The sequence below is a fragment of the Arvicola amphibius genome, chromosome 5 (genome assembly GCF_903992535.2).
Source record: "Arvicola amphibius chromosome 5, mArvAmp1.2, whole genome shotgun sequence".
Lineage (NCBI taxonomy): Eukaryota > Metazoa > Chordata > Mammalia > Rodentia > Cricetidae > Arvicola > Arvicola amphibius.
In genome coordinates this window covers 56,547,720-56,691,898 of record NC_052051.1, presented here as the reverse complement: position 1 = coordinate 56,691,898, position 144,179 = coordinate 56,547,720, and the positions used below count along the sequence as shown (strand labels likewise).

Sequence of the window (144,179 nt, the reverse complement as noted above, 5' to 3'; positions counted from 1 at the left end):
GCCCATTTCTAACTGGGCCTGAAAGTGGGGCAGGATCGCTTCTATTCCATGCCATTAATACAAACTTATCACATGGGTTCCCTGAAATATACGGGAGCTGGAAATCCAGTTCCCAGGCGGGGAAGTCCCTCCTGAACAGCGTTATGCAAGAGGAGCGTTTCAGGCCGGTGAACAGCTCTCCACTTCTGCTTCAATTTATAAATGGAAATTACTCCCATAAGGACGAATGCAAAATATTGAGATGTGTTTCCATACTGTGCCATCAATACTATCCATTATCACAGTCCCCGAATCATTAAAAAGCACTAACAAAACAAAGAGTATAGCTTAGGTAGAGTGTGTGCCTAGCCCACGTGAGGCTTTGGTTCAATTCCCAACACCAAATAAAAAAAAACATACACACACAAATTATGGTATTATTACATAATATATAATATAACAAAAGACAAGGCACTGGTGGATGGTGGTTCAGTCAGTCAAGTACTTGCCTTTAAAGGGTGGGGACCTGAACTTGGATCCCCAGAACTCACGTGAAAAGATAGATGTCCATGCTTGTAAACCCAAAATGCTCAAGACTGGAGGAAAAGACAAGAGACTCTGGCAATTGTTGACCAGCTAGCCCAGCCTACTTGACAATGTTCCAGGCCAATAAGCAATTCTGTCTCAAACAAAATGTGGAAGGCACCTGCAGGGTTGAGTGTGCTGTCTTCCATTGTCTGGCATTTTAATGCCTGGTCCCCAGTTAGCACTGTTTGGGGATTAGAACCTGAGGCCTTGTTGGAGGGAGTGTCTCTGGAGGTGGGCCTTGAGAGGTTAAATACTCTTGCTATTTCTAGTTTGCTCTCTGTTTCCTACTTGCCTTTCAAGACATGAGCCCTCAGCTTTCTGCTCCTACTGCCATACCTGTTCCTTGCTGCCATGACTCACTGACATGATGGATTAGCCCCGTGGAACTCACACACACACACACACACACACACACAGACACACACACACACACTCACACACATATACACACACACACAACTATGTAATCATTTGTTTGCTTGTTTTATTTATTTATCTATTTATTTATTTATTTTAGATTTTTTCGACAGGGTTTCTCTGTAGCTTTGGAGCCTGTCCTGGAACTAGCTCTTGTAGACCAGGCTGGCCTCGAATGCCTGCCTCTGCTGGTATTAAAGGTGTGCACCACCACCGCCTGGCATGTTATATTTATTTATTTATGTTTATTTTTGAGACACATGCTCATATATCCCAGATTGACCCTGAACACTGTACTCACTTATTATGTATTTATTCAGAGACAAGGTCTCACTATGTTAGTCCTGGCTGTCCTGGAGCTTGCAATGTAAACAAATCTGACCTGGAACTCCGAGAGAAGACAGGTGAGAACTCAGAGAGAAGACAGGTGACCTTGAACTCTTCTTCTTCTTCTTCTTCTTCTTCTTCTTCTTCTTCTTCTTCTTCTTCTTCTTCTTCTTCTTCTTCTTCTTCTTCTTCTTCTTCTTGTAAGATAGGGTTTCTCTGTGTAGCCCTGGCTGTCCTCGAACCTACAGATCTGCCTGGTTCTGCCTCCCAAGTGCTGGGACTAAAGGCGTTCGCTCCTACCACCCAGCTTTTCTTTCCTCTTGAACTCTTTATGCAGCCAAGGATAACCTTTAACTCCGGATCCTTTCATCTCCTGGATTACAGGCACTTGCTAAGGTTTTGCGGAGCTGGGGAGTCAAACCCAGAGCTTCCTGAACACAAGGCAAACATTCTACCAAGCCCTCACACCAATGAGCAGCCAGCACACTCAGCATTTTTTAGAGGTTGTGTAACCTAGATTGGCCTTGAAGTCAGACTCCTCCTGCTTCAGACTCCCTGACTCTGGATTACAGGCCTACGTCACCTTTGTGACATATCACACTACAGACAACACAAAAACTCTATCATCACCACCAGAGGTGATGGTGGCCTTTAATCCCAGCACTTGAGAGGCAGAGGCAGGCGGATCTCTGTGAGTTCGAGGCCAGCCTGGTCTACAAGAGCTAGTTCCAGCACAGATTCCAAAGTCACAAAGAAACCTTGTCTCGAAAAACCAAAAAAAAAAAAAAAAAAAAAAAAAAAAGCTGACTCTTTGATAATGCTCCTTTGGCGAGAGAATGAGGGAGACGGGGGGGGGGGCACAGTGTGGGAAAGCCCAGCAGGGAGAGTGTGACAGACTCCAAACTGGAAGTGCATGACTCGCTACTCTGCAAACTGCAATCCTAGGAACTTAGCTAAAATGGAAGTGCAAAATGATATGCAGAATAGCCATTCTAATTTGTTTGCAATAGCAAAATTACTGAGGAAAACTGAATGCCCCTAGATAAGAGGGCTGAAGAATTATAATATGGATTGTATTTATGCGATGGGATACTATCAGGTTATAAAGACAGAGTGATGAGATGTGAGCTCTCTGTGAAGTGAGACCTGCAAGTTATTAAGGCTGGGGGTAAGGCCAAGGGTGGTGTCCTACACCTTCAGTCCTAGCCCTAAGCAAACAGAGGCTTAGCAGATTTTTGTGAGTTCCAGGAGAGCCTACATAGCAAGTTCCAGATAAGCAAGGACTATAAGTGAGATCCTGTCTCAAAATAAATAAAAAACTACTAAGAGGAAAAGCAAGATGGGGAACAAAGTAGAGAGCGCTACTTTTTACATTACAAACAAACAAAGGAGCTACACACACGAAGAAACTCCGCGTTTGGACCCTTTACTCACCGCGAAGTAGAGTCTGGGAGATGCCTTAGAAGAAGTTTGTTGAAAATGTTGCAGGTGTCAAGTAGTGGTGACGCATGACTTCAATTCCAGCACTTGGGAGGCAGAGGCAGAGGGATCTTTGGGAGTTCAAGGCCAGCTGTTCTACTAAGAGAGTTCCAGGACAGCCAGGACTATTACTCACAGAAACCCTGTCTTGAAAAACAAAACAGGAGAACAAGAGAATTCTGGAAAGAGGAAAGCTTTGTCTACAGTCCTGACCCGGCCACAGAGCAAGCAAGATGTAACTGCCTCACCGAAAAAGAGGTTTTGCTTTTGTTTCCACAGGAAATGAGAGGCTATGGATTCATTGTGAGTTAAGAAAAATCAGGTTTGATCAAGGAAGACCACCTTAGAAATCTCTGGTAGGAACAGATGGCCCAGATGTCAGAGTTCCACATCCAGAACAGATTCAAGACTGCTGCCTGAGATGATCAAACCTCACAGGATACGCCAGTCATGACTTGATGATAATTATAAATTTTTTTAGGTCCCCATAAGATTATCAGCAACCCCCAACTAACAGGAAGTAGCCTGGAAAACTACACCCACATTCCCCAAAAAAATGGACTATGAATATTTTTCTTTGTCTAGAATGTTGGTTACAAGTTGTTATGGATAATGGTCAGGAGAAAAGCTAAACAAAGAATATTAGATTCAGAGTTCTTATTCCTTAAAAAAAAAAGCAGGGGGGGGAGTGCTGTGGGACAATGGTTTGTACCCTGTCAATTGTATTTTAATAAAATGCTGATTGGTCAGTAGCCAGGCAGGTAGTATAGGTGGGACAACCAGATAGGAAATAGAAGCGGAAAATGAGAACAGGAGAATTCTGGGAAGAGAAAAGCTTGGTCTGCTGTCCTTATCTGGCCACAGAGCAAGCAAGATGTAACTGCCTCACCAAAAAGGGTACCAAGCCACGTGGCTAACATAGACAAGAATAATGGGCTAATGTAAGTTATGAGAGTTAATAAGAAGCCTGGGCTAATGGGCCAATCAGTTTAGAGTTAAAAAAAATAAAGGAAAAACAAAACAACACACACACACAAAGTTACAGATAGCTGGGATAGCTGGGTGGTGATGGTGCACACCTTTAATTCCAGCACTGAGTAGGCAGAAGGAGGTGGATCTTTGAGTTTTGAGTTTGAGGTCAGCTTGGTCTAGAGTGAATTCCACAAGGGCTACAAAGAGAAATCCTGTCTCCAACCCATCCCCCCCCCAAAAAAAAGAAAGAAGAAAAAAAGAAAAATAAGCAGAAAATTATTTTCTGCTATTTAAATCTTGTCTATTTGAAAAGTTAAAATTTGCTCAGAAAATGTAGCTCTATGACAGGAGACAAGCACAGAGCCCTAGATCTGATTCTCAGCATAGTTTAAAAAAAATTAAAAATCTAGAGCCAGTCAGTCAGGATTTGAGAGATGACTCAGTGCTTAAGAACACTTGCTGCCCTGGGCAGTGGTGGTACATGCCTTTAATCCCAGCACTCCGGAGGCAGAGGCAGGTGGATCTCTGTGAGTTTGAGGCCAACCTGGCTTACAAGAGCTAGTTCCAGGACAGGCTCCAAAGCTACAGCAAAACCCTGTCTCAAAAAACCAGAAAATAACAAGAACACTTGCCGCTTTTTTTTACTTTTTTTATTTTTTTATTTTTTAAATTCAGTCAATCCGACACCTATAATCCCAGTACAGAGTCAGCCTCAGCTATATAATGAACTAAAGATCCTCCTGCCTCAGCCCTAGAGCGCTGGGGTACAGGTGCTTCCTGCTGTGTCCAGTTTTGGTAGGATGATGACAGTCTTAGCACAATGAATTTTCACTAGTGACTTTTTGTGTTTGTGACATTGCATTTTGCAGTGCTCACTGATCGGCTTCTCGTCCCTCCGTCTAGTGTCCCAAGTGAAATTGCCAGCTTTCACTTCTGGAGTGTTTAGCCAGAGATCCAAGGGATACCTGCCGGTCGGGAGTAACGAGGCCTCTTGGGTTTTCGTTTCCTTTCCTCAAGGCCACTTAAGATTTCCACTTCTTCCTTTCAAGGAAACTAAAATATTAGAGCAAACGGACAAGTGAAAGTAAATTAGACTTCCTACGAGTGAATCTTTAGGCTTTAAAAAAAAAAAAGGCCGTTTCCATTTTATTGATGAAAATGCGTTTGCTTTCTACTCAGTCAATTACCCATTGTATGTTGGATGGCATTTTCTGGTTCAAAAGGCTGTGTGTGTGAAATACCAACATTTAAAAATCTTTTTTCTCCACTTCTGCTTCAGTGTCGGCAACTCCATTAGAATCTTCGAGTGGGTGCTTTTCAGCTGAGATGTTTCATTTTGCTTCTCTATATGAGCAGCGTCCTTTAAAAAAAAATCACTCAGAGGACAAAAGAGAAAAAGGATAGTGGAACGTGCGCTGGACTGACTGCTGGGGTGGGAGGCTGGGCGCAGGCTTCTGCAATGCTCCCGCCAAAAGCCGGAGTGGGCTCCGGGCCTCCCCTCTGAGATGCAAAGCCGCCCTGGACCGGCCTCCGGTGGGGACGGTGGCTCCCTCTGCAGGACCGACGGAGAACTGCTCCGGGATACGTTCCAGCCTCGTGCTGCCCGGAGTCCCGGCTTTAAAGGGCTGCTGACTGCTGCGCGCGCCTGCTCGCCGCCGCTTCCGGGCCGGCAGTCTGGGCTGCCGGGAGTGGCGAGCAGGGAGCCGGAGAAGATGACAAGGAGTGGCTAAACCCCGGGGCTCAGCCTGGATAGCCGACCCCTGACTGTACGGGGAGGAGGGGGAGACGCCCTCGCTCAGGACAGAGTTCAGAGGTGGCTCCCCTCGGTTTTTTGTCTCTTCCTACCACCCCACTGCCTTTCCTTCGCCCGACCTTGGCTTCCTTTTAAGATATCTTCCCAATAAGAGAAACTGCAGAGCGCTATGTTTGTGCGAGTTATTCTGAGATAGGTAATTTGACCTGTCTGGGACTCAGTTTTTTCTTTTTTCCAAATAATAGTAAAATGACATCTTTCAAAAAACCATTTGGTGGTATCTTATAAAACTCAATGTGTGTTCAGAATAACTCCTGAGTACTTATTCAGAAGAAATTAAAAATCTATATCCATGTTCAGAGCAGTGTGAAAATAGCCAAAGACGTGAAGCCCACATGTCCATCAACGCATAAGGAAACAACAAACGGATGCGTTCACGTGGCAGACTACCGCTCAGCTGTATCGGACATGTATCGGTTTGACTATTGTGGATTGAAAGGAACTTTCTGGAGCACGGCAAATGTTCGGTGTCTTGACTTTGTGGTGATGGTTATGTGAATTCCTATGCTTGTTGAAAACTCAGAGATTTGTGCATTCCAGCACACGTCCATTAAGCTTCCATGTTAAACAGCTTTGTTTTGGCACAGGGACTTGTCGTGTAGCATGGGCTGTCCTTGAACTCCTGTGCCTTCTTTCCCAGTGCTGAGAATACAATAGTGCACTAAAAATGTTTTTGAAAAATAAAAGTACCCAACCCACAGGCCATTGTCATTATTATGTTTTATGTTTATGTAATATGTTTAGAGAACTGGGCAGATGGCTCCGTCAGGAAAAGCACTTGCCTTGCTAGCATAAATTCAATCCCCAGAACCCACGTTTAAAAATGAGTGTTTATAATCTCCGTTCTGGGGAGACAGAGACAGGGAGACCCCCTAGGGTTTCACTGGCTGTCCAGCCTAGTCTGCTTATCAACCCAGTGAGAGACCTTGTCTTAAAACAGTAAGGTGGATGGCTCCTGAGGAACAAGGCTGAGGTAGACGCCTGGTCTCCATCTGTGCACACCTATGCACACACACAAAATTTTAAGAGAAGATGAAATGTGTGGAACCTAGATGTCATCATACAAGTTTCTGCTTCCTGCTCTCATGCATGCAATATTTACAGAGCACTTATATATAATACTTATAGTTAGCCCAAAATCTGAGAGACAGCGAGAAAGACTTACAATTTAAAATACCACATGTCAGAAGTCTCCACGAGAGAAATCCCCAGTGGAAGAGGAGGAATCGCTCTATTGCTGACTTACCTTCCAAAGGGATTGAGAGGAGCAGTCGGGGACACATACTTTCATTTGTATTTGAACAATGTAAAGGAATACGAATGTGTATAATTAAGTTATCCAATTAAACTTTCTGACAATTTCTTTTTATGCTGTTTGTGATTCTAATTTTTAGACAGGGCCTCACTGGACTGGCCTCAAGTTCATAATTCTCCTATTTCAGACTTCAATATGCAATGTTATGCCCGACCTGATATAATTTCTGTGTCTGAGAAACATTGCTTCAAGTCCAAATGCCAAAGAGTCACAGGATTTAGCAAGGGACAGCACACGCTCTTCTGATGTGGAGCCCACATTGGCAATGGTCAGTGCTTCCAGCCACACCAAGGACATTGCACGAGATGTGGCTTTTCCATCTGATCTTCTCTGTGGTGCCTTGTAGAAGGGAAGGGACTGGCTGTCTGAGTGGGCATGCTGGTTCTGTCACTATTACATACGAAACTGAGGAAGTTACTTAACCTCCCTAAGCCTCTGTTGCCTTATCTGCAAAGCAGGAATAATTCCTAAGTCATGGGGTTTAATAAGCCAGTTGGATGGGGGAAGGTATGTGCTGAGGTGGGGGCGCATTGGAGTCAGAGAGAAAGCTCAGCGGGTGAAGTACTTGCTGGGTCAGCCTGAGGACCAGAGTTCAAATCCCCAGCGCTCACTGATGGTACTTGTAAATCCCCAAGATTTACTGGCCAACCAGTCTAGTTAAAATGGTGAGTTCCCGGTTCAGTAAGAGACCTTGTCTCAAAAAATAAGATGAGGGCAGGTGAGAGGGCTCAGTGTGTGCGGGCTGTTGCCACCAAGCCTGAGTACCCCAGTTTGATCCTCAGGACCTACGTTATAGAGGGAGAGAATTGATTCCCACAAGCTGCCCTCTGGCTGCTACAAGTGTGAGTTTGTGCGCGCAGGCGCGCACACAAACACAAATAAGTAAATGCAATAAAAATTAAGGTGGAAAGCAATAAAAGAAAACCCTCAACTGGTTTCTGGCCTGCACATGCACATGGGTGGGTATCCACACCCGTGCACACGTACCTAAAGAAAGAAAAGGAAGGAGAAGGGGGCTGTGGCTGCTAATTGTAGAAGTCAATGCTAGTGATGAGAGGCTGCTGAGCAGTCCGGCGAGCCATTTAGGAGATGCAGTACATAGCCATTCCTCTCGGCATCAACAACCGGGGAAGATGTGCTAAAGCCTGGTGGAAGGTCTTGGAGGGCGCAGCTAAAGGTAGGCAAAATTCAGAGGCTGCTCAAATAGAGGGTCCATTAGAAACGGGCAAAAAGGCAAAAAGGGAAGAACTTCCTGGAAGATTGAAGTTGCACCCTCTGCCCTGTGTGCAAATCTCCTTTCTTTGCTCTAAAGCCTTCAATAAAATCCACGTGATCTGCTAAAGCGCTTGTGTAAGTGAATTTCTAGGGAGGAGTGGGAGAATTACCAAGCCCTGCCTTGAGGGGCACAGTCAGGAAAGTCAGGTTAACACCCACATCTGCCTTATCCTGAATGTGTCTGGCACAGTCCTAGGTTCGGTCTATGTGTTTAATGAGTGACAGACATTTTAGGTGGCCCTTCGTGTGTACGTGTTTACTTGTTCTGGCAAAGGAACCTGCTTGGTTCCGGCTGTGGGCTCACGTTAGTGCCTCCCCCCTTCCCCCCCCCCCCCCCGCACAAGTATTTGGATAACAAAGGGGTCCTTGCGCCTTCTGGTGGGCGCTTGTGTGGTGGGGATGCGGCTATAGTGGGCTCCCCGGCAAAAATGTTTGTATAATGACAAAGGAGTCCTTGCGCCTTCTGGTGGGCGCTTGTGTGGTGGGGATGCGGTTATAGTGGCTCCAGTTATTCCTCCCTACAGACCGGAAAATCTCCCTCTTTTGCACGCACATGAGTCTCTGCCACTCTTCACTCCGCTTCACGCCGGTGGAAGGTGCCGGGCGAGCAGCGAGTAGCTGTGCCGCCCCGCGGGGACCTCGTTACTCCCTCCTGTGGTTTCTCGCTCCCGTCTCGCCTCTAGGGATCTCCCACAGTGGCCCGCTGGTCCGACGGGTGGCAGGAATTGTGCTTTCCGCCCCACCCGGCCCTGACCCGGGACATCCCGCGAGCGCCCCCTGCTCGTGATTCGGGGACTGCAGTTCTCCGCCCCGGCGAGCCCCGGAGCACCCGGCGGTGCGTTCCAGCCGGGTCAGGGTCAAGGTCTCGCTCCCGGTGCCGCGCTGCCCCCTGGCGCTGAGACCCAGGGAACGTGCTGGTCGCTCCAGCACGAACCTGGGGCACCCGGTGCCGCCGCCGCCGCCGCCGCCCATGGGGCGGAGACTGAGCGCCGGGTGGATCCGGTGTGGGTACCGTGCAGGCGGCGATTGTGCGACCCGGGTCGGCTCTGTGCCAGCCCTGTGCGAGTCTGAGCTCAACCTCATGAGAACAGCGTTTTAGATTTTTAGGATTACTCTTCCGAGGCTGTCTGCCTTGGGATAGGAGTGTGGGGAAGCAGGCTCGTTTTGATATAAGCCAGCGATGCAACCGTGGAGGAATTTCTGACCTCTAACAACCTGCTCCCTAAACTTACATTCTGAGGACAAGCTGTGCCATCTCCTAAATGCTTTGTAGTTATCTATACAGAGCTGAGATTGCTATACCTATACTTGTTCTGACCAGCTCTTTTGCGGCTTTTTAGCGCTTTTTGTTTATTTTGAGACAGTGTCTCAAACTCTGGATCCTTCAGCTTCCACCTAATACTGGGATTACAGGCATGTACCACCATACCAAGATCCCTGATTCTGGCTGCTTCCTCCTTCTCTCTCCTCTTCTCCTCTTCCTCTAGTAGTCCACTCTCACCCAGACCCTCATCAGCCTCTCTATTGACTCCTGACTTGAAGTTACAGTTTAGGCTAACACGACTCCACCATCTCTGACCCAAGCGTTCAGCTCACACCTCTTCTCCCGTTTGGTTCCCAATCTTCACATTCTAGGCTATTTCTGGCTGTCTATTGCACCACCCTCTCATTAATTCCTATCCTTAACGTGCCCCCAAATGCTGCCGCCCCATCCCCCCCTCCCGTAATCACTGTGTCTGACTCAGGCCCAAACTTTCCTAGGATCTAGATTTACCATCTCAGTCCAGGACGGTTTCCAGACTGGGTCTGATGGAGTGTGTGTGATAGGCCGGTGCTCCCAGGCCACCCCTGGAGTATCGAGGCTTGGCAGGATCCTCTCCTACTTCCAGACAGGCCAGTTGCTGTGTACAAGACCACAGGACAAATTCAAGTTTCTCCTTCTGTCCAAGGGATTTGAGCTCTGTTTTTCATCTCTCCTGCCTTGGGAGTCCCTGTATCCTCTTAGGACAGGCCACACTAACCTTCATAGTGAAGGAAGAGAGCACTTGCCCTAGTTTTCTGGCTCCTACATACGCTGGGTGGTTCACACCAAGAATTGGTAAAGGAATCATGGTCAACCTGATTGTGTGTGCCCAGGCTGGCTCCGTTTCCTTTAGTGGGTAGTTGGTAGTGTGGACACCGAGCGGCTGAAAGACCACCGTCCTCTCCCCTGACCCAGCTAAGTCCCACCCCTTGCCTCAAGCCTCACTGACCCGGGGTTTAATTAGAGCCCGCCTTTATCACTTACGGTAGTATTCACGCTCTGTCAGCAATGTTTCCAGAAAGAGATAGTGATGTCAACTCTGTCCCTCTGGTCACCGACCACACCTTAGTCAGGACAGCCAATCTCATGCTTGGGGGTGGGGATGGGGGGGCAGGGGATGGGGGGGCAGAGCTGGGCTTCCTTTCACAGAGCAGGCAAATGTGTGCTGTGAACGCGTGCCCAGTGGTGTGCTTGTCGGCCTCTGCTGCCCCTCGAGGGCTCCACAGCGCTGTTCCCGGCCCACCTTTGAGGACACACTGTGCCTCTCCTCATGCAATCACCCTTTCACACCTGAAATGGCGCTTCCTGAGTTTGAGAACTTCTTCCCCCAGGGAAACATTAGGGGAGGGGCCAGTGAGGACAGCTATATTTTTAGTGACTTCACTGAAAATACTGCCATTTGTTGTCATTATCCTTTCATTTATACACACATTTAATTCCAAAAATACAAGAATGTCAGCATTTCCAGGCTAATAGCAACTTTTTGCTTCTTTAGAGTTTTGTGTAGCCCAGACTAGCCTTGAACTCCTGATTCTCCTGCCTCCATCTCCTGAATGCTGGGATTAGATGTGTATATCATCACAGTCAGCAACAAATCTGTTAAATGAAATAAAATGGTCTCTTAAAAATTGGAGTGCCAGGGGTTCTAAGTGGTAGAGTGCTTGCCAAGTAAGTGCAAGGACCTGGGTTCTGTCCTCAGATCCAAAAAGAAAAAAAAATTGGAGTGCCTTTAATCCCACCCAGCACCGGGGAGACAGAAATCGGTGATCTCTGTAAACTTGAGCCCAGCCTGGTCTACAGAGCTAGTTCCAGGACAGCCAGGGCATTGCTACACAGAAAAACCCGGCCTAGAAGGAAAAAGGAAAGCAAGCAAGCAAGCAAGCAAGCAAGCAAGCAAGCAAGCAAGAAAGAAAGAAAGAAAGAAAGAAAGAAAGAAAAGAGAGCCGGGCAGTGGTGGCACACTTGGGAGGCAGAGGCAGGCGGATCTTTGTGAGTTCGAGGCCAGCCTGGTCTATAAGAGCTAGCCAGGACAGGCTCCAAAGCCACAGAGAAACACTTCTCAAAAAACAAAACAAAAAAACAAAACAAAAGAAAGAAAGAAAGAAAGAAAGAAAGAAAGAAAGAAAGAAAGAAAGAAAGAGAGAAAGAAAGAGAAAAGAAAAAAGATTCACCATGGGGCTCGGGAGATGGTTCAGTAAGTACTTGCCACTCAAACTCGAGAAACCCGAGTTGGGATCTCTGGCACCCATATAAAAGCCAGGTGAGCATGTTGCGAGGCAGAGACAGGGGGTCTCCGGAACAAACTGGCTAGATAGGAGAGCCAAGTCAGCAGGCCTTGGGTTCAAGCGAGGGAACTTGCCTATATATATAAAGGAGAGCAATCGAGGGAGATACCCTCCGCCAGCTTCTTGCCTCCACATACATGTGTATACATGTGCCCACCCATATGCCCATACAGACACAAGGTAAATGAATAATAACAAATTCTCTATGTCCTGCCATCCACATCTTCATTTTCTCCCTTTTCTAATGTTAAGAGCTTCAAGAGTCAGGGTCTAGATTCTGCACAAGAACACAAACCAATTACTCATCCACCAAGCAAGTCACTCGAGCCCTGTGTGAGGTGAGCCTTGTTCCACACCCCTCTTCTTCATTCGACTCCTCAATCTGGACGGACTGGCCTTGGCTCAGGTCCCCTAAAGGCCTGTCATGAGCTGCCTGAGGCTGGATCGGACGTGGAGAAGATGTGGAGCTATGAATCAGGAGCTAGAAAGAGCCCTTTCTTCCAGTCCTCTAGTCAAGACATTCTGGTGATGACGTAAATAACACTCGCAGGCAGATGTCTTTTAATTAGCTTATCACACAACATATCCCAGCAATAAGCACACCAATGCTTCATTTGCGGACATTGTGTTTGAGATAGGGTCCTTGGTGGCTCCACTCTGTGTTACCTCTGTTCTCGGATCAGGCAGAAGACACAGCCTATGTCTCGCATCTGCTTACCTCAGGGCAGAGGGAAAAAGAAAGTGGGGGAAGCTGTGTCTTTCTTGTTCTGTAGGGAGTGGCAAGGTCATGTTCCTCACAGTTCAGAAACGAAAGCAAAAAATTGCATGGACCTTTAATAGGTCAGTGAAGATTATTCCCCCTACAAAGCAGAAGGTTGCAAATCTCATCACTTGCAAAGGATGTATAGACATCCAACAAAAAGGACTAATAGCAGGATCTTGTCTAAAAAAAAAAACAAAGAAAGAAAAAACATGATACTATGAAATCAACCCTATGTTAATAATGAAGAGCAGGGGCTGGAGGTTAGGAGGTTAGGAGGACTGGCTGCTCTTCCAAGGAACCGTTTTGATTTCCAGCATCCAAAGGATGCTCACACGAGTCTCTAACTCCAGTTCTAGGTGATGGGACATCTGTGGCTGTCAGGCTTCTGCACCCTTACAGGGCACATACACTCATGCAGGTGCATACACATTCATTCACATAAACTAAAAGAATTTTTTTTCAAGACAGCATTTCTCTGTGGAACAGCTCTGTCTGTCCTAGAACTCAATTTTTAGACCAGGCTGGCCTCGAACTCACAGAGATCCACCTGCCTCCGCCTCCTCAGTCCTGGGATTAAAGACATGTGCCACCACCACCCAGATAGATTTTTTTAAAAGATTTATTTATTATGTATACAGTGTTCTGCCTGCATGTATGCCTGCAAGGCATAAGAGGGCACCAGATCTCATTCTAGATAGTTGGGAGTCATCATGTGATTGCTGAGAATTGAACTCAGGACCCCTGGAAGAGCAGGCAGTGCTCTAAACCTCTGAGCCATCTCTCAAGCCTCCTAATTTTTTTATTAATATAAAATAAGTAAATAAGCCAGTCCTGGTGATGCACACCCTTAATCTCATCACTCCGGAGACAGAGGTAAATGAATCTTTGTGAGTTCAAGGCCAGCCTGGTATACAAAACAGGTTTCAAGACAGCCAGAACTACACAGAGAAATCCTGTCTAGAAAAACAAAAACACATAAATAAATAGAGGCAGGAGAGGTGGCTCAGTAGTTAAGAACAGGTACTTCTCTTGCTGAGGACCTGAGTTTGGATCCCAGCACCAACATGGGTCAGCGTCTCACAGCTGCCTGTAACTCCAAACCAAGGAGATCTCATACCTCTGGCACGCATGGGCACCTGTGCTCATGCGCACTTACCCACACATACACACATGCATGTAGTTTTAAATCAATAAATATTTAAAGATAAATGAATAAAAATCTTTTGATGTTGCAGAATGAAATTTAACCAGTGGAAAGATAGTCATGGGCTGGAGAGATGGCTCAGAGGTTAAGAGCATTGCCTGCTCTTCCACAGGTCCTGAGTTCAATTCCCAGCAACCATATGGTGGCTCACAACCATCTGTAATGAGGTCTGGTGCCCTCTTCTGGCCTGCAGGCATACATGGAAGGAATGCTGTACACATAATAAATAAATAAATATTAAAAAAAGATAGTCATATATGTAGCTTATTAAAAATGATATGAGCCGGGAGTGGTGGCGCACGCCTTTAATCCCAGCACTCGAGAGGCAGAGGCAGGCGGATCTCTGAGTTCGAGGCCAGCCTGGTCTACTAGAGCTAGTTCCAGGACAGGCTCTAGAAACTACAGGGAAACCCTGTCTCGAAAAACCAAAATAAATAAATAAATAAATAAATAAATAAAATAAAATAAATAAAAATGATATGTATCTTATAATTTCATTTTTGCTGAAAAAAGGAGTAAAAGAAAGACAGACCTAGAAAAAAGTCTGGAATAATATATACCCAAGTGCCTTTATTGATTATCTCTAGGGATTGGATTTAATAATTTTATAACTTTCTTTTCCCTTATTTACATTTTTCCTAAGTTTTATGAAATACTTTTATAATATTAAAAAGTACAAGAATAATGTTTGAAGGAATGCTATTAAGTTAAAGGTTTTCTTTAAAGAATGCGGAGGTCTCTGGGACCTTATATGGAGGTGGGAGCATGCCCGGCCACAAGGTGGCAGTGCAGCTTGCAGAGGCGCCCCCTTGAGTCTTGCACCCTCTGCCGTACCCTTGCCAGTGTCCTCTTGAGCAGAAGCCCTTCTGTCCCAGGTCCCGGCACATGGGGCACTCCTGAAGCAGAGCCGATCTGAGCAGTAAGTGGCGGAAGAGCAGAAGAAAGTGCGTGTAATGTCAAGTCTGAAGAGAATGCATTTTCTTCAACCTTCCGTCCACACTCCTCTGAAGCAAAGGAACGTTTTTCATACTAAAACTTGTGAAAGCCTGAGAGCAAAAACACTAACACATCGGGTTTTGTTGTTGTTGTTTGCTTGTTTGTTTTTGTGTTTTCAAGACGGGGTTTTTCTGTGCAGAACCGACTGTCCTGGAACTTGCTCTGTAGGCTAGGCTGGCCTAGAACTCAAGAGCTCACTGGCCTCTGTTGGAATTAAAGGTCTGTGCCACCACTGCCTGGCTAGGAATACAACCTTTTTTATTTTTATTTTTATTTTTATTTTTGGTTTTGTGAGACGGGGTTTCTTTGTGTAATAGCCCTGGCTGTCCTAGAACTCTCGTTGTAGACCAGGCTAGCCTCAAACTCACAGAGATCCACCTGCCTCTGCCTCCCAAGTGCTGGGATTAAAGGCATGCCACCACCACCCGGCTAGGAATACATTCTTAAAGATATGCTCTTACCCACATTTGTACACACATACATGAACTGGCAACTGATGCCACATACAGAGACAGCTGTTGTTGGGAGAAGCCTTTCTGTTTCCTCTTAAAGAAGCAGACAGGCCTTGAGAGGCCATCACCACCCCTCCATCCCCCATTTGTACAACTCACTGTAGGAGCTGGGAGGTGAAGGGGCTAGGGAACAGCCACATATTACACCGTGTGTGTGTGTGTGTGTGTGTGTGTCCCCAGGGTCTCACTGTTTAGTCTTGGCTGGGCTGGAATATACTAGGGATCAGGCTGTTGTCAAACTCTTAGATCCAATTGGCTTTGCCTCCCAAGCAAGTATTGGGATTTGGAATTAAAGGCATACCCTCCCCAGCTCCCTCTTTTATTACCAATGATGGCTGATGCCCAGCTCATTGTGGGTAGATCTGCATCACCCCTGGGGAGATGATCTCGGGTTGTGTCTTAGGGTTTCTTGCACTGCGTCAAAACATGATGACCAAAGCAAGTTAGGGAGAAAAGGGTTTGTGCAGCTCACACTTCCATAGCATTGTTCATCAACAAAGGAAGTCAGGGCAGGAGCTCAAGGAGGGCGGGATCCTGGAGGCAGAAGCTGATGCAGATGTCATGGAGGAGTGCTGCTTACTGGCTTATTCTCCTTGGCTTGTTCAGCCTGCTTTCTTTCTTTTTTGTTTCTTTCGAGACAGGGTAACAGCCCTGGTTGTCTTCAAACTCACTCTGCAGTGAGCACTTCTGAGTGCTGAGATTAAAGACGTACATTACTATGTCCGACTTCAGCCTGCTTTCTTAAGAACCTAGGACCAAGATGAGAGATGGCTCAGCGGTTTAAGAGCATTGGCTGTTCTTCCAGGGACCTGGGTTCAGTTCCACATGGCAGCTCACAAATGTCTTTAACTCCAATTCCAGCGGATCTGGCATCCTCACATAGACATAAATGAAGGTAAAATATCAATGTACATAAAAATAAACAAATCTTTACAAAAGAAAGAAACCAGGGGTGGCCCCACCCACAAGGGGCTGGGCTCTCCCTGATAAATCATTAATTAAGAAAACATCCCACCTCAGAGAGACATTCTCAATTGAGGTTACTTCTTCTCAGATAACTCCAGCTTGTGTGAAGTTGACACAGAACTAGCCAGTACAGCCAGCACTCGGGGCTATTATGAGCCATCCAGCAATGGATAGTCATGTATAAGCTTTTGTGTGGGGGTTGCTTCCATTTTTCTGTGACGCTAGGTTCGGATGTTTCCCGGAGATCCAGTGGGAGGTGCTCCAGGCTATCTCCATATCTGTTCTGCATTAGGTGCTAATTGCTAAAATGAATGTGAGAAATACGGTTTCCATGGCGGCCTAGTTAGGCTTTTATTGCTGTTATAAATCACCGTGACCAGAGAAGCAACTTGGGGAGGAAAAGATTTAGTTCAGCTTACAATTTATAGTCTATCATGAAGGGAGGTCAGGGCAGGAGCTCAAGACAGGAGCTGACGCAGAGGCCGTTGAGGAGTGCTGCTCACTGACTTGTTCCCTGGCTTGCTTAGCCTGCCTTTTTACCTACCCCAGGGCTGCCTTCCCAAGAATGGTACCGCCCCCAGGAAGCTAGACCCTTCCACACTGATCATCAATTAGGTAATGTCCTGCAGGCTTGCCTCTAGGCTAGTCTGATGGGGGCATTTTCTCAAGTGCGGTTCCCTCTTCTCAGATGACTCTGGTGATGTCACCTTGACCAAAACTAACCAAGACACAGGGTGAAAATAAAGATGTATTAATTTAAAAAACATAGACGCCCCTTTCAAGGCTGTTGTAGGCCCAGCTGGGATGTCATCTGTATGTGTACCGCTCTGAAGAGCTTTACAAGGAAGCCCAAGATCTTCCCTTCTTCCCACTTGTCGGGTCTCCCTAAGATCCTGAACGGCCACTCTGGCTCTTCCCAATAGCATCTTGGCTTGCTACAGTCACCTCTAGGAATCATTCTAAAGATGGTCCTCAGAGCAGAATGAGAGACTGGTTAGGATTTATCTCCCCTCTGAGAGCCTGGAGAAGGTTGCCTGTGACCTTTACCTCCATGGCAATACCCAGCGTCCAAGGGATGCTCTTCGTTTTGCTGGCCAGAGAGGTGGTGAGCTATCTTGACTGCATATACTCCGGTCACTCAGACTTCATCCTGGCAGACTGGAGGCCTGCCCCTCCCCAAACTACAAAAGGTTTTTCATGTTTTGCCGTCTCTCTTCTAAGTGAAACTTTGCCATGCTTACTATGACAGGGCACAGGGCATCATAAAGTCCTCAGATAACATGAATAACATGCCTTCTTCCCGTAAGCTTTGAACACAGCTACCTAGGGCTTTCACTGGAGGATGGATGACTTTTGCTCAGGAAACACTGAGTGGTTCCTGCCTGATTTCTCTGAGCCCGAGAAGCCACCTACCCACAAGGTCTGACTTGTCCAGGTCCCTGAGAGTTTATATGGTCTCCTCCTAGTTACAAATCCATTCCTGTAAGAACTGGCCTCTGAGAAGTAGGCACAAAGTCCCACCGCTGACCAAGGCGCTGTTCACAATTCATAGCTGCGGTGGGAGGGAAGACCTGTTTTCTTCAGGTAACATACAGTAGGTATGTTACCATACACCAGGGCGAGCCCCGTGCTCATGAGTAGCTGACCAATACAAATATGATTCCATAGGCTTTTGTTTGTTTTATTTTGTTTTGAGATAGGATTTTACCATGTAACTTAATATGTACATGGCCTCAAATTCACAGAGATCCCCCTGCCTCTGACCCCTGAATATTGGTATTAAAGGCATGGACCACTGTGCCAGGTGACTCCATGATCTCTTGTGGTGCTATTTATTTATTTATTTTTAGGAGAGAGAAAGAATATAAAGTTGGATGGGTAGGGAAGTGGGAGAGGATCTGGGTGGGAGGACTGGGGGAAAGGAAAGAATATGATTAAAATATTATATGAAATTCTCAAAGAAGAAGTAAAACAAAACAAAAATCTGGGGCAGGAAGACTGATTCAGTGGTTAAGAGCAGGCAGATCGCAGTGAGTTCAAGGCCAGTCTGGTCTACGAAGTGAGTTCCAGGACAACCAGGACTACAACACTGAGAAACTCTATCCTAAAAAAACCAAAACAAAACAGTGTGTTCTGGGGATCGATCTCAGGTCATTAAGCTTGCATTTCTAGCCACTAGCCAGCCCCATAAGAAACTTTTGAAACACGCATTCACCGTTTCTCACCAGGCCAGGATATATTTTTTGTGACTGAAGTATAAACTTTAACAACTTATTCACTTAATAAATAATTTCCAGCCTAAATGACCTTTGCTTTCGTGGACTGTTTCTGTCACAAATATACAAACATAATTTCAGCAAAATGAATGATAATCAAGACATGTGAAGGTGGTTTAACATTCAGAGAAATTCTAGAAAAACCAAAACTCCTTTTGTGAAATAAATACCTCTCTGCAAGTTTGTTTTGTGGGTGGTCACACAACAAGATGAGTTCTTTCAGCGTGGAACACATCTGGGCATCGACACAGTCAATGGAAACGGTATCCAAGATAACAAAGTACGGGTCGTGTATTATTTGCTTTTGCTTCTCTTAGACATGCAGATAGGCTGGACGGTGGTGGCACACACCTTTAATTCCAGCACTTAGAAGGTAGAGGCCAGTCTAGTCTGCAGAGCAAGTTCCTGGACAGCCAGGGTTACACAGAGAAAGCTTGACCCAAAAACAAACAAACAAACAAATAAGAAAAGAAACAAATAGAGGCTCATAGATGCATGCATTATCCCTAGAAGGCTCCACAGTGGATCAGGAATAACTTCTGTCACCAGGGAGGGGAACAAAGTGCCTGGGATACAGAAAAGGTGGGAGACATTTTTATTTTTACTATATACTCTCTCAATTTTCGTGTGTATTATTTAATCAAATAACAAAATTGCAGGGGGAAAGCTATAGATATACCTCACTGATAGAGACTTAACTAGCATGTGCAAGGTCTCGGGTTTGATTTACAAACTGCCAAAATAAAAAGAAAGTAGAAAGGAAAATACTTTAGCGCAACCTAAGAAAATAAGTATGGGGATTTCAGTGTCAGTGCCTAGTCCGAAAGATGGCTCTGAGAGCAGACAGTGTGGGCTCTGCTGAGGCACTGACAGGATGGGGGCAGGGATAGCTGGGCCTAGGGCGACGTTGTCCCAAGTTCTCCCTTTAAGGATAGACTAATATTTGAAGTTCCTTTACTTCGCTCTCACTTTTTCTTTCTCTCTTTCTTTTTCTTCTTAATCTCTTCCTTCTTCTCCTTCTTCTCCTCTCCTCTTCCTCCTCCCTTTTCAGACAGTTTCACTATGTAGCTCTGACTGTCCTGGGACTCACCAAGCTGGCCTCGGACTCACAGAGATCCATCTGCCTATGCCTTCCGAGTGCTGAGATTAAAGGTGTCCACCATTGCTGCCACAACTGGCTTCACTTTTTAAAGAAATCTTATTTTATTATATTTTTAGTCCTGGGAATTGGACCTAGAGTTTGGTATATGCTAGGAAAGCACTCTACCACTAAATTCAAAAGATTTACTCTCAAGACTTAAAAAAATTACCTATGTGTCTCTGTGTGGGTACATACATGGGCATGTGGTACCCATAGAGGCCAGGAGACAGGATTAAATCCCCGGAATTGGGGTAGTTGTACTTCATCTACTGTTGTGCCAGGAACCGAACTAGGATCCCCTGTGAGAGCAACAAGCTCTCTTCATGGCTGAGCCATTTCTCCAGCCCCTAAGATTTCCTTGACATTGAACTTGTTTTGTTTTTTTTAAAGATTTATTTATTTATTATGTATACAACATTCTGCCTCGATGTATGCCTGTACCCCAGAGGAGGGCACCAGATCTCAGTACAGATGGTTGTGAGCCACCATGTGGTTGCTGGGAATTGAACTCAGGACATCCAAAAGAACAGCCAGTGCTCTTAACCTCTGAACCATCTCTCTAGCCCCCTTGACATTGAATTTGTGTACATGATCTAATCTAGGCCTTGCAGTGACGTCGCTGTGCCGGCTCTTCAAGACTGCCTCTTCTTTTCTTAAAATTGAAGCTTCTAAAATGTAAGGACTTCAGTGATTTTTAAGGATATAAATCATCTTCAAAGACCTAAGTTTAATTCCAAACACCACAACAAAAACAAAAAAGAATAAAGAAGGGGCTGGAGAGATGGTTCAGAGGTTAAGGGCATTGCCTGCTCTTCCAGAGGTCCTGAGTTCAATTCCCAGCAACCACATGGTGGCTCACAACCATCTGTAATGAGGTCTGGTGCCCTCGTAGGCTTTGCAGGCATAGACAGAGACAGAGTATTGTATACATTATATATATAAATGAATAAAGAAAATGCCTCACCTGGTTCCTGGAGTTCAGCTGAAGAGAGGGAGCAAAGGGTGGGGGGGAGGTCAAGACCATGATGGGAAAAACCATAGAGACAGCTGACCTGAACTAGTGGGAGCTCATGAACTCTGGACTGACAGCTGGGGAGCCTGCATGGGACCGAACTAGGTCCTCTGAATGTGGGTCACGGTTGTGTGGCTTGATCTGTTTGGGGAGAGCCCTGGCAGTGGGACCAGGACTTATCCCCGGTACATGAACTGGCTCTTTAGAGCCCATTGCCTATGATGGGATATTTTGCTCAGCCTAGGTACAGAAGAGAGGGTCTTGGTCCTGCCTCAAGTGATGTGAGACTTGGTTGACTCCCCAAAGGAGGCCTTCCTCCTTCTGAGGAGTGGATGGGGAATGAATAAAGGGGAAGTAGGGTGGCGGGAAAAGGGAAGGGGGGAAACAAGAGTTGGTGTGTAAAATGAAAAAAAATTAATAAAAAGAAAATGCCTCACCTCAACAGTCAAAGAAATGAAAAAAAAACCCTTAACCAATTAGCAATTCCTTCATAGCTGTCTCACAGCAGAGCGGAGCGTCTCATGAAGTTTGCATGTATTTATATTACTGGCTAAAAAGAAATCAACCTTTTTGTGAAGCATTATGACAATTTATCTAGCTGTTAAAAACATTAATGTTGGGGCTGTGGTGCAGCTCAATGCCCTTGTCCAGCGTGTCTGAGGTCCTGGGTTTGCTTCCCAGTTTGGTAAGAAGAAAGAAAATTTTGCTGCCTTCAGATCAAGTAATCACATTCTCGGGAACTGGTCCTCAGGACTTTTCCGAGAAAGAAGGAAAGGCCTGCGTGGGAAGATCTTTGTGGCAGCTCTGTCCATTTGTTTTAGTCTGTCTCGGCTGTTATAACAAAACACCATAAACTGCAGGCTTAAACAATTGCATTTATTCTTCATGGTTCTGGAGGCTAGGAGTCTGAGGTGAGTGTGGAGGCAGAGGCTGACTCTGGGGAGGGCTGTCTCCTGGGTTCGAGTGTCATTTTCTCATTGAGTCCTCTCACGGTGAAGAGAGATAGCTGGCCCTCAGGCCCGCTCTTACAGGGGCACTCACTAATCCCATTCAAAAAGGCTCCAGACTCACCACTAATTACTTCCCTGAAGTAAATTATTTTGGAACAGCATCATGATGGGATTAGCATCCAGCATATAAATTTTAGCAAGACACAAATACAGTATCAAAGTCAGAAGACAATATGCTAGACAGAACAATGGCTCAGAATCAGGCACTGGGTGGGAGAGCTCGGCTTCATTATCTGCCCCATGGGATCCCTGTGCTTGGAGTAAGCAGTTTGATCCTCGCTCTGCCGCAATGAAGGCTCGGGACGGCAAAGCCCGGGACTCTGGGCTCTGTGCAGTCTGCAAGAGAAACCTTGCAGGATAGTATCTGAGCAGAGCTATGCATCAAGAAGATTAACCTGGCAGTGCCATGCAAGATGAATGGCTCTGGGGGGCTGGGGGGTAAAGGCAGAGGTGGGGAGATCGCGTAGACTGCTTCTGCAGTCGTCTACGAGAGAGGCAATGACTAATTAAATGAAACAGCTCAAATTGTGTGAGTACCTTGTGGGTAATGAACCATTATCATAAATCTTCAAGCTCCCCGCAGCATCTGTCTCATCGTCGGCCCTGAGCAGAAATGTTACAGAATAACATCTTACATTTCTAGAGCCCTTTATAGTTCAAAAGGTGCTTTCATACGCGTTATCTCATTTGATCTTCGAGGGTGTTTACAAGTTGCTCTCTGTGAAGGATGTTTGCTAGATATTGAAATCAGACCTATGAGTTTATCATTTCTGGGGTCCATCCTTCTCTCCTCCTCCTAGCTTCCTTCTGCTCGTTCATTTCATTTCAATAGAAAGAAAGGGGGGGGATGTTGAACACACCACGCTCCACGTTTATGTCCTCTGAGGCAGGTAAGTCAGTGCGCTGACTCCGAGTGCGTATGGTTTATTTAATCATTTGTTCATCTCTCTCTGATCACAGTGGAGTTTCACCATATGCTGCCCCCGAAATGCTCAGCACGCTTGAGTGAGAGCCCGCGAGGGGAGCCGAAGCCTCCCCTGCCCTCCCCGGAGATCCGGCCCCTCCCCCATGCCAGCTCCGTGTCAAGTAGAACTGTGCCCTCCTTGTGGCTACTGGGGCTCAGGGGGCTGAAGGCCCTGGTCTTTGCAACGGTGGAAGCTTCCTGACTCGGAGCTTCTTTGGCTTCCAGAGGTACTAATGAGCAGGGTTGAGCGGTAATTAAGACTGCGCTCAGTTCCACATCACGCGGAGCAGCGGCAGGCAGTAGAGAGGAGGGGGAGGGAGGAAGGACAGTAAGGGTGCCCTCCTCCTTCTCTCTCTACTCAGAGTCTGCTCTCTAGGGTGTTCTGGTAGGTGTGGTAAAGTCATGGGGTGTGTAAAGACATGGGGTAAAAACGCAACTCAGAAGATAGCGGCCTAGGTCTGTGCCAGCCAGACATTGCTGTGCCAGCGCTTGTCCCAGGCAGAGAGTCAACGGGTTTCTCAGCGGTGGGGAGTCGCCTGCCCTGCAACCTGCCTGGCACTGGATGAGAATGTAGGAGGAATCTGAGAAGCGTAAGGTTGCACGACACAGACACCGGATCCTCACTGTCAGGCAGGCATGCCTGTCGTCTCTGAAAGTCTGGGTCACTCTGGATCACACCCTGAGGTCGCTCCAGCCTGGGCCACCATCATGAACACGTTAGTGAGTGACTCTCAGCGGGGCTCTGGAGAGCTGCAGGCCCACTTGACGCACTGTTTCCTACCCCTCTCTCTCACCTGGCAGATATGAGAAACAACTGGAACGAACTCCGAGAGATGGGGAAGCAGGGAGAGGGTTGCCACGCTCTTCATTTTGAAAGTCTTTGGACTTTTGCATTTATATATCTATTTAAAAAAATTCTCGCCAGGTAGTGATGACGTACACTTTTCATCCCAGTGATTGAAAAGCAAAGGCAGGTGATCTCTGAGTTCGAGGCTAGTTTGGTTTACAAAGTGAGTTCTAGGACAACCAGGGTTACACAGAGAAACCCTGTCTCGAAAAACAAGCGAACAAAATAAAAAAAATAAATGAATAGGTCATTTGGGTCTTTTCGGTTTAACGCAGCTTCCCTTGATGCCATAAAGGTTTTTGCAGTATGGAAAAAGTGACACTTGGGGCTGGAGAGATGGCTCAGCTGTTAAGAGCTCTTTCAAAGGACCTGGGTTCAATTCCCAGCACCCACATGACAGCTCACAACTATCTGTAACTCTAGTTCCAGGGGATCTAACACCTCACACCAATGCACATAAAATAAAGTTAAATAAATTTACAAAGAAAAAAGTGACCTTTGACGTCTTAGAGGCTCTGTGTATGGAGTACTGACCTTAAATACCGACCCACAAGAGCCACTGTGTGTAAGGGGAGAGCTGAGCCTTCAGGAATAATGAGTCATTGCCCTCCAACAGGAGTCGCTGGTGAGATCTGAGGTGCATGAACAGGCCAGCATGCGTATGTGTGTGCCCCCTTCCTATGTTTCCCTAGGCGGCTATGGCAATGCTTCTGTGTCTCTTCACACTCTTGCTAGCTGTCCTAGCCACCACTTCATCCCAGCCAGAAGCTCTGAGGGCTAGGCCACGGGGAAGCCTTGTTGGTATTTCTGCTCCAGCTAACTCCCACTCAAACCTGACATCCACAGAAAGGTCAAGCACATATGGTTGCACATCCCCTGCCTGGCCCGCCCTGGCTGTTACCATGACGACTGCTGGATTGGAAATGTCCTGAGCCATCTCTACCAGCACACTGGGTGGCTCTCCCAGGCACCATTCTCAGGAAAGCCCTCCATCAGACAAAGCCCAGATCCGGTCAGAGACCTACTCACCGGCAAAGGCAGAGATGGGTATGGTTAAAGGCACAAAGGACTCGACTAAACCAGAAAGCAACTCCAGCTGCTCAGGACTTTTGGCTAAAGAAAACAAAATGAGCTGAGGTGGAGCAGGAAAAAGAAACAAAGGGAGGCACAGGGAACTCAGTACAATGAGAGGGAGATTGTCACAGACTGCAAGAATGAGGGGAAAGATCATGGAGGAAGTAAGAAGAGTCAGAGACCAGAGAGGTAGCAGGGAACACACATACTCACACATACTCACACACACACACACTCTCTCTCTCTCACCACACACGCGCACACTCACACATACACTCACATACACACACAGACACACATATACACACACTCACACACATACACACACACCCTCTCATACACACACATACTCTCTCTCTCTCTCTCTCTCTCTCACACACACACACACACACACACACACACACACACACGCCCCAGGCAAACCCCTGGATTCCATTTCTCCCTAAATTCATCCTAACTACTCTCACCGTCTCCCTTCCCAGAAGGTAAAATGAGCCGAGCAAAAATGGTTAAATATAAATAATAAATAATAAAGTCCTTATTCCTAACCCAGTAATTTATCTTGACCACCAGGTTCTCTTTGTCTCTTGTCTCTGGTGTCTCATGTGGATCTATGATGGTTGGCTGGCCCAGCTCTTTCTCGGGTTGGACAGTTAGTACCTTAAGATGGAACTTCTCCCTGTCTCGAAAAAACCAAAAAAAAAAAAAAAAAAAAAAAAAGATGGAACTTCTCCTAAGCTAACGATGGCAAAGTTGAAGCCCATCTCAACACACATATCTCCTTGAGTTGCTCACGGACAATTCATCGTAAGCATCTACTCAATCTCTCTTCCCGGGAGATGAAACTTCAGAAGGCTGTGCAAGACAGGAAGAAAAAGAAGAAACTGGTCGATGGTGGCAAATGCCTTTAATTTCAGCACTCAGGAGGCAGAGGCAGGCAGATCTCTGTGAGTTCAAGGCCAGCCTGGTCTACAAGAGCTAGTTCCCAGACAGGCTCCAAAGCTAGGGGTGTTAATCCCCTAGAACTAGAGTTATACATGGTTGTGAGTTACATATGTGTGCCGTGAACTGCTTGGGTCCTTTGGAAGAACAGCAAGTGTCTTAAATGCTGAGTCATCTCTCTAGTCTGGGCTGGAGAGATGGCTCAGTAGTTAAGAGTACTTCCTCACAGTCACCTGCAACTCTAGCTCGGGAAATCCACCTCCCCTTATCCCTTTTCTGGTCCTCATGGGCACCCATACACACATGGCACATACTCACACAGGCACACACACACACATACACATAGAGATCTAACAGATGTGAGAAAGGTTTCATGTATCCTAGGCTGGCTGTGAACTTGTTATGTAACCAAGGAGGACCACCTTGAACTTCTGATCCTCCTGTCTCTGCTGTGTGGTAGAATTACAGATGTTTAACCACCACTTCCAGTTGGTACAGTGCTGGGAGATTGAACCCAGGGCCATACTCTTCCTAGGCAATCTCTCTTTCAGCTGAGCTACGTTCCCAGCCTTAGACAAAACAATCTTTACTGTTTTGTCCTTTTTTGAATGACCTGATCATCTGAGCCTTACCACGATCCTCTCCTCTGGAAGATATTTCATTTGTCAATGTTCCTTCTGCAGTGTGGTCCCATGTAGTGCTCTCAGAGTGGTGTGACTATTGTTAGTCACTTTGCATTGCTGTGATTAAAATACCCAAACTAGCTTAGTGTGGTGGCATATGTCTTTATTCCTAGCACTCAAGAAGTGAAGGCAATGGGGCTGGAGAAATGGCTCAGAGGTTAAGAGCACTGACTGCTCTTCCAGAGGTCCCGAGTTCAATTACCAGCAACAACATGATGGCTCACAGCCATCTATAATGAGATCTGGTGCCCTCTTCTGGCAGGCAAGCATACATGGAAGAATGTTGTATACATAATAAATTAATCTTTAAAAAAACAAAACTAAACAACCAAAAAAATACATAAATGGGGCTGGAGAGGTGGTTCAATGGTTAAGAGCACTGACTGTGTTATTCCTAAATCCACGAAGTCCTCCCAAAACCAACAAGGAGATCGAGTCCTGTATGTAAAAACAAAGAGCCTTTATTTTATGCAAATTTGCAAACTCGGTCTCTCTGCATATTCCAACGTATTGGAATAAACGGAGAGCCCTGAGCTCAGTTAGAGTTGGGATTTTATAGCACTAAAGGTGGGGGTAAAGGGTTTCTAAGGTTCAGGACTCCTGATTGGCTGACATTTGTCTAGGGGTGTCCTGGTAAGTGTGTGCTGGCAGGTGATCCTATCTACAGCAGTTGGAACGTCAGGCATTTCCTTTGGATGGTCTGTTCTTGGGTGGTGCTTGGGTAATCTCAGTTTGTGGTTCTTCCTGCAGCCAGGTATTGCCTCAGGGTAAACTACTGAGACTTGGGCCTCTATTAAACTTATCGATGGCTGGGTCCTACACTGGCAGGTGATAATGGCTGAAAGTAAAAAACTTCCTCTGGGTGATCTGTTCATATTTAGCTTATCATGGCTGGCTCCTACATCTCCCCGTTCATAAGCACCGATGACAGGATCCAATCTTTGGGTCCTGCTTGTCCCTGATTTTAAGGAGGTATGGAACTACTAAAATTAATAAATCCATTAATTGACAACTCTGGGCCTATTTTTTTAGTATATTAACAGGTACTATAAGTAGTTATCTTGTTCCCCATGCCAGGGAGTTTTCCTTTGTCTCAGCCTTTTAACTTATTCTGGGCAGAGAGCATGGGACTATGTGTTCCTTTCTACAACTACTTCAAGCTGACCTTGGGGTGTTGTTATCCAGGTCCAAGAAGGTTGAAAGGCTAGCCAAAGGTAGGGAGGAAATTCAGGCAATGGGGCACTCACCAGACTCCGTTGAAGGGACAGGGAGCATTCATATCAGTTGGACTGGTCCACATTAGCTTTCAGGAAATTCAGGGCTCTCCGCCATTCAGAGCAGGTTGTAGTCAGCAACTGATGCTTAGATGCATTGGCCAACCAAGTAGAAGTCTATTGAGATAAGTTTAAACTAGAAACAGAAGTTAAAATTTAGAAAAAGAGCAGACAACAGGTGTCTGTAAAGAGGAGGCATAGACTCACACCTTTGAGTCCTAACAAAAACTACAGATTTTGGTTAGAAGTATGTGTATTTTTCTGCTGTCCAGAGAACCATGTATGGTAGCTTTAGAATAAGCTAACAAGTTGGCTATAGCTTTGTGGAAAAATCTGGATACCTTTTGCTGTTAAACTGACATTATAACTGCCCTAGCCATTAATACTATCGGGGATCTCAGAAGGATAAATAAAGTATATCGGAATACAGACCAAATAGTTTCTGAATCTATTAAAACCGACAGGGACCAGAGTCCATACACAGTTAGTCATACCCAGGTCTCCATAGCATTGGAGGCAGAAATATCCAGAACAGCAGTCTTACTGTCTCAGCCAGGCCCATAAGGTGAATTTTTTTCCTGTGGAAGAGGAAAATGGAAAAGACTGACCTTATTCTGTCTAGGAAAAAGTGGTGCAATCAATTGTCCAAGGTCCTGCTGTTTGTCCACAGTCTGGACCAGGTCCTGGCAGCTGGTGTTGCACTGGGGCACCTCGCCCAGTGGTCAGCATCATTGTAATCCAGGTGGAGACATCATGGTATCCTATAATTTTCTTTGGAGACCTTGGGTTACTGCTAGGATCTCGGAGTCTCTGTCTAATATAATAAGCTTTTAAATTATTTTTTAAATGCCATATTCTGCAGATCTCTGAAGTAGGGCTACCTAGGTATGTCTGGTTAGACAAACTTTGTTTCTCATTATTTGTTTTAAGTTTGACTTTGAAAACATATACAGGGAACTAAACAAGGCTTATTCCTGTAACTAATTATATCAGTACTTTAAAGATGACTGACTAACTTGTATTTCCTCACAGTCTATAATAAGTTAGCAGCTTTCACAAGACTAGAACTCCAGACTCTTAATGATTTTGAATTAAAGCTAAAAAAGAAACCGAATTAGTCATTCCGAGGGTAAATACAGAACAAGTTTATATCTAGCTGTTAATGCTGTCTCCTGCAAGTGCAAGGAACAGGTCCCAGGGTGAAATGGGAACAGGAAGGAGTCTAAGAGCTAGCATTGCCCTAGGGCAAACTGAGACTCAGGTCTACCTTCCTGCTGATCTATAGAACCCATCTTGGCAGATGTGTAGCAAGCTGCCCTGGGAAAGCTGCCCTGGGCCCTATATTTTTCCCCCTTCACAAGTACTGATGACAGGACTCAATCATGGGTCCTGCCTGTCCAGGGGCTCAAGGGATGATACTGGAACCTCAATACAATCAGTCAAACAGTATTGACCCGTTTTCGAACAAAAGTTATCAAGTCTTTTAATATAGTTTTCCATGTTATAGTAATCCTCCCATTACAGAATTTTTTCAGTTGGTATTTTACAACTGCAGTTTTGCCTGTGTTGTGAATCTCAGTTCAAGCATCTGACATGTAGGTGGTCCCAGACTGCCCCTTTACAACCTCCAAAAGATTGAGATTCATAGGCTTGGATGCTGTTCCAAGCCCTCTATCAACCTACTTAGGTCATTGTCTTCTGCATCACAAGAAATAAACATTTCCAGTTTTGGTTAGCTTTTGATGCTTATGGCTCTGATCCTAATTTTTAGCCTTTTAAGTTCAAATATTAACAATATAAAACATAAAACATTTTATAGCACAGATGTCTCACAGCCTTATAAATTTATTTAAAGTTTTTTTCTAAAAAATTAAAATCTCTTAAATGTCTTCCTGCAATATCAAGAATATCAAAAATAAAGTACTTCTTTGGTCCCACCCTCGACAGCATATACATAGCCTGTCTTTTAGATCTCAGCCTGCTCCATTTCACTGTAGCTGGTACTTCTGGTGACTATCACCTGGCACTGGCATTTCTAAAACTATTAAGGTCTATCCTTGCAACTGCACATTCTTTGGGACTCCAGTCCTGCCATACATTTGTAAACCTCAGCTGTTTCCTATGAACCCTTTATGTCTTTATAACCATTATCACCTGGGTGACTCTTAAATTAACAAAGTCTAGCTGGCAGAGCAAGGTACATTTGAGTATAAAAACATTGAGGTGCAGCTTTAATACTTTAAATCTCATATATATGTGTGTGTATACATATATATATGTATATATATATATATGCCTTATGGTTTCTTTAAAATTATCCATGCATAGATTTTAAGTAAATAAAACATGGGTCTAACAAGGGAAGAGCCATAATCCAATTCTAGAGCCAGCTTTTCTTTTTTTTTGTTGTTTTTTGTTTTTTGTTTGTTGTTATTGTTGTTGTTTTGTTTGTTTGTTTTTTCGAGACAGGGTTTCTCTGTAGCTTTGGAGCCTATCCTGGAACTAGCTCTTGTAGACCAGGCTGACCTCGAACTCACAGAGAGCCACCTGCCTCTGCCTCCCAAGTGCTGGGATTAAAGGTATGTGCCACCACTGCCCGGCCTAGAGCCAGCTTTTCAAAAAAAAAAAAAAAACCAGCATATATAAGTTTTAATATTATCTATACCAAAAAGTCATCTGAATTTCTGTTAACCCGAATTTAGTAATCAGAGCTCAGTGATAAATTTCTGAAGTCAGGCCCGCAAATGTGGCCACAGCAGTGATGGGTGGCAGAGACAGCAAAAATAGTCAAACCATTTCTGTCTCAGCTCCATGTTTGCAAGAAAACTTACATAGAAAAACTTTTCAACAAAACAAGCATTTTCAGTATTTGCAGGTATGAGAAACCACAGCAAACATAGTTTACATCCTCTTTTGACCTTTTATAACTTTTTTATAAACCTTTAATCCATTTTTCCTCTTTTTATTCTTTCAGTCTCCTGCTTTCTCCCTTGTTCTTCCAAAATCTCTCTTGCTTTTCAGACAACATAAAAACTCTTACCAAGGGCTGGAGAGATGGCTCAGAGGTTAAGAGCATTGCCTGCTCTTCCAAAGGTCCTGAGTTCAATTCCCAGCAACCACATGGTGGCTCACAACCATCTGTAAAGAGATCTGGTGCCCTCTTCTGACATGTAGGCAGAACACTGTATACATAATAAATAAATAGGGGCTGGAGAGATGGCTCAGAGGTTAAGAGCATTGTCTGCTCTTCCAAAGGTCCTGAGTTCAATTCCCAGCAACCACATGATGGCTCACAACCATCTGTAATGAGGTCTGGTGCCCTCTTCTGGCCTGCAGGCATGCACACAGACAGAACATTGTATACATAATAAATAAATAAATATTTAAAACAAACAAACAAACAAACAAAAAACTCTTGCCAAAGTCTTTCTTGTGGTTTCCCTCAGTGGTGTATGATATATTGTATGGCTACAATATTTTAAACAAGAACAGAAACATACTTTAACAAAAAAAAATCTTTAAGCTTACATTACATAAAATCCTGTACCAGCGTGAAACATTTGAGACCAACAGTAGTTTTTTTTCCATACATTAACCAATAATAATTTGTAACCAGCCCCTATAAATGATGACAGATATTTATAACACCTTGAATCTGAATGATGAAAGCCGCTCTGGTGGAGGGAAGTCTGGCTATAGTGTCACAGCATGGCCATTGCAGCAATACCTATAGCCAGAGCCCTTGACCCATGGAACCAAACCCTGGTCAGGTTTGACCAGAAGTTGAGGAATGCAGTCCCCAGGGCAGGAGGAGGGAATTCATCTACCAGCATGGAAGGGGCAGGGTGGTATTCAACATGGGGGGAAAAGATTGTTAACCTCTCTGAACCATAGCAATTAACCTTAGATTCTCTGTCCAGTGTTTGAAATCCTATTGGGGCACATCCGCCCCCTACAACTGTGGCTGGCAGCCTTGCTACATTGCAACAACAAGGCTACATAAACCCAGCCACCCATCCACATGAGCATGCTGCCCCGCAGCCTCGTGCTCAGGGCCAAGGCTGACTCCTTTTCATGAAATGTTTAAGACTGCAGGTAGAGGTTATTTGTCTTATCCCTTTTAGGAAAATAAACCCCTATGCTTATGGCCCTACCTCTAAAGTCCTGTAAGTGATCAAAATATCAAAGTCAAAGAAGTCATGATCTGAGTCTGTCCCATATCATCAACGTCAGTCTAAGTCAGGACAAAAACATAACACACAGACATACAGAACAATGAACAGGACAATGGCACTGAACCAAACCAAAGACTACAGCCTCAGGCTGTTTTGTGGGTGCGACCTGCCTGTCTATCAAACTGAGACTGCTACCTGCAAGTCTCATCAGAGAACTGGGACCACTACCCGCATGTCTCACCAGAGGGAACATCCTCTGCAGAAGGACCCTAGGGACGTCTCCTCCAGGCTCACCGCCTGTGATCTTTGTGTGTCTGCCTAGATTGTCTACAGGCTCTTACGGTTCCTGGGCCCACTTACAGAAAGACATGAGACAGGAAACAAAACACAGAAAACTTACTGACCAGTTGAAGGTTCTATGGGGCGGTAGTCCCAGTGGGCTTGGGGGTTCCTGGACAAGCCCCCAAACGTTATGCCCAGATCCATGAAGGCCCCCAAAAACCAACAAGGAGACCAAATCCCGTATGTAAAAACAAAGAGCTTTTATTTTATGCACACCCTTTGGAGACATTTTACATTAGAACTGTAACAGGCTTTAGTGTATTGTCATTATTGATTCCTAAAACCATAACCTATTAATTTATTTTATTGTGATTTCTTCTTTTGTTTGTTTGGTTGGTTGTTCGAGACAGGGTTTCCCTGTAGTTTCTAGAGCCTGTCCTGGAACTAGCTCTTGTAGACCAGGCTGGCCTCGAACTCAGAGAACCGCCTGCCTCTGCCTCCCGAGTGCTGGGATTAAAGGCGTGTGCCACCACCGCCCAGCCTTCTTTTGTTTGTTTTTGAGATAGATTTTCACTCTAGAGTCTTGAAGGACTGGAACATGTTTTGTACATCAGGCTGTGTGAACTCACTCAGGCTGCACCTGCCTTACAGCCTGGGTGCTGGGACAAACAGATGCCACCACATCCACTTAGAACTGCCATTAAATTTTTTCTTTTAGACTTTTTTATGTGTATGAGTGTTTTGCCTGCATGTATATAAGTGTACCCTGTGCAAACCTGGTGCCCTCAGAGGCCAGAAGAGGGTGTTAGATCTCCTGGAAGCAGAGTTCAGATTGGTTATAAACTTTATGTTCTAGGAACCAAACCCAGGCCCCTTGCAGGAGCAGCAAATACTCTTACCTGCTGTGCTGTCTCTCTAGCCCCAAAACTGTATTTTCTTTTTCTTTTTTTAAAGAAATGGTCTCACAGGGCTGGAGAGATAGCTCAGTGGTTAAGAGTACTTCCTCATAAGGTGCAACAGCTGCTTTTGATTATAAGTGCTGCTGGATTAATCCAACATATATATTTTGAAAATGCCTTGACTTCAAAATTTAAGTCAAAAGATATGTTACTTTGGAGAGGAAGTTTTGCTTTTGTTTCCACAGGAGGCTGTGGATTCATTCTGGGCTAAGAAAAATCAGTTTTGATCAAGGAAGACCCCCTGGGAAACCTTCGATAGGAGCAGATGGTCCAGATATCTGAGTTCTATATCTAAAACAGCCTCAAGATTGCTGGCTGAGATGATCAAGCCTCACAGAATACTCCAGTCAAGACTTGATCATAATTCTCAATTTTCTTTAGGTACCCATAAGATTATCAGTGCCCCAAATCAGCAAGAAGTAGCCTAGAAAACTATGCCTGCATTCCCAAAAAAATGGATTATGGGTATTTGTCTTTGTTTAGAATGTTGGTTGCAAGTTGTTATGGATGATGGTCAGGAAAAGAGCTAAACAAAGGAGATTCGATTCAGAGTTCTTCTTTTGAAAAAAAAAGAGAGGGTGTGGGGGAGTGCTGTGGGACAATGGTCTTATACCCTGTAAAGTTTTGTAAGTTGTGCTGGTTTAATAAAATGCTGATTGGCCAGTAGCCAGGTAGGAAGTATAGGCGGGCAACCAGAACAGGAACAGGAGAATTCTGGGAAGAGGAAAGGTTGAGTCTACCGTCATAACCCAGATGCAGAGGAAGCAAGATGAGAATGCCTCACTGAAAAAAAGGTACCAAGCCATGTGGCTGACACAGACAAGAATTATGGGTTAATGTAGGATATAAGAGTTAATAAGAAGGTGCTAGAGAGATGGCTCAGCAGTTGGGAGCACTGGTTGCTCTTCTAGAGAACCAGGGTTCAATTCCCAGCATCCACTTGGCAGCTCACAGCTGTCTGTAACCCCAGTTCCAGGGAACCCCACACCCTTTCACAGACATAAATGCAGGCAAAACAGCAATGTACATAAATAAATAAACAAATGTTAAAAAAAAGAATTAATAAGAAGCCTAAGCTAATAGGCCAACTAGTTTATGATTTAAAAAAAGAGTACTTCCTCATAAGCACCTGCAACTCCAGCTCAGGAGATCCCTCTCCTCCTTTCCCCCTTCTGGTCCCCATGGGCACCTGCACACACATGGCACATACTCACACAGGCACACACACATATACATAATCTCAAACGAACCCAAAATACGAAGCTCTTCTTGGACCTCTGTATAGAGTTTTGATCCTAAATGAAGATCTTCATGTTTATTTCTATTCTTTTTTTAAAAGATTCATTTATTTATTTATTTATTTATTTATTTATTTATTTATTATGTATACAGTGTTTTGCCAGCATGTACGTCTGCTGTCCAGAAGAGGGCACAAGATCTCATTAGAAGAGGGCACAAGATCTCATTAGAAGAGGACACAAGATCTCATTACAGATGGTTGTGAGTCACCACGTGGTTGCTGGGAATTGAACTCAGGACCTCTGGAAGAGCAGCCAGTGCTCTTAACCTCTGAGCCAACTCTCCAGCCCCTTCTATTAGGTTTCACCCTTGTCCTAGCACCCTGTCTACAGCGAAAAAGTTACAATTCTGTTCTTAATCTAGTACCTAATCCTATGACTTTTGCTAGAGTGCTTTCAATTTACTTATCCAAATCGTTCACCTCAATGTTGATCTGCACAGAGGAAAGACATAAAGACTGTCGTTCTCACTTATAATCTCAGCATTTGAGAGGTGAGGCAGGAGGACTAACAAGAGTTTAAGGCCAGTCTGGTTTATTTACAGAGTCTCAGGTCAGTCTGAATTAGAGTGAGAGCCTGCCTCAGTAAAGAAAAGAAAACGACTGGATAATTGGCTCAGCAGTTAAGGGCACTTCCTGTTCATGCAGAGGACCTGGGTTTGATCTCAGAACCACAGGTCAACTCACAACCACCTGTAATTCCAGTCCCAGATGATCTGATGCCATCTTCTGACCTCTGTGGGCACCAGGCACATATGGGGTACACAGACATACATGCAAGCAACACACACACACACATCAAATACTAAGATAAACAAATATTAAAAAAGAAAAGGAAAAAGAAATGAAGGGGCTGGAGAGATGGCTCAGGGGCTAAAACCACTTGTTCTTACATTGGACTGGAGGTTGGTTTCCAGGACCCATGTCATGTGGCTCACAAGCACTTGTTACTCCGGCTTTATGGGATCCTCTTTTGGCCTCTGAAGGCACCTGCAGGCCCATGTACACACACATACACACACAAATAAGTCTCTTTAAAGAAGAGAATAGCTGGTCTTTCTTCACCTTCTGGGGCTGACATTAAACAAATATTATCACTATTGTCCCTTGGAACAGCTCTTGGTACCTTGGTTGTTTGATTTTCGTCCCAGTTTCTCTTTGCGCTCCAGCTCAGATTTGCCTGTTTGTTTTTGTTGTTGTTGTTTGAGACAGGGTTTCTCTGTGTATCCCTGAATGTCCTGTAGACCAGGCTGGCCTCTAACTCAGAGAGATCCGCCTGCCTCTGCCTCCTGAGTGCTGGAATTAAAGACGTGTGCTACCACTGTCTGGTTGAGATGGGTTTTTTTTTTTTTTTAATTTACCTGTGTTCAAGATCAGCGGCTCTTTCCTCCGCTCTGCCAGGTTACTAAGAACCCTACTGGAACACTGTGCCTTAGAGAGCATGCTTTTATTTGTAGCATTTCCATTTGACTGCACTCTCTATGGCTCTGTAGGATTCCCTATCTGCTCGTGTAAGTTGCTCACATTTTTCCACTAGACCTTTTAACAAATTACTCATAATTATTTGAAGCCCCTGTCTGGTAAGCCAACATCTGTGTTATCTGTGGGTCAGGGTTTATTGACTTATGTTTAAACAAATTCAAGTGGAGATTTTTTTCTTTCATGCCTTTTTGGGTTGTGAGTGGGTTTTTTAGGGGGAGTGTTTTTGTTTTTGTTTGTTTGTTTGTTTTTTGTTTTTCAAGACAGTGTTTCTCAGTAGCTATGGAACCATTCATGGAACTCACTCTGTAGTCCAGGCTGGCCTCGAACTCAGAGATCTGCCTGCCTCTGCCTCCCAAGTGCTGGGATTAAGGCGTGCACAACCACCACCCAGCTGTTCTGCCTTTTTTTTTTTTTTTAACTGAATGTCCATGGTGTGTAGAATGGCAGAGATTGAGGTCAGTAGTGAATAGTGTGGACATGTCCCTGCCTGCAGACTGCGGGTCAGAAATCAGGCAGGCTTAGGCTTCACTGCTCTCATGTGCCCCAGGCTGTAAATTCCTCTCTGTGGGGCTGCTTAGACAGGCAGACATCAGGGAATTTTGAGTCCTTGCGCTAGCCTCCAAGTCCGTTCAGCTGTCCCCATTCAGCTGTCCTTGTTCAGCTGTCCCCGTTCAGCTGTCCCCGTTCAGCTGTCGCCATTCGCTGCCCTCCTGGCAGCCAGAGTCAGGTGTCACCTATTTGATGTTAGGCTCTTAGCATCCTGAAGGCAGGATGGAGTCTGGGTCCCTACTACGCTAGTTTATCTTCAGCCTGAACAATTAAAAAGAAAAAAGTGATTCAGTTTGTATGTATGTGTGTGCTTGAGTGTGTGTATGTGCATGCATGTGTGCAAGAGCTTGTGGCTGTCAGAAAAGGGCACTGGGTCCCCCAGAACCGCAGTTGTGAGTTGTCAGCTACTATGGAGGTGCTGGGAGCTAAACTCGGGTTTTCTGCAGGAGCAGTAAGTACTCTTGCCCATGAGCCACCTCTCCAGCCCCAGCCTTCACAATTTCTAAAATTTCATTTAATTATGTGTGTTCTTCAACATATGTGCACCACAGAACACAAGTGGAGGTCTTTCACAACACACAAAAGTGACTTTTGAGGCTGGGTGGTGGGTGGCACAGGCCTTTAATCCCAGCACCGGGGAAGCAAAAGCAGGTGGATCTCTAGGAGTTCAAGGCCAACCTGGTCTACAAAGGCCAACCTGATACGCACACAAAGAAATCCTGTCTTGGAAAACAACAACAGCAACAGTAAAGACTTTCAGGAGTTGCTTCTCGCCTACCATGTGGGTCTGGGGGATTGGACTCAGGTTATCAGATGTGGTGGCTATTCTTAGTTGTCAGCTTGACTACCCCTGGGATTAACTAAAACGCAAGGGGTTGAGTACACCTGTGAGGGATTTTTTTTTTTTAATTAAATCATTCGAAGTGGGAAGTTCCACTTTACCTGAACCACACCTTTTGGTGACAGCCTATACAAAGGACATGGAAGGAAAAAAGCTCTCTCCTCCCTGCCTCCCTGCCTCCCTGCCTCCCTATATATCTGTCTGTCTGTCTGTCTGCTTGCCCCTCCCCCCATGACAAGTCTAGTCCTCACTGTCACGAGAGTGTACTTCTTCATGTCCTGGCATATATTGAAGACCAGCTGAGACATCCAGCTTTGTGGACAGAATAGCTACTGAATTCTCGGACTTTCTGTTGGTAGACAGTGATTGTTGGACTAGCTGGACCATAGCCTGTAAGCCACTCTCATAAATCTCCTTTCCATAGATAGATTCATTCTATCAGCTCTGTTCCTCTAGAGAACCCTGACTAATAGATCAGGCACGGTGGCTATTGCCCTTACCCATCTCACTTGCTCTCAGCTTCAGTCTTGAGCAGGTCCTATAAAGCTGAGTTAGAGCCTAGGGCTGGAGGAATGGCTCAGTAGTTAAGAGCACTTTACTGCCCCAAGAGAGGACTTGGGTTCAGTTTCCCACACCCACATCTGGCAGCTCTAACTCTCTGGCCCTGTGGTTCAAGGGATCCACTGCCAACTTGTTGGCATTAGCAGGAATCTGCATGCACGTGGGGCATGTAAATGCAAGCAGGCACACATGCATACACATAAATTTCTTTTAAAAACCTTAATATTAAACAATAAGAATTAGGGCTTTCTCAGTTTCTACTCCTACGGCGACCAAACTCTGTCTTTTACCTGTAGCTGATTATAGACGGCCAGGGCTGTTGTCCTCATTGCAAAGCAGTAGGCCTTTACTGACTCTACAACCTACAATTTCTTGTTCCTGATCTTGGGCAGAGCTTTTCTTCCACTGCTTTTCCTCCTCCTCCTCCTCCTTCTTTTCCTCTACCTCCTCATTGTCTTCCTCCTCTCAGGGTCTGAGACCCAGAACTCACTCTGTAGCTCAAACCCTAGTCTTCTGGGGTGCTGAGGTTATAAACCTGAGCCACCATACCCAGCTCATCACTGATGTGTGTGTGTGTGTGTGTGTGTGTGTGTGTGTGTGTGTGTTTGGTTTCTACTCTCTTCCTAAAAGCATTGAATCTTTGGCTATGTTTAATGAGTTTGTATTTGCTAAAAACAAATGGGTCTGGTTTTTTTTCCACTCCTGAAGCAAGAGGCTACTGGCTCTCTCCTCAGTGACTTTTAAGGCTTTTACTTATAGGATATGATTGTGAAAATGGTTAAGGAATTTCTATTTTCCCTACAGCCACCACTTGGACAATTCCTGTGGACTGTACTTGCAAGGAGGAAGCTCTCTCCTGTCTCCTACTCTATTCCTACTTTCTCTCAGGGTCCCAGGAGATGGGCCTCTTGAAACAAGACTGCTGGTGAGTGTGGATTTCCTGTGTCTGAAATGGTATCTCACAGCTTTTTTCTTTCCATTGCGGAGTATTCAACCCAGGGCCCTGTGCACGCTCCTCAGGTTCTCCACCACTGAGGTACGTCCTTGTGCATGCTCCTCAGGTTCTTCACCACTGAGGTACGTCCTTGTGCATGCTCCTCAGGTTCTTCACCACTGAGGTACGTCCTTGTGCATGTTCCTCAGGTTCTTCACCACTGAGGTACATCCCGAGCCAATCTCACACTGCTCTAAACGGATGTGATCATCCACACACAGCCTTTACACATGTGTTAACATGTTTGCAGGTTTCTTCTTACCCACTGCATGACAGCTACATCTTTGCCAGTTGCAGTAGTTCATGTAAGTGAGCCTAGGGCTCCTGAGAGCAGCTTTACTTGAGAACTTTGTGATCTCAGCTTTCTGATCAGTTTAAGAAAACCTAAGACTGAAGCTGGGGATATACCCCCTTGGGAGAGACTTGCTTAATTCACAGGAGGAAGGCCTTTGGTTCAATTTCCAGCATCAAACACACACACACACACACACACACACACACACACACACACACACAAAACCCACAAGCAACCTTTGCCGGCAAGGTGGTACACACTTTTAATCCCAGCACTTGGAAGGTAGAGGCAGGCAGATCTCTGTGAGTTTGAGGCCAGCCTGATTTACATATTGAGTGCCAGGACAGCCAGAGCTATATAACAGAGAGTCCCTGGAGAGAGAGAGAGAGAGAGAGAGAGAGAGAGAGAGAGAGAGAGAGAGAGAGAGAGAGAGAGAGAGAGAGAGAGAGAGAGAGAGAGAGAAGAAAGGCTATAATTGGAGTGGCATTAAAAAAAAGACCTAATTATGTAGGCTCTCTGGCTATTTCTCTTTCTTAGGCTACAGAAGACATTTTTCTTCCACTGTTCTACACCCTAAGTGGAAATAAAAGTCCTCAAGCCATTACCATGTCTTTCTTAAACAAACGTGACTGCTTCAGACTAGACTCCCACCTCCATCCATACTGTAGCCAGTGCATTAGAATTTTGTGATCATCAGAAACTAGAAAAGGTTATAAATAGAATAGTTGAAATTAGCTATATGACATCTGAAGCCTAAACCATGGCCATCCATTGACCATGGCCCAGCAACAAATCCAACCCCAACTTGGTGATTTAAGCTGTAACATGCGGTTTGCCCATGAACTTCTCAGGGTTTGGCAGAGACCACGCATCTTAATTCCACTTAGTGTTAGGGGTGTGTGGGGGGGAGGGAGTGAAGGGTAATAGGGAGGGAGAGAGAAGCCAATGGAGAGCTTTGGTAACAGCCTCAGACTTCCCTTACTCCATTAGCGAGGCAGGGACATAAAGGTTAACAAGTTCAAAGGGAGGAATACTGACCCCACATCTCAGTGGAGGAACGTACACATCATCCTGTACTGTGAGCATGAGAGATGTGATCTACTGAACCAGCCGTCACTGAAAAATACGATTCTACTTGTCATGTAACAGAGGGAAATAACTTAAAATAAATCCAATTAGAAAACAAAACAAAAGCCCTGTACTTGTTTCGTCTCATGGAGATACATTTCTTACTGCCGAAAGGGAATAATTTGCTCACTTCCTACTAACTTAACCGGCTCATGGCCAGAGCAGCATAGCTATCTTTCTAGATGCAAAACTGATCTCGTCACTGGCCCTCTTTAAGTGGTCCGTTAGTGCCTCTTCCCCCACCATAAATTTCTATTTCCTTGCCGTGGTTTTGAAGTCTTCACACATGGCCTTGCTTCATTAACATCGCCTGTTATTGTTGTTTTCTTTGTTCTCTATGCTTCAGCCCTACTGAACGACTTTCTGAAGGTCCTTCAAACACCCGTTTGCCTTAGGTCTTTGTGCACACTTAGACCCCATACTCTTGGCCCTCTATTTCTCCATGCTCCTTCTGGACCAGCTCCCCTAAGTGGCCTCTCCCACACCTGCCACCAGCTGGCCTGGGGCTCTCTTCTCTCCCTGGCAGGTGCTCCCAAAGTGCCCTAGGTGAACACTTCCTTCTGTTGGGGTCTTATTTATCACCCCGGGACCCAGGGCCGGGAGCATAGCAGAGGCACGGCATACCTTGGCTAGATGAATGAATCTCTGCCTTAAATAGTCCACTGCTAGACTCAAGTAAACAGTGCTCTTATAAACTGTGATTACAATGGCAGGGTCCAGTCTTGAACTTGTAGCTGAAGTAGAGCCAATACTAGATGGAATCGTCGCAAGGAAATGTTAGCAGTTTCATGTGGCTTGCGGAGGAAGGATCTAAGAAGTGGCTCAGGGCATCTTTTCTCACCCAGTTAGTAATCACCCAGTTAGGCAGGTTTGCCTAGAAGGGACACACCTTGGCAACAGTTGGTAGGGTACTTGTTTATGCTGTGTGAATGCATCTGGAACCTATTTCTGGAGAAGGTACTGGATGCAAGCCTATGCCATTCCAGCACTGACCTTGCCAGGGCCTGGGTGATGAGTGTGCGTGCCAGAACAAAACAGTGGTGGCAGTCACTTAGCTTACTTCCCCGGCTCCCACCCAACCTTCCCTGGCTATACCGGGTCATTACTGTCTTGTCCCTGGTTGGTTATTACCATTCGCTGGCTGTGAGGGTGAGCACTGCCACTGTGTTTGTATTACCCTTTGATCTATTTCAGTAAGGACAGAGGCAAGGAAGGAAGTTGGGGTGATAAGGCTCTCCCAACTCACACAATTTACCCATTTGAGGAAGCTCTCCCTAGGGTTTCAAGGTGAAAGGAAACAGATCAGCATTTCAGGCCAATCTTATTTTTCCTATGGTTAGTCTAATTACTGAAAGGGAACTGGAACACAAAGAGGTCATTTGACTTATTCATGACCACACAGTAAGCCACAGGACAAAGATAGCACCCCAAACACTTGGTTTCAAATGTAGTGCCACTTCAAGAGCCTAGATAAATCTATATGAATATAGAGTTGGCTTTGGGAGCTCAAATGAGATTTGGTATGTTAATGGGACTTTGCCTTTTTTTTTTTTTTTAAAGAATAATTACAGCTAAGAGCCCATAGCTAAAACTTACTGGAGTCCCTTTTATGGAGATTTGTCTCGGAATTAAGGTGACTGGAGATCTGGAACCTTCCTCTCCTACTTCTGCCAGGGTTTCCTCCTTCTCATACCAAAATGTCTGGTGTGTGTGTGTGTGTGTGTGTGCATGCATGTGCACTTGTGTGTATAGGTACCCTCAGACTCTAAGAGAGGATGTTGGATCCCCTGGGGTTGGAGTTACAGGCATGGTGAGCTATCTGGTGTGGGTGAATTGAGCAAGAGTAAGTGCTCTTAACTCGAGCCATTTCTCCAGCCCCCAAACTATTTTTGAGGTTAGAAAATAGGAGGTAGAGGTAAGAAAAGGCTAAGATTTTGCCTTGATTACAGAACCACTACTTTCTGCTATAAAAGAATGCTGTTTTTTATCCTAGGACCTCCTGTGCTCTGCCGCACAGTTTCTCTGGGCCTTGCCATGTTTCTTCCTTGTTATTACTGAGGAAGAATGATTTTCTTTTATAATACAGGATGAAGGAAAATCTTAGCCTTTTTTTTTTTTTAAAAAATCCTCTCCTTCTAGCTGAAGCCATTAGCTGTCCTTGGAGGAATAGTGATGTCTGCCGTGTGACCCACGGACAGAGACAGCAGCTGACAGCTTGGTTCAATGCCGGATGCCATCATTGTTCAGGTGTTTCCCAGGTGCCACCAAAGGCCACCTGACATGTCAGATATACCCTACTGACCAATAGCAGTAGGAATAAAGCTAAAACCGGTAGCTGATGAAGAAAAGAGGTGCAAAGAGTGTATCTGGAGATGACAAGGTATTTCTAGCGTTAAGGAAGTATATGGGATGACCTATTTGGCCCCTCTCCTTTTCCACAAGGCAAATATTTGATTTAAAAAATAAATGAGCAAGTGTGGTTGGGTGGTGGTGGCACGCGTCTTTACTACTCCCAGCACTCGGGAGGCAGAGGTAGGTAGATTTTTCCAAGCATAAGACCAGCCTGGTCTACAAAGAGAGTTCCAGGTCAGTCAGGGCTGTTAAACAAAGAAACCCCGTCTTGAAAAAGAAAAAAACAAAACAAAGAAACAAACAAAAAGAGAGAGTGCTCTCTGAGTGGTTTTTAGTCACAGCCTCATTGTTATGGGTTTCTGTTCCCCAGGAGCCACAACCCAGAACCGTCCCATAGAACCTTTCAGTTCAGACTGTCGGAGGCATGCACTAAAAGCAAGAGACCTGGGGCTGGAGACATGGATCAGCAGTTCAGAGCATTTATGACTCTTGCAGAGGACCTGGGTCCAGTTCCCAGCACCTACACGGCATCCTACAACCACTTGTAACATTGGTTGCCAAGGAACTGACATCCTCTTCTGGTCACCAAGGAAGGGCTCTTGCTCATATGTGATGCATATAAGCTCACACAAGCAAACACACACAGACATAAATAAAATAAACAAGTAAAACGGTCTTGCAGGGCAGTGATGGCATATGTCTTTTATCCTAGTCTTTTATCTCAGGAGGCAGAGGCAGGCGGATCTCTGTGAGTTGAGGCCAGCCTGGTCTACAGAGCAAGTTCCTTGACAGGCTCCAAAGCTACACAGAGAAACACTGTCTTGAAAAACCGAAAAAAAGGAAAAGAAAAAAAAATATTTTCTTTTTCTTTTTTGAGATAGGATCTCACTATGTAGCCCTGGCTATTCTAACTCACCCTGTAGACAGGGCTGGCCTCACACTCACAGATTTCAAGTTACTGACCTGCCTCTGCCTTTCTAAATCCTGAGATTAAAAGCCTGTGCCACCATGCCTGGCCAAATAAGTAAGTCTTTTTGTTTTGTTTTGTTTTTTGTTTGTTTTGTGTGACAGAGTTTCTCTGTATAGCCTTGGAGCCTGTCCTGGAACTCACTCTGTAGACTAGGCTGGCCTCAAACTCACTGAGATCTTCCTGCCTCTGCCTCTCGAGGGCTGGGATTAAAGACTTGCACCACCACAGCCCGGCAGTAAATCTTAGCAAACACACAAAAACAAGAGACTAGCAAAGGTTGCTAGTCCCCTTGTCATATCTGTCTTTACTTCCCTTCTTCCTGGGAGTTCATGTGACAGGGAATGGGTCAAAGCGCCACCCAACATGACATAGTTGCTCTAAAGAGACAGTTTTATACAGACAACTCAAACTTCACAGGAACAACACAAGAAACGAAGAGCAAATGCAAGCTCAGTCAGGAAAGTCGCCGCAGGGAGCAAGTTTGGAACTAATCAAGGGTTGTGTCAAACATGAGAACATATTTACAAGTCTAATTTGAAACTTGGTACAAAAAGAAGTTGGGAGAGAAGCCATGAGAAAGAAAATATATCGACACCAATATAAACACCCGTGTTCTCACACTCCCCCCCCCCCCCCCCAGTTTTGACACAAGGAACAAATCAAAAGGAAAAGCCCGTTTCTCTTGAGTCCTTCTGTTTACGATGAGTATGTGAGAAAGTCCCACAAGGGCTTGGACTCAAGGAGGCTGACTTCACCCTCCTTGGCTACACTTGCTCCTGACTACTTAGCTATGGAATGCTTGAGACACAGACGTGAAGACCTAGAAGTGGGAAAAAAAAATGGCTCACTTAACTGATACGTTCTATACAAGAGCGCCAGTATCTTCAAGAACTGCCCTACCCTGCTCTTCACTGGATCCTTGCAAACCTCTAACCTGTAGCAACGGAGCTCAGTGAAGCTTTCTGATCCAGTACACACAGGGTCAGTTACTTCATCCAAGACAGTCACACAAGCCAGCCCCAAGCAGGTCCTTGGGGGCCAGCAGCTGTTTGCTTTGTGAACTGGAAGTCTGGGCATTATCTCTCCCTAGATTTCTCCTTGCTGCTGCTGTCAAGCTCTCCAACGTTCCCTCCGGGCCCCACACAGCTGCCTGGCGTAGATGTGTGTGTGTGTAATTTATTGTTCTCCTGCCGCTGGCTTGAACTCGGCCTCCGGCTTCTCAGCCTGCGACTCTGGAGGGATGAGAAACTGGACCTCCTCGGTGCTGATGGCGACTTTATCCGGCTGAAGCCACCTTTTGAAATGTTCCAAGGTGCTGCAACAGAGCAGAAGGCAGGAACGGCTAGGTCAGACCTCGCTGATTAATTACTTAATGATTAGCTCAGTTACTCAAATACTGCCTGCCTTCCCGCCCACCACCAATTTCTTCCCTCTGCTTTCCCCTGCTAAAGCGGGGGAGGACCGAGCTCCGGCTCTGACAGCTGCACATTCCGGTAGCTCAGCAGCATCATTTACCCCCTAGTGGGCACTTGGGCTCTAAGCAGCACCAGAGCCCTTTTCAAGGCAGGGCCTTGGAAGGCTTGATGAGAAGAACTGGAGAGCTTGTGCCTCAGTTTTATCTTTTTTTTCCCCCTCCAACTGAAAAGGAGAGAAATTGTTAAGGGCTTGAAACAAATAAATACCAAATCGTGGGTGAGACAGAAAAACTGAGATTCTTTTCTACCTAAGACAGTATGAGGCTCAATTACACCAATAAAGCTTATTTGTAAGATAATTTGGGGGAGGAGGATTAAGACGCCTAGATAGAAACATCTGAGCATCCAATGTTCCCGCCAAGGAATGGCCTCTATGCCAGAGGACTCCTTTCATTTGCCTGTGTGGGGGAGTAGTGCAGTTAAGTGTCAGCTTCATGTCTCCCTCCCACCTCCCTTAAGGACCCAGGACCCTATACCTTATAGTTATTACACATTCACAGTAAACTATAAATAGATATAAAATGAGTGCCATGCTATGCTCTTTAATGACACGCAGCATCTAGGTATTCGTGGCTTACAGCCACTGTTCTCAGCACTCACAAGGATGAGGCAGGAGGACTGTCACAAGTTCAAGGCCAGCATGGATAAAGAATCAGACCATATTGCTAACTAACCAACCAACCAACCAAACCAACAAAAGCACAAAGTCATAGGACTATGCGGGGGACAGCAGCAGCTCTCCATGAGACTCTCCTACCTGGCCCGCACAGAACACAAAATCACCTGTTTAAAATACAAACACTGAGTTTGAAAACAAATGTATAACTACTGTTTTCCATCTTGTTCTGCAAAAGGACAGACGCTCAGGCCGGGCGGTGGTGGCGCACGCCTTTAATCCCAGCACTCGGGAGGCAGAGGCAGGCGGATCTCTGAGTTCGAGGCCAGCCTGGTCTACAAGAGCTAGTTCCAGGACAGGCTCTAGAAACTACAGAGAAACCCTGTCTCGAAAAACCAAAAAAAAAAAAAAAAAAAAAAAAAAAAGGACAGATGCTCTCCCACAAATGTAGGTAAGAGGAACACAGCCCAGTGCCTGAGGTCAGAGTAAGCAGTAGGTTGACTTCATGCCCACAGCTCAAGAGAATCCAGTGAAGGGGACCTTGACTCTTCATCTACCCTCCCCTTTCCATGGAACTGTTCAAATTATAAAAAATATAATATAGTAAAGGGAAAGTCAAAACAAAAGGGGGAGCTCACTGAGTTTTATGTGTGATTACATGGGCAGGGTAGTCTGACTTCAGAAAGAGGGAATTCTTTCTTGGCTATGCAAGAGAAAGTTTCGGCTTCTTGTTTTGTGTGTTTGGTTTTGAATTTTCAAGACAGGGTTTCTGTGTAGCCCTGGCTTCCCTGGAACTTGCTCTGTAGTCCAGGATGCCCCCTCACCCCAAGTGCTGGGATTAAAGGCATGTGCCACCACTGTCCAGTTTCATGTTCTTGGAGTCGGAGAAGAGGGAGATGTTCGGAAAGAGAGCATCATGCCAAGTTATGAACGGGTCAGGAATCTATGTAGCTCTCCAAATTGCCTGTTTAGGGAACTTTAAGACTCACATATATTGAGCCTTTATAGATAGAAAAAAAATATTATCTTTTAATCCATCTGAGGGCAGTGAGGTTGACCTAAAAAATGATTAGATTGATTTCTGAAGGACCTGAAGGTACGCTGACTCAAATGGGAGAGAACGCAATGAAAGTGCTTTGTAAACCACACAAAGTGTGACTGTGAGGTTTTATTCAGATATCGGCCTTGATAGCGGCAGTAGCATCATCACGTGACACAATGGGACTCTCAGAATCAACGTTAACTGCGAGCTAAGGTCATATTACCCAAATTTACTGAAAATTATAGTTGTTATTCCTCCCACCAATTTTTTAAATTGTGTGTATGTGTGTATGCACATGTGTGGGATATGTGTGTGCCAGTGTACAGGCCCTTGGGCATACACTCAGAGGTGAAGAGCAGACATTCAGTGTCTTACCCATCGTTCTCTGCTTCACCCCTTTGAGACAGGGGCTCCCACTGACCCTGGAGAAGGCCAGTGATTACAGAGGGTTGTAGTTAAGCTACTACCTTGGGTTTCAGAGACTTGAGTCTTTAAAAGTGTTTAGATTAGAAGACCACAGGGACTTTAAAAGTTGGACTAAATGCATTTTGCACTATGATGGAGTCATGAGGGACAGGGAGTGAACTGTGGTTTGAATGAAATGTCTCTCATATATTCAGGCATTTGAACACCAGCTGCTGGCGCTATTTGGGGAGGATTAGGAGGTGTGGTCTCAATGGAGGACATAAGCCACTGAGGGAGGCTTTGAGGTTCAAAGCCTCCCACCATCCCAAGTTTACTCTCTCTGCTTCCTGTTTATGGCTCAATTTGTGAAGCCTCGGCTTTCTGCTTCCATCTCCAGTTACCATGCCTACCTGCTGCCAAGCTTCCCCACAACGATGGACCTTCTCCTTCTGGAGCCGTGAGTCCCAAATAAACTCTCCCTTCTAGAAGCGGCCTTGGTCACGACGACTTATCATAGCAATAGAAAAGTGACTAGCCCACCATCCTCCAAGTACCAAGCAGTGGCATCAAATAAAAGATGCTTAAAATATATACTTGTTTGATCCGCACACTTTTTTTTTTCCAAGACAAGTTTTCTTTGTGTGGCCCTGGTTGTTCTGGAACTTGCTGTGTAAACCAGGCTGACCTCGAACTCAGAGATTCACTTGCTTCTGCTTCCCAAGTGCTGGGATTAAAACCGTGCGCCACCACTGCCTGGTTGGTTCACACACATTTGTTGAGTGGCTCTAATAGGACAGAAGCTCTATGGCAATAAAGATTAGACAATAACGAAAACATGGTTCTACCTGTTGGTTCATTGCTTCCTTTTCCAGTGTATCATATACTTAAAAATGAAGATAATGGTTCATCCTCAGCTCTATTAAATCTGTAGCCAAGATGCAGCTGTGAGTATTTGTTATTCTGAAAAACCTACTGTTGACCCAAGGGCAAACTGGACAGCCTTCCGAGGACTGATTGCAGTTCAAAGAGACTTGAGTCTCAGTTGATACCAGTCCTCTGATGTCACTGTGCCTGAGTTCTTTACTGAATGAAAAGTACCCCCAGCGTAACCTGCTGTCAATCAATTACCTCTCATCAGAATCAAGTCCATCCACAAAAAACTCTGATGCTAACTTCTCTTGGAGGAATCGATCCCAGCACTCCTTCTTAGCTTGGGCCAGAGTTCGAAGCATGTCCTTGGAAGTCACTTCCTCATTTATACCCTTGATTCTTCTTAGTTTCTTCTCTGAAGAGAAAAAAAAAATGGAGCTTATTACCATAGAGAGTATGAGCCAGCATCAACTATATAGAAGTTCACGACTTGTCCAGGCTACTGGAGACCTGATCTCAAATACCAACCAAATAGACCAAACAAAACCAAACAAACATAACAAAATTAAAAACAAAACAAAAAACGCTTTTACTGATGAACATAACCACAGTCCCTGTAAACAAGCAAACAAACAAAACCTCGCTTTTAGAGAAAAACCAACAGTTGACTGAATACGCTTCTTTTCTAATCCTGCACTCTATCCAGTAAATGTTTAACCCTGGAAGAAGGAAGTGTCATAGGCTCTCAGAAATGAATCAACGCCAGGTTGTCTGAAGTCGCAGAAGACCCAGAAGGTGTCTCCCTAAGGAATGCTTGTTTTCCCTGGCTTGGCGCGTGTATTCCATCTCCTGCTTTCAACTCCTTGGAAGGAATGTCTCTGAGGAGTAAACAGCTTTTCTTCTAGTTACAAGGACATGAAGTGGTTTCCAACCCTCATGAAAAAGAATTAGAGAAAATGATGAGAGACCTAGTGCTTCATTAGAAGCTAAAATTGACTGGATGGGAATGCAATAATAAGAGACCTTTAGGATCTCTATGCGGGATTAAATTCTTGATTAAAAAAAATCTTCCAACATTTAAAAAAGTTCTTCAATTTGTGGCCTGGACGCTGGAGCCTAATAAAAGCAAATATCTTGTAATCCCTTGAGAGAGGTTCTCAGGGATTCCTGACGATAGATGGTTAATTACTCTTCTTTGCATTTGAATTGTTGAGGAGACCTCTTCTGAAGCACGCAAGAAATGTTGTCACCATTACTTTCTGCTTTAATTTAGTCTGCAGCTGTATAATTCAGCCCCGTACAACGTAATGTTTTGGTCAAGGACAAGCCCCATATGTCACGGTGACTTCATCACGTGAGTGATATCACACATGTCTTGCTTTGAGGAAGCATACTCTACCATGTTCACTGATAAGAGCACCTGACATTCCATTTCTCAGACAATATCCCAACTGCTAGGCAGTGTGTGAGTCTGCCCAGGTGTCAGAGCAATATAGCTGCCATCCTCAACCCAGTGCCTGCTTGCAGGGATCCTCACTGCCCGCTGTAGGCATGCTTGCAGGAGAACCTCACTGCCCACTGTTGGCATCCCTTAACCCAGTGGTCCTCAACTTTCCCAACGCTGAGCCCCTTTAACACAGTTCCTCATGTTGTGGTGACCCCCAACCATAAAAACATTTTTGTTGTTACTTCATAGCTGCAATTTTGCTACTGTTATGAATTGTAATATAAACATTTTTGGAGCTAGAGGCTTGCCAAAGGGGTCACGACTCACAGGTTGAGACCACTGCCTTAGAAGGAGGAGGCTGTTGGATCTTCACCTTCCTGTACTTCCAGCTATTCTGCCCTGCTTGCATGTGGGTAGCCTCCAGAGCTGCTACATTACATCGGCGGGGAAGGTAGGCTGAGGGAACTCCATCTGTGTAGCCATTGGGAAGCCATCATCCATATTAGGTGATGCCTTTCAGGTTTGGCTGCTTTGAGTCATCCATGCTCCTGTAAGTAGCCCTCACCTACGCTCTGCAAACAAGCCCAATAAACCATTTGGTTCCCCAGGATGAACTTTGGAGTTATAATACTTAGTTTTGTGGTTGGGACCCCATAAGAAGGGGTAGACATTGTATCCTCAGGAAAGGAATATTCAAACAACAAGTAGTTGATTGCTGTTTGAGGGATGGGCATTCATCTTAGAACCAACGGAAATTTTATAATATGCAGTCTTGTTTCCAGTTCTAAAAATGTTATATCAGCTCACAGCCTCTGACCAAAACAATAAACACCTTGTATATCTGTAAATCACCTGCAAGGACTCACCCATACAAAACACCTAAAGTTGATAAATGTTAATATTTAAGGTTTTTTTCCCTTAAAGATATAAAAAAGAATAATGTATATCTAACATTTATTTGACTGATTTTTTATTGTTGCTCTTATCAATGGATTCTTTTTGACACAAGTTTATTTGGCAGTAAAAACAATCTTCAAATTGTCTAGCCTTAGTTGTCATGGAGATAGGTACTCTTTGGGGCTAGAATAAGCTTCTGCGTGTGCTAGGTTCGCAAGCAGGTATGGTTTTAATAGGCAGGCAGACCCAGGGAGTGTGGCACACTCCAAACCTGCCTGCCATTACTACCTAGTCCTTCCTGGACAGTAAAACGACTATCAGCTTCCTCGAGAAGGAAATTTTAACGACCAGTTAGTTTCTTACTGACTTTAGGAAAGGCCAGCAGGGTTTTAACTTTCCAGCCAATATTCACCAATCACAACATCCTCCTCCTCCTCCTTATCATCATCATCATCATCATCATCATCATCACCATCATCATCATCACTTCCATTTCTTCTTCTTCCTTCTCATCTTCCTCCTCTTCCTCCTCCTCCTCCTCCTCTTCCTCCTCCTCCTCCTTCTCCTCCTCCTCCTCCATGTGTAGCCCTGGCTGTCTTGGAACTTGCTCTGTAGACCATATTAGCCTTCAGCTCAGAGATTTACCTACCCCTGCCTCCAGAGTGCTGGGATCACATGATCCTTACCAGTCAATGGATCCAGTCAATGGATCTGGTTCTTTCCCAGCTGTGACCTCTGCACACTGTGAAGCAGACGTTCTGTCTGCCACAAACAGGACTCTTAGGCCCTTCGCCATGACAACAGGCACTTCTTTTCTCTGCTGGCTCCCTGACAAATTTCACACGGATCCCACATCATGTCTTCCATCTTCCCAATTACATTTTTCTCATAATTTTTCCTCTAGTCATCATTAATGGAACTCCCTTTGTTCTCCCAAGATATTTGTTAGCAACCACCTAAGTTCTCAGCTGGCTCTTCTCTGTGTCCTTCTACATAGGGTGTCCTTCCTGTGTTCAGTAGCAGATTGATTGCCTAACAGAGGGCTTAGATTTGACTCATGCCACTGTAAAAATATTTATACTATTAATTTAATACTTAAATTATTAACTTAATTTAAAATATTGGGGCTTGAGAGATGGCTCAACAGTTAAGAGTACTGGCTGCTCTTCCAGTGGTCCTGAGTTCAATTCCCAGCAACCACGTGGTGGCTCCCAACCACCTATAATAGGATCTGATGCCCTCTTCTGGCCAGCAGGTGTACATGCATGCAGAGCACTCATGCATAAAATATAAATTAAAAACAAAACAAAACAAAAATTTTAATATTAAAAATATTTTTAAACTGCATGGATTTGAACTTCAAATAGTAATTTCCAGATTTGGTTTTGGGACACATGGATTTTTACCATAATGATAAACATTTAGGGAGATGTATTTGTCTTGATTTAAACAGTACACAACGTATAGATGAACTGAAACATCACATGCCACTGATCAAAGCAATAAATACCTTGTGGTCCTTTAAGTTACCAGCAAGTACTCACTCATAAAACAAAACAAAAACCACCCTGCAGGTGATACAGGTTAATAGCTCAGGGATAGCTAACATTTAACTAATTTCTGTCTTTCTGTCTTTTAGAAAAAAAAGGTGCTGGTAAGTATATATATATATATATATATATATATATATATATATATAACAGCCACAATACAGGGCACTGGACATATATTCAGGAACTATTTTTAAAATGTCCAGCAGGGGCTGGGAGAGATGGCTATCAGTTAAAAACACTTACTGCTCTTTCAGAGAACGGGAGTTTGGTTTCCAGACCAGGAACTAACTCAAAACTACCTGTAACTCATGATTCAGGGGATTTGACATCCTCTTCTGGCCTCTGAGGGCACCTACATGTCTGCATATACACACATAAACATACAAATAAATGATATATATTTTTTAAATCACTAACAGAGACAGAATGACTCTTCCGGCAAGACACTTTCATTCCCACAATCAGTGAATTAATAAAATAATTTTTTAGCCAGGCAATGAAGGCGCACACCTTTAATCCCAGCACTCAGGAGGCAGAGGCAAGTGGATCTCTAAGAGTCTGAGGCCAGTTTGATGTACGGAGTGAGTTTCAGGGTAGCCAGGGCTACATAGTGAAACCCTGTCTGGAAAACCAAAAAAAAAAAAAAACCAAAACAAAACAAAAAACAGGAAAAAAAAGAAAGAAAGAAAGAAAGAAAGAAAGAAAGAAAGAAAGAAAATAAAAGAAAAGAGAGAGAGAGAGAGAGAGAGAGAGAGAGAGAGAGAGAGAGAGAGAGAGAGAGAAAGGGCGGACGCCTCCTTTCCAGCAAAGAACCTGAGACATCCCCTAGAATTACATCTGGCCCACATGTGGCAAGGACAAAAAAACATAGAAAACTAAGGATAATGTAACAGAACTTGCTGGGGTGAGGGGAGCAGAGAAGGAAGGGAGGGAGAGAGACACACAGAGACAGACAGACAGACAGAAAACTTACCTAGAGACGCTAAATACACTTCTGAATCATGCAAGGGAGCCCAGGGTTTTCCAGTTGGCTGGACAGCAGAGTCTGTTGCCTCCATGTGGCTTTCACCTGCAGGCTGTGAATCCATAAAGGAGTCTGAGAAGGTGTTGTTGGCAACATCCTCTTGGGCAGGACTTGGCAGACAAGAGCAGATCTCAGCCCAGAGATCCCGGCCAGATTTTGTAGCTGAAGAGTCGAGGCTCTCAAACATTTTCATTTGGAATCTGAGCTGAAAAACAGAAGCTCAAGTGAGCAAAGATTAGCTCCAAGACAAGAGAATGCTGGGGGTGGCGCAGGTCTTTAGACTCAGGACTTGGGAGGCAGAGGCAGGCAGATCTCTGTGAGTTCCAGGACAGCCAGGAACACATAGTGAGACTTTGTCTCAAAAGAAGGAGGGAGGGAGGGAGGGAGGGAGGAGAGAGAGAGAGAGAGAGAGAGAGAGAGAGAGAGAGAGAGAGAGAGAGAGAGAGAGAGAGAGAGAGAGAATACAGTATAGGAGTCAGAGATGACTCAGAGATTCAGAGCACTTGCTCCTGCAGACGACTGGAGTTTGGTCTTCACATATATACATGCAGGAGAAACACACATAAAATAAAAATAAATCTTAATTAAAAAAATGCAGTATAACCAGGAGTGGTGGTACATACACCTTTAATCCCAGCACTCCAGAGGCAGAGGTAGGTGGATCTCTGTGAGTCTGAGGCTAGGCTGCCCTACATGGCAAGTTCCAGGTCAGGGCTTCATAGTGAGACCCTGTGTCAAAAAAATTAAAGTACACACACACACACACACACACACACACATACACATTCTCAGAGCAGAGTCTGAGAAATACATTAAAGAAGCCCAGGGCTGTACAGTTGGCTAGACAGAAGAGTCTGCTCCTCCAGACGGCCTTCATCTACAGGATGAGAGCCTGCATGTCATATAGTCAATATATACAAGACTCTCTGAGATGTTGCCACTGTGCACACTGTCTGCTACAGATCCCCAGCTACAGCTGTTCTACCATCAGTAAATTAAAAAGCCTGTCCTCAGCGGGGTGCAGACTGACAGTCATACATAAGAAAACAGCAAAAGGGTCTCTTGGTGAAAGGCTGTCTGTCAGAGTCCTACCATAATGCAAGGGCATCCGCTCACCACTGCAGCAGCTGGGCTCTAGACTTCAAGTTCCTCCACACCCCCATTCATTCTTTTTTACCACTTAATTTTTTATTACTATTTAGTTGCTCATATGTATGCGGTAAAGTGTGATAACTCAAGAAATGTATGCAAGGTGTAGTCACCCAGATAATTAGCACTGAATACAGACACCGAAAGAGAGGCATTTTCCTCGTTTTCCAGACACCCTTAGGTGTTGTGGCGCACATCTGGGGCGTCTGCACTCAGAAGTCTGAGGCAGAGAGATTGTGAATTCCAGGAACTGCTGAGGAAGAAGGAAGAGGAGCAAGGAAAAGACGAGGAAGAAACGGGAAGAAGAAATAACAAAATCAAATGAGTGGTTTGTTCAAAGCTGCCTAGCTGGTATATAATGTTTTGCTTCCAAAAATCCTTTTTTTTTTTTTTTTTTTAAACCACTCTGCCTGCTTGGGAAAAAACACTGAAAACCGCCCACGTTGAAATCGGTGAGAAGGGCTGTGCGCAAAGCGGAGGGATTTTCATTAATCTAAGTTTATAGAATAGGTCGACATCTTCCTGTAAGAGGGCTTTTAAAGATCAGGAAAGCTGCAAAGGGCAAAGTCTGAAAATTTTCAGCGGACAGTCCAGACAGCGCGAGGGCCCAAATTAAGAGGAACAGATATGTCATGCAGTCCTTAGACTCTCCATCGACATCCTTGGAACACACCCAAACCGCTAGTCTGCTCTCACTCGGAAGCCCGCGTGTCCCTGACCCCGGAATGTCAAGAACCCCGGAGGAAACCGTAGATCCAGAGATCCCAGGCCTCGGTCATCCCGGCCTCAAGAATTGACTGGCCTTGATGGTCTGGTCCCTGATGCCCCCAGTTGTGTTCCGGAGTCAGGCTATAGTAGGGGGATGCTAAACACTGGACACCGTGGCCCTTCACCTACCGCAATCACCTGCCCAGCAGTCTCCAAACGCTCAGGTCTGTCGCTGGCAGTCAGGAAGAAGCAGCGAGGGGCGGTGTCTCTGGATGACGGAACTCAGGAGTTGTCCAATTGACGCCTGGCTTTCTGGCATCCTGTGAGTTGATTGGTAGAATAGAGTTAGTGACGCCCAAGAGGGCAGGCAGTCGGTGGGCGGAACTAGTAGTTGCCAGGGAACGGTGGAATCACTTATCCAGAGTTTCCTCTCCAAGACCGATTGATTCTTAGCAGGTCCCAGAGTTCCAGCTTTCCACCCAGCCATCCCCGACTCCGATAGGGAAACCAGTTTTCTAGATTTTTTTTCTCGGTCCTCAGAGGTCTTAATTTCTAAAGCCCCACTGAAAGAAGGTGCTTACCTATCTTACATACCTAGATGGTTCTTGAAGTCCCGAGACTCTGGGCGCAGCCCTTTCTGCCTGTTCTTGTCTGGACTGTTTTCAGTGTATTTCCCAATCTTGGGTAAAAAACAGATTTGGGGGCAGTATATAATGTATCAATTATCTCCCAGACAATTCTGGGAGAATATTTGTGCTGCCTTTACTCTTTGGCTACCCTATGTTAAAGCATGTCCGTGACTCATAACATCAGGGCCTCGTTGCCGACTTCTGAGACTTTCCTTTATTCATTTAACTGAAAAAATATCAAGCTCCTTCTCTGCTATAGGCACTGTAAGTGTAAATTCAGAACACACAAGACTGGGTATGGGCCCCAGAGATCCTTACAGTTTAGTGTAGGAGGTGGCTCACCAGCGAGACAGACAAATTTATTTTTTTTTATATTTATTTTATTTATTATGTATACAATATTCTGTTTGTGTGTCTGCCTGCAGGCCAGAAGAGGGCACCGGACATCATTACAGATGGCTGTGACCCACCATGTGGTTGCTGGGAATTGAACTCAGGACCTTTGGAAGAGCAGGCAATGCTCTTAACCTCTGAGCCATCTCTCCAGCCCAAGACAGACAAATTTACAAATGGCACCGAAGAGTTATGGAAGATAAGGTAGTGTGGGGAAGGAGAGAGGAAGTGAGGAAGGGGGAGGGAGAAGGGGGGAGAGGGAGAGAGAGGGGAAGGAGAAGAGGGAGGGGGAGGGAGAGAGAAACAACTTTTATAACACCTGCAATAGCCAGGTGTGTTGGCACTTGCCTGTAACCCCAACATTCTAGAGCTGTGGAGTTCAAGGCCAGCAAGAGGTATGTAGTTAGTTCCAGGTTCAACCTGAACTACAAGAAAAGATCCTATTTAAAAGTAAAAGTATCTTACACAACCTCCAAAAGTTAATAACATGTTCCTTTAGTTACTTCTTATTCCCAAAGATATTTTTTAAATTATTTATGTGTATATCTTCCATTTGGTGTCTGGAAAAAGTCAAAAAAGGGTGTTTTATGCCCTAGGCCTGAAGTTACAAGGGGTTGTGAGACTTCTAATGGGGATTCTAGGAATTGAACCTGGTCCTGGAAGAGGAGCAAGCACGCCTCATAGCTGAGCCCAATATTCCCAGTTTAAAGCTGTTACCTGATCACAAATAAAGATGTGATGAAGCACATTAGCCAATCATCAGCATGGCTGAAGATACTGTTTTGAGATGAGTCCAAATCCCATCACTATGGCAAAGGTAACAGCGAACTATTGTTATGTGCACGTGCCTCCACAGACTGCTCCGCTGTTCACATCTGTAAGCATGCACGTGCCTCCACAGACTGCTCTGCTGTTCACATCTGTAAGCATTCTTAGACTATGAACTGAAGGAAGGGGAAATCCAAGAGACTAGAGAGAACAACAAGATAAGTAATAGGGAAGATTGTGGTAATGTTTACTCACAGAATAAAAGAAAGAAATCTGCAGAGCTAGTTCCAGGATAGGCCCAAAGCTACAGAGAAACCCTGTCTTTAAAAAAAAGAGAGAGAAAGAAAGAAAGAAAGAAAGAAAGAAAGAAAGAAAGAAAGAAAGAGAGAGAGAGAAGAAAGGAAGGAAGGAAGGAAGGAAGGAAGGAAGGAAGAAAATCTGGTGTTATCTGGTTCACAGAAAGGAATAGTGTTCCCAGTGGTTCATTAAGATACTCCAAGGCTTCATGAGCCACACACACTCTTTACACTGATCAAATGCTCACCAAGCACACTCTTTTTTATTTTCATTTTTTCCAGACAGAGTTTCTCTGTGTAGCCCTGGCTGTCCTGTAACTCCCTCTGTAGACCAGGCTAGTTTTGAATTCAAAGGTCCACCTGCCTGGGCTTCCCAAGTGCTGGAATTAAAGGTGTGTTCCCAGCTTCCAAACACATTCCTGCTTTCTAATTTGGTCTCTCAGATATCTGGATGCCAGGATGATGCCTTTAAATAGTAGTTGTGAACAACCCAGTTTCTGGAAAAGTACACTTTTCTTAAATTTACAATCAGACATTAGCAATTTTGAACACTACCAACTCATTCAAGTCCTCCAAATGTGATTCAAGTGCTGGACCCTAGTGTCCATTGCTGATGATTCAGACTTCCTTCTTTTTCTATTTTTATTCCAGCTTGAGCAGGTGTGTCTTTCCCTGTTTCTGCATCACATATCAAACCCCACCCACCCACACAGAAATGCCTTCACTGACATACTCGGAAGTCTGCTAGACTAGTAGAGCAAATTAGTTCACAAGACGCCTGATTAGTAAAGACTAATCCCAGCGTCTCCATCCAGTAAGGTCGGCAGTCATAAGGAACCATCATCGCCAGTTTGTGGCTTCTCCCTCTTGGAGGCAATAATGCAATGTCAGAAATTTCTCTCCTCTAAAGAAGAGGACAGGCTGGGCCGTGGTGGCACACGCCTTTAATCCCAGCACTTGGGACACAGAAGCAGGTGGATCTCTGTGAGTTCGAGGCCAGCCTGCTCTACGGAGTTCCAGGACAGCCAAGACTGTTACACAGAGAAACCCTGTCATGAAAACCCAAAAAAGTAGAGAGGGTCTGGGGGTATAGTGTAGTGGTAGGGCATTTGTTCAGTATGTGCAAGACCCTGGTTTGATCTCCAATACACAAAAAGTCAATTATATTTAAAATTTTAAATGTATTCAGCAGATGCTAGATATCCACAAAGTACAAAGAATGCTGGCATGTTCTATATGAGTCCTTTTCAAGCCTTCCAGGTAAACATGTGACGATCAGGCTGAAAGGCAGATTTCTGTTCAAAAATCAAGAAGCGTGGGAGAATGAGATTTTGATCTTTTTTTTTCTCCCAAAAATTTTGCTAAGCACTATACTAAGTGTTTTAGTTGGATTAATTTGTTAATTCTCCCAACTCTGTTCCAGAACAAATCCAGGTCGCATGAGAGTGAAGGAAGAGGGAGAAAGACCCAGACTGTTTAGAGTTCAAGGGACTTGCTGATGGAAGTGTGTTCCTGTCTGGTATCCAGCGAACGGGTACCTGCAAGTTCAACTGGAAGAAAGAAAGTTTGCATTCTGGTAAAAAGCAAAAGTGACTTCAAGCTAGAACATAACTGCTTTATCTAACCCAATATCAAGGACATCAGGTATTGACTGTGCTGGAGTTATAGAACTCCACATACGATATAGTTTACTTACAATGTACTGGGAAACTATGCAGAGAAAGCCAAATAAAGCTTCTCAGAGGCAATCGTGGTTATGACTCAAGATGACTGTGATCAGGTCAAGCTGAGTTTGGACAAACTCTACGAAACAGGAAGCCTGCTTATGTATAATTTTCTTTGGCTAAAATGTTACCCTCATTGTAAGTTTCTTTTCCTTACCTCTTACTGTCTCGCTCTCTTTCTCCCCATCTGTGTGCCAGGCTTCTCTGGAACTCTCTATGTAGATGAAGCTGAACTCAAACAGATCCACCTGCCTCCTTAGTGCTGGGCTGAAAGGCATGCACCACTATGCCCAGCTCTCCTTGTAAATTTGTTTTTGTCTTTTCCGTTTTCTTTCTTTCTTTCTTTCTTTCTTTCTTTCTTTCTTTCTTTCTTTCTTTCTTTCCTTCTTTCCTTCCTCCCTTCCTTCCTCCCTTCTCTCCCTCCCTCCCTCCCCCTCTCCCTCTCCCTGTCTCTCTCTCTCTCTCTCTCTCTCTCTCTCTCTCTCTCTCTCTCTCTCTCTCTCTCTCTCTCTCTCTCTCTCTTTCTGTTTAATGTATGAGTGCTCTGCATGTTTGCCTGCATGCCAGAAGAGGGCATCAGATCCCATGTGAGCTACTGTGTAGTTGCTGGGAATTGAACTCAGGACCTCTAGGAGCCCCCAGTGCTTTTAACTGCTGAGCCTTCTCTCCGGCCTGTAAATTTCTTACTAAGACCACTCATTCAAGAGATAGTGTTTTCCTTTTGAAACAATTCTGTTCTAAAGTACCCACACCTGGTGGAAAATTCAACCTCTTTTTAAAAGCAGGTGATTAGAAACCTGGCATTTCAGCATAAGGATTTCTGTAGCTTCAGGTACTTCGGTCTGCTCTGGAGTAAGACTAACATTTTCAATCCTTTACTTGGATTAATGAGGCCTTTGTTTAGGTTAACTCTGAACTCACTATGTAGTCAAAGATGATCTAAAACTTCTGATCCTCCCACGTTCACCTCCCAAGTGCTAGGGCTACAGACATTCATTGAAATGCCTTGCTTTGTGAAACTTTTGATATAAAGAAGAATTTAGCTAAAAACTTTCTTTTGATCCTCTCCAGAATGCTAATACCTAAGTATAGCCTAAACCAACATTGATGAAAAAAAGTTCATGCTCACATTCTTGAGTTGGACTAGACAGTTGTCCAATTTGTAGACGCTAGCATCCAAATGTCTACCTATTCGGAGGTATCTCACTATGAAAACTAAGCAGGGTTATAGTCTATTTACAGACACTCTGTAAATAAAGACAGATCTAGTCTCTTTTTGGCAGAAGGAAGGCTCCCTTGTAGGATTCTGGATCTTGAGATAGGAACATAAAAAGGCTGAGATACTTAGAGATTTTTCAAGGGACAAAGGGCCATGGGGCAGAAAGTCCTTTGGCACGACTGCACATTTCACAGTGACAGCATCCCAGCTGGGTTTCTTCTCCAGTAACAGCTACTTTCCAGAGGCCTTTGCTTCCCTTGATTTGGTCTCTTTGCTGAATCTGAACTTTAGCTCTTTTATGAATCCTAAGAGGCACCAATATCCTTTCCGTTATTTCCTCTCTGATGAAGGTAGCCAACACAGATTTCAGCATTTTGCATTTAAGAACTGTAGCAGGCTGGGGAGATAGCTTAGTTGGTAGAGTACTTGCCATGCAATACAGACCTGAGCTTGATTTCCAGAACTGACGTAAAAAAGCTGGGCATTGGAGTGCATGCTTGTAATTCCAGTGAGACACTGTGGTGGTTTGAAAGAAAATGGTCCCCAAAGGGAGTGCCACCATTAGGAGGTTTGACGTTGGTAGAGGAAGTATGTCACTGGGGGAGTGAGCTTTGAGGTCTCTTTTGCTCAAGCTTCCTTTAGTGTGACTGTCAGCTAACTTCCTGAAACCTGCAAGATGTAGCACTCCCAGCTCCAGCACCACATCTGCCTGCACACCACCATGCTCCCTGTCATGATGATAATGGACTGAACCTCTGACACTGTAAGTGAGCCAGCCAATTAAATGTTCTCTTTCTAAGAGTTGTTGTGGTCATGGTGTCTCTTCACAGCAATAGAAAACCCTAACTAAGACAGAGACTGTCTCAAAAACAAGATGGGTAGCACCAGAGGAAGGACACCTGAAGTTCACCTCTTACCCCGAAACATACTTACATGTACAATTGCATGTATCCAGTACACACACATATACACACAGAAGACCCTAGCAATGCATTTTTTATCTATTTGCATTTTTAATGTGCAAGTGGTTCTGGATAAGAGTTTCTGGAAGTTAAATGGGAAATCTCAAATTCTTTTGGTGCTGTTAGTAGGAAGGGCAGATGTGAAAAATATTGCACACACACATATATAATAGTTTTATATTATACATACACACACAGTACGTATGTATGTAACATACTATAATGTGCATTCTTCTAAATTATTGTAGTAGTGGCTTTAGCTAAATGGTAGAGTGCTTGAGACTCTAGGATTCCCCAACACTGCCCCTTAAAACAGTATAGTAGACAAGACAGTTCTTGGTACAGTCACAGTTGTAGCAACTTTCATTCTGATTGGTCCTTTTTTTCCTACTTGTTTGCTTTTGGGTTGTTGTTTTTTATTCTTTTTTTTTTTTTTTTTTTTGGCAGGGTTTCTTTATGTAGCCTGGCTGTTCTAGAACTCACTTTGTAGACCAGGCTGGCCTCCAACTCACAGCGATTTACCTGCTTCTGACTCTCGAGTGCTGGGATTGAAGGTACGGACCACCACCACCCAACTTATTATTATTATTTTTTAATCTTTTAATTTGTTTTTTTCAAGACAGGCTTTCTCTGTGTAACAGCTCTCGCTGCCCTCGAACTCGTTTTGTAGACCAGGCTGGCCTCAAACTCACAGAGATCCGTCTGCCTCTGCCTCCCAAGTGCTGAAATTAAAGTTGTGTCACCACTGCCGGGCTTGATTGTTTTTAAAACAATATTAATTATTATTATTTAGCTTGTTTGTTTTTGAGACACGGTCTTGGGTAACCCTAGAACTGAAACTAATACTTCTGCCTCTAGATCTTGACGCCGAGACTGGAGGCGCGCGCTGCCTTGCCCGCTCCGCCTGCTCTAAGTAAACTTTTAACTGTCTTACATAACCGGGGAAGGAGAGCTTATCTGTATGGAATGTGCACCATCGTTTTCGTGGCGACTCCTGAAGATTTCCTTTAGGAAATAATCTCTCTCTGATCTCTTCGATGAGGGAGTCTGTACACAGCCACTTTCTGCGTAGGGCCCCCGACTGGGAGGGGGTGGATAGAAAGACATCCTCAGACCCCAAATTCTGCAAACTCCCTTCTTGCAAACCCCGCCTCTGTGCTGAGTCTCTCTGATTGGTTGCTTCCCCGATGACGCCATCAGATTGCGACCCGGAGCTGTTGGCCGCGCTGTCATGCGGCAGGGTGCCCACGGCTGTCTACGGATCCTTGTGCAGTGGCGGGTGGCGCTCTGGTCTCACAGCTTTGCCAGGACTTGGGGTGGCTGTAAGGAGGCAATGGCAGAGGCACTGTCTACCCAGACCGAGGCAGCGCGCGGTTTGAAGGCTCTGGTTCAGCACAATGGAGACTCTGGTAGCGACGGGAGCGGAGAGCCGCTCCAGGAAGGCCTGGGGCCCGCGGCGGCGGGGGAGCAGGTCCTGGGGAGCGGGGAGCGGGCCCAGGGAAGCGAAGCGCAGGTCTCGGGGAACGGGGTGCAGGCCCCGGCTCCAGTTGCCGACTCAGGCAAGAGGAAGAAGCGGCGAGGCGCCACCGGGGAACGGGTCGTGCCGCCCCCGAAGAAACGGCGGACCGGGGTCAGTTTTGGCGACGAGCACTTTGCAGAGACCACCTACTACTTCGAGGGCGGCCTGCGCAAGGTGCGGCCCTATTACTTCGACTTCCAGACCTACTGTAAAGGTCGCTGGGTGGGCCGCAGCTTGTTGCACGTCTTCAGCACCGAGTTCAGATCCCAGCCACTGGAGTACTACGAGGCTGCAATCCGGGCGGGACGCCTGCATCTCAACGAGGAACCTGTTCAGGACCTCAGCATCGTGCTCAAGGTGGTGTCCGTTGGGGCTGGCCAGAACCAGGCTTTGGGGAAGGGAGGAAAAGTTTTGTTTTGTTGTTGTTGTTTTCCAGATTCAGCTTATAGAAGTGCCGGAGTAAAATGATGGTAATTCAGAAACGATCTCGTTTCCCCGTGGGACTCGTTTAGTTCCCGTTTCCTACATCACGCAGACAGCCTTTCTATGCTCTAGAACTCAACCTGTTCGTCCTCCCCAGCAAGGCGGTTTTTTATTTTATTTTATTTTTTTAAAGAAACAGGAATGGAAATTCTCATTTCCCTTTTATATCTGCCTTGTGGCAAGGGGACTGCCTGCTTTCTGCCCTGCATGATAAAACTCTGTACAAATAATAACAATAGGTACCTCACTCATGTTTTCTTAACTGTATCAAGTACAAAGTTAAGCATTTTGTGTGCTCTGTCATGGAGTACGTATAAGCAACTCCATCTTGTGATGAAACTGAACCTCAAAGTAAGGCAACGGTGCAATTTACAAATTGTGTGCTTATATTAATGGTTAAAGTAGTTGTCATGGATCTTGATGTTATAGAAGTAGGAATTTGGGAATAGATACTAGCTAGGTGGTGTGTTCCCCCCCCCCCCCCCGTGAGACCCCTGTTATTAACACCGACCCACTGTGATGAAAATGAAAAAAGGGTAATTTTAGTATTTGACATCAACCTCTCCCATACTGATTTTGAAAACCGCAGATCTGTCATAACATTCACACTCACAGGTAAGGAAACTGAGGTCCAGAGAGGTTAAAATGACTTGCCCAAGAACATGTAGTGAGCTTGCATCAAATCTGACGTAGAGCCTAGAGCTCTGGGCTTAGAGCTTGGTGTTGTTTGTTGAAGGTTGTACCGGTTCCCCCCACTTCCATTTAAAAGACATTTGCTTTCAAAATGCATTTGTATCAAGATGGTTAGATGGCTCAACAGGTTAAGTAAGGACTCACAACCTCTTGCCTCTGCATGTGCCTTTATACATGCACACACATAAATAAGTATAATAAAGACTCTTTAAAATACAACTTTATTGTAAGGATTATACAAAAGCAAAACTAGAAAACACCCATAATCTCACCACCAAGAGATTTAACCAGTTGTGTATTTTTCAACAGTAGGTGTTTACCTCTGTGTATTTTTACAAAATGAGATCATGCTACAACCAGTTCTTTTTCTACTTAAGACTTTTTCCTGTGACCATTCCTCCATGTCAGTAAGGAAGAGAGGAAGCTCACTGTAGGCTGCTGTCCCAGGCTGACTGCTTACCTGTGTTTGACAGGACAATGACTTCTTGCGGAACACAGTGCACAGACATGAGCCACCAGTCACAGCAGAGCCCATTCGCCTGCTAGCTGAGAATGAAGACGTGGTAGTTATAGACAAGCCGTCCTCTATTCCTGTCCACCCCTGTGGCCGTTTCCGACACAACACCGTCATCTTCATCCTAGGCAAGGAGCATCACCTGAAGGAGCTCCACCCACTTCACCGGCTTGACCGCCTCACCTCCGGAGTCCTCATGTTTGCCAAGACAGCTGCCTTCTCCGAGAAGATCCATGAGCAGGTTCGGGAGCGGCAGGTGAGCCAGGCTTTGTCTGCCGGAAACTGCTCCCTGGGCTCCCATGTGCTTTGTGTTGGAAAGGGGCCGTGGAGTTCTAGATTGAGGTTATCTGCAGCCTTCCTACTTCAAGTGCCAAGGACAGACTACCCTGTATGTTTCAGGTCTCTGCAGATGGCAGGTACTGCTTCTTGGTAGTTTGTTGTTCTGAAATCATTGAACATTTTTAAGATTTTTGAGGAGCGCTCACGTAGTAGGAAGACTGGATAAAGTTGGAAGAGGTGTGAGTAAGATCATTGGCTGGTAGTTGTTATGATCTTGAGACTTGAAATTCTACATCTGGATCATAATGCATTTATTGAACACATGCCAGACTTAATCCCAACACATTAGAGCCTAATTTACTAAATGCTTATAGCAGCCCTGTGAGGTAAATATCTTTCCTTCTTTCTTTCTTTCTTTCTTTCTTTCTTTCTTTCTTTCTTTCTTTCTTTCTTAAATTTGTTTTTTCAAGGCAGGGTGGCCTCGAACTCACAGAGATCCACCTGCCTCTACCTCCCAAGTGCTGGGATTAAAGGTGTGCACCACCACCACCTGGTGGTAAATGTTTTCTGATTTTACATTTTCTTTTTTTTTTAATTCATTTTATTTTATGTGAGTGTTTTGCCTGCATGCATATATGGCACCATGTTCATGCATGGTGCCTGCAGAGGTCAGAAGGGGAACAGATCTCCTGGAACTGGAGTTAGGGATTGTGGTGAACCACCATGCGGGTGCTGGGATCTGAACCCAGGTCCTCTGCAAGAGCAGCAGGTGATCTTAACTGCAGAGCTATCTCCCCTGATTTCATATTTTCTAGATGAGGTATGGGGATGTACGGAGCTTAGCTCACTCAGGATGGTGAAGCTGACAACGCTGGCATTAGGGTTTGAATCACACTGGTGCACTCTGTAGAGGGTTGGGTTTTGCGGTTTGGCTTTGGATTAACTTTTCCCGTCTTCCTCCTTTGTAGTTGGAGAAGGAGTATGTATGCCGGGTTGAAGGGGAGTTCCCTGACGAGGAGGTAATTTGCAAGGAACCCATCTTAGTGGTGTCTTACAAGGTAGGAGTGTGCCGTGTGGATCCCCAGGGCAAGCCCTGTGAGACTGTGTTCCAGAGGCTGAGCTACAATGGCCACTCCAGTGTGGTGAGGTGCCGGCCCCTTACAGGCCGTACTCATCAGATCCGAGTCCACCTCCAGTTTCTGGGCCACCCCATTCTCAATGACCCCATCTACAATTCACCTGCCTGGGGTCCTTCTCGAGGCCAGGGCGGCCACATTCCCAAGACAGATGAGGAACTTCTCCGGGACCTGGTTGCAGAGCATCAGGCCAAAGAAAGCCTGAATGTGCTAGATATCTGTGAGGGTGACCTGGTCCCAGGACTCGTGGACTCTGCAGCCCCCTCTTCAGAGCTGGCCAAGAACAGTCTGCAGGAGTTGACCAGAGTAGCCCAGAAGACAGATGGAATAGCTGAGGCAGCCTCTGAGGGTCTGGACACACCAGAGAAGGCTAACCCAGTGAAAGCAGATGTTATGAGTCAAGAGACAGACCCACTCTGTGCAGAGTGCCGGCTGCTGCGACAGGATCCCTTGCCCCAGGATCTTGTGATGTTCCTACATGCCCTCCGCTATAAAGGGCCAGACTTTGAATATGTCTCACCCATGCCAGCCTGGGCACAAGAAGACTGGCAGGAAGACTGAAGGATGTGGCCTTGGAAGAATGACTTCTTGGGTTGGAACAAGGATGGGCCTTGGGGCAGGGACTGATCCCATTGGTTAGTACTCAGGGTTTGGGGAAGATTGAGGGTTCACTGTAAAGGAACCTGCTTGTACTTGCTACCTCCTTCCTTCTAGCTCATCTGGAGACTTTCAGGTCTGTAAATATGTCATTTTTTCCTAACACCTGTGTATCTGTTTTTACTAGTTATCTTACAGCTCCTCCCACCTCCCCCAATGCTAGGTCCATCACCAGGAAGGCAAGTGCTCTACAGCTAAACTCCATTCCTAGCCCCGTAGTCCTTCTGAGTTTCTCTTTGTAGCTCAGGCTACCTCTGCCTCCCAAGTCATGAAGTCACAGTCATGAAGCACCACGCCTTGCTTTTTTTATAAATTGAGATAAAATTCACATAGCATAAAAGGAAGCAGTTTTAGATACACACTTTATTGGCATTTACTGTATCCTCAAACTTGAGCAACCTTATCTCATGATTTCAAAACCTGTTCTCACCCCTAAAGCAAATCTGTGTCTGTTAAGCAGTCATTCCCTTTTCTCTCCCTCAGCTTCTGGTAAGCTTAGTCTATTCTTTATGGATTGTGTGTTCTAGGCATTTTATATAAATGACTATAACCTCTGTGTCTTCTTTTTTTTTTTTTAAGATTTATTTAATGTACACTGGTGCTTTGCCGTTTCAGATACCCTGGAACTGGAGTTAGTGTATTAACTTAGCATAATATTTCTAAGATTCAACTAATCTACAGTATGCATATGTAGTTCATTCTTTTTTGTGACTGAACAGTATCCCACTGCACAGGAATGCCACATTCTGCATATTCACTCATCAGTTGCTACTTACAGTGCTGCTGTGAGCATCTGTGCAGTGCAAGATGTTTAAGTACCTGTTTGCAGTCAACTGAATGAATGCCAGTTGCTTTTAACTTTTTGGTTAAAATACAAAACTGTTTTCCATGGCAACTGAACTGTTCTATAGTCTTGCCAGCACTGTACAGAGGGTTCCAGTTTCCTCACATTCTTGCCAACACTTGTTTTGTTTTGTTTTTTGAGACAGGGTTTCTCTGTAGCTTTGGAGCCTGTTCTGGAACTAGCTCTTGTAGACCAGGCTAGTCTCTGTAACATGAACGGGCCAGGCCTGCTTGCTTGTTGGTTTCTGTCCTGCCTGGTACCCCACAGCCAGCAAGCCCCAAAGAAATAACACAGAGATGTTTTTAAGTTATAAAGCTGATTGCCCATTAGCTCTAACCTCTCACTGGCAACTTTCACATCTTAATTAACCCATTTTACTGATCTATGATAGCCATGTGGCTCAGTACCTTTTTTCAATGGGGCAGATCACATCCTGCTGCTTGGGTGGTCTAGGCAGGAGTGGGAAGAATCAACTTCCTCCTTCCCAGAGTTCTCCTGTTTTCATTACATCATTTTTACTTCCTGTTTGGTTTTCCTGCCTATACTTCCTTCCTGGCCAATCAGCATTTTATTTAAAACATGATTGACAGATTACAGACAATTCTCCCGCACCAGGTCTCGAACTCATGGAGATCCACCTGCCTCTGCCTCCCAAGTGCTGGGATTAAAGGCGTGTGCCACCACTGCCTGGCACCAACACTTATTCTTTTCTTTTTTTTTGTTTGTTTTGTTTTTGAGACAGGGATTTCCCTGTGTAACTCTGACTGCCCCAGAACTCACTCTAGTCCAGGCTGGCTTCAAACTTATAGAGATCTGCATGTCTCTGCCTCCTGGGTGCTGGGATTAAAGGCGTGTGCCACCACTGCCCGGGTACTTAATCTTTTCTACATGTTCTAATGATCATATCTCTCCTAGTGAGTGTGATGTAATAGCTCACAGTGGAAGTTAGGTTTTTTGTTGTAGTCTTTATTATTATTTATTCTGGACATGAGATCTTTCTCAACAACAAAAGAATTAATAGCCTAATTCCAAAAAAGAAAAGCCAAACACTCACTGCTCTGAGAGTGGCTCACAACCTCCTGGACCTCCAGCATGAGGGGGTCTGATTCCCTCTTCTGGCCTCTGCCAGGGCTACATAGTGAGATTGTGTCTCAAAATAGCAACAAAGACATCAGCAGCACAGCTTAAGGAAACTGCGCAGGTTTTAGAATGGCATGTTCACTGGAGTCAGGACTGTTAACCCTATGTCGCTCTTAGAACTCCTTCCTTCCACAAAGTAAGCATTACGCATGATTTTAACTGTGCCCTTCCACTCCAGACTCATTAATTCTCCTCTTTTCATGGGAAGTTTGTTCATGTCTTCAAAACCACATTTTATCAGCTATTAGTCACAGCAAAAGAATTGGGTAATGTCTTTCTATTTTTTCATTCATTCATTCATTCATTCATTCATTCATTCATTATGGATACAGTGTTTGTCTCCATGTGTGCCTGCACTGCAAGCCAGAAGAGGGCACCAGATCTCATTATTGTGAGACACCATGTGGTTGCTGGGAACTGTACTCAGGACCTCAGGACAGCCAATCTCTTAACTGCTGAGCCATCTCTCCAGTCTTTCTATTTCTTGAGCTGCGTGAGTGTGTGTGTGTGCTTACAAATTACCATACACATATATAAGCCTGAAACTCAGGTTCTCAGGCTCAGTGGCAGGCACCTTTACCTGATGAGACATCTTGAGTCAAGGTTCTTAAAAATACTTCAGTAATTCGATTAAAATACAAATGATATAATCTGGTTAAATAATTTTTCTTCTTTGTCTTTTCTTTCTTTCTTTCTTTCTTTCTTTCTTTTTTTTTTTTTTTTTTTTTTTTTTTTTTTTTTTTTTTTTTTGAGACAGGGTTTCTCTGTAGCTTTGGAGCCTGTCCCGGAACTAGCTCTTGTAGACCAGGCTGGCCTCAAACTCAGAGAGATCTGCCTGCTTCTGCCTCCCGAGTGCTAGGATTAAAGGCCACCACCACCCGGCCCTGGTTAAATTTTTCTTGCAAACATTCCATCATTTGACCAAGAAAAATGATTTTCAAGTGTTGCAGTTCCAGAGAATGCCTGAATTCACCTCTGAGGCGTTCTGCAGGACTACATCTCTTCCTAATGGTAAGGAAGAGACCAAGCTCACTCCTGTCTACCTCTCAAAACCAGTCTTTACTGGGTATAGTGGAGAACACTTTTGGACCCAGCACTTGGGATTAAAGGATCTCTGAGATGTAGTCCAGCCTGGTCTACATACTGAGACCCTGTCTCAAACAAACAAGAAAATAACAAACACACACGAAACTAGTTTTTACCTTTTTTTTCTCCCCGAGAGGGTTTCTCTGTAGCTTTGGAGCCTGTCCCAGAACTAGCTTTTATAAACCAGGCCAGCCTTGAACTCACAGAAATCTGCCTGCCTGTGCCTCCTGAGTGCTGGTATTAAAGGTGTGTGCCACCACCGCCTGGCTCAAAACCAATTTTTGAATGTCTTGAAGTCTGTTTTTTTTTTCTCTTTCCCTTCTCACTCTCTCTTCTTTCTTTCCTCCATCCTTCCTTTCCTTCTCTCTCCCTTCTTCCTCTTTGTTTTTCTTGAGAGTTTCTTGTTACATAGCCCCAGGATAACCCCTAAATTACTCATATTCCAGTTGGCCTCACACCCAGAATCTTCCTCCTTAGCTTTCCTATTGCTTGATTTACAGACAACAATCTACAAGTTTGGCTTGAAGATAATTTTTTTTAGACCCAAATGCTGGAATTAAACTCATGCACCACCACTCCATGCGCGCACCCACCCACCCTCACACACACACACACACACACACACACACACACACACTCAGTTATCTACTGCATATTCTTCAGAACTGAGTCATGTAAGAGCTGTTGCCGTGTAACCACCCAGCACTGTGGAGCATCGCCAGCTAAGCATAGTTCTTCTCTGGTAACTTCGTGGTCAAGAGGCAGGAACCTCCCTGGAGCTGGATCCAGAGGATGACCCTCGACTTGGCACTCAGTAAGGATTAGTGCATCAGTCTTTTCTCATAGTTTTTCAGAGACTGGGGTTGGAGTGTCCTGTAATAGTTCAGGATTTTACGAAGTAAAAAGTTGCCATCGTTTTGTCGCCCAAATCTGGAAGTTGCAATTGATCCGGTAGATGGCGCCACACACTCGCTTATCACTCCAGTTTCTTTTGTTACTAACTCAAGTAATTTTTCCCTCGCAGGCTTTAAAATAATGTGGCATCGTTAATTGTTCTCACTCCCTTAGGAAGAAGGAGCCGAAGTACTGGTAGTTGTGGACCAGGAGGTCAACAGGAGAGAAACCCTGGCGTCCTCATGGCGAGCCTTACTGTCGTTTCTCCTGAGAATAAGAACTAAACAGCGGGCATGGGAAGCAGCAAGGTAGTGAGGAGTTGGCGAGTGAACCTCCTGATACGGATGAGCGCTTCTCACCTGCCAGGAGCAGAGAACTTGAGGAGGAAAGGGGAAGAATTTAAGAGCCAGCGGATAAGGAAGGTGCTTTTAAAAAGTCTTCTGGGAATGCATGGTCATTGTTCTCAGGGCAGCTGTGGTTGCCTCCGCAGGACTGAGTCCATCAACATTTCAACGTGGGTGAGGGAGGGCCTCATGAAGGGCCACCCCTCCCTGCGGGCTACGGACAGTTAATGGTTGCTGGGGGAGGGGATGTCATTTGCTTTAGTGGTCTAACCATTGCTCCAGAAAGTAAGCCCCCCATGGCCATTATAAGCAACCCTAATTTAACCCAGTGCATCAGCCATCAAAAAACACGCCTGACAGTAGGAAGGGACTTCTTGGAAAGAAGGGTTTTGGTGGAAGAGGAAGTGGGGATGAGAGAGGGTAATGAGGGGACAATGGCTAAAATTTATTTAATACATGTAAGAAACTATCCAAGGATAAATTTTATTATTATTATTATTGTTATTATTATTATTACTATTATTATTATTGGGTTTTTCGAGACAGGGTTTCTCTGTGGCTTTGGAGCCAGTCTTGGAACTAGCTCTTGCAGAACTCACAGAGATCCGCCTGCCTCTGCCTCCTGAGTTCTGGGATTAAAGGTGTGCATCACCACCACCTGGCCAATAAATATTTTTTAAAAATGAGCTTCCAATTTATTTTTTTCCATTCTTGATTTTTATTTTTTAAACTAATTAATCATTTATATTTTAAATATGAGTGTTTGGCTTGAATTTATGTATGTGCACTGCATGAACGCCTGGTACCTGGGGAGTCCAGATCCCCTGCAACTGGAGGTACAGCCACCTAGTATAAGCTGCCATCTGGGTGCTGAGAACTGAACTCTGCTTCTCTGCTGAGAAAGGAAGTGTTCTTAACTGCTGGGACATCTCTCCAGTCCTAGATTGTTCCATTGTATTATAGTTTTCAAAACACCTGAAGCTTTTCCTTTATGGAAATAACTCACCTGGAGCTGAGAGATGACTCAACAGCTAAGAATCCAGGCTGCTCTTCCAGAGGACCCAGGTTTGATTTCAGCACCTATATGACTTATGAAACAACCATCTGTAACTCCATTTGGAGGGGATTCAGTACCATCTTCTGGCCTCGTAGGTCCTGAACACATGTGATGCACAGGCAAAACACCCCTACATATAAAATACAAATAAAAAGCTTTTTATTTATGTGCTTTTGTTTTTGACACAGGGCTGACTATGTAGCCCAGGGTAGTCTTAAGCTCACAACCTCCTGTAGGGATCGATTACAGATGTCTCCCCACAGCGAATACCCTCATGGCCCTCAACCTTTGCTGTTGACAGCCTGGTGAAGCTTAGGAGCTCTTCCAAGAATCACTAAATTTATTTATTTTATGGGTCTGAGGTTTTGCCTGTGTGTATGTAAGTGTGCCCTGTGCACACCTGATGCTGAAGGAGTTCAGAAGATTGTACTGCATTCCCTGAAACTGGAGTTATAGACAAAGCAGGGCTGACATGTGGGTGCTAGGAACCATTTTTCCAGATTTCTCCAGTCCCAGAGAAACTGCTCTGCTCTGCTCCCTCGCTCCTCGCTCCTCTCTCTCTCTCTCTCTCTCTCTCTCTCTCTCTCTGTCTCTCTCTTCTGTCTGTCTCTCTCTGTCTCTCTCTCTTTCTCTCTCCCTCCCTCCCTCCCCCCTTTCCCCGGGTCTTTCAGGATGAGGCACCTCAACATTATCGCAGATTCAGACGGGATTTCGTGACGGAACAACACCACCTAAACCCAAGAGGGCAGCTGCTGTCGCATCCAGTTCATCTTGAGGATTTCAAGCAGTCGTAAAATAAATGTTCTGGTTTCAAAAATTTAAAACAACAGCAACAATCCTCGAATGAGAGCTCTTTAAATAACCGAAACTTACCTCAGAGCTAGGTCACTTCATCTTCCAGACCACTCCTGAACATGTGAGCTGTAGTTATAGTCTCTGTGCTGTTTTTTACTTTGTAAGAAATTAAATCCATTACATTTTCTGGGTCCTAGAAAACTCTTTTATCTGCCTTTTCTTCATCTGTGAGGTCATAACGATTCGAAAGTGCTTTTCAAATATTTCCCTTCAATCCCAATACCATAAAGAAATACCCTTCCATGTTGAGACTAATGGTGCTAGATAAAATCAGTACATTCCATCGAAATCAGATGAAATATTCAATCGTTTCCGTCCTGTAAATTATGACTTCACGTTACGTTAATTAGTGGAAACCCTAAATTTTAGGGGTTTAAAAAAAAAAAAAGCCACCGACGAGGATGGGATTCGAACCCACGCGTGCAGAGCACAATGGATTAGCAGTCCATCGCCTTAACCACTCGGCCACCTCGTCCCAGAAGCTTAGGTCTTCCTGGCAGCTATAGGGAGTACTATCAGCGGGCTGTGACGCAATATCATGGAAGCCGCCATTTCGTACGGAAGCCAACGGTCCGACTGTTTGCAGAGCAGACAATCGAAAGAAGATGGCCGTTCTCAGGATAAGAGGTCTATATTTAATAGAGGCGAAGAAAATTCTGTAGAAAGCGAGAAAAACTTGAGGAAACGTAAGTCGGCGCTGAGGAGGACAGAAAAATTTCGAGACGTCTTAGGGGCGGGGCCGTCCTGGTGTGCGGCAGGGCGCCTGCGCGTCGCTCTGGCGGTTAGATTTGAATACTTCCCGGAGCGGTGACGTCTGGTCCTGAAGGAGCGCGCGGAGCCGGTCCAGGCGAGCAGACGGACTGCGCGGGTAAGAAAGCGCCTTGGCTGCGTCCCGGGCTCCTTCCTGAGCGGGTTTGGGTTGTGTCTGAGCGCTGACGGGCCGCCGCGGCCGCCGAGGGTCGCTCCGTCAGCCCGTGCCCCGCGGGGAACGCGCGAGCCCCAACGGCCGGCCCCTCCATCGCCGGGACCGCCCCGCCGCGTTCTCGGTCCCCGGTCCTGACGCCGCAGCCTCCCGCGGGTGCCTAGTCCGGGCCCGCCCCACCCGCCGTGCTCGTCAGGGTTCCCTCATCTCGTACCCCTGCCTCTCCTCCTCCGCGGTGATCCTGTGGTGTGTGTTTCTGACCGAAATTCCCCCACGTTCCCGGCTGCAGTGCTTTGAAGGCAGTGAGTGAATTTTAAGTTGTAAGCTCGTCTGAGCACAATAATAGAGTTCCGGGTTTCTGCAGGTCCAACTTTAATAAAGTCAATATTCGTGTGGCACAAATTAGATTATAACACAACCTTTCCATCCTCAGGCTCTGGATTTAAGCCCCTTGGGTGTGGAAAAAATTTTGCCGACTGGACTTTTAAAAATGTAGTGACGAGTTCGAAGCCAGCCTGGTCTACAAGTGCTAGTTTCATGACAGGCTCCAAAGCTACCGAGAAACCCTGTCTTGGAAAAAAAAAAGTATTAACATTGTGTTTTCAATAAGGATGGCCACCATAGGATCATATATTTAAATGTCTAGTCACTAGAGAGTGGCACTATTGGAAAGGACTGGAAAAATGAGGGAGGATATGTGGCTGTCTTGGAGGAGGTGTGCCATTGGGGATGAGCTTTGAGGTTTCAAAAGCTCATGCCAAGCCTAGGCTCTCAGCTCCTTTTCCAGTACCGTGTCTGCTGTCATGTTCCAAGTTTGTAAGTCTCTGAAACGGTAAGCCAGCCCTCTATTAAATGCTTCCTTTTAAAAGAGTTACTGTGAGCCGGGCGGTGGTGGCGCACGCCTTTAATCCCAGCACTCGGGAGGCAGAGGCAGGCGGATCTCTGTGAGTTTGAGGCCAGCCTGGTCAACAAGAGCTAGTTCCAGGACAGGCTCTCAAAAAGCTGCAGAGAAACCCTGTCTCGAAAAACCAAAAAAAAAAAAAAAGAAAGAAAGAAAGAAAAAAAAAGAAAAAGAGTTACTGTGGTCATGGTGTCTTCACAGCAATAGAACAGTGGCCAAGACAGAAATTAACAGAAATAAAGTTTGTGGCTAAAAACCCAAAGCAGCGTTTATTCTAGACATTAAAGGTTGAAGTTGGTTTTCACTTCGGTTGAATGGTTTAGTTTGGTTTCTTCTATGTCTTACAGGTTCAATGACTAATGTAGACTTCATGGAGATGGCATTTCATTGAATTTGTTGGAATGAATGTTAGAGATATGAAAGGGAAATATGTTGTAAGATTTTGGTCATTAAAGGTTAGGTTCAAGCAATGTACTTCGTGCCTATGTGAATGGCCGGAAAGCTTTATAAGATGATAAAGACGTGTAAAAGGAGTAAAAATGTACCAATGGAAATATACATGATATGTTTGATGCCGAGAGAACAAGAAAAGGTACTCTAGATACTGAATGGAATGAGCCTTTCCAATAGAATTTTCTGTGATAATGGTAATGTTTTATATATGCACTGTCCAATGTGCTATCCATTAGCAACCATTTTTTGAGCACTTTTTTTTTAAAAAAAAAGCATTTTTTGTAGTTATGGTTACAAAGAAATGTAGCTATGGTTACCAAAAATGCTTCATTTTCATTTCAGTATAGATAACTATTTGACAGCATAGATCTAGGTCGATCAATGAAGATTGTGGAAAATATTTACTGTAGATTTTGGTTGTATCAATTTAGGAGTGAACAGGAGCCAGGTAGTATTTTAGGCTTTGCTGGCTGTAGGTCACTGTGATATTCTCTGCCACATAATGTTTTGTTGTTGTTTATTTTCTTCAATTAAAAAAATTCCTTCAAGACTCTTTTGAATGTGTTTGCAGATTCCTGAATATTTAGATTAGTGATTCTCAAACATTTTGGTTCAAACAGTCCAAAAGAAATACCAAACATTTCCATTTACTATATAGCTAGGTTCAATAAACTTAATGAGTATATCTTAACAACTTAGTAGCCATTTGATAAATATAAATTGAAGTTAAAGAAATATAGTTTTTTCTTAATTAGTCAAATTGCTAATTATACAAGTTTGCCTCTTGATCATTGTACTACTTCGATTAAAACAAACAAAAACCCTAGCTTTTATTCATACCAGTTGCTGAAACTTCACAATGATATGTTATTATAATTGACAGTAATGTAGCTAGGTCCTGTAGGAGCCCGCTCCTGCGAGTCAGCTAGGGTTCCTGGAGTGGGGATCCTCAAGGCCAAAGGAAAGCCAGATGAAAGAAGCTGAGACAGAAGACAGGATAGAATCGGGAGGTCTGTTTGGCAGCCGATTGGTCAAACCAAACAGCGCAGAGTTTATTTCAGAACTTGCTTACATACAAAAGCAGAACAAAGCACAGCACAGATGGTCGGTCAGTCTCTAACCACAGACCACTCCTGTCCTTGGGTGAGCAGCCTCCTCTCCAACAGGTGCTTGCTGATCGAAGCAGCCTTGCTTTCTATCTTGATGTTCCTGGGGTTTGGCATCAGCAGTATACTGTCTACTAGATAGAGTGTTCTTTTCTCATGGGCTTAAATCGGAAGGCTCTCACAGCCCTCAAAGTTACTGGAAAAAGCAGAGCAAGCAAACTTGAACTCAAATGACTTATAAAGTCAGAATGGACTCCACATGGAAATTGAATCACACATGGGCTCCCACAGGTACTATTTTGAATGAGTAGTTCACACAGTGCCTGATAGATTTCAAGAATGGCTGTTTAAAAAACAAATAATATCCAAACCCCTCTGTAAGTAAACCCCTAAATGCCAAATGCAGTTTTGGAACCAATCACCAATCGGTATGAATGTGATCAAAAAGCATTTTATATGTGAACTTTATTGCAATAGGCTTGGCCTATTTCTGTTAAGAGTGTAGCATATGGGTTATATCATATAATACACATTTAATAGAATTAGAGACATCCAGTATCCCCCCCCCCCAGCTTTGTTTTTTTCAAGTTCCAGTAAGTTTTGACTCTCATCAGTTAAAGGCCAATTAGCCCACAAGTTGGAGAAGAATGAGTCTCAAAGACTTTCAAACAACAGTGTTTAGGTTACCTTAGGTTAATATCACCAAGTATTTTTATCTGTTTTGAGTACAGAACTTGAAGCTATTCCTATAGAACAGTGGGTCTCAACCTTTCTAATGCTGTGACCTTTTAATATAGTTCCTTATGTTGCGGTGACCCCCAACCATAAAATTATTTTTGTTGCAACTGAGCAAGGTGGCATATATTTTTAATTCCAGCAGAGGCAGGTTTGGGCCAGCCTGAACTACAGAGCTAATTCTAGGACAGCCAGGGTTACATAGGGAAACCCTGTCTCAAAAATAAAAAAAAAAATTGATTTCATTGCTACTTCATAACTGTAATTTTGCTACCATTATGAATCATAATGTAAAAAATTGTAGTGTAAATCATAAAATAAATACCTGGTGTGCCACCCCTGTGAAAGAGTCACGACCCACAGTTTTAGTTAGTAGTCCCATGTTTCTTCCAGAGAGCTAGAAAGTCATGCTAGGTCAGAGTCACCAAATGCAAGGTGGAGGGAGAGTCCCTGCTTTCTCCTCTATGCCACAGACACAAATTAAAAACAAAGAGGAAAGAAAAAAGTATAACATGATACTTAAACTATCCTAAAAATCCCTTGTGTTTTAGAACTCACAATGTGGTTTTTCCTTCTTATTTTTGGTATTTACAAAATAACTCTAAAGTCTCACCCATGTTCTCAATCTCCCATAGATTATAATTTTTCTTATCTTTCTTACTTGTTAATACTATCTATTTTTTACAGAAAAAAAGGTTTCAAAAATGGATGGGATGTCTTCAGAGGCTAACGAAGAGAAGTAAGTTCATTTGGTACTGCTAAAATGTTTTATATTACAGAAAGATTCTTTTCAGACTAGTTAAGCACTATCAGTGACATTTGAAATTGTTTTCTATTTTTGTTTCAAGTAAAAGTCAGTGTTAAAAAGTGATAGCCCTTGGGCTGGAGAGATGGCTCAGAGGTTAAGAACACTGACTACTCTTCCAGAGGTCCTGAGTTCAATTCCCAGTAACCACATGGTGGCTCACAACCATCTGTAATGAGATCTGGTCCCCTCTTCTGGCTTGCAGCAGACATACAGACAGAATACTGTATACATAATTAATAAATCTTTTTAAAAAAAGAGATAGCCCTTCTGCCATATCTTTGTAAAAGTTCACTTAGAACTGAGGACTTGAAGGACTTTAATAGATACCACCTTTCGTCTCATTAAGGCCTTAGGAGATGAAATGATTTCTCTAAAATTAGCATCATAGCTAGGCAGTGGTGGCACACACCTTTAATCCCAGCCCTTGGGAGGCAGAGTCAGGTGGGTCTCTGTGAGTTCAAAGCTAGCCTGGTCTACAAGAGCTAGTTTCAGGTCAGTTAGGACTGTTATGCAGAGAAACCCTGTCTCAAGAAACAAAACAAAAAAAAAGAATCATAAACTAGTGATCTGTTTGCAGCTTAAAAATAATGCTTTTTGAGAGAGTTTCACTATGAAGTTCCTGACTGGCCTGAAACTCAGAGATCCATATGCCTCTGCCTCCAAAGTACTGATATTAAAGACGTGTCACAACCACCTGACTCTACTTTTTAACTTATAACATGATACTTAATTTTTCAGTTAATTAACCAAATTGCAAAAAAAATCTCATGATTTCATATAGTAATTATATTTTCAGTTTTTCTTTAAAAATCAAGTATGGCAACAAAACTCACTCTCTTCCTTGGAACAGCTAGTTAGTAGAACATAATGCCTGTGATCATTTGAGTCTCTATACTGTATTTTTCTTACACCTCACAATTATCTATTTGGCCAAGAGGCATTTGGGAGTTTCAAAACCCAGTCAAAGAAAATCACACCATAGTAACCACAGTTAATATTAGTGACTTAGAGATCGTTTATTTAATAATATCACCTCCGTAGATATGGTAAATTATGTGGTACTGATTATTATTATTTACGGGAACTTTGTTTGCTTGCTTGTTTTATTTTTCGAGACAGAGTTTTTCTGTGTAGCCCTGGCTGTCCAGGAACTCACTCTGTAGACCAGACTAGCCTCAGACTAAGAGAGATCCTGCCTACCTCTGCCTCTGTCTCCAGAGTGCTAGGATTAAAGGTGTGGGCCACTACCACCCGGCTAAGAGATAATCTTATAGAACATGATTGTTTTGTTGTTTTGTTTTGTTTTGTTTGAGACAGGGTTTCTCTGTGTACTAGACCTGGCTGTTTTTGAAGCTTGCTTTGTAGACCAAGCTGGCCTCGAACTCACAGAGATGCACCTATTTCTGCCTCCCAAGAGCTCTGAAATTATAGGTGTGCACTACCATTTTCAGCCACCTTTTTAAAGATATTTACTCTGGGCATAAGAAGCTATTATGTGTTCAGCATGCTAAACATATGCTTTACCACTCAACTACACTCCTAGCCTTTTTCTCTTACCCCTACCCCTGTGGTACTAGAAACTGAATTTAGGATTCCATACATGCTAGGCAAGTGCTCTACCATCAAGCTATAGCTCCATACTTTTACATTTTGCTTTGAAACATTGTCTCTTTAAATTGCTCAGGCTGGCCTTGAACTTACTTAGTATCTAAGGCAGGGCCCAAACTTGTGATCCTTCTGTTTCAGCCTTTCGAAAGCCATGATTACAGGCTTACTTTACACATTCACCCCTTACACACACACCTTGGTAGACTAGGCTGACTTCAAACTCATAGAGCTAAAACATTGAAGTATTATACTATAACACATGAGGGATGAGGTGATGACAGCTTTTAGAAATAGTTATTAATCTATATACACATATTTTTCCTTCTCTTTTTTAGTGATAATACACAGAAGCCTGTTAGAAGACGGCGCTCCTCAGTAAGAAATACTTTTATCTAAATTAATAGCTTTTACTTTTTACTGAACACAACTATACTTATTTTGATTTTGGTCTTACCTTGGCATCTTAACTAGCTTCTTATTGCTTTCTGGATAAAGATGCAAATAGTTAGTCTGGTTATACAACTATTCAGTAAATATCCCAAAATTCACGTTTTTGTACTGTTTAAATAATTTAATAAACTTTTATTAGCATATTTCTACATCATTGTATTTTCAAATGTGTTTATTTAATAAACTTTTCCTATATAAATTATACTTCATTATTATAAATGTTTAAAATGTATATTTTTCTCTCTAAAAATATATTTAACCTGATATTCAAACTCTTGTAAGCCACAAGTTCATCCAAGTTGATTTACATATTAAATTCATATTATTATAAAACTGAAAAAGTGCAACAATATCGGGTACCTATATGCAAAACTTACCCATAAGAAATTTTAGCATAATCCTGCTAGAATTTTTTCTTTCTTTCTTTTTTTATCTCTTGATTGCTATGATATACCTAGCTCTCCTTATTTTCATGTTTAAGTTCTGTGTGAAGAGTTTTATGTGTTTCCTCGAGATAGGAGAATAAGACTTAGAACTGATTTGTGTTAGCATGATTATCCTATTAGGGCATGCCCTCATTCCTAGGGTCAACATTATGAACAAAAAAATTTCAGACTGTTAGATGGTTTCAGTACCTTTGTGGGCCAGGAGAAGACATATTAAATCCGCCACATAACACTGAACAATATAACTTTGAGGCATTTTAGTGGAAAATTTAGCTTTCTATTCATATAACTTTGTTAGATTTTCTTGACTAATTCTAATTATTGCGTCTAGATTTTGAAACCCCCAAGGAGTCCTCTTCAGGACCTCAAATGTGGAAATGAAACAGTGCAGGTAAGTCTCTAGTGCAGATGCTTTGCAATTCTAGTGATTTTGTTTTGTTGAGGGATTTGGTTTGTTGAGATTGTTTTACTTACATAGCTCAGAGTGACGCTGAACTTGTGGCAATTCTTCTGCTTGAGCTTCCCAAGTCTTAGGATTATAATCTATCATCATGTCTGGCTTCAGTGATTATCCTGAATTTTATTAGCTATGTGAAGAGATGATACCATAAATGATTCCCATTTAAATGTGTACAAGTATCTCATTGCTTCTGTGTTATTGTTCAAATACCTTTGTGATGTTTTTCTGTTGGTTTTGCAGCTGCACATGAATCTGCTGATATTTTAATTATTATCTACCATCCCATAGCCCCTCAGTCAGTGACCCCCCTGGTCACTCAGGCCGCAATATATAGGTTTTAATTAAGACTTTTATCATTCTACTTATCAATTAGATTCAGAAGTCAAAGGATGAGGTGAAAGCCTGCTAGCTCAAAGAGACTGAGTAGCAACTAGCCAACTTGCTTTTTGACTAGAGACACCACAAGAGACATGCCTCTTCCCTGTCCGAGAGCCAAGAGAGCTCAAACTCTAGTCTCCACCCCTTTCTTCCTGTGTGTCTTCTCTATCAAACTGCTGACTTATCAATGGCCAATTCCAAACTAGCCCTGCCCCCGATTCAAGGTATAGCTATATTGGTCAGTCTTGGGAATGTCAGAGTGTGATCAAAATATTCCACAGCACTTTTGGGCTAGAGCCATAACTCAGTGGTGGAATGCTTACATACTGTGTATGAGACCCTGTGACACAGTGTTGAAAAAAAAAAAATCAAATTCTGTTGGTTTTTTTTTTGTTGTTGTTGTTTGTTTTTTCGAGACGGGTTTCTCTTGGTGCCTGTCCTAAAACTAGCTCTTTTTTTTTTTGAGACAGGGTTTCCCTGTAGTTTCTAGAGCCTGTCCTGGAACTAGCTCTTGTAGACCAGGCTGGCCTCGAACTCACAGAGATCCGCCTGCCTCCCGGGATTAAAGGTGTGCACCATCGCCCAGCCAAAATCCAAATTCTTGAATAGTCTGGCATTTATATTTTTAAAACTCTATTTGTTGCTAATAATTTAACCTCTGCTGGGATTAAAGTAGGGAATGGTATTTTGATTCCTTACCCTGACACAAACTAGTATATGCCTTTGCATGTTGAGACATCTCTCTAGCCTGTTTAGCTTTTTACATGGAGTTAGGGATTGAAAATCCAGTCTTCTCACTTATATGGCATATCAAGGTTTATTGGGGACCAGCCTCCTAAACCTCTCAGGATCCAGAAGGAATGCTGCAGCAAGCACTGGAACTGGCTAACAGGATCTGAGGGTAAAAGGAATGAATCAGCTCACACAAGTCTTCTCATCATGTCCCATTTATTCTTCTGCCCTGCTGCAAAAGTTTCTAGCTTATATAGAAACTACTAGCAATTCTCTGGCAATACATGGTACAGGGCTGGAGTTCCTTCAGGGTCATAAAAGGCAGATAGGATTTTCACAAAATCCTGTAACTGTTAGCTTTCTTCATGACTCAAAGTCGGAGCGGTTTGTGAAAGCCTCCTTGAACTCATAGGAGGGAAGGAGGTTAATTAAGAGAGAGAGATTAAGCCATTTAGGGGGGTTTAAAGGAGAATTCGTGCACTTGCTATATTCTTAAATGACTTAAGTGGGGCTGGAGAGATGGCTCAGTGGTTAAGAGCATTCATTGCCTGCTCTTCCAAAGGTCTTGAGTTCAATTCCCGGCAACCACATGGTGGCTCACACCCATCTGTAAAGAGGTCTGGTGTCCTCTTCTGACCTGCAGACATGCACACAGACAGACTATTGTATACATAATAAATAAATAAATATTAAATGACTAAGTGGAGAGCAAAAAGTTTATAATCAATAGAAACCATGAGGAAGACAAGAATTTAGTACATCACTTTTTTCCAGCGGGCATGTCAAGTAGCTAAACAACTTAAACAAGCAGGGGAATCCTGTGGCATTTGGCCTGAGTTAGCATGTTCACCACATGTTAGCTGATTAAAGGAGATCTCTCAGCTCTAAAGATTACATCTACAGTGACTAAATCAAAGGAGGAAAACTATGGCTCTGTAGTGACACTTTCAGTCTCCCACTGACAGCCAAGTGTGAAGGAATTTCTTTCTCTAGGGCTGCTTAAGTGATCCATAACTTTTTCTTGTATCTCTAGAGGTCAATAGTAGAACAGGGATAAACTGAGGTTGCCCTCTCCCAAGTCTGCTGTGGAAGAATTCAAGGCACCCAGTATTTATTCTATATGTCAAAATGAAAAATCCTCTTCCAGACTACTCACAGATATGTGTGTCCAGTAGATAACATAAACACAAGCAGTGGGAAACACCTAAAGCTATTCTTAGGGAAGAGATGAAGTGACTTTATGAGACATCCCAGATAGGAACAACTGATTTCTACTCATCTGGTAGGTTGGCCTGTTGAATACTAGTTATCCTGCTGTACCTCTCATGGCCCTTGACAATGGCAACACTTTATCTCCTGTCTGTCATGTGTGCTATGTCTGGTTTGACCTTTAACCATATAGACTGCTTAGTATAGAGGGCATACTATTTTTGGTTGTTTTTTAAGATTTGTTCCTAATTTATGTTTATATGTGTAGATGGAGACTGCTTGTTTGTTCCTGGCCGCTCAGACCCAAATAATCATATAGAAACCATATTAATTACATAATTACAACACTGCTTGGCCAATAGCTTAAGCATATTCCTGGCTAACTCTTACATCTTAAATTAACCTGTTTCTATTAATCACCACAAAGCTGTGGCCTACTGGTAAGGTTCTGGCTAGTGGCTGGCATCATTCTTCTCTGTCAAATACATGGCATCTCCTTGACCCTTCCTACTTTCTATATCTCTGTTCGAATTTCCCACCTGGCTTTACTCTACTAAGCCAATGGCCAAAACAACTTCTTTAATAACCAATGGTAATAAAACATATTCATAGCATACAGAGGGGAATCCCACATTATATATGTGAATGCCTGTATATTGGTATGTATTCCTTGTGAGTGTCTGGAGCCCACAGAAGCTAGAAGAAACAGTTAGGTCCCCCAGAGCCAGAATTTCAGGTAGTTGTAAACTGCCCACTTTGGGTGCTGGGCACACACTTGAATTCTGTGCAAGAGCTGCACATATTCTTAACTACTGAGCCGTCTTTCCAGCTCCCTTAAAGAAACATGTAGTCAGCTGGGTGGCTCAGGCCTTTAATCCCAGCACTGAAGAGCAGAGGCAGGCGGATATCTGACCTTGAGGCCAACCTGGTCTACAGAGCGAGTTCCATTCAGGACATCCAGGACTACACAAAGAAACTTAAAAAAAGAACAAAAAAGAGAGAGAGATAATACATAGTCAACAGCAACATTATTCACAGTAGTCAAGATGTAAGGAAAATCTACGTGTCCATCCATTTTGTTTAAATAAACAAAATATGGTATTTATATACAATGAAATTCAGTATTAAACGTCTGACATATACTACAACATGAAAGAATGTTGAAGACTTAAATGAAAAAAAAAAACTCAAAAAGACAAATTCGCCGGGTGGTGGTGGCACATACCTTTAATCCCAGCACTCAGAAGGCAGAGGCAGGCGGATCTCTGTGAGTTCAAGGCCAGCCTGGGCTACATGAGTTAGTTCCAGGACAGGCTCCAAAACTACAGAGAAACCCTGTCTTAATAAACCCCCTAAAAAAAAAACAACAAATTCTACTTGTTACCACTTATATGAAGTATAGTCAAATTGTTATAGAAATAGAATGCTAGTTGCCAAGGATTTGGAGGGAGGATATAAATGTGTATTTTTTTGTTTGTTTGTTTTAATTTTGTGTGTGTGTGTCTGTGTCTGTATGTCTTATGTACCCATGAATGTAAGTGTCCGTGTCCGTGTCCGTGTGTGTGTGTGTGTCTTAGTCTTATGCACCCATGAATATAACTGACCATATGTTGTAAGAGCCTGGTTGTTTGTTCCCAGCTGCTCACCCCCAAAATAATCACACAGAGACCATATTATTTGCAATACTGTTTGGCCAATAGCTTAAGTGTATTTCTGGCTAACTCATATCTTAAATTAACCCATCTCCATTAATCTGTGTATCATCTCATGGCCGTGGCTAACTGGGTAAAGTTCCAGCGTCTGTCTCTAACAGGGCTACATGGCTTCTCACTGACTCTGCCTTTTTTCTCCCAGCATTCAGTTTAGTTTTCCCTGCCTAGCTCTATTTTGCTAAGTCACTGGCTGAAACAGCTTCTTTATTAACCAGTGGTATTCACAGCATACAGAGGAAAATCCCACATCATCTATGGAGGTCACAGAGGCATCAGATCCCCCCAAACCTCAGCTAGAGTTGTGAACCTCCTAAAATGGAAAATGAACTTCAGTTCTCTGCAAGAGCTATATGTTCTTTTTAACCACTAAGCTATCTCTCCAGTCCCAGTAAGTACAGCTTCAATTTTGTAAGATGAAGATGTAGAGAGTAAGCCGGGCGGTGGTGGCGCACGCCTTTAATCCCAGCACTCGGGAGGCAGAGGCAAGTGGATCTCTGAGTTCGAGACCAGCCTGGTCTACAAGAGCTAGTTCCAGGACAGGCTCTAAAGCCACAGAGAAACCCTGTCTCGAAAAACCAAAAAAAAAAAAAAAAAGATGTAGAGAATGGTTACACAGCAAGATGTTTTTAACACTATTGAACTGTACACTTAAAAGGTATTGAGATGAGAGTGGTGAGATGCCTCAGTGGTTAAGAGCACTTTCTGCTCTTGCAGAGGACCCAAATTCAGTTCCTGTTGGGTGACTGATACTACCATAATTTTAGTTCCAGAGGATCTGACACCTTCTTCTGTCTTCCATGGCACCTGTATGTATATGGCACATGGGCATACATATACTCATCAATTTTTTGAAAAATGGTAAAAGGCCAGGTGGTGATGCATGCCTTTATCCTAGCACTCAAGAAGCAGAGACAGGTGAATCTCTGATCAGCCTGGTCTACAGAACGAGTTCCAGGACACCAAAGACTACACAGAGAAACTCTGTCTCGATAAAACAAAACAAAATAAAACAAAAAGGTAAAGATGGTAATTTAATTTGGTTTTTATCACTAACAAAAACAATGTAAGTATTTGTCAAGGCAGAATGTTTAAGATGATAAATTATGTTGTAGCTTGGCATGATGGCACAGCTCTGTAATTTTAGCACTGGAAAAATGAAATTTTGGTTTCATTCTTGGATGGGCTCCATAGCAAATTTGAATGTAATCTGCTCTACGGGAGACCATGTCTAAAATACTATAACAATCACAAAAGATAGTAACTTATGTGTATTTTTACTACAATGAAAATGGTTTTTTAGCCGGGCGGTGGTGGCGCACGCCTTTAATCCCAGCACTCGGGAGGCAGAGGCAGGTGGATCTCTGAGTTTGAGACCAGCCTGGTCTACAAGAGCTAGTTCCAGGACAGGCTCTAGAAACTACAGGGAAACCCTGTCTCGAAAAAAAAAAAAAAAAAACCAAAAGAAAATGGTTTTTTAGATGGGCATGGTTCTTCATGCCTTTAATCCCAGAACTCTGGCAGCAGAGGCAGACTGACTTCTGAGTTCTAGGGCAGCCCGGTCTACATAGAGAGTTCCAGACTAGTCATAGCTACCTAGTAAGACCTTGTGTGAAAAACAAAGAAAAAGCTGGTTGTTTGGTTTTAGTTTTAAAAGAACATTGTAATAAGGGTTGGCCCCATAGCTTCTGTTTTGTGCCCAGTCTTTCTTGTTATATGTTGTTTGTGTCGGTATGCTAATTTTATACTTCATTTAATCCAAAAGGCCAAAGAGCAATAATAATATACTCATTTTAACTCTTACTGAAAATCATACTCAAGCTAAGAGTAGTGGTAAACACCTATATTTCTAGCAGTTAGAACGTTGAAGCTCAAGGGTCATAAATTTGAGATCAACATGGATTTTATATATTGAGACCTTGTTTCAAAGCAAGCAAAGCAACAACAAAAGAAGATATTTAGCTAGGCAGTGGTGGCAGATGCCTTTAGTCCCAGCACTCGGAAGCAGAGCCAGGCAAATCTCAGTGAGTTCAAGACCAGCCTGGTCTACAGAGTGAGTTCCAGGACAGGCTCCAAAGCTACAGAGAAACCATGTCTTAAAAACCAAAACAAACAAAAATTTACATGAGTCCACAGGTTCAATCCTTAGAACTGCCCTCCCTCAAAAAAGTATATGGAAATTATATTTATGTTTGTTTAGTGCTTCTATATTGGGCTGTTTGGAGGAATTTTATATCATTAATTCAAAATAAGACTTGAGTCCTGCTTCTAATAGTATGGAGACCTAATTCACAGTGACTTTTTTTTTTTATTAAGAATTATATCCTATATTCTTTTCTACTAGGAATTTAATGCTCCAAGAACTAGAAAAAGCTCTCGTCGAGTCAGCTTTGCTGATACCATAAAGTAAGTTGAAAAGAAAATTAAGTAAAATGTTATAGGTAATACTTTTTTGTATGTCAGATCAAATATATTGGTGGTAATTTATTTGGGTAGTTTTTTGCTTAAATAAACTTTAAAGAATAGTTATTTTGTGTGCATACATGCATGTGTGTGTGTGTGTGTGTGTGTGCGCGCGCGCGCGCGCATGCAAGCACTTTGGGGAGCCAGAGGTCATTTCAGGTATCTTCCTCTTCACCTTACCTTTTGAGACAGTTTCTCTCTCTAAACATAGAACTCTTTAATAGACTGAATAGTGGCTCCCAGGGGTCCTTATCTCACTAGCTCAAGAGCAATGGGAAATTTATTATGTGTATGCTGAGAATCCAAACGTAGGCCCTTATGTTTACTCAGCAAACACTTTACTGGCTGAGTTATCTTCTCAACACAAGAGAATTATTTTATTTTGAAAAATACCTTTTACTTAAAAACTTTTATTAGTGTGTACATGTGTCATGTGTATGTGTAAATGCAAATTAGTGCATGCCTTATCTTGTGTACAGATGTCAGGGGATAACTTTTGGCAGTCAGTTCTCTCCTTCTGCTGTGGGTTCTGGGGATTGAACTCAGGTTGTTAGCTTGCATCTCAAGTACTTTTATCTACTGAGATACCTTGTTGGCACATTTTTTTTATTCTTTAAAAAATGGGAATGAAAGGATGGCCCAGTGGTTAAAAGCACAATGAGTACTCTTCTAGAGAACCAGGGTTCAATTCCCATTACCCACATGGCAGCTAACAACTGTCTGTAACTCCCAAGATCTGACATCCTCATACAAACATACATGCAGGCAAAACATCAATGCAAATAAAAATAAACTTTAAAAAAATGTATTTATGTGGCTGGAGAAGTGTTTCAACAGTTAAGAGCACTGACTGCTCTTCCAGAGGACCTATGTTTGATTCCTAGTACCCACGTGGCCGCTCACAACTTTCTGTATCTCCTGTTCCAGGGGACTGAGCTCTCTTTCCTTGTCTTTTTGTCATGGCATTTATATGTTGCACAAATACCCAAACATAAAATAAAACTTTTAAAATGAATTGCTTGTTATTAGTGGGGGTATTGTGTACATATGATGAGAGTGAATGTGTGGATACATTTTTTTTTCTCTGTGTAGCCCTGGCTGTCTTGGAAGTCACTCTGTAGACCGCCCAGCCAAATTTGTTATTTTAAGGGTTTTATTCAACATTATCTTTATAAGAGAAGCAGAATAATTCCTTAAAAGCAAGAACAAAACAATGATAACTACTATTACTGTTGCTATTTAACATTGTATTAGAGGTTCTAGCCAACAAAAGTAGAGGAAGAAATTTGGCTTTTAAAAATTAGGAATATTAGGACTGGAGAAATGGCTCAGTGGTTAACAGCACTCATTGCTTTTATAGAGGACCTGGGTTTAATTCCCAGCACCCACATGGCAGCTCACAACTGTCTGCAACTTCAGTTCCAGAGGATCTATACCCTCACACAGACATACATACAGGCAAAACACCAATGCACACACACACACACACACACACACACACACACACACAAAAAGGCAGTAGTAGCACATGCTTTTAATCCCAACACTTGGGAGGCAGAGGCAGGTAGATCCCTATGAGTTTAAAGCCAGCCTGGTCTACAGAGAGAGTTCTAGGACAGCTAGGACTGTTACACAGAGAAACTCTGTCTCTAAAAACAGAAAACAAACAAACAACAACAAAAAATTAGAAATAGCGAGGTTGGAGTTATAGCTTTAGATTTAAGAGCATATAGCTGATTGTCTTTCCAGAGGATTCAGATCCCATGTCTAGCACTCATACGACTGCTCCCAATTGTCCAGTTCTCACAACTTCTCTAGGTGCTCTGATTTCCTTTTTTCCTCCATGGGTACCAGGCACACATGTGGTAGTTGATCATACCTGCAGGCAAAACATTCATATAACATAAAAAAAGTAAGTTTAAAAATTAGAAATATAGGATAAACTTATTATCCTATAAACTTATTAACCTTTGAAGATTAATTACACTATTTCCCAGTTGTGTTTTAATTGTGTAATTTTATTTTTTCTTTTGTTTCATGGGTTTTATTTTTTTTATCTTAACTCTTTCTTTGTTTCTAGTATATTTCTCCTTTGTATTCTTTAATAGAAGTAATTGCTTTATGTTTTGAAATATATAACTAAATATACAATTTTCAACTCCTTTGGTACATAGTTTTGGGTAATATATTCTTTTTTTAATATTTATTTATTATGTATACAACATTCTGCTTCCATGTATGCCCACATGCCAGAGGAGGGTGCCAGACCTCATTACAGATGGTTGTGAGCCACCATGTGGTTGCTGGGAATTGAACTCAAGACCTCTGGAAGAGCAGCCAGTGCTCTTAACCACGGAGCCATCTCTCCAGCCCCTATTCTTTTTTTTTTTCCTTTTGTTTTTTCAGGACATGGTTTCTCTGTATAGCTTTAAATCCTGTCTCTGGAACTCTTTCTCTAGACCAGGCTGACCTCAACTCACAAACATCCCCCTACCACTGCCTCCAGAGTGCTGGGATTAAAGGCTGCCCATTGGAAATATTTATCTTTTTGTTAATGAATTATGCTTCTTTTGATCTTAGGGTTCCTTTTGTAGACTGTGGTTTTGCTTTGTTGATGTTGTTTTTTGAGGTAGGTAGACTAGGCTGACCTTGAACTCCTATACTCCATCTTTGTGTAGCCCTGGCTGTCCTGGAACGCACTCTTTAGACCATGCTAACCTTGAACTCAAAGAGATCTGCCTGCCTCTGACTCAGTACTGGGATCAAAGGCGTGCCCATCACTACCTTGTAACGAGAATCCACAATAGTCTGGGAGAGGCTCTGAGAATTGATTTAGATGTATATAATAAGGGTGAATTCTCACTGATACAGGACAGGTTGGACACCACAGCACTTGTTCTGCCCAAGGGGAAAGAGCACAAACAGCAAGACACCCGCTTCACTCCTACCATACAAACTAGCACAAGAGCAGAGAGAACGACTGCCTGCCTGCCTCTTTCCTTTAAAGGAGTCTGTTGCAGAGCAGAAGCACTACTCATTGGGTCAGATAACCAAGGTCCTGGGCAGTGCGAATACCCACTACACTACCTGGCCCTAAGTCCACCTTTATAGAGTGAGATATGATACATAACTCTAGATTCTGTTTGTTTTTTTCTTCAACATTGAATGGATTGAAATGTTCTGAATCTAGTTATTTCTGAGATATTCCTGTGGAGTAGAGGTTATTTCAAGATAGCTCTTTTCTGTAAATGCTGAATTGTCAAAATTTTATTTTCTTTTTTTTTTTTTTTTTTTTTTTTTTTTTTTTTTGGTTTTTTCGAGACAGGGTTTCCCTGTAGTTACTAGAGCCTGTCCTGGAACTAGCTCTTGTAGACCAGGCTGGCCTCGAACTCAGAGATCCGCCTGCCTCTGCCTCCCGAGTGCTGGGAAAAATTTTATTTTCTGTTTACCTTAGACTACCTCACTAATCTTTTGTGTGAGGCAACTAGATTAAACATTTTAGGAAGAGGCCATATTGTTTTATGTTTAGAACTCTTAGCAAAGCTCTGGAGTTTGATCTGCTTTCTTTTCTCATTCCTTATTTATATTTCTCTCTCCTCTCTCTCTCTTTCTCTTCCCTCTTCTTCCCTTCCCCCTTTCCCTTTCCCCTCTATAACTCACTAAATAAATATCCACTTTCTCAGGAACCCACTAGATAAATACCCACTTTCTCAGGAGGTAGAGACAGTAGGATCAGGAGTTCAAAGCTAGCCTAAAATTCTGTCTTGAAGAAAAAAATGAAGTGAAACAAACATTTATTGGGGAATAGCAGAGTTTTATACTGGGAACATGCAAACCAAAGTGAAGCAAATGTGTTTAAAGGAAGTTGAGGCATTGAGAATTTTTTTTAATTAGTAAAATGGAGCAATTCCAGCTATTTGGCACACAGAAATGAAAAGACTTTCTTGTGACTAGGAGTTTAAGATTAATATAGACAACACAATAAGATCCCATTTCAAAAAAGCAAAAACTAAACCCCCAGAAGTTTTGAAAATGGGGATAGAGTTGGGGTGGCTGTGGGAAATTCACAAAAGTCTACTTAGATGCAAACTTTCATTGTTAGTAGAGACCAAAGAGTTGGTGTCAGCTCATTGGTGAGGTACTATAATGATGGAGTATCATTTAAATAAAGAGTTTGAATAGCTGCATTCTAGAGTTTGTTTTGGCTATGGTTTGAGGGAATACAGTCTGTTATGGCTGCTGGAACCTTCAGTGGCTGTTCTTCCAGAGGCCAGAAGAGGGTGCTGGATCCCCTGAATCTGGAGTACATTATTTATTGCTTGTAGAATTGTAGATTACTTTTAGATCTATCCGGTTGGTGTTATAATGTTTTTATTCTTTGATTTCCAGATTTGGTAGACATATGCCTTTTTTAAATTTTGGGTTTTTTTGGGACAGGGTCTCACCATGTAACTTCTCATCCTGGAACTCATTATGTAGACCAGGCTGGCCTTAAACTAATAGAGAGCCACCTGCTTGAGAACCACTCCACCAAATCTGGAATGAAATGTGTGCTTTACTGCATCTGGTCAGTAGTTTGGAGGCAGAGGCAGGTAAATCTCTTTATGTTCAAAGCTAGCCTGTTTTTATTTTTGTTTGTTTTTGTTTTCCATTTTTAAGACAAGGTTTCTCTGTGTAGTTCTGGCTATTTTAGAACTTTGTAGATCAGCCTGCCTTGAACTCAGAGATCCCCTGCATCAGTCTCCTTAGGCCTGAAATTAAAGGTATGTGCCACCACACCCCAACTCGGCCTGTTCTATATAGGGAGTTATAAGATAGGCTAGTGTAAGCCTATCTCCAAAACAAACAATAAAAAACCCATAAAAATAATGAATAAGGGCCCAGCAGTGGTGGCACACACCTTTGATCCCAGCACTCGGAGGCAGTGGTAGGCAGGTCTTTGTGAGTTCAAGGCCAGCCTGGTCTACAAGAGCTAGTTCCAGGACAGGCTCCAAAACTATAGAGAATCCGTGTCTTGAAAAACAAACAAACAAACAAAACAAAAAACAAAAAATAAACGAAGCAATTCTTCGGCACATGTGTGTGTGTAGAATTTTACTATTTCTTAAAGTGAAAAGCAAATTTGCACACTAACAAAAAAGTACTTCACAGGTCAATAATAAATCTATAGTAAAATTTAAAAGAGAAGTTTTTCAGTATTCTTTTTTTTTCTCTTCTAGAGTATTCCAGACAGAGCCTCAAATGAAAACAGAGAGAAATTCAGAAATTACAGGTAAATATGTAATTGCAGTCCCTGGTAATCTGTTTTCTTTACAATTTTTCTGTGGTTATATATCATAGCTTCTCTTCTGTCTGTGCGCACACACTCATGTTTGTGTGTGTGTGTGTATGTATGTGTGTGTGTCACATGCATGCATCATAAGATGGGTGGAGGTGAAAAAACAGTCGAGATTCTGTTCTTTTTCTACCACGTGGTCTCCTGGGGTTGAATTTGGGTCCTACTTGGCAGCAAATGACTTTGCCTAATAAGTCATTTTGCCAGCCTTACGTTATTATTTAAATTATGTATCCCTAAGGGATAGGGGAATAGCTTTGTTGGTAAAGATGATTGCCATACTTGCATAAGGACTTCTCGCTTAGACTTAGATGCTCACACATTGGCATGTTTATTTGTACACACCCAAATGAACATATATATAAACACATAGACAAAGTATATTCTCAACCAAATGTGGGGACTTACATCTGTAATCCCAGCATTCCTAAGCTGAGGCAGGATAACAAGTTCAATACCATCCTGAGCTATAGAACAAGTTGACCCCTCATTGAACGGACCCCTCACTAAAACAAAAAAAGAGGAAAAAAAAGAAATGAAGTATACCTTTTTTCAGGGAGACAGAAAAGTTAAATAGTACTTTCTTTTTTTTTTTTTTTGTCCTTTTTTTTTTTTTCCTTGAGACATGATTTCTCTGTGTATCCCTGGCTGTTCTGAAACTCACTCTGTAGACTAGGCTGGCCTCGAACTCACAGAGATCCACCTTCCTCTGCCTTCCAAATGCTGGGATTAAAGACATGTGCCACCACTGCCTGGCTAGTAAGTCCTTTTTAAAATTTTGCTGTTAACATCTCTATATAACTTTTCTAATACTTAATCAAGCATTTCTGAACAACTTTACTTTTTTTTTTATTTTTAGAGACAGAAGCCAAAAAAATTATCCTGAATCTACAGTAAGTAAGGGGCATACACTAATTATGTTTAAGTGGTTGTTTATTTCTATTAAATGAAAAACATTAAATATTTTTATTTTAGCATCCTGCCATTTAGCTTTAGTTCAAAATACAAACTAGAATTTAGCATATGTACTGCTATATGTGAAAAATAAGTGTACAGTATAGTTTTAGTAGTCATGACAAACTCCATTTTTATATATAAATTCTTGAATTCATCACTTAGTATAACTTTCATGTGTGGGAGCTCATTTCACCAATCTACTTGTAAATGTTTTAAATGATGACTATGTAAGATTATTCACCAAAACTTTTATTATAATACCAAAAGATGTGAAAGACCATGAAGATGGCATAAAGACCTTTAAGATGGCAAAAAGGATATGATTAAATAAATTACACATTTTACATGTAATTGCTCAGCTAGAACAAGTACATAAAAGTGTTTGTATTTACTTGTGTGTATATACATTCAATGCACATGTTTATACATACATCATGAAGTACTTCTGAAAATAACTTTGTGAGCAAAGATGAGATCCTTCACAGAAGATGCATATTTGTATTTATTTTATTATCTTTGATTTTTCTTGTTTGTTTCTTTGTTTATGTATATGAGAGTTTTGCCTGCATGTATGTGTACCATACGGGTGCAGTGCTCACAGAGGCCAGAAGAGGATATCAGATCCCCTGGAACTGGAGTTGTAGACAATTGTAATCTGCCATGTGGATACTGGGAATCACACTCAGGTCCTCTGGAAGGTCCTTTTAACTACTAAGCTGTCTTTACTCCACCTATTAAGATTCTAAAATTAAAATTGAAGTAAATTGAATTAGTAATAGCCATGGTTTTGAAATATTGAAGAAAAAAAGTGAAAAGCAAAATTTTTTCCCCTTTGGATGATCCCACAGTGAGTTATTTTGAGTGTTCTTGCAGAAGTGAATTTTACATGCTGATCTTTAGCTTTTATGAAAAACGACATAAATTAGATTATTAATAGTATATAGTCAGCTTTTTACTGTAGATACTAGTGTTCTTTTTTCTTTAATTTTTTTAAGTGCTAAGGTTTTAGAAAATGAATTGATTCATGGGTCTTTTAAATAAAGAAAAGAAAACATGCTTTTGGGGGCTGGAGAGATGGCTCAGCTGTTAAGAGCACTGGCTGCTCTTCCAGAGGACCTGAGTTCAATTCCCAGCAACGACATGGGGCTGACAACCATCTGTAATAGGATCTGATGCCCTCTTCAGGTATGCAGGTATATTTGCAGAGCATTCATACCTAAAATATAAATAAACAAAATTAAAAATGTATTAAAAAAGAAAAGAAAGCACCCAAGAGGTAGAGCAGGTGGATCTCTGAGTTTAAGGCCAACATGGTCTACATTGTAAGTTCCAGGACAACCATGACTATATAGACCCTGTCTTAAAAGAGAGAGAGAGAGAGAGAGAGAGAGAGAGAGAGAGAGAGAGAGAGAGAGAGAGAGAGAGAGAGCGCGCAGCATGGATCAAAACATGTTTTTATGGTGTTCTTAGTTTAACACATTATTAAGACCATTCAAGTAAGGGTGTGTAATTTTCTGCTAGTTTGCCGATGAAAACCTTTTAATCTTCCTTAGTCTTTTTGTTTTGTTTGGTTTTGTTTTGGTTTTTGTTTTAAGACAGGATCTCACTGTGCATAGCTCTGTCCTGGAACTCACTACATAGACTAGTCTGGGCCTTGAACCTGCTTGCCTCTTACTCCCAAGTGCTGTGATTAAAAGCATATGCCACTATTCCTGGCTATTTTCCTTACTCCTTCAACTGTGTGATTCTTTATAATTTCTTGGGATATAATTCATAATTTTTTTTTAGGAATAAGAATTCAGATGATAATTATTGTGCAATTACTGGTGAGTATAACCAAAATACTTCTCTTAATCATATACTTTTTGTTTCATTTAGATTCTTTGTTGTAGGTAAAACATCCATACACATAATATAAATTAATCTTAAAAGAATTAATAAGCAGATATGGTGTACACTTGTAATCCTAGCACCCTGGAGGTCGAGGCTGGAGGGTCAGAACTTCAAGGTCATCCATGGTTACCTAGTAAATTCAAGTCCAGCTTGGGATAGATGAGACAAACTAGAAAAAAAAATAATGCCAGGTGTGGTGGCACACACCTTTAATTCTAGAATTTGAGAGGCAGAGTTAGTTGGATCTCTCTGAGTTTGAAACCAATCTGGTCTACAGAGTGAGTTCCAGGCCAGCCAAGGGTACAAAGACACTCTTTTTTAAAAAAAATACTTATTTATTTATTATGTATACAATATTCTGTCTGTGTCTATGCCTGCAGGCCAGAAGAGGGCACCAGACCTCATCACAGATGGTTGTGAGCCACCATGTGGTTGCTGGGAATCGAACTCAGGACCTTCGAAGAGCAGGCAATGCTCTTAACCGCTGAGCCATCTCTCCAGCCCCCCAAAGACACTCTTTAAAAACCAAAATGGTAGGCCGGCGGTGGTGGCGCACTCCTTTAATCCCAGCACTCAGGAGTTCGAGGCCAGCCTAGTCTACAAGAGCTAGTTCCAGAACAGGCTCTAGAAACTACAGGGAAACCCTGTCTTGAAAAAAAAAAAAAAAAGTATAAAAAATAAAATTACTAACACAGGTAAAATATTTTATTTCCAAAATGAATATAATAATCACTGTTTTCTGTCATTAGAAAAAGGCTTTTTAAGACTACAGTGTAACTCAGGAATGGATTGCTTGCTTGCCGTGAGTGTGTTCCTGGGTTTGATATCCAGCATTGGTAAAGGGGGATTTGGGGAAGAAAATATGAGTTCAAAATCTTAAAGATGTTTAATTCATAGGTCCTTATGAAGAGCTTAGTAACTACTTTTCTTAATTTTCTCTATTGCTGTTTTAAGCACCATGACCAAAACCAATTTGGCAAGGAATGGGTTTATTTTTGTTTACAGTTGTAGTCCATTATGATAGGAAGTCAGGGCAGGAACTCAGGACAGGAAGAATAGGGACACAGGAACTGAAGCAGATACCATGGAGGACTGTTACTTACTTGTTTGCTCTTGGCTTGCTCAGCCTGCTTTCTTATACAAAGCTGGAGCACCTGGTCAGGAATGCCACCTCCCACAGTGAGCTGGGCCTTCCCACAGGAATTATTAGTAAGAGAATGCCTTGCATTTTTTCAAATGAGATTCCTCTTCACAGATAACTCTAACTTGTGTCAAGTTGACAACCAAGTAGCCAGGCCACTAATAAATACATCTAACTGATGAAGGTCCTAAAAAAAAAAAAAAAATCAGGCTCCAGGCATTATGTTTTTCTTGCTATAATTTTTTTTCTGTTTGCTCCGTAGGTATGAACACATTACTTTGTGCTCCTATTCAGACCCAGGTGCAACAAAAGGAGGTATGAGATCATGCAAATTTCTTCATAATTTAATCTCTCAAAGTTAACAGAAAATTTTATGGTAATCTCTTAATTTTGAGATAATTTACTAAGGTAAATTATCATAGCCTATCAAAACTTCCTATATTTTCAACTAATTGATAACAGTTAATCTATAATTTTGAGATAATTTACCAAAGTGAAATCATAGCCTATCAAAACTTTCTATATTTTCAACTAATTTATAGCAATTAGATCCAATTTGAATATTACCAAGTCTTCTCAAACTTTAATGAGCACATGAAATATATCAGAATTCTATTAAAATATACATTTTTTTTTTAAATTGAAGTTGTAGCTCAGTGGTAACCTGTCTAGCATCATACACATAGAAAATGTGTGTATGGGGCTGGAGAGATGGCTCAGTGGTTAAGAACAATGCCTGCTCTTCCAAAGGTCCTGAGTTCAATTCCTGGCAACCACATGGTGGCTCACAACCATCTGTAATGAGGTCTGGTGCCCTCTTCTGGCCTGCAGGCATACACGCAGACAGAATATTGTATACATAATAAATAAATAAATATTTTTTAAAAAGAGAGAAAAATGTGTGTGTGTATTGTGTGCAGGTAGACAGACGAATTTGTTTAAGGTTGAAAAGAGTAAACTCTTCAGAGATTTTATTTCTCCTTTTTTAAATATTTATTTTGTTACAATGTGTGTGAATGTTGTGTTTCATGTATGTTAGGGCACCAGGTGCTCTGGAACTGGAGTTAGAGACAGTTGCCAGCTACTGTTGCAGGTGCTGGTGTTATGTCCAAATCCATGGTGCTGGCCATATCCTGGCATAGCTGGTCTCTTTGCTCCTGTACAGTGTTTGTGACATGGAAATGTCTGGTATCTCTTATACCTGGCTAAGGTATTGGCAGAACAGAGGACAAAGCTAAATTAAGGGGAAAAAAAAATTTTAGGACCAGGGAATTGAGGGGGATGTATCTGACCTGTTTATGGTGGATCCTTAAATTCGGCTCCCTGGAACTCACAAGAATTCTTTGGGTTTGTGAAAACAGAAGTTTTAGACATATGTCAGAATTTTTGTGATGGCTATTTTTGCACAATGAAAAAGTATTTTTAAGACTATGAAAGGCATTATAAGAGAGAAATTTGATCTGAAATTTGTTTGGTGAGGTTGTCCTTTTAAATTGACAAAACCTCTTAGCTGTCAAACTGCCTCAGAGATCTTTGAGAAGGATAAAATTTAATTTGTTTGGTGAGGTTGTCCCTTTAAACTGACAAAACTGAAAGTAATAATAAATTACAAAAGACCTTCCTTATATTTCATCTCATTTTTCTATTTTTCTTTTATTATAGTTTTCAGTTATAGACTACAACCATGAAAAGAAACATGCAAATGACCAGACGGTCATTTTTTCAGATGAAAACCAAATGGACCTGACAGCAAGTCACACTGTGATGATTAGCAAAGGCCTTTCAAATTCTACCAAAAGTGACAACTCCACAAAGATAGATACCACATCCTTTCTGGAGAATTTAAAGAATCATGCTGAGGAATCAAGAATTAAAAAGAAATTAGAATGCCCCATAATTTCCATAAGTCAAAATACTTTCCCAGGAAAAATAAATTCTGACAACTTCATAAAAAGATTAAAAACAGGAAAATACAGTACCTCTCTTGATAAGGAAAATTCTGAGATACCTACTTATTCCAAAGAATCAAACAGTGTCTCTTCTACACATCAAATGCATGTATCTCTTAATGTTGATAAAAACAGTAGTAATAGGACTAGAATCTTTAGCGAACAAGGTGATGGGATGGATCTGACCCAGTGTCATACAGCCTATATCCAGACTTCGATTCCTCCATCTGGGCAGGACAACTTAGGAGGATTTAAACATGACACTGTAATTTATAGCAATGAGTGTATGGAGTTGACAGCTAACTATACAACATGGCTTTTGCCATCAGAAAATAATTTATCTGAAACAGAAACGAAAACTCAAAATGTCATGATGAATTTTAGAACAGTTGATGAAACTAAAGCTTCAGAGAAGAAAACAGTTCTTAAGGATAAACTAAATGCTGCTTTCCAAGTCTCTTTTCTAAACCCTGAAAATAAAGTTCATATTACCAAAAGTCATAATATGGAGCCAGAAACTCATACAGTCTCACAGACCAATCAAGGTGCCAGCACATTCGATAAAACCTCAAAATCTATATGTTCTAGTCCAACTATTCAAGGGTATAAGACAATTTTTTATTCTAGTAGCAATGATGCAATGGAACTGACGAAGTGTCTATCAAGTACGAAGGAGGAAAAAAGTTTGCTGAAGCCTGATGGTAATTATTCTAAAGTATGTGCCAGTCCAGTTGCTGTCCCACTCATAGAGAAAACTTCTTATTCAGAAGAGGATAACATGGAAATTACCAAGAGTCACACAATTGTAATAGATAATGAGATGTTCACACAAGGTCAAGAAAACATTAAAAAAGAAATTACAGGTATACCAGTATTTGAAAAAGAAATGATTCTCCAAAATCATATAACTACATCAGAAGATGAGAAAATGAATGTAAATTGTATTACAGTTCCTCAAGTATTTAAGGAAGGATCACAAGAGAGCCTGACAGATAGATTATCTGACAGAAGGACTGAACTCTTAGCAGGTGAAGATAAGGATTTGCCTGAAAGTTATACAAGTCAGTTAAGAAGTCAAGTTATTCCTACAACTTTTGACTTAGCCTCAAAGAATTTCACTGAATCTTATTCTCAGAGCAAAAACCCTTCAGATGACAGGGGAAAAGTGACTAAAAGTCTTACCCAACCATTCCAGAAAGCAAGCATTGTACTCAAAAACATCCTAACTGACTTCGAAAGCGAAGAAAAACATCCAGTTTTGAAGATTTCATCTTGTCTTGGTAAAAAGTTTCCTCTGTCAGTTGATTATAATCAGGACATAGCAAGAAACCATAATATATCCTCTTCTGTTACAGTTTTGGATGAACAAGTAACACTAGGACATACAATACAGGACCAGAATTCTAAACTTCTTGAGCCACAGAGGAAAAACTTAGATGATCCCACACCTGCCTGTTCTCATAAGATGATAATTTCTTCAGAGGAGGAACAAACTATGGATCTAACCAAGAGCCACACTATTGTAATCGGGTTTGGGCCTTCTGAAATACAAGAACAAAGTAAGACTAACTTAGAACATAGAAACAGCCAGCTCACAACAGTAAACAGACAAATAGATGTGAGCATTCCTATAGAAAAAACTATAGTAACAACTAATGAGATGGACATGTTAAAGGACAGAAGTATACAGAAGCCTGAATTTCTGAAGGAAAAGCAAAATGTCGAAATCTGTGAAAGAAAAAGTGCTCATGGACTACAAATTGATAAAACCATATTATTTTCAGAGGGTAATGAGAATGATATGGATGTCACCAGGAGTTACACGGTGAAAATAAACCATAGATCTTTATTGGATAAACATGATTCTCCTTTACCTATGGCAGGAACTTCTAAAACCATTTTGTATTCATGTGGACAGGATGAAATGGAAATCACTAGGAGTCACACAACTGCTTTAGAATGTAAAATTATTTCACCAGATGAAATAACTCCTAGCCACCCAGATAATGCTGTGGTGTCTATTGAAACTCATGAGGAACTAGACATGACAAAGTCCCATACTGTTTTCATTGACTGTCAAGCAGAGGCGAACAGTGCCCTTCCAGACAGACTTGACTTTGAGTTATCCAAGAAAAAATGCCCACAAAAGCCAAAAGGGATGTCTACTCCTGCTGAAGAGATTGTGTCCATTTCAAAAAATAGTGAAAGCAACCATCTAGCATCAAAAGGTAGCCAACTGACAATAGTGGAGGAAGGGTCTAATAGTGGGCCTAGAAAAGACACTAATGATGATTCTGAGACATCTAAATTAGCCACTTGGAAAAATGCCAAAGATATACAAAAACCTGGATTTCTGAATGAACTTCTGCCAAACAAAACTCAGAGAAGAAAAAGCCTTAGGCTCCATAACAAGACGTTTCCAGAAAATGCTAAAAATAATAGAGATACCACTCAGAGTTCTGTGGTTGAAATAAGTAATAAAATTAACCTGGAAGATGGAGAGGACTTCAGTTTTGTGCCATTGACAGGAACTTTTAAACCAGTTTTGTCTGCACACACGCCAGAGGACATGGAAATCTCTAGAAGTCAAACCACTGCTTTAGAAAATAAAACTGACCCAGCAGATGAAATAACTACCATACCTATGGATAACACTGTAATGTTTCTAGATAATTTTGGTGATCTGGATGTCACCAAGTCCCATACTGTTTTCATCGATTGTCAAGTCAAAGAAAATGTACTTCATGAATATACTAAGCTGGGAATGGCAAGAACAGAAAACTTCAGTAGTCCTGAAAGTGATACCTGTATTCAAGAAGCATCAAACTCTATAGCTTCATCTAATGTTTCATGCTTTAGTAGTGTTAAGCCAAGTCTGAGTAATTTGAATGGAAAAACTGAGGATGTTTTAGATTTTCAGACTGTTATATTACCTCCTGCAGAACAGTCACTTGAAATAGGAAATCAGGCACATAATAACATGAGTATAGCGCAAACTACAGAAATGTATAATCCAGGTTCCAGTGATGGTAGAGATGAAGAAAGTGAAAATCTTCGTACTGGAGCTGAAACTACCTCTCTACCACTAACCGTTGTCAAAGACAAAACAAGAAGATGTTCACTGGGAATCTTTTTGCCCAAATTTCCAAACAAGAAAAATTGTAGTATCACTGTTGTTGATGACCTGGAGCAGATTCCAGCAGGTGGAACTGACTTAAATCACTTAGAAACTCAGCTAGTCTCTAGTAAAGATTCAGACATTGGAGCTGTTGCAGCCAAACTGAACTTGAGTCCATCTCAGTATATAAATGAGGAAAATCTCCCTATATATCCCGATGAGATTCTTTCCTCAGACTCTATCAGCATAGACACTGAAGAAAAGTCTCTGATTGACACATACTATAAAGAGATTTTACCATCTGAATGCAAAATAGATATTTGCAATGCCCCAAAGAGAACCTGGGTACAAGAAGATGATAATGTTATAAATGAGAAAAAAATCAGAACACATGATAGTACACAAAATCAGGAGGTAAGTTGTCTGAAATCAAGTGCTTTTGAATCTTGTATTTTTGCTTTTGAGATAGATGTTCTAGAACCCTGCTGCTGTAACTTTCTAAGTGTTAGGATTACAGGTATATACTACTATACTCAGCTATATTTGTATTTTAAAACTTAAGAATGCTCTTGAATTTTAAGTTTCTAAGCAAGTTGAAACTATTTCTACTTACTATAGATTAGAGAAATATTTCTGTGTAGAATTTTCAGGGGTCAATTGGTAAGAGACTTTTTTTTTTTTTTTTTTTTTTGGTTTTTCGAGACAGGGTTTCCCTGTAGTTTCTAGAGCCTGTCCTGGAACTAGCTCTTGTAGACCAGGCTGGCCTCAAACTCAGAGATCCGCCTGCCTCTGCCTCCCGAGTGCTGGGATGAAAGACGTGCGCCACTACCGCCTGGCTATACATGTTTACTTTTTAAGATAATGTCTAACTATCAAGTACATGCTGACTTTGTTAGGGTTCTAGGGAAGTCCCACAAAAGACCTGCTCCACACATGCAATCAGCATTCTTGGTTTTGTTTTGTTTTGTTTTGGGAGGTTTTTGTTTTCAAGACAGGGTTTTTTTTCTGTGCAACAATACTAGCTGGCTTGGAACTATCTCTGTAGACTGGGCTGGCCTTGAATTCACAGAGATCCACTTGCACCTCCCTCCCAAGTGCTGGAATCAAATCATCACTAGTCTCTCTCTCTTGACATTTTCCTTCTAACTTGATATTTTCCTTCTAACTAATTTTAACTATTTTTGTTCTCTCCCTTTCAGCTTATATACCCTAGAAAAATCTTTCAGGCAGTATAAAAATTACAATGTGATTACATTCTGATTTCCAAGTGAATAATTAAAATGAATACAAGTAAAAAGCAACATGTTTTCCATAGCCTTTACATGATTAAATTATCTCAAAAACACATGTACATTCACGCCCCCAGTAACTTGTTATATAGTAACAGTGTGTAAGTAAACAAGATATACTTTTATTGGCAGGCTGTATTTTAGATTACAAAGAAAGGAACAATCACTTTATTACTTATCTTGAAAGGTAATCTTTTTGTATGTGTGTATGTGTTTGATTTGTTTTTTTGAGACTGGGTTTCTCTAGCTTTGAAGGCTGTCCTGGAGCTCTCTTTGTAGGTCAGGCTGGCCTTGAACTTAGAGATCCACCTGTTTCGAATACTGGAATTAAAGGTGTGTGCCATCACCGCCCAGTGAAAGATAAACTTATAAAGAATCTTAAAGGAATCATAAATCTAAACTTTCATATATGAAAAGGAATTAGTCGACTCTACTTTAAATCTTTAGGGTGCATACCCACTCATCAATAGATTTTTTATATCAGAAGATTGAGGGCAAAAATGGGTATAAGAAATTAATCATCACCTTTAGTCATCCTAGAAAGAAAGGCATGCCACCTAATGAAAATTGGGCTGCTTTTTTCTTGTTCCCTGACCTTAAAGAGTTTCTCAGTCAACTATGTGCCTTTCTAAAACTTTAGATTCTTCTTGGTTTGTTTTTTTTTTTTTTTTTTTTTTTTTAGCTCAGTGCTATTTGACAAAATATCTTAGTCTAACTTTTATTTTCAAAGCTTTGTTTCAGCTATGATGCACTCTGAAACCTGTGAACACATCTCCCAACATTAAGGTTAAAAGAATTTAAGCTAGCTGGGCTACTGGGACTCGGTTGTTTTTCTTAATCATTAACCTAAGTCACAGTCTATATGGCTTCTCAATAGAAACTCTTGTGTTCTGTGTGACACTTCCTTATTTACATTTTTAAGTATCCAAATTCTATTTAAACTAACATTATTATCAATTAAACAGTACAGCTTAGGAGGAAATCATCCTAATAATAATCCACCTCTAAAAATCTACAGCAGGATGGGATGTTTCCACAGGGTAAACACTACATTTACAGGCAGTGGTGATCTCCCCACTCCCATTCACACCATGCTAGATACTTGAGAAATATGACAGCAGCAAACAAAAGACATCCAGGAGTCTGTGGTCTCAGGGTTTTGCCTTTTTGAGATTCACCCATCAGGGATTTGCCTCCTGGTGGGTTGACATCTGAACTTCAGTGCTGCCCACCTCTCTTCTGACATGGCCACCAGCACAAACTGTAAAAGGAAAAGCTTGACAAGACAAGTGTGTCAAGATGTGTCTAAGAGCCTGTTTCTTTTTTATTAAGAACCAGATAAGGTGGAGGGAGCAAAAAAAAAAAAAAAATTGCTTGGGAGTTAAGAGTACTGGCTACTCCTCCAAAGAACCAGAGTTCAGTTCCAGCACCCACATGTCAGCTCACAGCTGTCTGTGACTCTTATTCCAGGGCATCTGATGCCCTCAAGACAAGTGTGCAGGCAAGACACCAATGCACATAAAAATAATAATAAAAAAAAAACCCTAGGAAAACAACAAAAAAAAAACACATAAGGGGACTAGAGAATTGGTTTAGTGGTTAGGAGCCCGTACTCTTTTTAAAGTACTCAGGTTCAATTTTTAGCACCCACATCAGGTGCTTCATAACTGCTTGTTATGCCAGAGGCTCTAACACCCTCTTCTGGACTCCCCAGGTACCTGTATTTGTAAGTGTATATGCCTACACAGACATAAACACATATACATAATTAAAAATTAAAATAAATCTTTAGGAAAGGAACCACATAAGTAGCTGATGGAGGAGGGTCTTTGTGTTGCTTCCATTGGGTAATAAAGAAACTGCCTTGACCTTTGATAGGCCAGTCCTTAGGTGGGTGGAGAAGACAGAACAGAATGCTGGGAGGAAGAAGGCAGTGAGGCAGGTTACTGGACGCATGTTAAGATCCTTCCCGTTAAGACACCACCTTGTGGTGCTACACAGATGATTAGTAATAGGTTAATCAAGATGTGAGAATTAGCCAATAAGAGGCTGAAACTAATGGGCCAGTCAGTGTTTAAATGAATACAGTTTCCGTGTAATTATTTTGGGTGTACATCTAGCTGGGTGGCGGGACACAGCCCGCCGTTCCTTCTACAAGTAGCTAGGTGTGATAGTACTTACCTAATATTCCAGCACTCAGGAGACTGAAGTGGAAGGGTCATGAGTTTGAAGCCAACCTAGGCTGAGTTCAAGTAAAACTTTTTGGGAGATACATAGCCTAAACAAAACCAATACTAGGAGCCAGGCGGTGGTGGCACATGCCTTTAATCCCAGCACTCCCGTTATACACATGATGATGATTGATGATAATAATTTTTAGAAAGGTAAGCTGGGTGGTGGTGGCGCACACCTTTAAACCCAGGACTTGGGAGGCAGAGGCAGGTGGATCTCTAAGTTTGAGGCCAGCCTGGTCTACAAGAGCTGGTTCCAGGACAGGCTCCAAAGCTACAAGAAACCCTGTCTCAAAAAACAAACAAACATAAAAAAATTAATAAGCTAGTAAGAATAGAAGATAATTTCAGTGACTCTGAGGTTAGGTAATGAGAAATAGCCAAAGGTATAAGAAAGTAATAATAATAATATAACACTTAAGTCTGACTAGATTTTATGAAAATTGGTATTTTGTTCAAATGTTGAATATCTGCTATACAGTACTAATTGCTTTTTTAAAAAATATTTATTTTTATGTATACAATATTCTGTCTGCATGCATGCCTGAAGAGGGCACCAGACCTCATGGTTGTGAGCCACCATGTGGTTGCTGGGAATTGAACTCAGGACCTTTGGAAGAACAGGCAATGCTCTTAACCGCTGAGCCATCTCTCCAGCCCCCTACTAATTGCTTTGTTTGTTTGTTTTTTGAGACAAGGTTTCTCTTTGTAGCCTACACTGTCCTGGAACTCAGTGGTCCACCTACCTCTGCATCCTGAGTGCTGGGATTAAAGACGTATACCACTACCACCCAGCAGTTACTTCTTTTTTAAAAGATCTATTTATTTTATGTTTTTGCCAGTATGCATATATGTAAATCACATGTATGCCTGATATTTGCAGAAGCCAGAAGAAGGCATCAGATCCTGGAACTAGAGTTACAAATGGTTGTGAACCTCCAATTAGGTGCTGCTAACTGAACTCAAGTCCTCTGCAAGAGCAGCGAGAACTTTTAACCTCTGAGCCTCTAGATACTTTGATTTTAAGAGAGATTCTCATGTAACCCATACTGGCCTGGAACTCAACTTACTGAAGATGGTCTTGAACTTTTGATCTTCTGACCTTACCTCTGGAATGTTGGGATTATATATGTGCACCACCACGCCCAGTTTATGCGGTGCTGGGGCTTAATGCAATCTTAAAGCCTAAACTACATTCCTAGCCCTGCTTTAGACACTGTTGGAAATGCTAGGATTACATCTGAGAGCATGTACCAACAAAAATCTTTAAAACTAAAACTTTTATTCTAGCATTTAGGCAACTATTTTTTTCCCATCAGAAAACATGTATTGATGGAGGAGGTCATGCGTGTAATCTCAGCTCCTGGAGAGACTAAGTAAATTTGAGGATAGGCTAGGTAACACAGCGAGATCCCACATTAAAAAGAAAAAAGGGAGGGTGTATAAAAATGATATTTGAAGTAAATCAAATATTTTGGGTTTTTTTTTGTTTTGGGGGTTTTTTGTTTGTTCATTTTTTTTATAAGACAGTCTCATTATACAGTACTGGCTGGCCTAAACTTGCTATATAGAATAGTCTCGCTTTGAAATCAAAGTTAGACCTATCTGCATTTTGAGTGCTGGGATTAAAACAACCATGCTTAACCTAAATGATCTAAAAAATAAAAGCAGGGCTACATGGTTTGATTTTAACCAAATGAATTTTCACTGGCTGGGCTATAGACCAGGCATGCATTTCTTTTCTTTTTTCTTCTTTTCTTTCTTTCTTTTTTTCTTTTCTATTTTTGATTTTTCAAGACAGGGTTTCTCTGTGTTATAGCCCTAACTGTCCTAGAACTATAAGAATAGACCAGGCTGGCCTTGAACTCACAGACATCTGCCTGCCTCTGCCTCCAGAGTGCTGGGATTAGAGGTGTGCACCACCACCACCCGGCCAGAAATGCATTTCTTCTGTCTACTCTCAAGGGTAATGTATACACTAAATACTCTAGTCTGTATTTCCTTTGTGTATTAGGGGATACAATTGTGTATGGTTGTCTGTACCAGTGAGTGTATGTGTATATAGGCAAGAAGTTGATATCTAGTGTTTTCCTCTAACATTCTCCATCTTATTCTGAGACCAAGTCTCACACTGAACCTGGAGCTTACCACAGTCAGTTGTGTTGGCCAGTGAGCCCCAAGGTTCTGCTGTTCTCCACCTCCCTCCTTTGCTCTCGTCCTGGGGGAACAGGTGCATGCATGTCTATGTTCAGATTTTTATTGGGCACTGGGGATCTGAACTCCAAACCACATGCTTGCACAACAAGCACCTTTATCCAGGTTCTAATTTCCTTTTCTGATGTAGCTTACCTATTGGTGGCTAGCAGCTAAATAATTGAAAATTTTAACATTAAAGACATAAATTGTCTGATAACTTTAATACGTTATAATATATGAATTATATAGATAATTTTTCATAAATAGTATTTTTGTTGGTGTTCAACATTTAATCTCTGTAAATATCAAGCTCATAACCTTATGCTGATGTTTTGAAGTATGTAAATACAATGTAGTATATACATGAACATACACTTGTGCAAATGCATAATGTAGAAGGAGGAACCTGCAACAGTATGCATGTGACTATCGTGGAATCAGTTTATGGAATCAGTTATCTTCTTTTACATTGTTTCTGGGAGTAGAACTAGGGTTACGAGGCTTATATAGCAAGTGCCTTTACTGACTAAGCTATTTTGCTTGCCCCTATGCTGATGTTTCTTTGATAATTTCAGATTTTTGAACATCATACTGAAGGGGATATCAATAAAAATGTCAACAGTGTACTGATAAAAAGCCTGAGCAGAACCCCGTCTAGTTGCAGCAGTGATCAGGATTCAGTCAAGGCTGATGGAATCTCTCTGGACATCAGTAGTAAGACCTCTCTTTATTATTTTTTTTTTCCAAGAAAGGTTTTCCATGTGTAACTCTGGCTGTTCTGGTTTTCACTATGTAGACCAGGCTGGCCTTGAACTCAGATCCTTCTGCCTTTCTCTCCTGCGTGCTGGGATTAAAGGCATTTGCCACCAGCACCTGGCTAGCAGTAAAATCTTTATGAAGGCTAAATAATAACAGTTTGTTGAATCCTTGATTAATAAGTACATTTCAGTATAGGAAATATTTTAATGCTATATAAACCCTCTCGGGTATAGAGTTAATAAGTAATATTTCACTTACATTTGATTTTTAAAAAATTTAAAGTCCTACATCTTGGTCCGCAGGCAACAGAAATGAGCTGTCATGCTGGATGTGGCTATAGGAAACCTCAAAGCCCACTCCACAATGACACACTTCTTCCTGAGAGTGTAACTTTCTATGGGCCAAGCATTCAAACACATGAGTCTGTGGGAGCCATACCTGTTCAATCCACCACAATAACTAAAATTAACTTTACATTTTAGTTTTGGTTTGTTTTTTGGAATAAGATCTCACTATGTAGCTTTGACTGCCTACCATTGGCTATGTAGACCAGGCTGGTCTTAACCTCATAGAGATCTACCTGCTTCTGCCTATACAGTGTTGGGATTGAAGGTGTATTCCACTGTTATAAACCTTATAGTTTCATTTCGACTTGTTTATTATATAAATTTTGCTTTGCTTCTAGCACAACGCAATAGCCAAATGGAATCACAGTTCCTTGGTGACAGTATCTGTGAAGATAGTTTGAGGGAGGTATGTTAAAGCATTTCTCACTTTAATTATTTTAATTAAGTATATGTGTATGAGTGTATGTATGCCACAGTACACATGTCACAGCCTGAGGACAACTTGCAGAAATTTCTTTCTCTATCATGTGGATCTTAGGCATTGAACTCAAGTTGTTAGGCTTAGTGGTGAGTAGTACCCTTACGTACTGAGCCATCCCATAGGCCACTGCTTCTCACTGTGGTTTTTGTTTTGTTTGTTTCTTTATGTTTAAACAGGGTCTTATTATATAGCCCTTGCTGACTTGGAACTTACTGTATAGACCAGGCTAGCATCAAACACCCTGAGATTGGTGTCTGCCTCCAAAGAGCTGGGATTAAAGGCATGAGCCACTACACCTGGCTTATTTTTTACATTTTGCTTTTTTGTTTGTTTTGTTCTTGTTTTTTAAAGTAGGGTTTCTCTGCTTGGCCTTGGCTGTCCGAGAATTAGCTTTGTACAGAGATCTCTTAACTCTCAGAGATCTGCCTGAAAGACATGCTCCATCTCCCAGCTATTTCTCACTTTTAATACTTTTTAAAAAGAGTTTGTTGATGTTTTCTTGTTATTTGGGTTTTTTTTGTTTGTTTGTTTGTTTGTTTTCTTTTTCAAGACAGGGTTTCTCTGTAGCTTTAGAGCCTGTCCTTGAAATCACAGAGATGCTCCAATCTCCGGGGGATCCAGTGCTAGGATTAAAGGTGTTTGCTACCATTGCCTAAGTTTATTGTTTTTTTGAGATAGAATGTAAGGCATTCAAGGATACCCTTAAACTCTCTAGGTGACCAGTGCTGGCCTTAAACTCCTGATCTTCACGTTTGCACCAGCTCAAGTGCTAGAATTACAGATGAGTGCCACCACACCTGGCTTAGTTGTTTTTTTTTTTAAGATTTTATTTATTCATTATGTATACAACGTTTTGTCTGTATGTCTGCCTGCATGCCAGAAGAGGGCACCAAATCTTAGTAAGGATGGTTGTGAGCCACCATATGGTTGCTGGGATTGAACGCAGGCCCTCTAGAAAAGCAGCCAGTGCTCTTAACTACTGAGCCATTTCTCCAGCCCCCTTGTTTTGTTTTTGAGGTAGCGCTTATGCATCTTAGCTGGGCTCAAACTTGATAGGTATCCAAAAGCGACCTTAAATTTTTGATACTCTTGTCTCTACCTCCAGAGTGTTAGTATTACAATTTTATGTGGTACTGGGAATCCGGTCCAGAACGCTAGGCAAATAAATGTTCTACTAACCTTGTTCATCCCCAGTCCTAGAGTTTGTTTTTTGTAATTTTTATGTATTTCAAATATAGAAAATGCTAGTTTTCTTTCTTTTTTTAAAAAATAATTTGTTTATTTGTATTTTATATGCTTTGTTGTTTTGCCAGCATGTATGTCTGTGTGAGGCTGTCAGATCCCCTAGAATAGGATTTACAGACAGTCATGAGCTGCCGTGTGATTGCTGGGAATTTAACTCTGGCCCTCTAGAATAGCAGCCAGTGCTCTTAAACCTTGAGCCATATCTCCAGCCCCAAGGCTAGTTTTCGTTGTTAAGGATTCAGCATAGTAATTATATGAAGTATTATCTTAGCCTGTTCTCTTTTGCTAAGATTGAAAACTGCAAATTGGGTAGGTTATACAGACCAGACCGCAGTTCTTTATTGTAGTGAGGAGCTGCGGGCCGTGTTCCTGCCACCCAGCTCCCTGCCGCCTGGCTAGCTTATGCCCCAAAATAACAACACACAAACTGTATTTATTTAAACACTGCCTGGCCCATTAGTTTCAGCCTCTTATTATCTAATTCTCACATCTTGCTTAACCCATTTCTAATAATCTGTGTAGCACCACAAGAGGTGGCTTACCGGGAAGATTCTAGCCTGCATCCATCTCAGAGAGGAGAGTCATGGCGACTGCTTGAGGCATCTGACTAACTTCCCTCCTTCCCAGCATTCTGTTCTGTCTACTCCACCTATCTAAATCCTGCCCTATCAAAAAGCCAAGGCAGTTTTTTTTATTAACCAATGAGAGTCCTCCATCACTTTATGCTTTGCAAAGCATTGCACTGCCACAAGCTCAGTATGTGATGATGCTTCCAGGATGGAGGAATTCTGCAGAATCTCCAGTTGACTCAGTGTCTCATGCAATAGAGCAAGCTTACTAAGTTGAGTCTATTTTCCTCTTATGAAGCCATTTATGTAATCCTTCTGGCCCTAACATTATGACCCCATCCAATTATCTACCACCACATACTATTAACATATGACCTTGGGAATTAATGTGAGTTTTAGAGGCATCATGCACCTTAACCTTAGTAAGTAGAAATATTAAGAGACAAATTGAGTTTTGAAAATTACATAACCTTAAACATGTTAGATTGGCTATGGTAGTCCACATTTTTCATTCTAGTACTAGAGAGACTAGGATTCCATGCCATACTGGGCTGCATAGCAAATCTGAGCTACAGAGGGACACCTTGTTTAATAATAGCAGTAGCAATCTTATATAAAAATTAAGAAAAGTTTGCTAATGTTTATGTTTGTCTATTTCCTTAACTCAGTAGATTAAGCTCTTTAGAAATGAATGTTATAGTTAGAGTCAAAGTGAGTTTACTTTGAGTATTCATATATCATATAAAGTTTTTGTTTTGTTTTGTTTTTTTAAGAAACTCAAAAACGGACAAATTACAATAAAGGAGTTCTTCATACTTCTTCAGGTCCACATTTTAATACAGAAACCCAGGCAGAGCCATCTTCCAGCCAAAGTAAGTACATTTCTTGGCAAAATATTCATTGCAGTTAAAATATATCCTACTTAAAAAAATTTAAATTACACAAGAGAAAGCATTTATTAAAAGACAAAATATGAGTTGGGGATGTAGTTCAGTTGGTAGAGGCCTGCCTACCTGCTTGACTCCCTGACTGCCAAGTCTAACAACTTGACTTTGTATACCCTGGTGATGCTTCCTTTCCTCACATTGAGGAACCTGTTCTAATACCAGATGTAGCTGTTCTAAACTATAAATCTAACTAGTCTTCACCTCCATCAAAGAGCTCAGAAGGATGTAATAGTACCTAACAACAGACACATCTAGCTGCCTAGACATTTCTCTGCAATGTTGGGCCATCCATCTTTGGCTTATAGGCCTAGAATATCTGGAAGACTCTTCTGTGAAGCAGAATCTTGAAGGACTGTCTTGATTTGTTTTGGCAATGTTCAACAGTCTTTTTCCTGTGTCTCACTTGTTCTGTCAGCAGTGAAGGAAGAGCAGTTTCTTGTCCAGATGTCTACCCTTGCAACATTGAAAGCAAATTCTATATGGAGTTTCTTTTTTTTTTAAGATTTATTTATTTATTATACATGCAGTATTCTGCTGGCATGTATGTCTACATGCCAGAAGATGGCCCCAGATCTTATTATAGATGGTTATGGGCCACCATGTGGTTGTTGGAATTGAACTCAAGCCCTCTGGAAGAGCAGCCAAAGCCATCTCTCCAACCCCCTAACCTCATTTCTTTTTTTTTTTTTTTTTTTTTTTTGGTTTTTCGAGACAGGGTTTCTCTGTAGCTTTGGAGCCTGTCCTGGAACTAGCTCTTGTAGACCAGGCTGGTCTCGAACTCACAGAGATCCGCCTGCCTCTGCCTCCCGAGTGCTGGGATTAAAGGCATGTGCCACCGCCGCCCGGCTTTTTTTTTTTTTTTTAAATAATTTTTATTTATTATATATGCGGTGTTCTGACTGCATGTATCCCTGCAGGCCAGAAGAGGGCACCAAGTCTCATTACAGATGTTGTGAGCTACCATGTGGTTGCTGGGAATTGAACTCAGGACCTTTGGAAGAACAAGCAAAGCTCTTAACCACTGAGCCATCTCTCCAGCCTCTAACCTCATTTCTTAATTATTCATTGGATTTTTTAAATGAGCTTCATAAACTCAATTTCCCAAACAAGAGTAGAAACATATATACACTGTTCAAAAAAAAATACTTTTAAATTTGTATCAATATACCAAAATTCATGCCAGTACAAAATATCTAAGATCAGTAGTTTTCTTTTTATCCTGTACTCCTATATTCCCCTAAATGATAAAACATCCATAACCCCGAAATCACCAACAACAACCCCCACCACCTTTGGGAATATGGGCATTACCTTCTCTGGACTGCTTTCTGTTTTCTGTGGGTGAATACATCTTTAGGGCTACCTGAGAAAACGAAAATAATTGCCAAATCCTGTAACCCTGTTGATATATATCACCTGTCAAGATTCAGGAGGTCTGCCCCAATCAAACCTGATCATATTAACCTGGAATGAGTCCATGGCCTTTTGCTTCCTGGGAAAACAAAATATAACCTCTTTTCCAATGTGATGTATTTTTTTTTTACTTCTCTTTTAAAATTAAGATCTCCCTAAAGTATCCAGGTTGGCTCAACTTAGCAGTCCTGTTCACAATCCCATGTCTATCAACAGCTGTCATTTGCTCATCAGCATTTTAAAAATTCAAAATTAGCACAACATACAGGATCCAGACTCTGTGTTTATTTTCCCTCGTTATGTGGCTTATTCTTTTTTTATTGCTTCTCTCTTTAAAGACTTTATTATTTTTAAACTATTTACTTTTTATGTATATGCCTTTTCTCTTTTTCTTAAGTCTACACATATTTTTTACTTTAAGCACACTGTAACCTGTTTTTTCCCATCTAGATCTGTCTTTACTGCATATTTTTTAGCCTCTTTATCATGACCCTTTAAACTTTAAGTGTTGTGGCTAGGTTTTCTGTCTAGGCTTTGTTGGCTGGCTCCACCCACTTCCCCAATCTTTGATAGCCAAGTCTAAAGTTTGGGGCCCCATGCCATCACATGACAGTAAGTAAAGAGGACAGCTCTCCCATGCTCACAACTTTGGGGCTGGCTCACCCACACTTCCACCAACAGGATTGGGTGTATTGTGCTAAGCTTAATTTTTACATATTGATTTTCTTTTTCTTTTTTTAAATTATGTTGATTTATTGTGTGTGTATATATATGTGTGTACATACACGTGAATCTATAGAGGTCAGAGGGCAATTTATTGAAACCACTTTGCCACCTCAACTTTCTGAAAATAATTCATAATTATTTTTTTTTGTTGTTGTTGTTTTTTTGTTTTATTGAGACAGGGTTTCCCTGTAGTTTCTAGAGCCTGTCCTGGAACTAGCTCTTGTAGACCAGGCTGGCCTCGAACTCAGAGGTCCGCCTGCCTCTGCCTCCCAAGTGCTGGTATTAAAGGCGTGCGCCACCACTGCCCGGCCCTTTCATAATTATTTTTAAAACAGTTTCAGTCCTATAAGTCATTATCCTTAGCTCACCTGAACACCTAGGAAAGAGTGGACTTTGACGTTAGAGACTTGAATTCATGTTTGAACTTGTAACTTACTGGGTAAATATCATATAGCACTTTAAGTTTCTTTGTATAATTTTTCCCACGCAGTACTGGGGTTTGAACCCAGAACCTCAGATACCCTAACTGAGCTACACTCCCAGCCCTATTTGTATAACTTTAAAAAATAGGCACTGTAGTGGGTGGTAATAACATACACCTTTAATCCCAGCACTTGGGAGGCAAAGGCAGGTGGATCTTTGTGAGTTTGAGGCCAGCCTGGTCTACAGAGCAAGTTTCAGGAGAGCTAGGGCTACTTTTTATGTATTTGCCTTTTTAAGAAACCCTGTCTTAAAAAAAAAAATCAAAGGAGACAAAGTCATTCTCAAACTTGAATATTTTTCTTATGTGGTTTTGTCCTCAAAATGGTAAAATTTGGGAGGATCAGGAGTCCAATGTAATCCTCAGCTACATAATGCTCTAGTCCAGCCTAGGCTATAATGAGACCCTTCCCCCCATCTCTCCCCCCACCCCCGGCAAAAAAAAATGGAAAAGAACAAAAAACAACATCTGGTTCTGCCGGACATGGTATCATAAGCATGTAATCCAGATTCAAGTGACAAAGGCCAGAGGATTACAACTTCAGGCTGCCCTAAACTACACAGTAAGGTTCTAAATTCTGTTTTCAAAGAAAAATGAACCAGTTCTTATTGATGGAACACTTTCTTTCTTTCTTTTATTTATTTTTTCCAAAGTTTGCTATAAACTCATCACCTACCCCTGAAGATCTGATGTTGAGACAGTATGTTTATGGACCCAAGATACAGATTTACAGAGAAGATTGTGAGCTTCTTCGCCAAAAGATTGAAGAGTAAGTACGTTTTAATTTTTTTCTGTGATTGGTTTTGGAGGGTTACAATAAACAAATGGTCTATGTGGTATTTTAATCATTTTAATTAGAATAACATCAGCATGGGAAAAGTAGATGAAATTAATTGGCAGTATGACATGAATGAAAACCCAGTTCAGCCTACAATATTGTATAGCTTTGCGTAAGTCATTTACCACCTTATAAAGTAGTAGTAATATCTATACACTGCAAATACAATGAACAGTACAAATTATTTATTTAAAATGTTTCATATTGCCGGGTGATAGCAGCACAGACCTTTAATCCCAGCACTCAGGAGTCAGAGACAGGGGGATCTCTGTGAGTTTGGGGTCAGCCTGGTCTACAGAATGAGTTCCAGGAACAGCTCCAAAACTACAGAGAAACCCTGTCTTAAAAATCAAACAAAAAATAGTTTCATATCATGATGGACAAAAAGATAAGCAGAATTTATTTTTTTTAAGACAGGGTTTTTCTGTGTAGCTGTGGCTGTCCTGGAACTCACTCCTAGGCTGGTCATGAACACAGATTTGCCTACCTCTGTCTCCCTAGTGCTAGGATTAAAGGTGTGTACCACCTTAGAATTATTATATTATGATATAATTTATATATTATGTATCTTAGAAATTACTAAATTATGATATAAATTGTTTAAAACAACATTTTAAAAGGATATAGCGTACTTTTTTTAAGATACAGGGTTTCTCTGTGTAGCCCTGCTTATGCTAGAACTCGCTATGTAGACCAGGCTGGCCTATAACTTCGAGATCTCCGTCTCTGCTTCCCGAGTGCTAGGATTAAAGGTGTGAACTCGCAAACCCCATGTACGCTTTTGGGTTTTCTAAATTGGGTGTTGCTGTACATGACTGTAGTGGGAGGCTTTTTTGCCCCGCCTGGTTCCGCAGTCGCTCTTAAAATAATCACTCAGGCTTCTATTAATTATAAATGTTCGACCAATGGCTCAGGCTTATTACTAAACTAGTTCTTACATTTAAATTAATCCATTTTCCAATGTACGGGTACGGACAGGGCAAGCTTACGAAGCTTTAATTTTCAGAGAGGACAGGAGGCTCTAGGCAGGGATGTGAGTCGTGGTGCTAGCTGGCAAGGTCTCTCAAGGGGAGTGAAGTGAGCCTGAGCTACCTTAGGAAGCTGCTGCACTCTCTGAGATGCTGAACTATGAGTTTAGAACCTAAGCTTTAGTAGTCATGAAAGGAAGTGTTAGATCCAGAAGCTTACTGTAAAGATAGCAGGCAGAGGGAAACCCTGTTGGGGTTTCAAGTCAGCCATTGATGAAAGTTTGGAAACTGATACTTTTTCCCACGGTGGGAGGTCTAGCGTTTGGAACCCCTGGCCTGATCTATCAGACTCAGGAATGCTGCAGGTCTCTTGTCCTAGGGACTGCCTAGTCCTGGCCTAATACTCAAAATCAAGTCTTTGCCCATTCAAGAATTCAGTACCTCCCCCAACACTGCCTCCTTGGTTCCCTAAAGGTACCATGGCTTCTGGAGTCTTTCTTCCTGCCTGTCCATCTCCCCCACCCACCCTTACCCCTTCTTGACCTTTCTGCTTTTTCCACACCCCAGCTTCATTGTGACACTCTTACCTGCTGTTCTTTAAATGTTGAATAATGTTTCCTGAGAGAATTCTCCCTTTTATGTAGAAAAAAATGAAAATAATTAAATTTGGCAGTATGTTAAGTCAGCTGTTTAAAACAGAATTCAAAATCCTGTATTCACTTTTTTTTTTTATTTTAGATTACAGGTATCTGCATTGACCCAAGATAAACTATTGACTGCTGTAAATAGGAACTTGTGGGAAAAAATGAAAGACTGCTCTAATGAAGAGGTATTTTTATGTCATTTTCTGATTAAGAATTGACACACGTCAAGATAAAAAACTGTTACTTTACTTGACACACCTTTAATCCCAGTACTTGGGAGGCAGAGGCAGGTGGATTTGAGTTCAAGGCCATTTATACAGAGAAACCCTGTCTTTTTTTTTTTTTGAGAAACCCTGTCTTAAAAAGGAAGAAAGAAGAACCATTATTTGATGGGATGGAGTTCTTTCATTTAGTTTCAGATGTGATGTGCTGCTGTAGTCTTATCTAATTATTACCAAGTAACTGTTAGATACAACTTTCTCTATGTGTAATAACTAATTTAATATGTAAAATATATATGATGTTCCCTCCTTTTTATTGGCATTTCTTATAAATTTAAGATATTCTTTAATTGATTAGGTATTTATTTACATGTACACTAATATATAATACTGTTTTAATTAAGAGCCTGTCACCAGGTTGTGGTACACGCCTTTATTCCAAGCACTAGGGAGGCTTTGGCAGCTGGATCTCTGTGGAGTTCGAGGTCAGCCTGATCTACAGAACAAGTTACAGGACAGGCTCCAAAGCTACACAGAGAAACCCTGTGTTGAAAAGCAAACAACCAAAAAAATTAAGAGCCAGTTATATTCTAGTTTTCAAAACAAGTGAATTAAAGGCAACAATCAAAACTGAAGTCTTTAATTATATTTTTAAATAGATATGCGGAAGTTACCTGTGGTGGCCTAACCTGTAATCCCAGCACACTAGAAGCAAAGGCTAGAAGAACACACATTTAAGACCAACCTGGTCTTTATAGTGAGTTTCAGATCAGCCAGGGAATCAATTTGCATACGAAAAGTTTTTGCTTTAGGAATCAGAACCTAGAACAGGCAATCTAATGTACCTTCCCAAACCTTACTTACCTTATCTGACTTGTAGGTTTTTTTGTTTGTTTGTTTGTATAATGTACTCTTTAACTCTCTCCTACAGCTGAAGACCTATGGGATTTACCTTAACAAAATAAAGTCACGTTATACCAAGATGACAAAAGTCTTCACTCACCAAGGAAAAGTGGCTCTCTATAACAAATTGGTGCATTCAGCTGAGGTAATTTGAGATAGTTAATATATAACAATTTATTAGTAGCTGTAAAATATGAAGAATGAGCTGGGCGGTGGTGGTGCACACCTGTAATCCCAGCACTTGGGGGGCAGAGGCAGGTGGATCTCTGTGAGTTCGAGTCCAGCCTGATCTACAAAGAGCTAGTTCCAGGACAGGCACCAAAAGCTACAGAGAAACCCTATATCGGTTAAAAAAAAAAAAAAAGAAAGATAGAAAAATATGAAGAATGCTTATTAGGAGACATATAAATGAGACTTTAATAAAATCTTGTTTATAAAAAGTGAAATTCTATTAATCAAAAGCTTCAACCTTGGCATTGTAAGTCAAATGAAATATAGTTACTAATATGGGCTATGTCTTATATTGTCTTCCATATTACATTTTGAAATAAACTATTTGTCATTCTGTTTCTCCTCTAATGCATACAGCAGCGTTATCTTCCTTATATTCATAGTCAACTGCATGTGTATGTACACGTGTTCATTCTTTTCCTTTTAAAAAGGCTCTTCATAGGACTGAGAATATAATTCAGTGGTAGAACATTTGCTTAGCGTTTGTTCAATTTCCTGTTTGAGAAACAGAAGCAGTGTACTTAAGCATGTACACAAGAGCAAGCCAGCAAGGTAGCTCTACCTAATAAAATACTTTATTAGCAAGTAAGCATAGAAATGTCGCATACAGTATTTTCTTTTTTTATTTTTATGTAAATAGGGATTTTGCCATAGGTGTTGGGTTCCCTGGAACTGTAATTATAGACACTTGTGAACTGCCATGTGGGTGCTGGGAATTGAACCTGGGTCCTGTGGAAAGCAGTCAGTGCCCTTAACCACTGAGCCATGTCTCCAGCCCCCACTATCTTCTTTTTTTTTTTTTTCTTTTTTCTTTTTTTGGTTTTTCGAGACAGGGTTTCTCTACAGCTTTTTTAGAGCCTGTCCTGGAACTAGCTCTTGTAGACCAGGCTGGCCTCGAACTCACAGAGATCTGCCTGCCTCTGCCTCCCGAGTGCTGGGATTAAAGGCGTGTGCCACCACCGGCTCCACTATCTTCTTTTACAGAAATAAAAATTTAAAAATAGTTGTCCCTGGTCCACATACAGGAATATTGCCATAATTTCAGTACCACATAGCAAGAACCTGTCTCAGCAACAGTAAAACAAACAAACAACAAAAAAGCACACTAAAAAGACTATAATTGTATTTGACCAATGTTTTCCATATATATTTAATCTATTTAAAACCTTTTTAAACAATAAATATTAATAAAGTCATGGGACACATATAGAAAAGAAATGCTACAATGAAGAGAAATATAGAATTATTTATCTATTAAAATTAAACTAAAAACATTTAAGTTTAGACTAAATGTTTTGACTTTAATTTTAAGATTTGCCTGTTCATGCTAGTGTGAAAAACAGACCTGTAATCCCATCTACTTGAAAGTCTAAGGCAGGGATATCCCAAGTTCAAGGCCAGCCTGGGCAACTTAGCAAGACCCTGTATATATGTAAAAAGTGAAAAAAATGTTTAGGAACAAAGAGCAGCAGTAGGATCATGTGACCAGCATGTTCTGTTCCTGTATTGCCAAAAAAATAAAAATAAACTTTGCCATTCATAATCATGACATTAATTGAACTATTATAAAGTTTGGAAGTTAAACTTTATAATCTTTAATGTTTTGTATTTAGAATGAAAAGAAGAAACTTCAGATAAAAATGAATAAGATTGACAACATACTTAAGAAGCTCAATAACTGTCTCACTGAAGTAGAAATAGGTAAGTAATGTTTTCCTAGGCCTGGGGATAGAACTTAGTGGTAGAATACTTGCCTGTCATGCAGAAGGCCCTAGGTGTAACCCCTGAAACTACATAAAGTTAAAGGATAATTTTCTGTAAATGCTTCTATAAGGTATAAAATTTGGTATTATTATGATAGTTTAGCAGCTTTAGTTCTTAAGTAGAAGCAAACTAAAACCCATTTTTGGGCTAATGAGATGGCTCGGTGCATAAATGTGCTTACCACCAAGCCTGTTGACCTGAGTTTGGTCTCCGGGGACCCACGTGGTGGAAGAAGAGAACCGATTCTCACAAGTTTTCCTCTGACCTCCATAGGCATGCTGTAGTGCACCCCCCACATGCAAAATAAAGGTGATACATAATAATAATAAAACCTCACTTACTATAATTAATCATCTGTAACACAGTAAAGAAGAGATGCCCAAGAAATTAAGTTGTTTTTCAAAGCTCTTCATAACATACAATAATCTTATCTGTTTTTGCTTATTTTTGAGACAGAGTCTTTCTGTGTTGCCCAGGCTGTCCTAGAATTCACCTAAGGTACTCTTGTGATCCTTCTTTCTTGCCTCCTGAGTGCTGGTGTTACAAGTGGGTGCCCCGTGCCTAGTATTCAGGGGGTTTTGTTTTCTAATCACACTTGTTTGTTTGTTTCTTAGTGTGTATAATTTTGAGATTCTTAATTTTTTTGAGATTTACATATTATTATTTTATATTAAATGTATGGGTGTTTTGCCTGCTTATGTGCGGTGTGCATACAGTGCCCATGGAGTCCAGAAGAGGGTGTTGGATCCTCTGAAACTGGAGTTACAGGTGGTTGTGAGCTGTAGTGTTGGTGTTAGGAATCACAAATCCTACCACCCACCTGGTCCTCTGGAAGAGAGGTCGTCATTCATTGTTCTTAACTGCTGAGCCACTTTTCCAGCCTTCATCACACTTTGGTGTGTGTTAGCGGGTGCATGTGCTGTAGAAGACATGTGGAGCTCAGAAGTGGGTGCGTGTCCCGTGGAAGACATGTGGAGGTCTGAAGGATGTGTGTACCATCGAAGACATGTGATGTCATAAAAGGGTGTTGGATTCCCTGAACTAGAGCTATAGGCAGTCATGAACCAGCTGCCCTAGGTGCCAATGGGTTAGTTAGTTTGACTAAGAGAGGACAACACAGGAGCTAAAAGGAAAACCTGGGAATGAAAAATAGAATTAGAGTCAGGTGGTGTAATGTCTCAGAGGTTAAGTAAGATAAATGTTTTTTGTTCGTTTGCTTTTTGATTTTTTTGAGGCAGGGTTTCTCTGTAGCTTTGGAGCCCGTCCTGGAACTAGCTAGCTCTTGTAGACCAGGCTGGCCTTGAACTCACAGAGATCCGCCTGCCTCTGCCTCCCAAGTGCTGGGATTAAAGGCGTGCGCCACTACTATCTGAGTAAGATAAATGTTTTAGGAAAAAAAATTAGCAATGTCAAACAAAGAAACTGGAATTAAAGCTATGTATGGCAGCCACAGGCACATGCATATCCACATAGACAATTGCACAAATGTGCATACCTGTTTCTACACACACACAGACATACACACAAAATAGGAATAAATCTTTAAAAAAAAAACTGTAAGTTCCATGGAGACAAAATTAGCATGTTTTTCTCCGTGTACGTTAAGTCCCTAGCTTTATGGATTGCACAGTAAAAGTTTCTAATACATGTGACCTGTATTTTTGTGAAAATGAGTACATGAATATCATAGTTTTAAAATAACTTACCTCTGTTTAGTTGCTTTACTCTCTACTTCACAATAAAAGAAATAGAGACCTTCAGACTAGAACTTCCAAACTTTCTAATATCAAAAAGACCTTTAGTCTGTTTATTCATTCATTCATTCTTTCATCCTTCTTTTCCCTAAGGCCAATCTTTCCATCTAAGCTGATTTTGCCAGATGTGATAGTGCATACCCTGTAATGCCAGCACTTAAGAGACTTAGGCAGAAGAATTACTAATGAGGTCAGCCTGAGCTACATAGTTAGTACTAGGCTAGCCAGCAAATAAACTTGATTTCTATTATGTCTTTTCAGGAATCGTATGTTATTAATTTCTTCTTTTATCATATATTTAATGTCTCGATTTCCATTGAATTTGTTTACATATCTGCCATCCTTAATACAGGACTATGAATGTAGTTTAGTTGGTACACAGAACCCTGTGTTCTATCCTCAACACCATCCCATGTATTCAGGTATAAATGTACATGCATGCCTATGAATCCAGCACTCTGAAGGTTGAGGCAGAAATAACAGAAGTTCAAGGTCATTCTCAGTTATATACGAAGTTCAAGGCCACCCTGAGGTATTTGAGACCCTGTCTCAAAAGAAAAGGAAAAAAAGTGATTGGGTTTGGGTGACTCAACACCTGTAATCCCCAGCATTTGAGAGGTCAAGGCAGGAGGAAGACTGACTTGACAGATTCAAGGCTGGCATGGTTTACATTGTTGAGTTCCAGGCTAGCCCCAATAGTATGAGATCCTTCAAAAAAGGGGAGAGGGGGGGCTAGAGAGATAACTCAAGAGTTAGGGGCCCTGGCAGTGAAGCCTTTAATCCCAGCACTTGAGAGGCAGATGGATTTCTATGAGTTCGAGGCCAGCCTGATCTACAGAGCGAGTTCCAAGACAGCCACAGCTACACAGAGAACCTCTGTCTTGAAAATCACAAAAACAAACAAACAAATAGAAGATAAACCCAACAGTTGTGGTTGTTAGGAAGCACTAAATGTCTTCCCTTTTCTGCTTTCCTTACTCTTTAGCAAATTTGCTTAATTGTACCTTTTATGTTCTGATTGTGTGGCACTCAGTAATAGAAACATGATTTGTGTCCTTGTGGAATTGGGTTTTCTTGTTGTTTGTTTGTTTGTTTGTTTGTTTTTCTCAGACAGGATATCATGTAGTACAGAATAACTTCTAAATAAGTAGTTGAGAATGGCCTTAAACTCCTGATCCTCTTTCACCTCTTCAGTACAGGGACTGAGTACATGTACTACCATGCTCAACTCCTTATGGAATTTTTAATTTCGAAGCAATTATAGACACTAAACAAATAAACTTGTTGTTTTATTACATACTTGGCATCTCAGCCTGTAGGAGATGGAGTCAGGATGGTTAGGAGTTTGAGGCTAGCTATGTTAAATAAGAAAATAAAACTTTGCTTAAGAAAATAAAACACTCCCCCAAAATTAATTTTATAGTAAATAAAGGTGTTGTGATACTTCAATAAAAATCTGACCTAAGATTAAGAGGTCAAAGCAGCCTTCCCTGTACAGACTTAAGTTTTCAGCTAAAATCTGAAAAATGAGTAGTAATATAAAAAGTAAAAAAGAAGAGGAGCCAGGCATGGATCACACCTCTAATCCCTTACTTGAAAAGACAGAAGGATTGCTGTGATCCAGCCTAAGCTACAGAGTGAAACCCTTTCTTTAAAACACATACTCATGCCAGGCATGGTGCGTGCCTGTAATCCCAGTAATAAGGGGTCAGAGGCAGACTGATCTCTTTGAGTTATAGGTCAGCCTGGTCTACAGAGCGAGGACAGCCAGAGCTACACAGAGAAACCCTACCTCAAAAAACCAAAAAGACTAAAACTAAGCAGAAAGAGAGAGAGAACACAGCAGACTATTCAGAATTAATATATGCAGAAAACTCTTTATGTGAGAAATAAACCAACTACATGGGTTTGAAGATAGAGCCAGATTAGAATAGAGAACAAAAGGGAATGTGATCTAAAATAAAGCTAGATTTGTTATTAGGGCTAGACATAAGACAGCCTCATAAGGAGTTCTAAATACTTTCATGAACAGTCAATCAGCCTTGTGTATATTAAGCACTTAAGGTGGTATAGGGGTTTGAATAAATGAAAAATAAATGCCAGCTGTTTGTCTGTAATCTCAAGTACTAATAATGACATCCAAGCCAGTCTGAGCTATATAGTGAAACCCTATCTCAAGAAAAAATGGGGAGGAGGGTAATTGTTAGAGGAGGAGGTAGGATTTAAGCTTGGAGTAGGCACAGACACATGCCTTTAATCCCAGGATTTAGAAGGTACAGGAGGATCAAGGATCATCATCATCTTACTCAGTGAGACCAGCCTGGGCTACAGGAAACCTGTTTTAAAAACAATTATTTTTAAATGCTAACTTCAGACAAACTTGTTTTCCTAACTACTTGGGAGACTTTGGCAGGAAGATTACAAGTTTATGGCTGGCCTAAGAAATATCTGCAAAACCATTCTCAAAAGTATTAGAGAAGAGCCAGAAATATTTGCTGCATAAGCTTACTGACCTGAGTTCTAATTTATGGAACTTATGATGGGAGGAAAGAACTGACTCCCAAAGTTGTCTTCTGATCTCCAAGTGCTTGTGCTTACACACACACACAATTAATAATAAGAGAATTTTTTTTTATACAAATCACTGTCATTAGCTCAGAGTTCACTTATCTGCTACCAGAAGTCTACAAAAGTATAATTCAGGGCTTTATTGGCAGAGGATGATGAGTATTTGTAAATATTTCCAATACTTCGTTTTGAGCGAGCTGTTCTTTTTTTCTCCAATATTTAATGAATTACTTTTGACTTGAGTTTCTCTAATGCTTGATGTTTTACTTTAGAAACTAGGAAATTGGAGAGTGAAGAGAAAGATGACCCTATGGAAGAATGGGATTCTGAAATGAAATATGCAGAAAAAGGTAACTGATAAGGAGATCAGTCCAGCAGGGTTTGCTTGTGCATACTTTTATCCCAGCAGTCCAGGAGACTGTCTCAACAAAGAAAGATAAGTCCAACAAGGAAAACAATTTTGTGTTCATTTATATGTAAATGAGATTAGGTCAGAATTTCCTGTAAACTAAATGATTTTTGTGGCAACTTTCTTCTGGTGTCCTTTTTATGCTTGTTCTGTTTTGTTTCACAGAACTGGAACAGTTGAAAACTGAAGAGGAGGAGCTCCAAAGGTCAGCTGACAATTCAATGTTAAAAAATTATTAAATTCCCAGATGTAGTGAATCATGATTTAATCTCTATGCATTTTAGGCCTGCCTGGTCTACATGAGGAGCTTCAGGCTATCCCTAGCCAAGGCTACATAGAGATCCTATCTCACATACACACACACACACATAGACAGACACAAAAGTGTAATGAAAGTAAATTAAAAATGCATTCTAAGAGGATGGGAAGATGACTGCTCTTCCAGAGGACCCCGGTTGCATTCTCATCATCCACATGGCGTCTGACAACTGTAACTCCAGTTCCAGTGGTTCTGATGTCTTCTTCTGGTCTCCTTGGGCTCCTGCACACATGTAATGAATGGTACATATAAACTCACGTAGGTACATACATGTACACTTAAAAAATAATAAATCTTTTAAAAATGTTGAAGAAAAAGGCTTTCAGACTGGAGAGATGTCTCAACAGCTAAGAGCTCTGCCTGCCCTTCTAAAGGACCTGGGTTCAATTCTCAGGATTCACATGGCAGTTCACAACTACAGGCAAAACCCCAATATACATAAAAAATTAAATAAAAATCTTTTTTTTTTTTTTTTTTTGGTTTTTCGAGACAGGGTTTTCCTGTAGTTTCTAGAGCCTGTCCTGGAACTAGCTCTTGTAGACCAGGCTGGCCTCGAACTCAGAGATTCGCCTGTCTCTGCCTCCCGAGTGCTGGGATTAAAGGCGTGTGCCACCACCGCCCGGCAATAAAAATCTTTTTTAAAAAAATGAAAAGACTTTCAAAATTGTCAAATACAGGGGCTGGAGAGATGGCTCAGTGGTAAAGAGCATTGCCTGCTCTTCCAAAAGTTCTGAGTTCAATTCCCAGCAACCACATGGTGGCTCACAACCATCTGTAATGAGGTCTGGTGCTCTCTTCTGGCCTGCAGACATACACACAGACAGAATATTGTATACATAATAAATAAATAAATAAATAAATATTTTAAAGATTTGTCAAATACATTTAGTTCTAACAAAATCAAATACTTGCAGAATAGTTTCCTGTGTTTTAAGATGAACATCCTTATCTACATATCGCATTTATTTTTATAATAAAAGTAAAATTTTAAGAGTTCGAGGCCAACCTGGTCTACAAAATCTAGTTCCAGGACAGGCTCCAAAGCTACAAAGAAATCCTGTCTCAAAAAACCAAAAATAGGGGCTTGAGAGATGGCTCAGAGGTTAAGAGCATTGCCTGCTCTTCCAAAGGTCCTGAGTTCAATTCGCAGCAACCACATGGTGGCTCACAACCATCTGTAATGGGGTCTGGTGCCCTCTTCTGGCCTGCTGGCAGACACACAGACAGAATAATGCATACAAAATAAATAAATAAATAAATAATTTAAAAAACCAAAAATAAAATAAAATTTTAATAATTATATTTTAAGAACATAGAATCCCAAAGATACCTTCTTGCATTTAAAATCTAGAAATAATGATATATACTTTTTCTGAAAAGACCTATATTTTTTAAAAAATTCTTTTTGGCAACTACCTAACTTATAACCTCTCTTCATAAATCATATAGTATATAGTTTATGTATATGTTTTGTGCGTGTGTGCATGTGTACCTACATGTATGTGGAAGTCAAAGGATAACATCAGATATCTCTGCCTCTCTCCACCTTAATTTTGTTTGTTAAGATTGGGTCTCACTATGTATCCCCTGGCCAACTTGGAACTTACTAGATGAGACAGGCTTTCAACCGATAAAGATTTGCTTGCCTCTGACATCTGAATGCTAGGATCAAAGGTGTGCACCACCTTAACCAGCCTCTCTCTACCTAAGCCTTTAAGACAACGTCTCTCATTGAGCCCAGAACTCAGCAAGCACCAGGATCGGCCATTCTCTGAGCCCCCAACACTAAGGATACAGACATACACAAACTTGCTTGGCGTTCATTGGGTGCCAGGGGTCCAAACTTGGGTCTTTATGCTTACACAAGGAAACTTTTGTGATTAATTGAGTCATCTCCCATCCCCATAAGGTTTTGCTACTATTCTAAACTCACTAACAAATACTTTGTTTTTCTGTGAACACCTGATTTTATTTGCAGAAAGTTCTTAGAAGTAGAGACACAGAAAATGCAGACTCTTGCTCAGATAGAGTTTATAAAAGAACAAACAAAGAAAACCGAAGAATTACTAGATCAACCGAGGTAAGAAAAACCAAGTGTCATTCAATTTCTGTTCTATTCTGTGCCTTATATGCTGCTACAGATTTTTGGAGGGCTTTTCATGTTTTGACTTGGGTTTTCCCTATGTTATCTAGGCTGGCCTAGAATTTCTGGGTCTGAGCAATCATTGTGCCTCAGTTTCTCAAGAACACACACACTCTAACATAACAGCACCCAAAAATTGCTGAGGACTTTAAAAACCTTTCACAGTGGTTCTCAAACCTTCCTAATGCTGTGACCCCTTTAATACAGTTCCTCATGTTGTGGTGACCCACAACCATAAAATTATTTTATTGTTACTTACTTTATAACTGTAATTTTGCTACTGTTATGAATCAAAATGTAAATATCTGTGTTTTCTGATGGTTTTAGGTAACCCCTGTGAAAGGGCTGTTAACCCCAAAGGTTGAGAACCATGGACCTAAAGTATAGTGTAGCCTTTAAAAAAAGTCAGTGGGGCTGGAGAGATGGCTCAGTGGTTAAGAGCATTGCCTGCTCTTCCAAAGGTTCTGAGTTCAATTCCCGGCAACCACATGGTGACTCACAACCATCTGTAATGAGGTCTGGTGCCCTCTTCTGGCCTGCAGACATACACACAAACAGAATATTGTATACATAATAAATAAATATTTAAAAAAAGTCGTGTAATTCAGAACTGGAGTAAAAACTTTTAGAGCCATGTATTGAGTTTAAAATATCTTGCTGGGCGGTGGTGGCGCACACCTTTAATCCCAGCACTCGGGAGGCAGAGGCAGGCTGATCTCTGTGAGTTTGAGGCCAGCCTGGTCTACAAGAGCTAGTTCTAGGACAGGCTCCAAAAGCTACAGAGAAACCTTGTCTTGAAAAACCAAAAACAAAACAAAGTCTTTAAATACTTTCTGAGACTGGAGAGCTAGTTTGATTGTCAAGAGCAGTGGTTTTGTTCAAGACCTAGTTCATTTCCAGTGCTCACATGATAGTTCCCAGCTGTCTATAACTCCAGCCCCACGGTATCCAATGTCCTCTGACCTCAGCAGTCTCCTGAATGCTTGTGATACTCATACATACACTCAGACACACACACACACACACACACACACACACACACTAAAAACAGGAATATTTTTAAAACTACATCTTTAGATCCAAGCAATGGTGGCACATGCGTTTAATCCCAGTACTGGCAGACAGAGGTAAGCAAATCCATAGAATTATCTATGCATTCAAAGCTAGCCTGGTTTACAAAGTTAGTTTCAGGACAGCCAAGGCTCTTATATAGAGAAACCCTGTATCAAAAATCAGAAAAAAAAAACCCAAAACTTTAATTCATTTATCAAATAGACCTTCCCTAATATATAACTCAAGATTGAGTTCTGATTTCTTTCAAATACATCAGATTGAGTCAAGTATGATTGAATATACCTGTAATCCCAGCTCTTGGGAGGCAAAGTACTACTATATGTTCTTGATCAGCCACATGTACATAGCATGTGCTAGACCAACAAAGTATGAGATTATACAATCAGCCGCATGGTGATGACACACACCTTTAATCTCAGCACTCCAGAGGCAGAGGCAGGTCTCTGTGAGTTCCAGGCCAGCCTTGTCTACAGCGCAAGTTCCAGAACTGTCTCCATAGCTACTGAGAAACCCTGTCTTGAAAAAAACAACCAACCAAAAAGATTGTATAATCATATTTCTTTCTTTTTTTTTCCAAGACAGGGTTTCTTTGTAGCTTTGGGGCCTGTCTTAGATCTAGCTCTTGTAGACCAGGCTGGCCTCAAACTCACAGAATCTGTGCCTCTGCCTCCCGAGTGTTTGGATTAAAGGCGTGTACCACCACCGCCCAGCAATCATATTATTTTTTTGAGGGTTTTGTTTTATGTTATTTTTTCCTCAAAAGTTCTTCATTGGTGATTAGTCTCCATATGTATATATGGGATGTTACACAAATTTTTGTATTATCTTTGCACAAGGGTCACACCAATCTTCTCTATATTCTTGTTTTAGTATGTGTGTTGCCAAAGTAATTACTTCTTTTGTATCTTGAGACATCTCATTGTATCAGCCTCCCTAGGGCTAGAATTGAAAATGTGCAAACCACCTCCACCTGGCCATTCAGATTATTTAAATTGAAATATTTTTTCCCAATACAGTGAGGAACAAAAACAGTAGCTACCATCGGTACTATTTGAATTGTATCAGAAATTCTTCATTTGGGCTAGTAATTTCCTGGATTGATCCCCAGCACAGGAAAGGATACACTCACTTGTTTTATCTTGTTTAACCTTCTTTAGTTTGTCTGAGTGGGATGTCATTGAGTGGAGTGATGATCAAGCTGTATTTACCTTTGTTTATGACACAATAGAACTTACCATCACCTTTGGAGAACCAGTAGGTAAGTAGCAAAACTAAAATAATCCTCTTCAGAGAAATGAATGGCTGCACTCACTAAAGATAAAAATGTGTATTTGGGGCTGGAAAGAAGGTTCAGTGGTTAAGAGCACTGACTGCTCTTCCAGAGATCCTAAGTTCAATTCTCAGCAACGACATGGTGGCTCACAAGCATATACAGTGAGATCTGGTGCCATATTCTAGCTTTCTGGGACACATTGCAGGCAGAACACTGTATACATAATAAATTTTAAAAAAACTTGTATTTAATTATAATAATAACTAACAAAATGGTGATGATACTGCTGAGAATCTTAGGAAGGTCAGTTACTTTAGTGATAATAGTTTGGGGAAGTTTGCTAGACAGGGACTACTTGCCAAATTTATGCTCTACTGCTATCCCAGGATCATCTGCTATGTGGGAAGACCCTATCTCAGAAGGCAAAAACAATAAGAATAAAAATACAGCTGGTGTTGAGTTCTTTTAGATGATAAAATTCTCCCTATCCAACTCATGTTCTTTCTCTCCCCACTTTGTGCGTGTGTGTTAAAAATTACTGTTGTTCTTAAATGATTTGATATTTGTGTTTAATAGTGAAGTCCTTGCCTAGGGATATAGCTCAGTGGTAAAGCACTTGCCCTGGTGTACTCAAGGCCTTGGGTTCCATCTTGAGCATTGTGTGGAGGAGGAGTTAAAAAAGTAATCCTCTTAAAAGTTCTCTGTATAAGCAAGGCAGTAGTGGCAAATGCTTTCAGTCCCAGTACTTGAGAGGCAGAGACAGGTGGAATTTTGTGAACTTGAGGCCAGCCTGATCAGACAGCCAAGGCTACAACAGAGAAACGTGGTCTCAAAACAAAACAAAAAAACCAGAAAGAAAGAAAAAGAAAAGAATAAAAAGTTCTCTGTAGACAGATAAACCAATAAGAGTACCTAGAAATCTCTAGGGGTTGTGGTGTTTTTGTCTGTTTGTTTGTTTTGAAAATGTTGAGACAAACTCTCCGTGTAGCCCTGGCTATGCTGGAACTCACCATGTAGACCAGGCCACCTTAAACTCAGAAATTCACTTGACTCTGCCTCTTGAGTGCTGGGATTAAAGACATGTGGCACCATGCCTAGCATATAAATTGGTTTTGATATACCCAAGTTTGAAGGCATTTCCAGGAGAGCCAGAGGTACATAGAGAGAACCTGTCCCCAAAAATGAAGAAACAAACAAACAAAATGAAGATATACCCTAGTCTAAAGTTTCTTTATAAAGGAAAAAAATCTTTAAAAATATAAATATAGCTAAGTTCTGCAGTTTAATTTCTTTCTAAGGCCTACTAATTGATGTCATTGAACAGGGAGCCTTTACCATATAGAAAATAATATGACTGAAAGATAAGCTTTCAATTGCCTATAAGAATCTTGCTACCTCAGAAGAATCAATTTCTAAAGTAGAAAAAAGGAAATATTTGTAATTGGGGGTATAGCTCAGTGCCTAGCATTCATGTAAACCCTGGGTTCAGTCTCCAGCACTGCATATAAGGAATGATACTAAGTGCCTATAGTTAGAAATGAAGAAAGAAAAAGAAAATTGATAATCCAGGGCTATACTCAACTTACATAGGCTTTGAAGACAACATAGGCTATGTAAGATTCCTATGAAATTATAGAGGGAAAAAAAAATCTTTTTCTGATTCTCCTTAGTTGGTCTCCCTTTCTTGGACAAGCCTTACAGGAAGATTGATGAGCTCAATTTTCAGTCTATGTTAGATGGTAAGTTCAAAATATTTAAGCCTCCAAATTTTGTTAGTAACTTATAGGTATAATAATTTGTTCTTAAAGTGTGTTTTAGACATAAAATTGCTTGTATAGTTTGCTAATTATTCAGTATATTTTAAAAGACATCATTATATTACTACTAGATATTGAACATTGATTAATAATAGGTATTTCTATATTTAAAATTAACACTATGAGTATTTAATCTATACCAAGCACATGTATTACTTGTATCAGAGCTATAACTAGATATTATTTTCTGTTTATCAGTTAGGAAACTACAGATCAGAAAAATTAAGTGTTGTGCTTACAATTACTTAGATAGTAAAGAAAACCTAGATTTGAACACAGAAATATGTTCTATTTAAATTCATGCTTTTCACCAAGCACTGGTCTATAAGTTTAAGCTTAAAGCTTTATAAACTCTCTTATGTACCTGAATATTTTTTTCTTTTTTCTTTTTTTTGGTTTTTCGAGACAGGGTTTCTCTGTAGCTTTTTTAAAGCCTGTCCTGGAACTAGCTCTTATAGACCAGGCTGGCCTCGAACTCACAGAGATCCGCTTGCCTCTGCCTCCCGAGTGCTGGGATTAAAGGCGTGCGCCACCACCGCCCGGCTTGTACCTGAATATTTTATTCACTTGTTTGAAAATAAAAAATAACTGGGTGGTGGTGGCTCTTTCCTTTAATCCCAGCACTTGGAAGGCAGAGATAGGCAGAGTTTAAGGACAGCCTGACCTACAAAGCAAGCTTCAGAGAGGGCTACACAGAGAGACCCTGTCTTGATTTTTTAAAAGGAAGAAAAAAGAAAAAAAATACTTGTGCACTTAGTAGTTTGAAAATATTTCTAGTTTGATACTTAACCTTATTAAAATGCATAAATAATACCCTTATTTTTTTATTCTTTTCCTTCTTCAGAACATAAAGCTCCTCCTTCCTCCCTTTTAGTTCATAAGCTAATTTTTCAGTACATTGAGGAACAGGAGTCCTGGAAGAAGAAAATGCACAACACAACATCAGGTACCCCAGGTAAAGTCTGATGAACACAACTCTTATACTATTTGTCCCAAACAGCAGAACTGAAATTATCATAGCATCCTGAAATTATATTTGGTTGTTCAATATTTTGGGGATTATTAAACACTGAAAAGTTGTTTGCTTTTTTATTTTTGTTTGTTTATTTGAGGTAGGGTTTTGCTGTGTGTCCTAGAACTTGCTGGCCTCGAATTCAAAGATCTGTCTGCCTCTACTGGAATTAAAGTCATGTGCCATCATGCCCCAACAGTTTTCTTTTTGTAATTAAGACTTTTGGTTCACATTCAAAATAGTGTGGGTGGTGTTGTTAGTTGGTTTTGTTTTGAGACAGGCTCTTAGTAGCTTATTCTGACGTATATAGCCAAGGATGACCATGATTTGGTTTTTTGAGACAGGGTTTCTCTATAGCTTTGGAGCCTGTTCTGGAACTAGCTCTTGTAGACCAGGCTGGCCTCGAAATCACAGAGATATGCCTGCCTCTGCCTCCTGAGTACTGGAAGGCGTGTGCCACCACCACCCAACTGACCATGAACTTTTTTGGGGGGGGTGTTGGTTGTTTTTCTTTTGTGTTTGTTTTTGTTTTCGAGACAGGGTTTCTCTGTAGCTTTGGAGCCTGTCCTGGAACTAGTTCTTGTAGACCATGCTGGCTCAAGACCATGAACTTTTGATCTACGTACCTACCTACCTACCTACCTGTCTTCACTGCCCAAAGTGCTGGGATTATGGACATGCACTACCATGCATCATTTATATAGTTCTGGGAATCAAACCCAAGGCTTTATGCATGCTAGGCCCAGAGTCTCTCTTCCTATTTATTTATTTATTTATTTATTTATTTATTATTTTTTTATTCATTCATTCATTCCAGACAGGGTTTCTTTTTGTAAACTTGCCTATCTTGGAACTCACTCTGTAGCCCAGGTTGGCCTCAAACTCAGAGATTCGCCTGCCTCTGTCTCCCCAGTGCTGGGATTATAGGCATGCGCCACCATCACCTGGTTTGATTTATTTTATATTTCAGTTACATAGATATTTTGCGTACATATATATCTGTGAGTGCATGTGTGCATTGCATGACGAGGCCAGAAGAAGGCATCAGATTCTCTTCAAACTGGAGTTACAGACGATTGTTGGCCATCTTGTGGATGCTAGGTCCTCTAAAAATCTTCACACTGAGCCACCTTTCCAGCTGCTAGGCCTTAACTCCTAACTGAGCTGTATCTCTAAACCTCAAAATAATGTGTTCAGTATATTTGCATACACACCCACACAAAGTCATTGTTTTGTTTTGTTTTGTTTTTTCCTAGATGCTTCAAGAACTCTCACTAGTAGTAAACCATTGCAGACTTCTTGGAGAAGAGATTGAATTTTTAAAGAGATGGGGGCCAAATTATAGCCTAATGGATATAAATGTGAATAATATTGAGTGAGTATATTCAGTTCCCTGTAGCTGTTAAAATAATGTATTATAAGTTGAGTGGTTTATATAGTAGAAAGTTAACTGATTTAATGTTCTGGAGGCTAGAAGTTTGGGGTCATTGTTGATACCGTCTAAGGACTGTGAACAACTCTTCCATGCCTTTTTCCTAACTTCTGATAGTTTACTGGCAGTTTGGGGAATCTAAATGCATAACTTTGATATCTATCTTCATTCTCACATGGTATTCTTTGATTATGTCTATATCTAATTTTTTTTTCTCTTTTGTATATAGTATATATACATGTCTGCCTGCAGGCCATAAGTGTGCACCAGATCTCATTATGGATGGTTGTGAGCTACCATGTGGTTGCTGGGAACTGAACTCAGGACCTCTGGAAGAACAGCCAGTGTTCTTACCTGCTGAGCTATCTCTCCAGCCCTATATCTAAATTTTCTTTTTAATAAGAGTACCAGTCATACCAGACAAAGGACCTCATCTTATCTAATTAAATTAATAGTGACCCTATTTCTTTTTTTTTAAACAATTTATTTATCTGTGTTGGTGTTTGCCTACATGTGTATCTATATAAGGGTGTTAGATTCTCTGGAACTGGAATTACAGACAACTTGTCAAGAACATAATTTTTTGAGATGTTGTCCACATTGTCTAGCAATTGTCCAGTCTACCTCTGCCTTTCAAGTGCTGGAATTATAGTGGGATTATGAACCATTCCACTTGGCTTTTTTGTTTTCCTATTTTAAGTCTGTGTGTGTGTGTGTGTGTGTGTGTGTGTGTGTGTTTGTAAATGTATGTCACATGTATGAAAGGCTAGCAGAAGGCATTGAATCCCCTGGAGATGGAGTTAAAGGCATTTGTGAGCCACCTGATACAAATGCTGAGAACTGAACTCCATTCCTTTGGAAGAGCAGAAAACTTAATCACTGAGCCATCACTCTGTTCTCCCTGGAACAACTCACAAGTTTGTAACCCAAACTGACCTCAAAATATTGTCATCGTCCTGCCTTAACCTCCAGAGTGTGCCAAGAATTACCAAAAAACGAACTCTGAGTTCAGTCAGTAATGCACTTGACTTGCAAGTGTGAAGACCTGAGTTCAGATTCTCTGAATCCTTGCTTTAAAAAGTCCCCTATGAACCAGGCATAGTGGTGTGTGTCTATAATCCCAGAATTACGGAGACAGAATCAGGAGGATCTCTGAATTGAAGCTAGGCTTGTCTATATAGCAAGTTCCAGGACTGTTAGGGTTACATAAAGAGATCCTTTCTCAGGGGGGAATAAAAAGAAAGGGAAAAGGCCTAGTATCATAGCCTGCACTTGTAATCCTAGCAGTGGCAAGAGTGTAAGCATAGAGAAATGGGCCCTTGGAATTGAGAGTCAGCTGTCCTAGACTTTGTGATGACATTGAGAGACCCTAGCTCACACAAAGGTGGAAGGTGCTTGAGGATCAGTACCCAAGATGCTAACCTTCACACATACTGTGCATGTGCATAATTACACAATCACCCCCCCTCATACTCTTGATGTATTATATTGCTGTCGATTAGGAAGTAACTATTAATATCTTTTTTATAATATCTTGCTCCAGATGTTTTACGTTCTTTTCTATTTGATAAGACAAGGAGTAACAGCCACTTGTCTCATGCAAATATAAAAGAAAAATGTTTTAATCTATTTTAGTTTTATATTTTTAATTGTGTATCTTGTCTTTTATAGATTAAGACTTTTATTCTCCAGCACTGCAGCATTTGCAAAATTTGAGATAACTTTGTTTCTCTCAGCCCAGTATCCCTTCGTCCCACTGCCATTCGCCATTCATAATCACCTTGGGAACACGAGGTGAGTAAATATCCAGCCCGACAGAAATTCCAGCTTGTTTTTGTACACCTCTTATTTCATCCCAAAGGTCCTTGAAAGTGTCAGTAAATCTACTGAGAGATAAGTGTCACTTCTTTCTGACTTCCTTTTCTAGTATTTGTTCTTCTAGAGTCAGTGATCTTATTATTGTCACAGGTGGATGCTGGAGTCCAGTCCAGTCTTTTATGATGGCTTCTCCTTAAGACACGAATCAAAAAGTTAAAATTTTGAAACTGGAGAAGTAACTCAGTTTAGTAGCATGCACAGAGGTCTGATTTACATTCTCAGCACCATATAAATTGAACATAGTGGTGCTGCATACCTGTAATCCCACCCTCCTTAGAGGAAGAGGTAGCAGGATCAGAAGTTCAAGATCATCTCCATTAGACCATGATCTACTGTATAACTTTTTTGACAACACTATGGCATATTAGAATCTGTGCTCCTTAAATTCATCAGCAAATAACAACAGTTTAGAGTTTATAGCTAAAGAAATTCACCTGGGAGCTGGAGAGATGGCTCAGTGGTTAAGAGCACTGGCTGCTCTTCTAGAGGTCTTGAGTTCAATTCCCAGCAACCATATGGTGGCTCACAACCATCTGTAATGAGATCTGGTGGCATGCGGGCATACATGGAGGCAAAATGTTGTACACATAATAGATAGATAGATAGATAGATAGATAGATAGATAGATAGATAGATAGATAGATAGATAGATAGATGATAGATAGAGGGATAGAGAGATAGATAAACAAACAAATAAACAAATCAATAAATCAATCAATCTTTAAAAAAAAAAAGAAAGAAATTCACCTGGAGACCAGGGAGATAGCTCAGTTGGTAAAGAGCCTGCCACACACATCAAAGCATAGTGCAGTGGCACATATCCATATATCCAGTTTTTGGAAGGGTAGAAGCAACAGGAACCCAAGAGTAACTAGCCAGTCAGTCTAGCCAATCAGTGAAAGACCTGTCTCAAAAAATAAGTTGGAGAGCAACTAAGGAAGGCACACTGTGTCTACCTCTGGTCTATTACCCCACCCAATCTACAGGAACACTTATGTGCATGCATGCACAAACACAAAAACATGGTGGGCGTAGGGGAAACAGGAGCTAGAGAAATGGCTCAGTTATGAATGCTTGCTGTTCTTCCAGAAGTCCTGAGTTTAGTTTCCAGCACCCACAGAGAACAGCATACAACCACCTGTAACTCTAACTCCAGGGGACCCAGTGCCCTATTCCGGCCTGCTCTAGCACCTGCCCTCACATATTCCTACACACATAGATACACAGAATTAAAGATAAATCTTATTTTAAAAGCAATCGGGGAGTTTGTAGACAAAACCTTGTAGTAGAATGCTTGCTTCACATGTACAAGGGCCTGTGTTTAATCCCTAGCACTATAGACAAACAGCAACAAAAAAGCAAAAGCAACCAGGTCAAGATTCTTTATAATTATATTCAGAATTGGTTATTCAGCCTAATTTTAGAATACAGTTTCTATTAAAGTTCTGCTTGTTTCCAGAAATATCCCTTTGTGTTTCCTAGGAACTTAAGAGGTAATATTCAAGCAAATGAATAGCTCTGAAGTGGAGACAGGTGTAAGTTTTCAGGAAAACTAATCAATACCTTTTTGTCTTTTGTAGCCACGATGAAATTGCTGCAATTATATCTAAAGTGCCTTTAGAGGACAACTACCTGAAGAATGTGGTCAAACAAATTTACCAACATCTACTTAAGGACTGAAATTTTTACCATAAGACCCACGGATCACAGCTATAAACAACTAAGGAAAAATGCATTTACCCAGGCCTAGAGGTGCATTCTTGTAATTGCAGGAATCGAGTGAGATAAGATCACAAGGTCAGGGTAGCACGGGCTGTCTACGAGACGTGGTCTAAATAGACAAACAGAAAACTTAACGGATACATCAGGGTCACCGTTGCTGTTTATCCTTAATATCATATAAAACTAGCAAAGTGCCTCCTGATGATGTCATAGTTAATTTGTATCATTAGTTTTGAAATACCTAATCAAAAATGGTGAGGTCTCAAATAGCCTATATCAACTTTCTTATCCTTATACCCAAGGTTAATTAACTGGACATGTGGCAAATTTGCCCTAATCTAATACATCGACGGAGCACTTACCTTGTATAATAAAGTCCCAGAGTTAATACCACAGAAATAATTCTTTTTAAACATAGTGCTCCTTCCCTTTCTGTAAGCGCTAAGGAGTAGTTTTTACGAGGAAGTTGGACGACCAATACAAAGATTAACCACTGCCCCTATTTAGAGCTTCTGTGCATTCATGGCCTTCACCTAGCAGGTATATCTGGGGTAGAAACATCTCTCAGTTTGTTACAGAACACTGTAACAGGAGAACAACTGATCTCATGACTTCCAGACTAGTATGGTCAACAGAGTGAAATTTTCTCAATAAGAACTAAAAAAGTCTTTATCCACAAACTACTTAGCCTCTTTCCCCATTTCAGAAATGCTATTAAGAGAAAGCAGAAGCACTCAGCTATTGAAATGGTTGCCATCTTCTCTTGACAGTCTTGGTATTTTTTTCTACAGTGTCTATTAATGTATTCTTAAGTGTACTTTTTCTAGGAAAAAATCATTCATTTTGCTATATTATGTAAATATTTGAATGTTTTTGTATTTGTGATATATGATCTATGTAGTAAACAGATAATATGCCTTTGGTGTATGCTAGTTTATTTTTTATAAAGAATGCTTTATAACTAGAATTTTAATCATTTTTTATTAGTGACATTTGAAGCAGTATCATATTGCAATACTGGTTTCTCGCAATCATAAAAACTATTGCTTCCTGAAGCTACGTTTTTTTCATGTACAAAAGCAATATATCAGTTGTTTAGTAATGCATAGTATTGTCTCTGAGGTGGACAAATGTGCAAGGACTGTTCCCCAGTCCTAGTCAAGTCCTGATCATGCTAACTTCTGTTTCTCTTATATTTAATTCCAAACTATGTTTACATTTTGTTTTTATTTCTGAGCTATATATACATCAAAAGATGACAGTCTTGAGCTGGAGAGATGGCTCAGAGGTTAAGAACATTGCCTGCTCTTCCAAAGGTCCTGAGTTCAATTCCCAGCAACCACATGGTGGCTCACAACCATCTGTAATGGGGTCTGGTGCCCTCTTCTGGCCTTCAGGCATACACACAGAGAGAATATTGTATACATAATAAATAAATAAATATTTTAAAAAAAAAAAGATGACAGTCTTTTAGATTTCAAAAGTCAACACAAAACTCTTTTGACTATAAAATTGTTAGAGATCTATAATAAAACTTGTAAAGTTATCAGTATTATCTGCTTCCTATAAAATTTAATTTATCCTTCTGAATTGCAATTTTTTTCCCTAAATGTTTAGCAGGTTTTCTTACATATTTTCTAAACTTAAACTCGCTCCAAGAATGATTTGGATTATAATGGTGGTATCTAGCTTTGGAGTATGTAATTGTATTTATATAGGTATTTGTGTTTTCCTCTACTTAGAATTTTGACAATTTTTGTATTTTCTAAGTTTCTCTTTTATTCATTTTAGAGGATTTCCTTTCATTATTAAAGTACATTGAGTACTTGAACTCCTTTATAATTAGTATCTCTATTAAGAGTATTTTTGTGGTGGGGCTTGAGAGGTGGCTCAAGAGTAACAATGCTTGGTGTTTTGCAGAGTTAGTTCCCAGCACCCACTTGTGGCTCACAACTGTTCGTTACTCCAGTTCTAGGACATCCAATGCCCTCTTCTGGCCTCAATGAGCACTGGGCATGCAGAAGGCACATATATACTCATACACATAAAGTAATAATAAGTCTTTTAAAAAGGGATTTTTCAGGACTGGAGAGATGGCTCAGAGGTTAAAAGCATTGGCTACTCTTCTAGAGGACCTGAGTTCAATTCCCAGCAACCACATAGTGGCTCACAACCATCTATAATGAGATCTGGTGCCCTCTTCTGACATGTAGTCATACATGCCAACAACACATTGTATGCATAATAAATAAATAATTCTTTAAAAAAAGGATATTTTCACTGGGTATAGTGGTACACTCCTTTAATTCTTAGCACTCAGTGGACCAAGATAGATGAATCTCTGAATTTGAGAGGCCAGCCTACTCTACAGAGCCAAGTTTCAGGATAGCCAGGGAGCCAGGGATACACACAGAGAAAGCCTATCTCCAGAAACAAAATAAAACCAAAAAAAAAAAGAAAAGTATTTTGGTTTTTTTTGGGGGGGCTGTGGTTTGTTTTTTGGGGTTTTTTTTTTTGTTGTTTTTTTTTTTTTTTTTTTTTTGGTTTTTAAACAGGGTTTCTCTATAGCTTTGGAGCCTGTCCTGGAAACTAGCTCTTGTAGACCAGGCTGGCCTTGAACTAACAAAGATAGGCCTACCGAGTGCTGGGATTAAAAGCATACACCACCTGGCTGGAAAATTTTCTTAAAATTTTCACTGCCTGGAGGGCCAGCCGCCAGGCAGCATAGGGCTCGAGGGGAAATCCACAGTGAGAACTGGACTTTCATATCTGAGGGGATTAGAGAAAAAGATACATACTGCCCAGCCCCACAATCACATCTTTAATTGGCCTACTGAGGCCATGGCCAAACTTGTAAGGACACCCCAGGTCCAGGTTCTGACTCCAAAACTCCAATAACTCCAACAAAAATGGCCAGCTATGCAAGCTAGCAAGCCAGCTCAGCAGGTAAAGGTACTTGCCTCCTGATGACCTGAGTTCAATCTTTGGGACCCACAGGATAGACGGAGGGAACCAACTCTGGTAAGTTTTACTCTAACCTACACAAATGCACCAAGATGTGTGCACTAAATGTAGTGTTGTGAGGTATCTGATGAACATTATTCAACATGGGTTCAAGCCATTAGAAAGTGTTAGTGACTACACTGGCTGTTCAGGACCCAAGTACAGCCCTGAACCTTTCTCAGGGTGGGCTTTTAAGCACAAAAACCACATTCTGGGTTGGCACACCTCAGCAAGAACAGTACATTCCTGTACCAAAAGGAAGATTAGTACCAAAAAACAAAGATTTAGGGACTTTCCTGGAACTGTGGACTTTGATGGAGTAAGTCTTTTCTTTTGTTTGCAGGTGTTTGTAGGTGGACTTTTCTGTCCCACCAGTCAGTTCCCAAGTAACTACACAAAGACTTAATTATAAATTCTTTTTTTTTTTTGATATTTTGAGCTCTACATTTTTCTCTGCTCCACTCCCTGCCTCTCCCCCCTTTTAACCCTCCCCCAAGGTACCCATGCTCCCAATGTACTCAGGAGATCTTGTCTTTTTCTACTTTTTACTTCCCATGATCTATGTGAGTCTCTTTTAGTGTCCTCAGTGTTGTCTAAATTCTCTGGGATTGTGGTTTGTAGGCTGGCTTTCTTTGCTTTGCATTTAAAATCCACCTAAGAGTGAGTACATGTGATAATTGCCTTTCTGTGTTTGGGTTACCTCACTCAAAATGTTTTCTAGCTCCATCCATTTTCCTGCAAAATTCAAACTCACTATTTTTTCTACTGTGTAGTACTCCATTGTGTAAATTACAACATTTTCCTTATCCATTCTTCGATCGAGGAGCATTTAGGTTGTTTCCAGGTTCTGGCTGACAAAAAATGCTGCTATGAACATAGTTGAGCACATGCCCTTGTGGCACGATTGAGCATCCTTTGGATATATACTCAAAAGTGGTATTACTGGGTCTTGAGGAAGGCTGTTTCCTAATTTTCTGAGAAATCACCACGCTGGCATCCAAAGGGGTTGTACCAGCTTGCATTCCCACCAGCAATGCAGAAGTGTTCCCTTTCCCCCACAATTTCTCCAGCATAAGTTGTCATCAGTGTTTTTGATTTTGGCCAATCTTTCAGTTGTAAGATGGAATCTGAGTTGTTTTGACTTGTATTTCTCTGATGACTAAGGATGTTGAACATTTCCTTAAGTGTCTTTCAGCCATTTTAGATTCCTCTGTTTAGAGTTCTCTGTTTAGGTCTGTACTCCATTTTTTTTATTGGATTATGTGATCTTTTGGTGTCCAATTTCTTGACTTCTTTGTATATTTTGGAGATCAGATGTCTGTCTGATGTGGGGTTAGTGAAGATCTTTTCCCATTCTGTAGGCTGTCGTTTTGTCTTGTTGACTGTGTCATTTGCTTTACAGAAGCTTTCCAGTTTCAGGAGGTCCCATTTATTGTTTCTCTCAGTGTCTGTGCTGCTGTGGTTCTATTTAGGAAGTGGTTTCCTGTGCCAGTGCGTTCAAGTGTACTTCCCACTTTCTCTTCTATAAGGATCAGTGTGGCTGGATTTATGTTGAGGTCTTTGATCCATTTGGACTTGAGTTTTGTGCATGATGATAGATATGTGTCTATTTTCTTTCTTCTACATGTTGATATCCAGTTATGCCAGCACCAGTTGTTAAATATGCTTTCTTTTTTCCATTTGATATTTTTTGCTTCTTTATCAAATATCAGGTGTTTGAAGATGTATGGATTGATATCCGGGTCTTCTATTCAGTTCCATTGGTGGTCCTGTCTGTTCTTATGCCAGTACCAGGCTATTTTCAGTTCTGTAGTAGAGTTTGAAATCAGGGATTGTGATGCCTCCAGAAGTTCTTTTATTTTACAGGATTGTTTTGGCTATCCTGGGTTTTTTGCTTTTCCAATTATAAATTCTTGGCCAATAGTTTAGGCTTGTCTCCAGGCAGCTTTTACAACTTAAACTATTTTTATTAATCCGTGTGCTGCCTGGAGGCTCGTTTACCACATCTGTGAACTTCCCATGTTGCTTCTATAGTGTAAAAGGGACAACTGGAGCAGGAAACCAACCAATCCCTGAGTACCCTGACTCTGAACACAGAGCCAGTGAAAGAAACACACACCCTGGATTTGAGACTTGGGACAGGGAAAGAAACATCTTTATCCCTGACTCAGGACTAAAAATAAGTGCCCTGGCTCTGTAACTAGTGTCAGAGAAACACACTTTGTCTCTGGAATCAGAACCAGTGAAAGAAATATACCCTAAGATTAGAGTCAAAAAGCTAAAAAGGGCCAGTGAAAGAAACACAATTTGGCCATGAAGTCAGAGCCATCTCTGCCTCTGACCAATCCCTGAGCAGGGAAAAACTAATCCCTCTTCTTCCTAGGAAAACTCCCCCCCTCCCCCATGTAAGCCCATTCAGTTAAGGGCTGCTATTTATCCCTCACTGGCAGAGGTGGCTACTCTCCTCTACTCCTCCCAAAAAAAATCTCTCAAAAGAGTCTTAGGTAAAGATCTTCATTGGCCGGTGAAGAATAGAAGAACCAGGCTGGGATGTCCCTTAGGGGACTGAGCTGAAAAACCTTGCTGAGACATTCCTTAGGGGCCCTGAGTAAGGCAGAGTAGAACAGAAAAACTTTGCTAGGACGCTCCTTAGACGGGTCTGAGCAAGGCTAAGCAGAAAAAGTAACTTTTCTACTGAGCTGGAAGAGACTGCTACATTTCTTCCGGGGCTTCCCCTTCAGCAGAGTGTTAGCAAAAGAATATCTTCTTGGATCAGAGAAGAAGCAGATAGCTCTGCTAAGATGTTCCCTTAAGGGAAAAGAGCAGAGCTCAGCTGTATTGGCTCTCTAGAAGAGCAGGATTGCTATATCCTGGGGAGAGACTATCCCCCACTGCACCCCAGCTTCTGGTAGCCTGACTTCCCAATAGTCAGGACACCTGTCCTCCAGGGCTGAGCTGTCCTATTTCGGCTCCACCCTCCAGAGCTGTTCTATTGTGGCTCTACCCCTCCAGAGCTGTCTTATTGTGGCTCTAAGTATAATCTGGCTTCCCGATAAGTCAGGATATCTCTGCAACTCTATAGCTGTAACAAATTCCCCTACAGCTTCTTCTGCATCTGGCTCTTTAGACTCTGGTCTCTTACCCAGAATTCTCTCTTCCAAAAATCCTGCCTAGCTATCGGCCATCAGCTTTTTACTAACAATAAGATCAACAGATTTTCAGAGTGTACAGAAGGATTATTCTTCAGCATTTCCCCCTTTTTGTCTAATCAAAAAGGAAGATTTTTAACTTTGACATAGTAACACTATAACAAAACAGTTATCAAGTAAGATTTACAATATCCAATCCATTTGTATTTGGCAAAATTAGAGAAAATATTCTATTATCTATCTTTGTAAGTCTAAAGTTTTATACTTAACTTACCTTTTATCAAAACTAAGGAAAACTATAATTTTAACTATTTAGTCTTTAACCCCATCAATGACCCCAGAAGGTTATAATGTTACCTTACAGGGACTTCTGGCTGTCTGGATAGTCACCCTCAAGTTCTGCAACATTGGGGCTTCCAACTTCGGCTTACAGGCCTAGTATATCTGGCAGACATTTTTGAGAAGTAGAGAACTTTGAAGGATTGCCCTACCTTGTCTTGACTGGCAGTTGCTATTTTGTGTGTTCTGTCAGCAATTGAGGCAAGGGCAGTTTTTGCCCAAATGGCTAGCTTTTTGCCATACAGAAAGCAAACTCCCCATGGAAGTTCTCCAGTGCCCATCAGCGTTTTTGTTTGTTTGTTTTGGGTTTTTTGAGACAAAGCTTCTCTGCTTAGTCTTGGGTGTCCTGGAACTCCCTCCGTAGACCAGGCTGACCTCAAATTCACAGAGATCATCCTGCCTCTGCCTCCTGAGCACTGGGATTAAAGGTGTATGCCACCACCATCCCATCCCCATCATCTTCTTTTGAAGTAAATTAGTGCTGTCAGAAGCAGATGTGTGTCACTGTCAGGAAAAGTCTTAGGTTACTAAACATACTAAATGGTAAATTATGTAGGTCTCTGAAGTGTTTGAAGACCATCAGTCGGGCTGGAGAGGTGGCTCAGAGGTTAAGAGCACTGACTGTTCTTCCAGAGATCCTGAGTTCAATTCCCAGCAACCACATGATGGCTCACAACCATCTGTAATGAGATCTGGTGCCCTCTACTGGCCTATAGGATATATGTAGGCAGAATACTGTATACATAATAAATAAATCTTATTCAAAAAGACCATAAATCTATGTAAATATATCTGTTTAACCTTGAAAATATACCTAATATGACTACAAGTTTATAGATGACTAACTTTTAACCTGTATTTTTTTTTCCGAGACAGGGTTTCTATGTGGCTTTGAAGCCTGTCCTGGAACTAGCTCTTGTAGTCCATGCTGGCCTCGAACTCACAGATATCCCCCCTGCTTCTGCCTTCCGAGTGCTGGGATTAAAGGCATGTGTCACCACCTCCCGGCCATTGTATTTTTTAAATTATACATTACATTTTAAATGAGCTGTATAATACCCAAACAAGAATAAAAACATACATACAGCATAACACAATTGACTTTAAATTTGTAGCAATGAATCCAAATCCATATCTTTTGAGATTAATAGTTTTGTATTAAATAATCTACCCTTTTATCTAATCATTTCTATATCATATCCCCCTTTCTTCCTTTAGAAAGAGAATTTAACTCTTTTGTCTAGCTTTTTTCCTGACTGACCAATAACAACTTGTAACCAA

General features: G+C 41.7%; 3 protein-coding genes and 1 non-coding gene across 5 annotated transcripts; 2 read left to right on the top strand and 2 right to left on the bottom strand.

The window, feature by feature from the left end:
* Positions 1-43,674: 43,674 nt before the first annotated feature.
* Positions 43,675-54,751, bottom strand: Ccdc32 (coiled-coil domain containing 32). Of its 2 annotated transcripts, none has more exons than XM_038330823.1 (4): positions 54,678-54,751; positions 52,581-52,831; positions 47,969-48,125; positions 43,675-44,617 (listed from the first exon to the last, which is right to left on the bottom strand). In XM_038330823.1, exons 2-4 carry the CDS (start codon positions 52,822-52,824, stop codon positions 44,479-44,481), a joined length of 540 nt encoding a protein of 179 aa, XP_038186751.1. In that variant the 5' UTR covers positions 52,825-52,831; positions 54,678-54,751; the 3' UTR covers positions 43,675-44,478. The 2 variants fall into 2 exon arrangements, with proteins under 2 accessions (XP_038186751.1, XP_038186750.1); XM_038330822.1 differs by having other exon boundaries at positions 52,581-52,836; positions 54,678-54,737.
* A 6,945-nt stretch (positions 54,752-61,696) lies between these two features.
* Rpusd2 (RNA pseudouridine synthase domain containing 2) lies at positions 61,697-66,316 on the top strand. Its single transcript, XM_038330444.1, has 3 exons — positions 61,697-62,355; positions 63,648-63,944; positions 64,936-66,316. Exons 1-3 carry the CDS (start codon positions 61,711-61,713, stop codon positions 65,662-65,664), a joined length of 1,671 nt encoding a protein of 556 aa, XP_038186372.1. The 5' UTR covers positions 61,697-61,710; the 3' UTR covers positions 65,665-66,316.
* Positions 66,317-72,373: 6,057 nt separating this feature from the next.
* Trnas-gcu lies at positions 72,374-72,455 on the bottom strand. Its single transcript has one exon. It is a non-coding gene; the product is annotated as a tRNA-Ser (tRNA).
* Positions 72,456-76,801: 4,346 nt separating this feature from the next.
* On the top strand, positions 76,802-136,497 carry Knl1 (kinetochore scaffold 1). The gene is given in 25 exon segments (XM_038331055.1): positions 76,802-76,836; positions 78,849-78,888; positions 79,741-79,800; positions 86,242-86,303; positions 91,580-91,632; positions 95,949-96,001; positions 97,349-98,810; positions 98,991-101,167; positions 107,045-107,183; positions 107,914-107,981; positions 110,644-110,742; positions 114,091-114,206; positions 115,982-116,072; positions 117,040-117,156; positions 118,856-118,943; positions 123,601-123,678; positions 123,903-123,942; positions 126,035-126,136; positions 128,431-128,531; positions 130,217-130,285; positions 131,208-131,287; positions 131,289-131,318; positions 132,632-132,750; positions 134,479-134,601; positions 136,266-136,497. Coding segments are annotated over 25 exon segments (5,502 nt in total). The 3' UTR covers positions 136,366-136,497.
* The last annotated feature ends 7,682 nt before the right edge of the window (positions 136,498-144,179 follow it).

Bases quoted from the DNA above. Each gene is read 5' to 3' on its own strand.
- Rpusd2 (XM_038330444.1), top strand. From the start codon at position 61,711: ATGCGGCAGGGTGCCCACGGCTGTCTACGGATCCTTGTGCAGTGGCGG. The intron at 62,356-63,647 runs GTGGTGTCCGTT...TGTGTTTGACAG, and splicing joins ACCTCAGCATCGTGCTCAAG to GACAATGACTTCTTGCGGAA. The intron at 63,945-64,935 runs GTGAGCCAGGCT...CCTCCTTTGTAG, and splicing joins AGCAGGTTCGGGAGCGGCAG to TTGGAGAAGGAGTATGTATG.
- Ccdc32 (XM_038330823.1), bottom strand. From the start codon at position 52,824: ATGAAAATGTTTGAGAGCCTCGACTCTTCAGCTACAAAATCTGGCCGG. The intron at 48,126-52,580 runs GTAAGTTTTCTG...TTTTCTCTTCAG, and splicing joins AGTGTATTTAGCGTCTCTAG to AGAAGAAACTAAGAAGAATC. The intron at 44,618-47,968 runs GTAATTGATTGA...GCTCTGTTGCAG, and splicing joins GGACTTGATTCTGATGAGAG to CACCTTGGAACATTTCAAAA.